This window comes from Gouania willdenowi, chromosome 7 (genome assembly GCF_900634775.1).
Source record: "Gouania willdenowi chromosome 7, fGouWil2.1, whole genome shotgun sequence".
Lineage (NCBI taxonomy): Eukaryota > Metazoa > Chordata > Actinopteri > Blenniiformes > Gobiesocidae > Gouania > Gouania willdenowi.
This window is the reverse complement of record NC_041050.1, coordinates 11,973,847-12,116,733: the sequence shown is the minus strand read 5'-3', so window position 1 is coordinate 12,116,733 and position 142,887 is coordinate 11,973,847. Positions and strand designations below refer to the sequence as shown.

At 38.0% G+C, this 142,887-nt stretch overlaps 9 protein-coding genes and 1 pseudogene across 16 annotated transcripts; 4 read left to right on the top strand and 6 right to left on the bottom strand.

Moving 5' to 3' along the window:
- Positions 1 to 8,862: 8,862 nt before the first annotated feature.
- Positions 8,863 to 15,259, bottom strand: kctd6b (potassium channel tetramerization domain containing 6b). 2 transcript variants are annotated; one of them, XM_028453306.1, is made up of 3 exons: positions 15,122 to 15,259; positions 13,058 to 13,151; positions 8,863 to 10,289 (listed from the first exon to the last, which is right to left on the bottom strand). In XM_028453306.1, exons 2-3 carry the CDS (start codon positions 13,082 to 13,084, stop codon positions 9,603 to 9,605), a joined length of 714 nt encoding a protein of 237 aa, XP_028309107.1. In that variant the 5' UTR covers positions 13,085 to 13,151; positions 15,122 to 15,259; the 3' UTR covers positions 8,863 to 9,602. The 2 variants fall into 2 exon arrangements, with proteins under 2 accessions (XP_028309107.1, XP_028309108.1); XM_028453307.1 differs by having other exon boundaries at positions 15,127 to 15,259.
- Positions 15,260 to 20,334: 5,075 nt separating this feature from the next.
- On the bottom strand, positions 20,335 to 26,097 carry abhd6b (abhydrolase domain containing 6, acylglycerol lipase b). The gene is made up of 8 exons (XM_028453549.1): positions 25,973 to 26,097; positions 24,931 to 25,087; positions 23,893 to 24,006; positions 23,653 to 23,785; positions 21,641 to 21,798; positions 21,491 to 21,545; positions 20,682 to 20,782; positions 20,335 to 20,514 (listed from the first exon to the last, which is right to left on the bottom strand). Exons 1-8 carry the CDS (start codon positions 26,095 to 26,097, stop codon positions 20,335 to 20,337), a joined length of 1,023 nt encoding a protein of 340 aa, XP_028309350.1.
- A 5,418-nt stretch (positions 26,098 to 31,515) lies between these two features.
- Positions 31,516 to 49,120, bottom strand: slmapb (sarcolemma associated protein b). Of its 3 annotated transcripts, none has more exons than XM_028452841.1 (10): positions 48,870 to 49,120; positions 44,721 to 44,780; positions 39,849 to 39,977; positions 39,591 to 39,665; positions 39,070 to 39,498; positions 38,032 to 38,302; positions 37,701 to 37,872; positions 35,919 to 36,053; positions 33,031 to 33,118; positions 31,516 to 32,668 (listed from the first exon to the last, which is right to left on the bottom strand). In XM_028452841.1, the coding sequence occupies exons 1-9, from the start codon at positions 48,886 to 48,888 to the stop codon at positions 33,035 to 33,037; spliced, it is 1,374 nt and encodes a 457-aa protein (XP_028308642.1). In that variant the 5' UTR covers positions 48,889 to 49,120; the 3' UTR covers positions 31,516 to 32,668; positions 33,031 to 33,034. The 3 variants fall into 3 exon arrangements, with proteins under 3 accessions (XP_028308642.1, XP_028308644.1, XP_028308643.1); XM_028452843.1 differs by lacking the exon at positions 48,870 to 49,120 and adding an exon at positions 45,026 to 45,128; XM_028452842.1 differs by lacking the exon at positions 33,031 to 33,118.
- Positions 49,053 to 61,485, top strand: LOC114466965 (ceramide synthase 5-like). The gene is made up of 10 exons (XM_028452844.1): positions 49,053 to 49,429; positions 50,554 to 50,656; positions 52,939 to 53,069; positions 54,440 to 54,497; positions 54,632 to 54,682; positions 56,081 to 56,173; positions 56,962 to 57,090; positions 57,900 to 58,006; positions 58,951 to 59,107; positions 60,924 to 61,485. Exons 1-10 carry the CDS (start codon positions 49,254 to 49,256, stop codon positions 61,038 to 61,040), a joined length of 1,122 nt encoding a protein of 373 aa, XP_028308645.1. The 5' UTR covers positions 49,053 to 49,253; the 3' UTR covers positions 61,041 to 61,485.
- A 790-nt stretch (positions 61,486 to 62,275) lies between these two features.
- Positions 62,276 to 71,932, bottom strand: LOC114466837 (NACHT, LRR and PYD domains-containing protein 14). 2 transcript variants are annotated; one of them, XM_028452633.1, is made up of 9 exons: positions 71,804 to 71,932; positions 67,274 to 68,881; positions 67,020 to 67,181; positions 65,889 to 66,059; positions 65,626 to 65,799; positions 65,370 to 65,543; positions 65,124 to 65,297; positions 63,267 to 63,434; positions 62,276 to 63,155 (listed from the first exon to the last, which is right to left on the bottom strand). In XM_028452633.1, the coding sequence occupies exons 2-9, from the start codon at positions 68,860 to 68,862 to the stop codon at positions 63,086 to 63,088; spliced, it is 2,682 nt and encodes an 893-aa protein (XP_028308434.1). In that variant the 5' UTR covers positions 68,863 to 68,881; positions 71,804 to 71,932; the 3' UTR covers positions 62,276 to 63,085. The 2 variants fall into 2 exon arrangements, with proteins under 2 accessions (XP_028308434.1, XP_028308433.1); XM_028452632.1 differs by lacking the exon at positions 71,804 to 71,932 and adding an exon at positions 69,992 to 70,973 and having other exon boundaries at positions 62,278 to 63,155.
- LOC114466838 (keratin, type II cytoskeletal 8-like) lies at positions 71,804 to 75,720 on the bottom strand. The gene is made up of 9 exons (XM_028452634.1): positions 75,315 to 75,720; positions 74,366 to 74,574; positions 74,226 to 74,286; positions 74,040 to 74,135; positions 73,786 to 73,950; positions 73,455 to 73,580; positions 73,006 to 73,226; positions 72,026 to 72,072; positions 71,804 to 71,932 (listed from the first exon to the last, which is right to left on the bottom strand). The coding sequence occupies exons 1-9, from the start codon at positions 75,576 to 75,578 to the stop codon at positions 71,856 to 71,858; spliced, it is 1,266 nt and encodes a 421-aa protein (XP_028308435.1). The 5' UTR covers positions 75,579 to 75,720; the 3' UTR covers positions 71,804 to 71,855.
- Positions 75,721 to 77,307: 1,587 nt separating this feature from the next.
- LOC114467715 (uncharacterized) lies at positions 77,308 to 77,426 on the bottom strand (annotated as a pseudogene).
- A 932-nt stretch (positions 77,427 to 78,358) lies between these two features.
- LOC114467572 (deoxyribonuclease-1-like) lies at positions 78,359 to 85,454 on the top strand. 2 transcript variants are annotated; one of them, XM_028453976.1, is made up of 10 exons: positions 78,359 to 78,506; positions 78,602 to 78,684; positions 78,824 to 78,912; positions 79,015 to 79,101; positions 79,190 to 79,302; positions 81,187 to 81,299; positions 82,099 to 82,256; positions 82,330 to 82,426; positions 82,507 to 82,642; positions 85,280 to 85,454. In XM_028453976.1, the coding sequence occupies exons 2-10, from the start codon at positions 78,604 to 78,606 to the stop codon at positions 85,399 to 85,401; spliced, it is 996 nt and encodes a 331-aa protein (XP_028309777.1). In that variant the 5' UTR covers positions 78,359 to 78,506; positions 78,602 to 78,603; the 3' UTR covers positions 85,402 to 85,454. The 2 variants fall into 2 exon arrangements, with proteins under 2 accessions (XP_028309777.1, XP_028309776.1); XM_028453975.1 differs by having other exon boundaries at positions 78,429 to 78,510.
- A 1,215-nt stretch (positions 85,455 to 86,669) lies between these two features.
- Positions 86,670 to 95,731, top strand: abtb1 (ankyrin repeat and BTB (POZ) domain containing 1). Its single transcript, XM_028453978.1, has 12 exons — positions 86,670 to 86,951; positions 88,139 to 88,201; positions 88,278 to 88,333; positions 88,407 to 88,551; positions 88,652 to 88,811; positions 88,886 to 88,931; positions 90,182 to 90,298; positions 90,371 to 90,483; positions 90,566 to 90,664; positions 91,717 to 91,884; positions 93,452 to 93,652; positions 94,734 to 95,731. The coding sequence occupies exons 1-12, from the start codon at positions 86,896 to 86,898 to the stop codon at positions 94,938 to 94,940; spliced, it is 1,431 nt and encodes a 476-aa protein (XP_028309779.1). The 5' UTR covers positions 86,670 to 86,895; the 3' UTR covers positions 94,941 to 95,731.
- A 13,330-nt stretch (positions 95,732 to 109,061) lies between these two features.
- On the top strand, positions 109,062 to 137,107 carry LOC114466440 (sodium- and chloride-dependent taurine transporter-like). 3 transcript variants are annotated; one of them, XM_028451852.1, is made up of 15 exons: positions 109,094 to 109,213; positions 116,622 to 116,912; positions 118,500 to 118,729; positions 118,819 to 118,953; positions 122,566 to 122,800; positions 124,338 to 124,470; positions 124,684 to 124,818; positions 126,829 to 126,932; positions 127,100 to 127,224; positions 129,285 to 129,397; positions 132,612 to 132,749; positions 133,180 to 133,282; positions 135,109 to 135,209; positions 135,332 to 135,502; positions 136,609 to 137,107. In XM_028451852.1, the coding sequence occupies exons 2-15, from the start codon at positions 116,902 to 116,904 to the stop codon at positions 136,762 to 136,764; spliced, it is 1,890 nt and encodes a 629-aa protein (XP_028307653.1). In that variant the 5' UTR covers positions 109,094 to 109,213; positions 116,622 to 116,901; the 3' UTR covers positions 136,765 to 137,107. The 3 variants fall into 3 exon arrangements, with proteins under 3 accessions (XP_028307655.1, XP_028307653.1, XP_028307654.1); XM_028451853.1 differs by having other exon boundaries at positions 109,109 to 109,213; positions 116,785 to 116,912; XM_028451854.1 differs by lacking the exon at positions 116,622 to 116,912 and having other exon boundaries at positions 109,062 to 109,213.
- The last annotated feature ends 5,780 nt before the right edge of the window (positions 137,108 to 142,887 follow it).

The window sequence follows — 142,887 nt, the reverse complement described above, 5'->3', positions numbered from 1 at the left end:
GCTTAATCACGTATCAGATCCCGCCCATTTCTGTCCAAATTACAGAGAGGCCTATTCGCATTGGATTAGTATTATCACAGGACCTCAGAGTTCAGCAAAATATAGTAGATAATTTGCGGGGGAATTTTTACTTTACAAATTACTGACATGGCCAATTCGCACCAGATTAACATCACAGACATTCTCCGCAATTATTTCAAATCACATGTGGACCCTAGGTAAACCTAATCCCACGTAAATAGGGCTTTATTTGCTAAAGTGTATATCTTTTAGCATAAACCTAACGACTAGAAACAAAGCCCTAAACCTAAAAAAAATATTAGGAACTAAAAACCAAGATTATATAGTAGAAAACCAACACTATATTCAAACACAAGCCACCATCTACACATAGCTCTAATAGGTTGCATCGTGTGAAGTCCAGTCAGACAAGGTTGTGGCGAGCCAACACAGTCCACTAACCCCAACCAGTCGTAGCAGATGGCTGCCACCTCTCAACCTGGTTCTGCTGGAGATTTCTTCCTGTTAAAAGAAAAACTGGTAAGAAGGGATTTTTTTTTTCTTCTCACTGACGCTTATGCTTGTTCAGTGGATTTGTTGTTTTTTTTTCTTTTTTATTACAAATTTTATATTTTGTTGTAATTGGGGGTATATAAATAAAGTTGAATTGAATTGAATTAAAATACAAACAAATTGTATTGAAAAATAAAAACCAAATAAAGAAATAGACATAGACAATAGTTTCTTTTAACAATTAATCAACCTTGAGTTTACAGCAACAACCTTTTTTGTTTGAAAGTATTGTATTCCTTTTAACTGTTACCTTTTTAAATTTATGTGTAATAATTTAGAAAATAAAGATACATGAGGTAGTCTTTCTCAGTTAAACGTGTTCTTTCCTCTTCGCCCTGGTGGTAACCCTCCTGTCTGATGATGAAGTTGCATAAAGACCAATGGTATTCTGCTGTATTGTATGTACAGTATGTGTTATATTGCTCTTTGTCTGCTTTATCCAGTCAGCACATGGACAGCTATAAGAAGTTCCATCCCAGCCCGGCTGCAGCGCGACGGGAACACAAAGTGACAGGTCTGGTGAGACCAGGAGGCAGAGAGGCGGAGAGCTGCAGGTCAGGGCCTGGGGTTGCTGTAGGCCATGGGGGCCGGGCCGCAGTGAGGAGACAACAGGATGGGCACGGTCACCATGGAAACACAAGCGGCCCAGGCAAATCATGGCAACTGGTAACTAAGTAACAGGAGAGGATGGAGCAGAGCAGAGAGGCCGGTGTGGCTGCTTTATCATGAGGTGGGGGATGCAGGGGTACGGATGAGGATGTAAGGGATTTGGATCTCTTCTTCCTCACAACCTCTCCACGTGCCCTGCTTAGACATGAGATTAGTGTGTGAGGTGGAGATGAGGCCTCCACCCTCAGCTGCCGTCATTTTTTCTGTTAATCTATGGGTGGGTGTGGATGAGCACAGGCTACCAGGGGAAGGAAACTGAGCCATTAAACGGGGCTTTTATGTACAAGAGAGAGAAAGAGAGAGAGAGGGTGTGTGTGTGTGTGTGTGTGTGTGTGTGCGCATTCATAGGCTTTTATTAAACAGCCACTGTCAATATTTTAGTGACAACAGACATGTCAATAACAAAATAAATGAGGCAGGTGCTTACTGTACACCTATCCAACTCTGTTTTTCACTGTCTGTAAAGTTTTATTCCATGAAGCTAATTTCAAAGAGATTTGATATTTTATAGCAGCTGCTTAGTACCAAATAGTGGTAAATACTATCACTAGAAATGGGCCATATTATTGGCCAATCATAACCATAAAATATAATAATGGTCTACATTGGTATCGTTTTTTTTTTTTTTTTAAAAAAAAAAAAACAATATTTGCGATAACATAATAAAATATGGCAAATATGGCACTTTTCCATTACTATAGTTGAATAAGTGCTTAATTTGTACCAATGATGTTTATTGGCAGATTACATCCCGTAGGGCAGAAATGGGCAACGTCTATCAGAGCGGGGCCCACAAAAATGTGATTCTCTGAACCGAGAGCCACATCATCAACAATCATGTTGGCATTTAGAATAATCACATATCTAAGCATTAATACAGGAAAGAACAAAGGTTTTGTCTTTTTAGTCCTTTTGGTTATATTTTTGGTTTCTTTGTTTTCATTTGTGCAATTTTGTTGGCATTTTGCATCTTTAGTGCATGCGAATGTTATGAATCTAGATAATTATATCCTGGTTTAATCTCCGTTAGCACGCTCCAACTAACCAAACATTTCCTGTCAGAGAGAAGCTGTTTCACAGCGTCAAACCAATCACACGGATGAACTGCAGAACTTCACAAATGAGGAATAATTATTTAAAAAATATTAAGAATTAAAACACATAATTCAGACCAAAAACAACACTGTTGCTGCAGTAAAAGCAGAAAGTAATTAATGCAGGAAGTGATGAGTGTTAATAATATTTAAATTAGTGAGATTATGAATGGAGAATCAGTTTCACTCTCTTCTCTTTTTCACTTGTCTGTGGCTGTGATGCTGCGTTCATACAGATCAGCCTCCATCATAAGGTGGAATATAGATATAGATATGTTATCAGTGTGAAAGCGCTCGATGCACGTAGGCTTTATCAGCGGACTTATTTTCTTGATTTTACTTTATCAGTCAGATATGAATCTTTATGTTTCCTAAAGAATGTCATCGGTAAATGAAAGGATTGTATCGATGTCTAAATATTCTCTCTCTCTCGTCAGCTGTCAGATCAGATCCACACAGTGACGTGTTCACACATCACCTTTTACCGGACAGCTCGCTTTCTGAGAGATCTGATTGGTCAGGAGGCAGGACTTTAGCACTCGCCAAGATCCTAGTCAGAGAAAAACCTGCTCGTGAGCAGGCTAGTCGTTCAGCATAAGTTTCCATGGTGATTTAGCTCGGTAAGACAACAGCAAGCTTCGTAGTCCAGCACACACTGATTTAATCCCGAAAGTTAGCGCGATAAGAGGTAATCTAGATTTGTAACATGCCCCCTAAAGTCCTTTTGTATATGTTGTTGTTTTTGTTGACATTTTGTGCATTATGCTGTTGTGTTTTTAAGTTTTGTCTGTTATGTTGGACTTCATTAACTACCAACGTCATGAATTACATTTTTGTCAAAATTAGACCGAGGGCCGCATTTGTAATTTGTAATTAATACAATGATTCATGTCATTTCTGTCATTTTCACTTTCTCCTGCTGCGGTCCAAATCGGATGCTTTAAATGGCCGGATTTGGCCCAAGGGCATTGAGTTTGACATATATGTTTGATGTGTAACTAAATTAGACTAGGCTGAGAACATTTTTTTTGTTCCTCTAACTATTCCTTAAATATATTTTACTTTGTTACAGAAAACCTTTTCCTGCTTCCCACAGGACAGTAAATAGAATGGCTGTCAACCAGGACACAATTAAAAACAATTTTTAAATAATAATACTCTATAGTTGAATACTTGAGAATTATTTTTATGCTAACTCGTTTTATCATATTTTAAAAGCTATTGTGATTATATCAGTTTCAATTTTAAATTTTTTTAAATGAGCATAAAATTCATGCACTTAAATAAAGGCAGAGAACCTCTACATTACAATGTTTCATTGTCCTGCATAAAAGCTTAGATAAATATTATATATGGAAATAGCATGGACATTATATGTAAGCAGTAATCAAGATTTACCAGCTAAACAATGTCTTAAAGCTCTCACAGCCTTTGCTGGTTTGATCATTGCTAATAAGTTGTATTTCCTGTGTCTTTTACGTGATGTAATTTTGATTGTAGTTTATGAATTTGTGTTATTCTCTGTCTTTCACTCTCTTTCACATGTGGGTGGCCTGTCAGCACCTTGTGGCTTCATGGCCTTGATCATGCTAATGGTGCTCGACCTCGACAGCTGTAATGGGCTCACCGTGGAGCGACACAAACACAGCCTGCTGCCCGTACACTCTACAGCTCCTTTTGGAGCCTTCTCATTGGCTGTGACATGCTTCTAGTGGCCCCCCACTGCTGCGGTGACATCCCCTCTGCTACAGCCGTGTGACACAGCTGATTGCTTCTGTCAGCCTCGGTCCTTTCAGTCTTTCCTCCTAAATGCACCTGCTGACCTTTAGCGCCGTTTTACCCACTTTTTCTTTTCCCCTGAACTTCTTTTCTAAACCTTCGCCCTGATATGGATTCACCTGAAATGTTTTCACCTCACAAACATACCCATCATGTTTAAGGGCCTTACTTTATTCATTATAGAGACATGTGTAGTTTATGCACAAGCGGACAGCACTCTATAGTCAAACCTTTTTTGTGATTGCTGATATTTATTTACTTAATTTGGTAACACTTTACTTGAAATGTTATACATAAGGCTGACATTATATGACATGACACCTGTCATTAGCATGAATAAGGTGTCATTAAGGCTGTCATTAAGTGTTGTTAGTTTACCTAACCCTATCCCTAACGCCACTAGATCCTTTCAATTAACCCAAAAAATGCCAACTTAACTCCTAAGGTGTCATAACATAGTGAACGACAGATTTTTTTTTTTACTTTAATTAGCTCAATGTTCAACAATCCTCCCCCTGGTTCTGGTATAAACTAAAGAAAGCCTTGAACAGGCAGTGTGATGTATTATGTACTGCAATTCGGGGTCCGAATTTCCCTCCCAGTCCTCCGGATGTGAAGTCAAATTACGCTGAACGCGCTTCCTTGACCGGGAGAAAACACACGAGGTGGACCAAACTACTGTTTGGTTACGCAGAGGCATGCACAGAGGTCTTGCGGTAAACAGTCACATGAATGGTGAGTAAATAAATAACCGTGTCACAGCATCAACTGCACTGCTAGATGCCTTCACGTGCTGGAGCGGCAGCCATCTTGGCTGACGACTGCAATTACCCTAGCAGCCGTTGTGTCACTATTGAGTCATATTTCTTGATCCTGCCCTATGCTCTATTAAGAGTATATCGATAAATTATTTTACAATATACCCCGCAATAGCACAGTCTGCCTATAGCCAGAAACGCCAATGCTTCTGAGTGCATTTACAGTATGTTGAAAATACAGTACATCTTTTTTTAACAGAGCAGGGTCCACCAAAACATGGATTCTATTGTTGGAGGTCAATAAAAAAGAACTTGACTGGCCTGTATAGAGCTCTGACTTAATGGGCCCATGTTAAGCTAAATCAACTTTTCTGTGCCTTAAACATCATAAAAGTGTTATTTGGGCTTCATACACATGTCGAAAGTGTTTTTATCATTGATTCCCTCAATTGTTAGAGGGTGATTAGCTGCAGGGCGAGCCCAAACACTTCGCTCCAATTTAATGACACGTTCCCACTTTGATGACGAATTTGACGCAGCACTGAGCTGGAGAAGCCACGCCTCCAGGAAGCTCTCTGTCGTGATTGATATGTAAACAGACACGCCCACGAAGGTGAGCATTTCAGCGTTCATCCCGCAGTGCTATGTATGTATTTTCTACAGTCTATGTATGTACCGGCAAACTCCCCGCCCCCACGCTCTGTCTCGTGCATGAGCATGAGCTCAGCTACGGAGTGGGTGGGAGGAGGGCGGGCCGTCCTCTGGACCTACGTCATCGTGCGGGGAGAAGGAAGTCCGTGTCCCATCTATAGACACGCCCACTCATGAATATGCATAAGTAGGCCACAAATCAGCCTTTTTGTGTAGAGTTGCTCAGAAAGTGACTTTTCAGAGGCTAAAACTCTGGAAAACAGGTGAGTTTGGGAAAATAAACCTCAAATATTATGTTTTTGGGGTTCTTAGAACAAATGGAGATGGGTGAAAAATAGCATGACATGGGACTTTTAAGTCTGGTACAGGGGTGGACTGGCCATCTGGCATACCAGGCATCATCTCGGTATGTTAAAATTAACTTCAAAAATGGACAAAAAAAAAAGAATGGGGTAAAAAAAAAGGGATATTTATTGGCGACCTTTTGACAAGGGGCAAAAATTGGAAAAGGGGTTAAAAAGTTCCCTCCTTTTAAGATTTTCCTGGGGAATAATAATTAAAATATACAAGACATAAAGAACCACATGTGAAGCATCACTGACTTAACAAGGGCTTTTATGTAGTGGGCCACCCCGGGTCTGATAGGACACTTTTGGACTATGTTACAGAGACGAGAGACATATCTGACTAATGTCAGAGTTCAAACTTTTCGATAGGAAAAATGAAAGATGTTAATGAACTCACACCCAAACATCGATGAAAAGTTTATCCGAAAAACAAAGGCTGCAAAGGGACAATCACTTATATTCAGAAAGGAACGTTGTTAAAATGCATATTTGTAAAGGCAGATGTCACATGGTCTCTGAAAAAGATAAAACAACCTTAGAACCTTACAAACCATGTGTTGGTTATTTGGACTGACAAATGTTGTGTATGTTTCAGAAATGCTGAGAATTAAAGAGATAAATGAAACAACTCTAGAGCTTTAGCTGTAGCTAAATGAAGAGCGACCGTATATACATTTTTTTTTATTGTTACTGTGGCAACCAAAAAACTGTGATTTTATTTTATTCTAAATGTATCATAGTTTTCTTAAGAAATTTGCCGTTACCTTGACAATAAAGGTCCACTGCATAGGTTTATATTTACATTATCTAAAAATAATGTTGATGACGTTCACCTGAACTGAATCCTTCTGCTTCATCGCTAAGTAAACAGAAAAGAAACAAAAAAAAACAGCGACTACGTTGGAGAAACCCCTTTATGACTTATATCATGTTGTTGACATTTTTAAAATGTCTCAAACAACAGCACTGATCAGTTTTTCAATATCTGTGGAAAAACAATAAAGATGTCAACAAATATCACATTTGATGGCAAATACTGATCAACGCTATCGGTGGGCCAATAATATTGCATATCTACTGTAATTAAAAGTGAATAATTTAATGAAGGAAAAAAAAAAAAACTCCTGCAATGGCAAATTCCTGATCTCAAATAATTAGCCAACAACACTCCAGCAACAATAGTTCATCTGTAACCATTAACCTGTTCTTTGGTAGCTTGGTTTCACAATGTTAAAAGTGGTGATCAAATCAAGTTCATCTGAAAAGTTTAAGATACACAAAGTTTTATGTCTCTAAGCTTTACTGAGTGTCTTTATTCATATACTGAAAAGTATGTCTGGTATGTGTTGATCTTTCACTCACAACTTGTGACCATAAAGTAAAAACTGGGATTCATTATATACAGTATGTAGTTTGTAAGTATAGAAAGTAAAAATCATAACAGCCATGAAAAACAGCAAACGATTGTAAAACTGTTAATCATTTCATAAAGAGCACCTCATGGATGTGCTAGACCCTAGGTTCCCAAAAAAGGGTACGGGTACCCCCAGATGTACACAAATTATCATAGAAGGTACATTTATGAAAAATAAAAAAAATTGGGAAACTAGAATATAAATCATGCATTGTCACAAATTACATAATAGCCAATGTAAGACTACCCATGGTTACACAGATTATGATTATTTATTATTATTCCTCAACAGGATAGGTAAAATTCTGATCATGTTTGTTGTTTCCAGAATAAGTGCACAAAAGAAAGCTCAGATATTTTTATACTGCATTTTATTTGAACTAAAGTCATATTTGAGAAAGTGAAAGTAGATTGTTTTGTCTGTTAATAAATAAAACATTTCAAAAACACATTTTTAATCAGTAATTTTTAAAAAATCATTATATATTAGTAGATATTTTAGGACCCCATTTGAATTCCAGGCCACCCAACATGGGGTCACGATCCCAAGGTTGAAAAAAAAGTGCATTCAAATGTTGTGTTTTTTAAGTGTGCAGCAGGAGGGGGTACATGACTTCAGGTTAAATGTCTGACGGGGTACAGGACTGTGAAAAGGAACCACTGTTCTAGACGATGTGTGAAAGGAAAACAGCGCCGCGCAGTGGACGTTCCATCAACTCCTAGTGTTTAACCCTCATGTTCTGATCTAATGGAGATCCCACATGCAGAGGTCACATCTTCAGAATACAAAAGAAAATTAACTTCATGGATGATTCCTGCGTTAACGGGTTAGTTACTTATATTTCATGAATCAGAGAAGGGATTTTAGTGGACGTGGTCCTATCAACGTGTTTAGAGATGCTCGTTCTCACCACAGTTAAAACCTCACAAATCTTACAAGCACTTAACAGCAAAGTCAAATTATTCAGCATTTCCTTGAATTTGCCTCCAAAGTGGTCTTTTGAAATGTTAGTCATTTGGAAATTGTAATGATTTAAGGAAAAGAAAGAAAAAAAAAAAAAACATTTCTACATTAGAAGGTTGGAGCAGACAGAGACATCTGGCTGCCTACAATGAGCTGAAATACGGTTATTTGTTTGGCCTTAAAAACATAATGTTGGATCTAAATTGCGTATAGATCTTGGATTGTTGAAACTGTTCAATTCAACTAATTTTAGTTCTGGGGCCGCCTACGGACCAGGTTCATCTCAAGTGGGCCCCAGCTGTGCGGGGGTTGATCCTCCTCAGAGCTTTGTTCACCTGGGCTGATGAGACGACTGGTTGGGGGAGGGGAGGGTGCTAAGTGGCCCAGGTGTCTGTGAGCCTCCTCTTTGTAATGGGGGTGGGGGTCTCAAAACAGGTGTGGAATGGAATTTAGATTAATATAACTAGACTATAACTGAAAAAGTCCTGATGAATATATTTTGACTAAATGAAATAAAAATATGTTGGTAAAATTAACACTGGGTCACATACAGTATAAAACATTTCATCTTCATTCAAAAGAGGATATATCAACCAAGTATTAAAAAAAATAATGAAAAATGAACAATTGGTTTATTTTGACTTTGACAACCAAACACATCACTGACATTAACAGCTTTAAGACCTTTACATACAATAATCACAAACAAAAGACATGCAACAGTACAGAGAACATCAGAAATAATACTTTACAAGGGAAATACCAAACCTAAGAGATCATTACATCACCTACAGCTAACAAAGATTTCTATGTTCCTACATTGGACATTTTGGATATAGAACTCTATATTGATGTGTCAGTAGTGCGGGCGCTACAATACTTTTAACCATTATCAATAAACTGCTTTTAAATCTAAATCTAAAAGTGGTTTTTAACTTTCTGCTTTCTACTAGCATTGCTCACATGCATTTTTTAATATTACATACCTGATCTAGGCTCCAAATAACCAATGATTGACTTTTGTACCATGCCAAGTCACAAATACTTCATTTTTAAACTATTGTGATTACATTTGTGCATTTTATCTGCTTTATTAAAACATTTTATGTTGTTTCTATGGACCTTGTAATTTTGAAATATTTATTTTCCAAGTCATGTCAGGAATGCATTGGTTAAAGAAATGTGTGGAAGAGTGAACAATTCAAACTTTCTGCATTAAATGTTGTACATAAGCACACTGTGGTCAGAATGACGGCAGTACTTCCTTAATAGTGTGACATTATTGGAAAATGTTGTACTTATCTAATAATAATTAAAAAAAACACCCTCTAAAACGACTGTGTTGGGTGAGACTCAGTCCTCCACTTTATGAGCGGGCCGACAGAAAGTCCAGTGATGCTCCACCGTGTTCTCGTTGGCACGCTCACTCATGTGATGTACACGTGTGTTCCGGATGGTGAAGCCCTGTTTCATGATGTAGTCCATGAGGAGAACCCTGAGGGAAACCTCTTGATGATAGTCACATGGTCCAAATGTGAAGGACACCTGGCAGTCCCTGGTGTCCATCATGTGTTTGTTCCACTTGGTGAAATTGTTGGAGATTCCTTCCAGCAGGGAGTGCACCTTTGTGGTGATGGTCAGCTGGGTGATTATCACAGCCACTGGGTTTGAGTACTTGGACAGTTTCCGGGTGCTCGAGAGTTCCACGACCTCCTCGAAGATGTCGGGAGGGTACAGCGGCTTGGGATCGCTAAGGCACTGGATCAAAGGTTCGATCTGATAGAAGTCGGCCTCTTTCCTCAGAAGGTCCGTCTCTGTGAAGTCTACAGGAAGTGTGAGCTCAGAAGTTCGCAGGAAGTTCAAAATGTAGCGGAAAAGAGTTCCGTCGCGGTCGATGAAATAGTTCCCTTGGGAGTCTCGAGTTGTGGGGAAATCTCCTCTGAACATAGCGCCCAGCATGGAGTCTGGGTAGCGCTGCAGGGTGGATAAGCTGGTGGTGTACAGGTGGCCTCCCACATTCAAGGTAACTGGTGTAGTCATCTGAGGTACAGAGGTGAAATCAGAAGGTTAAAACTACCAGGTGTATGTGTTCCATAATTTAGAAGCAAACAGAAGGAAACATCTCTACACCAACACACGAGCACAACAGTGTGTCCTCTCATTTAGGATTCAGACTAGAGGTCGACCGATATATCGAGCCAATATATGGCCTTTTTTCCAGATCGGCCTTACTTTTTTTTTTTGTTGACCATCACCAGCCCTCCCTAAGGAAGGGTAAGGAACACTTTATTATAGGAAGGATATAATTTTGACAGGGCAGTGTTACACCTAGGTGAGGGGGAAGGGAACAGGGAGGAGAGACTCAAGGTAGAAAATGGAAAGGATGGGGAAGAGTTGATCATTTTAAAGTGAAAGTGAGATGTGATGTTGTAGTTGTGCATATGGTGACAAGTGTGAAGCTTAGGTATAGCTTGGCTGTGTACAGAGGGAAGGAGTGAGTGGTTATACCTAAAACAGGTATTTAGTTTAAACCGACTACTTGCACATTGTATATTGTCATGCTTTACTGCTACTCACCCGTCCTGCACTTTTTGTTTTACTTGGTTGTGTACGGGTATATTTAAAGTTCAATAAATGTTAAGAGTTCTATTGGTGTATTGAATTCAATATCTAATATGGATGTAACAATTAATCGTAAGGCAGTTAAAAATCGATTCATAAGTGTCACGATTCACATCGATACTGTGAAAACTGAATCGCAGTACTTTTTTTAAACAGCAGAGGGCGCTATCCAGAAGTGTTGGCAGCGGGCGGAATCTGCTAATACTTTCTTTCTGGCCGCCTTCTACTTTTAAACATGTTCATAAATGATTCCTTACCCCTTTAGCACCAAAAAATATCTGTAATATTATGTGAATATCTGTAAAAGTCATGTTTTTCTATTAGCTCTGTCTGCTAGCATAGCATCTCTTCTTCACTGCAAGATATCTGCATGCCAACCGACCACTGGGTTACCAGCGCCCTCTGCTGGTCTAAACAAATATCTGACCTAAATACAGTGAATGTTTTTTTTTCTTTTTAAGTCCATTTGTTAAGGCACAGAATACATTTTCAGTTGCACTTTTAAAGAGAATTATTAGGCAGTTTTGCATTGTTTACTATAGAACCAGAATTAAAATGAATAGGCTTCTTCTTCATTTGTATTATTCCTTTATTTATTTCATTTAAGATTTATTTTTAGTTAAATTGCATTGTTTTGAATAGTTTATCAAGGGATTCTTTTGACAATGAAAAACAAAAGGAAAACAGTATAGTTTTTTCCCCCCAAAAAATAAAGAAATATTTTTCAGTCATTTTTCTACAGTCCCATTTTTTAAAATAAATCATATCGGGAGTTGAGTGAATCGTTACATCCCTAATATCTAATATATACATTTATATCATGAGTGTTTCAAATGTATTTAATAATAAATGTGATTAAAAAAAAAAAAGTATATCGGCCTCATATCGGCTGATTTTTTTTTTTTTTTTTAAATCGGTATTGGCATTTGCCTTTGAAAATCCCATATTGGTCGACCTCTAATTGAGACACTCCCCGACTTAGTAACATCCTGGTTATTAACAAACACACAAATAGTGCTGGCAAACACACTCTTTAGAGTTTCAGCTTCCTTAGAGCAGAGGTGCTCTAACTGCGGTCCATGAACTGCAGCTTGGGGGTTTGTGAAATAATCAATTTGAAAACAAAACCTACAATTTGTTAGATTAAACATATTCTTTGTTATATACAATACTAGTACATGACTTTTTAAGTTTATTTCTACTACAAAGGTCTTAAATATTTAAGTTAAAACGTTCAAAGAGTTCTCAGACAAAAATTAACATTTCTCTCTTGTTTAAACACTCTCAAAGTTCAAACCTCCGTAGATTTTAAAACATAAACCTGTTTTCAAACATACAGCACTTCAGAGTCACACTGCTAGCGATCAGACATTGATGCCGAACGCATTCAGAGTCTTTGTTGACGATGACGTCACGTCCACATGGACACCGGTGTGTTCACCCATTCAACCATGGAGTAGAAGCTGTGTGTGACCGCCTGGAGCTGTATGACACGGCCTTTATAACCGGGACCGGACTAGGAAAGATTTGGCAAGGAGGAGAATCAGGGAGGAAGTGGTAGTAGCAGGTAAAAGTTCTCTCTGTAGCATTAGCCGCTAATCATACCGGCTTTTTTCACTGGTGGTTTATGTTTAAGAGAGGAGAAAAATGAGTGCAGCTTCTCACTTCAGCAGGCTGTGAAACTCACCGAGTTGGATGTGTCGCTGGTTGGTAAACGCAGCATTAGCCAATCAGGACGCAGAACAATGCGCATTCCTACGCTGTAAAAAATGCATCTAAAATTGCACTGTAAAAAAAAAAAAAAAGCGAAACACAGAGGCCGCGAAAGGTGTAGCGCGATATAGCGAGGGACTACTGTACATTCATTTATTTTTGGCAGCCGAAAACACCTGACCGACACAGGATGTTGTGATGACGCGATGATGTCAGTGCTAAACAAATATTTTCCTCTTTTTTTTTAATTTATTCTTTGAAGCAATAATATTAATTCATGCAAATGCAATGCTTTCTTTTTGTATTTCTTTAAATTTTGTGTTTATTTCGAACTCTCTTTTGCACGTGAAACCATTTTTTTTTTATTATTTAACCATAATAAATATTGTTATTGTTTTCCAATTAATGTTGGTAATATATCAAAGAGAGCTGAAATGGCCCTCATTTCACTCATATTTCCAAGTAGTTCTTACCCTATGGCCCCAATCTCCATTATCCATTTGAAGAGGAAAATCCACTTGGTCAGAGCCAAATAGAAATGCGATGAAGGTGGGCTCACTACAGCACCTACAAAAAAAATAAAATAAAGAAAATCACTTACACAGTTTTAGTTACAGTTTAATGCACCGCACTATGAATTATATACATTCCGATTTAAGCATTTCACCGTCTTTTTCACAAAATTAAATGGAAGTCGCAACATAGCATGGTATATACAGAACCCTAATATGCAGGTTTTGTATCACATTTACGTGATAATTTTCCCCTTAAACAGGTGGGAAAACAGACGCAAATTGTCAAATCCCACATCAAATTTCATTGCGAAATCTTTCAATATGACAATATTCCATCCATCCATCCATCTTCTCTCGCTTAGCCGTTTCCGGGTCGCGGGGGCAGCATCCTCAGTAGGGAGGCCCAGACTTCCCTCTCCCCGGCCACTTCCTCCAGCTCTTCCGGGGGGACCCCGAGACGTTCCCAGGCCAGCCGAGAGACATAGTCTCTCCAGCGTGTCCTGGGTCTTCCCCGGGGCCTCCTTCCGGAGGGGCGTGCCCTAAACGCCTCACTAGGGAGGCGTTCAGGGGGCATCCTAATTAGGTGCCCGAGCCACCTCATCTGGCTCTTCTCGATGCGGAGGAGCAGCGACTCTACTTTGAGCCCCTCCCGAATGACTGAGCTTCTCACCCTATCTCTAAGGGAGAGCCCAGCCACCCTACGGAGGAAACTCATTTCGGCCGCTTGTACCAGTGATCTTGTTCTTTCGGTCATGACCCAAAGTTCATGACCATAGGTGAGGGTTGGAACGTAGACCGACCTGTAAATAGAGAGCTTCGCTTTTTGGCTCAGCTCCCTCTTTACAATGACGGACTGGTGCAGACTCCGCATCACTGCAGACGCCGCACCAATCCGCCTGTCGATCTCTCGCTCCAATGACAATATTTTTCACTGTAAAACAGGTGACCTAATCACTAGCAACTGTAGCAAAATCAGAAAGGGGGTAAAATCTGTCTGATTGAGGGCAACTTCTTACACTACATAATCTCGCTTGATTCAGTGCATGCTTTCGGTGCACTTCTGCAGAAAAAAAATTAAAAAAATTAATAAGTTCCAGAAGTTTATGTCGGGAGATTTGTACTGTAGAAGAACCAAGTGATTGCAGAGGAACTTTCAGACATCAAATCTAGTTGTTGTTGTATTTTGACCTAATTTCTTCCTGATGAGAGAAAACCAAAGATGACCAGATACATATGGTTACCTAACAGAACATGTGAGGACTAAATCAAAATGAAAATCTACCCTTTGATTCATTTAATACTATTATACTGTGATGAAAATAGTAAAAATCGCAAATCGACTCAAATTAAACTATCTTAAAATTACTATAAGCGATGAAATCAAAATGTACTGTTATTGCAGCTAGGGTAAGGAATCTCCTTGTTTCCACGTTAGTTTATGACAAATATTTGTCCGTTTTTGAAGGATTTGCTTTTGATTTTTTAACTAAATTAACTAAAATATTAATTCTGTACAGTGAATCAAATTTTATTTCTGGTAATGACAAAAAAATTGAATTGAAAAGTACACTTGTTCAGTTGAATTTGTTAAAAGTTAATTAAAGATGGCTAAAACTAGAATAGAGAAATAAAACCAAATATCAATGTTGAACAATCCATAATAGTAAAAGTAAAAGCTTGACAAGAAAAATTCAAACCAATCAACAACAAAAAAAAAAAAAGGAAGTCGGCCAGCAATCAGTGTGGAAACCAGTTAACCCACGACACCCATTAAGAGAAAAGCTACATCTGTAGCAACAATGCTGACGGTGAAACGTCGGGCTAGTCAAAATGTATTAGTTACTCAGATGTTAAACATAACCGTGATGCTGGAAAATAATGCTTTTATCACGTTTGTGATGTTTACCGTGCAGGTTTATTAGTTAAGTGAACAGCTAGCAAGCTAACGCGGCTATGGGTCTGCTAGCATTAGCGGTTCACACCAGCTTTGCCTCTGAGCCAACAGGAGTCAAAAAGTCTCACCTCACCAGTGCTGGTTTATCTATGGTTCTCTGAGGGTGGCGTTCAGCTCAACCGTGAGCAAATAGGCCGTTCGGTGCTCGGTTTCCGCTGGTCACAGCTGGAAGTGTGCACTGCTGATCCAGACTGCAGCTACACACGCAGGGGGCGGGGACAGAGGATGCAGTCACGTGCTGCTCTGAGCATAATAACCATAGATATTATAAACATAGACGCCTCATAGACTGACGCGCCGTCGCCATCTTGGATAGGTCTCTAATACATTTATTTTTAAATGTATTAAATAAATAATCTTCTAAATGAGGAAGATGTATCCCCAACAATAATCATCATAACTCCCCAAAATTTTACCCGATTTTCACACGGTTTAGTTTGTTACAAACGGCAGAGATTTAGTTATGGTACAGGACGCTGTCAACATTGAAAAATACGTGTTTTCATGCTAAAAGACTTTGTATTATGCTCTAACAAAGACATGTAGTAGGCTATGGCATATTGGTAAATGTATAAATTAATTAATTTGATATTCCATTAAAGAAACAAGTTTGACTGTTCATTTGTCTTATTATTACACACACACACACACACACACACACACACACACACACACACACACACACACACACACACACACGCACATCTATAATATATAAATATGATGTTAAATTATATAATATAAAAAAAATACATTATATAAAACAAAACAATCCACCCACTGGAGACCCAGGTAGTTGGTGTATTCATTGACCAGGGGTGGAAGCGAGGGGACTGCCTGCGTCAATACTGCTGCTCTCATCGGCTTTTAAAAGTGCTTGCAGAAGAACATTACAAATGCTGTTAGTTTGGAAATATCAACAGAGTGAACTAGCTTGTTTACGTTCATATCCCTCTTGACCTATGACCTATTTCCCCCCATAATTGTTACTAAATAAAACCTGAAAAACATTAAAAATCTGTGACTTAAGCTATCTTTGACAAGTATTTCAAACAATAAATTTGAATAGCAAACGGACTCTGATGGAATTTTACAGATTTGTTTGGAAACAGAAGCTTTGTTTACATTTAAAACTGCATTGAACACATATACTGTATCAATCGCGAGAGTCTGCCTAGAAGTTTTTAGTAGAGCTGCTTCATTCTTTCATCTCCTGTCATTCTACAGCACAGACAAACAAACTCTCCAAAACTACAGAACTGCTTGAAGCCATTATTGTTTTCCAGAAGGAATATGGACTCAGGCGCTCCTCCTCAACAGTCTCTCCAAGACAACATCGAGAAGAAAAAACATTCCCAGCCAAACTGTGGAGCATGGTGAACGATCCAGCCAACGATTCTGTTTTCTGGGACAGCAAGGGTGAGGCAGTCATCATTAATCAGTGCCTCTTTAACAAGGAGGTCCTGTCCCAAGGGTGTGGTCTCCCAAACACCTTTCATTCCTTCCACCGCCAGCTCAACCTGTATGGCTTCAAGAAGGTTCATGGCAGTGGTTTTAAGAATGGACTTAAACACTTCCACAACCCCAACTTCAAAAGGAGACACCCTGAATTTGCTCACAAGCTGACGAGGAACATGGTGAAAAACAGGAACATGGCTGTGGCCGACCAGAAGACTCATCAGCTTCCTTTTTATCAGGCATTACAATGTTTGATCCAGTCTGGATTGGAGGAATCCATCAAGGTTCAATATTATAATATTAATAAATACTATTTGGCTGAAATAAACCTTTAAAATCTTAGGTGGAATATAAGTAGTACTTCTCCGGCCCTAAAAGTGAAGCCTCCCGCTTTGTAGACAAACTAACTGGGATCAGAAATGAAAGTGGTATACTCTTTGAATAAGCCTCTTAAATTGTAAATATATTTTGAGTGAACTCATCCTTTAGTAACTCTGTAAGTTGATCATTTAAACTGTAAGTTAAAGTGGCATTGTCCATTTGAAATTGAGGATACAGCCCTATTATCTTATTATTATTGTATTTTTATTTTATTTTGTTATTATTATTATTATTATTATTATTATTATTATTATTATTATTACTATTATTATTATTATCTTGTTATTTTATTTAGTTTGTACATATTAGTCTAACTACTCTTATATTTATGTTTATACTTCTTTTTTTATTTATTTTTCTTTATTCTAGTTGATTGTTATTATTTAATGTTACACTATCTGAGAGCACAGGTCACCAAGACAAAGTTGATTCTGATTCTGATTCTGATTCTGATCAGCGCTGCAGCAGCGAGAGGGCTGCAGTGTGCTGCCTTCGGCTCTGTATTTTTGTTTAATTTTTATTTTGTGCATTCGGCAGGGACTTTGTGCATCAATAAAACATCCCTTTACATGTAGCCTACCATTGTTAGTCAAAAAGCTATTTACCTCTACCAAGCAGATAATTATAGGGTGCCAAGTGTAAAAATGTAGTATAAAAGTTGTAGCTATCACATTTTCATTATTTATCTCACTTTTCTCATATTTGGCACATTTTCCTACATTTAACACAACATTTAACCACATATATAGAGGTTAAAAAAAAGCATTAAATCTAAATATTTTAATCTAAATCTACAGTAAATGGTATCAAGTTTTGTCTTTTTTGGGACATCTGGAATACGTCTGCTGAGCAGACCAACGTTGAAATGACGTGATGGCCTGAAGTTGAGACGATATCTCTGGTGCAGAATGAACATCCCCAAAAATATTATTGATATTGATATATGAAATATTATAGTTTTCTATATCGCCAAAATGGAAAACTCGATACATCTTGAATCTCGATATATCGCCCAGATCTAATTCCTAAATTATAAAACAGCCTAGATAAAAACATAAATGGGCATATGAAGCACATGTGTTTATTTAATATACTTACAGTTTATATATGAGTCAACACATTGCATATTTATGATTCATTTCACATTGCTTGTCTTTAAGTCAGACATTAACATTTTATTTTCATTACATATTTTTTTTTAATTTCTCATGCTCACTCGTGTAATTCTCTGGTATTCACTAATGACTTATTAGACACATTTGTTGCAGACTTTACATCCTTTAACACTTTTTGAAAGCAGTGTATATTTGTGGCGCTTGTGATTGGCTGATTTTTAACGGTGACTTACATCGTTCATTCCCCCGTGGAGACGCTAAAATCTCATTTATTAATCTTATAGGTGTAACTGTGTCACATCCTGCTGCTCTTTAGGAAGGTAAACTCTCTTTACACCACTTCTTTGTTTTTTCGCCGGAACGTCTTCATTCATTCATCTCTCTTCTGACTTCCGGGTTTGTTGCCGCTGTCGGCACTAATCTCGCGAGAACTGTCACTCAGGCCATTTCAGGTGGCAGTTCTCACGAGGCTAGTGACGGCGTTCAGTTTCGTACGGCATCTTTGAATTATTATTACATTAAAATACGGGATATTTAGGGGAAAATAATAATACGGGAAGATGGCGGAAAGAGGGGTAAAATACGGGAGTTTGGGATCCTTGACAGGTATGATCATTGTCCCTTCAAATAAAGACTACAAAAAAAAAAGAAGTAAATTTTAAGCGAACTCATCCTTTAGTAACTCCATACATTGAGCAATGAACCGGTAAGTGCAAGTGGCGCTGTCTATAATAAGTGCTGTAAATGAACCTCCGGCTCTGCAGACACATACTATTGGGGATGAAGGCTCCAGTCACGTGCAGCATAATAGACCAAAATATAAAATTATTTATTTATTCATTTGAAAGGCTTTACAAGGGCTTACAGTGGCCGATCACCAGAAGATTCATGAGCTTCCACACGAAAATGAGGAGTTTCTTGAGGGTTGTAAAGGCAGTGCATCCCCAGTTCCTCTGAAGAACACTATGAGTGTGGATCACAGTGCAGTTCTGCCTCCCCACAGCTTTCAACCCAGCGAAGAGACACCAGTGTACTGGCGACCATGGTTCTAGAGGGGGTTGTCTTCTAAGCAAGAGGCAGTGTTGGGAGGGTTTCTTAAAAAAAAGTAATCCGGTACAATTACAAGTTACCTGTTACTTCAATACCAAATATGCAAATAAAGACATAAAATCACCTTTCACAGTCACACTGCATTAAAGGAAATGTTTTAGTTTAACACAGACTGGGAGAACACGCAGCAGGCCTCGAAACTGCGACCAAAGTGGTCGCATATGCGACTATATTTTCAGTGTGTGCGAGTGAAAATTTCATCCGGTCAGAGGAAACTTCCTCATCCTCTGAGTCTTCCTCCTGTGAATCAGGGTCCGACATGGACACGTGTCCCCAAACACACAGCTGCTGCGTCACCAACACTGGGGAGTGACACGTTCCATGCACGGACACTGGGACACTGGGACATGAGTTCGGGCACGCGGAGCAACAGAGCACATGGGGGGCGAGACGAGTGGACGTGGGGCGGGGAGGGGACAGAACTGATGGACTATGATGCCAGACCAGATCTTCAGCTGTGGTTCTCTCAGAGCTGGGATCTGCAACCTGCAGCCCTGGAGGTCTCTTTCAGAATCAGTATACTGATCCGGATCTCCTCCAAAATGTAATGTAATCTTCCATGGCTTCAGGTTAATCTTTAGTTAATGAACTAAGTACTTTTAATCTAATCTTGCTGACAGACAAACAGGCAAATGAAGAAACACCAGTGAAAATATGACCTCTTTGGTGAGCTAAAAATAGCCAAAAAATACATTTGAAACTAAAAAACCTGCAATACACTAGGAAAACAGGAAAAAGGCTCATTCTCATAGTTCATATATGTTCTGTTATTGGTATACAGAGAAGTTTTGTTTGGTTTTTTGAAAAATACTAACTGCAGTGATCTGTTCTCCACAAACTAGACATGTGACTTTACCTTCAACTCGAATAAATCATATTTTTAAAGTCCATGTCTTGTTAAGAACTCTACTTCTAGAACATTGATGATAGAGGCATATACATTTTTGGAGGTCCCAACAATCAGCCTGGTCAGCTAACACAACAACAACAAGAAAATGAACCCTGTAAACCTAGCTTCAAAATAAAAGCGCGTCAGTATGTAACAATATACTAGCTTTAATTCATTTTTTTTTATTTGTTATTGACCTTGAAGTCCAACTCGCTGCCATACAGAACAGTGACTTCACAAACAAAAGATCAACACACAAGTTGGCCACTTGTCTGAGGAACACATTAAGCTTCAGAGCAAAACACAAAGATTCTCAAAGACTTTCTGTTCACGAGGATTTTTTTACTCCACGCTGGTTCCTCTGCTGTGAGATAATGAAATCCAAGATGAGTTTGGCTGTGCGACAAGGCCTCTCCATCACCACAGAGTGGCCACAGTTCTCCAGCAGATCCACTCTGCACTGAGGCAACATCTCAGCGATCACTGAGGCTCCAGACACATCCACCACCTACAGGAACAGGGACACAGCGATATTTACAGAGATAGGAAACTGACATTGAGGGCTTTCAGAAAAGAGTCAGTGACAATTCAAATCATGGTTGGTCTAAAAAGGAAAAATAATTCAACTGATTGCAATTGCAATATGGATCCATGCAGGCTTTAGGGAGTTATTACCTGGTCTTTTTTGCCCCATATCACTTGCAACGGTGCTTTAATCAGCGGTAGGTGCTCTTGTAAAGCATATCTTGATTCCTCTTCAATGATTTCCATAAACACTAAAAGAAATAAAGCAGATCGATGAAATAAACCTTAAGTGCTTCACGTTTTGATGCGGATGATGTTAAAAATCTCAGCATTCACTTAAAAGAGGGGTACTCAACCCACTGGAACGGGGTCACCAGATGCCTTTAAGAAACTAAGAATATTTTTTTGACAATATGAGCCCATTTTGCTCATTTTTACCTTTTTTCTGCAACTACACCAAACCTTGCCAATTTTTACAAACTATTTTCATCACTTTTTCTTTTTCATCACCATATTTTTGCTCCTTGTAATGCATTTTTGCTACATTACGCACATTTCTGCCACTTCTCCATCAAACTAAATGGCTTTTGTCCTCTTTTCACCATATTTCATGCTTATTTTAGCCAATTTAACCACATTTATGATTAGCCATGCTCTTTATCAGCCAGTTTAAACTAATTGTTCTTACTTTTTAAGTTACATACATTATTACATTACATATATATATACTGTACATATATATATATATATATATATATATACACATTACATTATTTTGCTGAATTTATAGATGGGCCCCCCTAAAAAAAGATAATCCCCCTTATATATGTCCCTGTCTCAACATGACTGCTCTTAAATATTCACGTCTGTGTTCAACCACCACCAGGTGCACCTTTATTTTGGGGGTCACAGGATAAAAAAGGTTGAGAACCACTGACTTAAAAAACAAAATCAGTTACCCTCTTGATAAAATGTGTTGTGGGGCTGTCTGACATCCACCAATCCTTGTAGAATCTAAATTATGACAGTGACAGAAAGTGTTTAATGGTCCTTAAAGTGAACAAATCCATTTTCTTCAGCATTTTAGAACCGCTTCGTGTGTCTCTGACCTGCTGAGGGATTTTAAAGCGAACGTGGGAGCACAGCCTGAACAAGTCCTCCATCTCCTCCGTATTGGTTGGGATCAGTGGGATGTTCAGGGTGTAGTTGCTGTGCCGTAAGTCCTGCAGGTGATTGTCAAACTTCGTTTCACAGGGATGTCTGATACCTGCAGGGCACAGTCAGTACTGTGGTTACAAACTGAGGAGGCACCACACAGAGTTTAGAATGACATCATAGATAAGAGTAAAAGAAAGTGATGTGTAAATATGTATGTTAATGCCAGGATTCTTCATAATCAAACTTATGATGAACAAGAGCACTCAGAGAGTGCAAACCTCCATCAAGTGCAAGATATCCTCTTTTCCAGATATCTAAAGTTATCTGCAATTTAATAAAATTCACCAATGATGAGCGATATGGATTTTCTTTATTTTCCAAACTGTTTCAGAATCACTAAATGGTCATTCCATGTCATTTAAAGAAATTCAAGACACCTAATGCACTAATAAACTAAAAAAAAAACAAAAAATTATTATAAGACACAGAGGCAAGCTACAATGACCTGATGTAAAGGATTTTCAATATCCGCGAGTGGTGAAATGACCCAAAGTTGGGGTTCAAAATAAAAAAAACAAGAAGTTGCAGAAAGAAAAAATGTTTTATATCCCAAGAAAGAGTCATTTTTATGCTATAAATTAAAACAGAAATCAGATTTTTGTTTTCTTACATTCCCACATGCAGTTATGGGCCAATGAAAATAGTAAATTTATAGCAGATCTTTTTGTAAATTCTGAGAGAGTAGGTGGATCTATATTACCTTACAAATTTTACATTTCGATTACCTACCACATTATGTAGTTCCTAAGATATTGGAAGCTGAAAACTGAAGAAAAATAAGGACAAAAATCCACATATACCCCCCTCACTAAATTAGCCATATCTCAAAAAATTTTCCTCCAATCAAACAAAAAATGTACAGTATGCCTATTGAATAATCACGGAACAATTGGTTAACATTTCAGAATTTTTTTCAGATCAAAGTGCGTGGGCCATTTGTGAAATGACATGAAATCACCCTATATTGATCCAGATCGCCTTGAAAAATAATGGATTATTTCATGGTGTAAGGGCTGTCTTTGGTTAAAATTTTGTTCAGATCATTTAAGTATTTTTGATACTATCCGGTCAACAGACAAAATAATAAATAAATGCTGGTTAAAATATGACTTCCTTGCAAAAGGAAATAAACACATTTTACACACGAACATGAAATAGCTGACTGTGCAAACAGCCTTATTACCCCATGATATTAATGAATATATATATTAGGGATGTAACGATTAATCGGAAGGCAGTTATCGATTTTCTGAAAATTGAATCGCAGTACTTTTTTAACCAGCAGAGGGCGCTATCCACGAGTGTAGGCGGCGGGCGGAGTCTGCTAATACTTTCTTTCTGGCTGCCTTCTACTCTTAAATATGTTAATAAATGATTAATTGCCCCTTTAGCACCGAAAGAATATCTGTAATATTACTTGAATATCTGTAAGTCACGTTTTTCTATTAGCTCTGTCTGCTAGCATAGCTTCTCTTCTTCACTGCAAAATATCTGCATGCCAACCGACCACTGTGTCCAATTGTTAAGGCACAAAATACATTTTCAGTTGCACTTTTAAAAAGAAAAATAACTATTATGCAGTTTTGCATTGTTTATTATAGAACCAGAATTTAAATTAATAGGCTTCATTTTCATTTGTATTATTCCTTTATTTATTTAATTCAAGATTTATTTTTAGTTTAATTGCATTGTTTTGAATAGTTTATCAAGGAATTCTTTTGACAATGAAAAATAAAAGGAAAATAGTACCGTATTTTTTCTACAGTCCTATTTTGTAAAATAAATCGTGAGAGAATCGTATCGTGAACCCAGTATCGTGAATCGAATCGTATCAGGAGTTGAGTGAATCTTTACATCCCTAATATATATACATATAAACATAGACCACCAGTGACTGTCTGACCGTCAGGACAGATGAGAGTCAAGCTGCAAATCTCGAAGGGAAAACAAGCTGCATAAACACCAGCTACGTTTCCTCCCATCGCAGTTCCAACCATATGAAAGGATTTCCGGTTCAAACGAATAGCTTCCACGAACTGGGAAAAATAAAAGGAAAATTATTATTTTTTTTGAAAAAAAAAAAAAAAAAAAGTTAGATTTTGCACCTTAATTAATCATTTGAAACATGTCGATCCTGAGCTACCTGATGGATCCTCTTGGCCTGCCCCTGAATGGAGTAATCCTCTGTGTTGGTGCGTGTTGTCCCCTCATGACCAGGCATGTCCACGCACACGATGTGCAAATGTTTGGGAAGATACTAAACCAACAGAGAGAGCTTCTTCTTTAGGATGGATGTTACATTTTGTTTTTTAATTGCTATACTTGGGCAGTGGTGGCTCATAATCAGAGAATCACCTGTTTGAACCCGACATGGGCCATCACTTTGGGACTGCTCGTGTTGTAAATACAATTGTTGTATTTATTCTATTTTTATTTTTCAAGTATGGCAAAAACAAATTCAACAAAGCTGGATGTTTCATCATTCTGAAAATATTTTTCCACACACAGATAATCTGGTTTTATGTTGCCTGTTTGTTGCCATATTGTTTTATATCCAATGCCTGACTGCACACTACACCTACTTCATAATAAAGCTCAACTCTGTCAGTGAATTTTAAACAGATACAGCACATGTGTCAAACTCATGGCCCGGGTGCCAAATTCGGCCTTTTGCAGCATCCAATTTGGCCCCTCAGGAGAAAGTAGAAATGAATGAAACTCAACAATATTTGCAGGGCTCACAGTTTTCCCAGTGCTTATATTATATGATTGCAGTCATTTTTATTGTGTTTTTAAACTGTTGAAAAAACTCAAAATTCTTACAAAATTATGAAATTTTCCTCAAATTATTATAGAATATTTCCCATAATTAAATAGAAATCTGTCTCAAAACCTTGGAAATTTCAAATTTAGACCCTGTTGGGACTAATATCTGTCATTTATTGCTGGGATATTGTCGGTTTCTTTCATATTTTATATTTTATGTATATGTAGAAGTGCAAACTAGCTAGGACACAATGTCGAAAGTACTTGTTTTCCTTCATGAAATCTGTGGCCCACTTGAGATGAAACTGCTCCGTATTTGGCCCCCGAACTAAAATGAATTTGACACCCCTGAGATGCAGTACTTGTCCATGGCCCTTTTTAAGTCTTGTTTGCTATGTTTTGTGTCACCACCTACTTTGACAACAGTGAGCCACATGTCTTTGTGTGCAGAGAAGCCGTGCAGCATTAGGATTGAAGGCCTCATCCCAGGTTTTCCTCTGCAGGAGTAACAGAAGCGATAACCTCCACAGTCTGCATAGCGAACCTGCAGACCCAGAGTCCTCCTCCAGTACCTGGACACCGGCAGCACACATTTGGTTCATATTATAGCAATACAAGCCTTTAAGGCAGAGAAGGGTAACTTTTACCGCTGTGGGGCCACAAATCTGTGATTGTATCTTATCCATGGGCCACATTGTTAACATTCGTGTCAGCATTTGGAATAATGACAATCTGAGCCGTAACACAGGAAAGAACAAAGGCTTTGTGAGTTTTTGTTGTTGTTTTGTTTTATTTTGTTTGTTTTTGGAGTCATTTTGTGTATTTTTGTTGTCCTTTTGTATATTTTTGCTGTTTTTGTGTATTTTTGTTGTTGTTTTGTATATTAGCTAGTTTATTTTCTGTGTATTTGTCGTCATTTTGTGTAGTTTTGCAGTTTCCTGTGCTTTTTTCTGTCATATTCTCTGTGTATTTTGTTGTTTTACATGTTTTGGGGGGTCATTTTTGTAATTCCTTTCCTTTTTTGTGAATCTTTGTTGTTTTGTCTATTTTTGTTGTTTTATATACTATTAACTACTTATTTTTTGTATACTTGTCATAATTTTGTGTATTTTTGCAGTTTCTTGTGTATTTTTCTGTCATATCGTCTGTGTATTTTGTTGTTTTGCATGTTTTTGGAGTCATTTTTGTTTATTTTTGCATTTTTTTTTTGCGAAATTTTGTTGTTTTGTACATTTTCTAGATCTGACTGAATTCCATTTTGTTTGTTTTTAAGGATTACATTTAGTGTATTTTTGCAATATATTTGTATTTTTCTGTCGTTCTGTGCATTTACTTTGGGAGCCGCACAAAGTTCAACCGTTTGCCTATCCCAATCAATCTAAAGAAATGAATGTGTTTGAAATTAGTAGCATTGCACCACAAATATATGACATGAGACATAAAACACAAAACCTCACCAGTAATAAACGTTAATGAGTGCTGAAGGCCAGAAGAAGAAAGAAGCCAGGAAAGCGAGGATGGGAATAGCCAGTGTTCCCCCAGCAATGATAAACAGGTTCACCACATCTAGATCAGCAGCCATGACTCGACTACAAACACAAAAACAAACACAATGTTAAGCATTCTTTTTCACCAACCCACACTATATACTGTATACTATGATTTATTTTTTAGATCACACATCTACGTTAAAAACAACAAAAGCTTTACCTTCTGCTTTGAATAGGAAAACCTTTACATCGATGGATAAACAGAGACATAAATGATAAATATAATCAAGAACTTACTTCTCAGGTTACTTTTGCTTCCTTGTTCATCAAACGTCCGCACATGCATGACACATTCTTTTTAACACTAATTATTACTACTTATATGTTCATTTTTATCTCATTTTAATGGATAAAAGGATAGAACTGTTCTAGGGCTGTGTGCAGTTAGTTCCCTCAGATGGTTTGCTCTGGATAAACTCATTGATTATTACTCATCATCATTGTGAAAAACCAGGTCAGCAAATGATTTGGTCAATTTTTTAAAGTGAACGCACTGTTCAGACGACTAACTGAGCCTACAGACAGACGTAAAACATCTTCTGTATTGTACATAATTTGAAAGCGCTCTATAAATAAATGTATTATTATTATTAAATACCATAAAGTAGTAAAGTGTTTGTATTTTATGTTGGTAAATATTAATGTCAGACTCCTCCGTGAATGTAAATGATAGAAAATAGCCATTTAATAAGAGCAATGGCTTGCCTGTATACAGATTTAATACAAATGCCACTGTATGTAATATATGTCATTTCAAGGTTTCCTTGTTTCAAAGTGTCCTATAGATTACTTCTATTTGTTGGTTCCTGTATGACTTGTTTGTGTAATGGGCTGTTATTTCATGGGCAAAGTTAATTAATGAAAAAAATTGCAATTTTAAAATATTTATGAAGCCTTTAATCTAGTTGAGACAGTAATTAATGGTAACATGGAGATTAACAATGCTCTCCTGAGGTGGTTAGAAATATAAATACATGACAGTCTGACAGTTTTGCACATTCTTTTTAAACAGATCTCTTTCTTAATATTTTTCCTTAAAACACGTATGTGAGGTAATTATGTGCATGGTACTGGGTTTATCTGTGTCTACCTTGAAATGAAACTCAAAAGTATCTTAAAATCACTGTTTCCTTTTAGTGGCCCTCCACATCTTCTACATGAAGTTCTCGTTCATGGCAGAAACTTACCACTGGGTGTCATGATGGGTGCAGATTCTAGAGAAAACCAACCTTTAAAGGCATAATCAACCCTTAGCAAAAAGTAGTTTATTCAAGTGTACTACAAATATACTTATTTTATACTAAAACTGAGGCAGGATACTTGAAGTGTACTTTAATTTATACTATATTTGATATACTTAAGAGAAGTATACCTCGCTTATACTGAAAAGTATAAAGAATAGTCTAAGACTGAGTACATTAATACTTAGACTTACACTTGTACTACAAGTATACTTATTTTATACTAAAACAGGCAGTATTGAGAGTGTACTTTTGTAAACTTAAAATGACCCTATAAAGTATATTTTAATAAACTACAACGTGGACTAGAAGTATATACTTAGTACACTAGTAGTATATAGATGAGTGTACTTGTTGTCTACTTGAAAGTGTTCTTTTGTAAACTTAAAATGACCTTCTAAAGCATACTTAAAGTATACTTTTATAAACTTAAAATATTCCAATTTAGTCTAAAGAAGTATTAAATTAGTATACTTTCTAGTACGCTACAAGTACATGGTCCATAGTATACTTGCTATACTTTACAGTGTTGAATGTAAGAGGATTTATGACATAAAATGTATAAGAAAATACAGATGCAATAATAAGATCCAAAAATATACGAGTGTCAAAAGTCAGTCTTTGTTTTTACAAATAAATTCATTCATTGCAGTGATTTTCCACACTCAGGTGAAGAGATTGAAGAGATTTGTCTCAGGGACTTGTACCAAAAATACTGTATATTTTTTTTACCATATTAATATTTGCAAGCGTTTTTTTTCTTCTGTTTTTCTTTTATTTTCTGTTTTTTTTAACAGAAATGATCTTTGATCAAAATGAGCCAAATAAATAGCACAATTTGGCACAAAAAAAAAAAAAAAAACTGAAACAATAAAGGAAAATGCAAATCCTGTAGTCATATCTGTGGAGTTAAAATACATACAGTACTGTATAATATACCATCATCATAAAATCTTTGGGTTTATTCAAAGTCCAAAAATAAAAAAAAATATTGAACATTCTTAATAAAAAAAAAAGTTGAATTATGACTGAATGGGAAATTATACAAAACAGTTTGTAAATACATATTTAATGCGTTTAGTCGTGGAACTTCAGATATTCTCCTTAATATTTTTTTTTACATGTTTTGACAGTATATCTCACAGTTTATTCATTGATAATAACAATAATATTATTACCGTTGTCTAAATCTCTCAGTGTTAGGTTAAAAAAAAAAAATAAACTATATTACTTCATGAGGTCCAGCATTACTAAATAAAGCCACAGTGTGCAGTCTGCTGGTCCACTCAGGCTGACCTAAATACAAACTGGAGCAGAACAAATGGTCACGACAACTGTGCAAACAAGCTGGCTTTGTGAGGGAATGTTTCTCATATTTTGGCCTTATATAGAATAAGACTGGAAACATACATCATATCTCCAACACAGAGAATATTCCCTGGTTTTTGAGAAGTTTAATCAAACCTTTGGTGAATCAACCACCTCAGAAGAGAAATGAAAGGCAGGACAATAATGTGGTGTGGGTGTGTCCAGTGCCCAGTGTGGTTCATCTGTGTGATTACTTTAAAGCAGTGACTCAGTCACTGGACATTAGGAGGTCTCTGTGGAGGACAGGCTGTGGTTGCTCGGCTTAAAGGTTAACGTTCACGTCTGTTCTACTCCTGCAGATGAACTAGGTCTGAATGAATGAGTCCCCCACCATGAACTAACAGTGGATATATGTAGATCATATGTTAGATTTCTGAGTAGATACACATTTACATGCTACATAAACTATACCAAAGGAACTTATTTTGCTTCCTAATGATCATGGACTCATTTGTAAGTCAAGGCCTGGGGATCAAAGTCCAGTGACGTCAACTCCAGATGTTTCCTTGCAAAATGCTGAGTCATTTCGCTGCAGTGAACAGAGTGGTTAAAAATAAATAAAGAAGCAGTCTGCAGCAGAGGTGTAGGAGAACTGATATATTCTACTCAAAGAATACTGTTCCTTGATTGGAATTGTACTTAAGTACAAGTACAAGTACAAGCAAGTCATACATAAAATACTCAAGTACAACAAGTAAAAAGTAGCTCAATTAAATAGTACTCAACGTAAAAGTTATTAGTTACTTTCACCGCCCCATGTTTATTTTTTGGTTATAAATCTTGCCACGGTTCCCTTGCATACAGTAAACATCTCATGTATAAATTTAAAAAGGAAGAGATTAAATCTTGCACAATTGGAACTTAATTTATTTTTCACAAAGGCATCTGTATAAAATAAAAGGTTTGTTCAAATATACAATTCTTTTTCAAATAAAATAATTTTCAGGCTCTAAATATAGCTACATTTATTAAAACAACCAGCATTCATTGCTGTTTTAGCGCGGTGCGTTACGTTTAATCTGATTGGTCGGCTATGATGTGATGCATGTGATTCTTGTCTTGTCATTACATTTTTTGTACTTTTCACCATGTCTGTTGATCATTTTAAAACAAAAAAATAATTTACTCAGTAACTGTTGGGTGTAGAAATGTAATCAATTACTTTACTTCTTTTAAAACATACAAGTAAAATTACCGATTTAGAAATATACTCAAAAAAGTACAAGTACCCATAAAAGCAACTCAATTACAGTAACATTAGTACTTGTAATCCTCTAAACATCTATACTTATGGCTACTGAGGTACTTTGAAGAGGTTCCCAAGATCTCCTGCTATTGACAGAGCTATATGTGCAGCTTAGATCAGCCCTATTATTATTGTTCAATAACAAACTAAGCACTAATAATAGCTGAATAGTTGTAGTATCCCCCAGCGTGAGCTTTACAAAATTATACTTCACTGATGACTGTCAGGTCACATTATTTCCACACACTTCTACCAATCTATTTATCTTATATAAAATAAGTTGGTGTTTAATATCTCAGAGATAAAGGAACTTTCCCAATGTGTTAGAATACAACATTCAAATTAACTGGACATTGATTCAATTCAACTTTATTTGTGTAGCGTAAATTACAACAAAGTTAGCCAAAATGCGCTTATCAAAATATAAAATTCATAATAAGAAAGAAAAAAAAAAACCCAACAAGAGCCACATGAACAAGTATTTAGCGACAGTGGGAAGAAACAACTCCCTTTGAACAGGAAGAAATCTCCGTTAGAACCAGGATCAGAGGTGGCAGCCATCTGCTTCTCCTGGTTGGGGTTAGTGGACAGAAGGACCAACAGAACAGGATAAAGAAATAGAACATCAGAGTGTCCCAGACTAGTTGAGCCGTGAACCACAGATCAGGAACTGCCATCATCAGCTTCACAACACCTGAAACAGAGGAGAGAGAGAAGGGCGAGGAGAAGGCACTGACTGCAAAAAAACATGATGCATTATTATCAAGTCAGTCTGCCTTGGGCCTCACTCCCAGTGGCCTGGTCAGCACTTATTATAAAGATGACGATTCTCTTTCCGTTTATTGGTAAGCTAACAGCCAGTTTGGTAAAGAGCCAAGAATGACCAGTACCAGCCATTTTTTGATGCGGTATTAATTTTACTGTTATCAATGAAAGTGTAGATTGGGGGTGTCCCGATACAACCGTACGGTACCGATGTTGTCTTGTGTAATGGCCAAAATCAATATCGTCTCGATGAATGAATCACACATAGTATTAGTATTATGGAATTTTATAAAATGTTTGATCAAGTGATATTACTCGAACAAAAAATATTTGGCAAAAGTATGAAAAAATGTGACCCATTCATTACTAACATTTCAACCAGAAACATTAGAATACCTAATAAATAATTTCGACTTCAAAAAATAACCTATAATTAACAGCAATATTTCGGGAATTTTAAATGCAGGCCGATATAATGCAATGTTTATTTTAATATTTCTGCTGATTACAGTCTTATATCAGATATCAATATCGGATCATACTTAGTCGAAAACCAGATAAGTAACTTTAGTTAAATGCTGAACTGTCAAAACATTTACGTTACCATTGAAATGAAAATAAAAATTGTCACGTGTGAATAAATATGCATCCAGCCAGATGAAGATGGTAGTAAATCAAAATAAACAAAGCCGACAATTTCTGGCGTTTGATGGCAGCCCTATTACCTTGTATGTATATTAAAAGCCAACTTATGTGAATATGGGGTGCAATAAAGTTCTTTATTGAAGGTCATTTGGACATTTTAATGTGGTTAATCATAAAACTTCAAACCAAGAGATTTTACTTTTAATCAGAACAAAATGCATGTTTTGTTATTTACAGAGAAAAAGCAAATACAAAACAGTAATACATCATTTTGATTTTAATATCCAGGACTGGGGAAACATCTTTGTAAGCCAACAACCAGAATTATGTGAATTCAGCTTTGGTTTAATTTTCAAATTCACATTAGTACACATCTGATTCACATGACTCTGACGAGCACCTGGCTGCTGACACAAAGGATGATGGGTAAGTTGGCCTTCAGCTGTCCTTTTGTTTACAGAATATTCAAAGTTCAACCATCTGTTGAATTAAATGATTGCGCGCCCATTTTTTGAGCTGGCAAATCTAACGCTCTTGTGCTACAACAATGGCTGAAGAAGCAGGAAGCCAAAGAGAACAACACCACATTGGCTATTGCTAATTTTATACTTTATTATCGTGAAATCTCAAATTAAATTGAAATAAAAGACCAGCAAACACCACCTGGCAAAAGCTACACATTTGATCAGTTAAACTGCAGTGATGAGCATCTTTAAGTGCTGCTACTCTACAGAAAAAGAACAAGAAGAAACTTTAGATCAGTTGAACTTTGCCTAAACTTACTTAAGCAAACAGTAGATCTCTACAGCTACCAATAGTCTGTTAATATTCAGCAACCTCTCCATCGCCTGCTGATAATGTGACAGTATTATCATTCAAACACACAGGTGTGAAACATACCGAGGTTTAAACTCTAAGTGATGGACATAAGATAGATGTTTAGTTAGTAAAGTGTGTAAAGAGTAGCCTTACATTCTTAATAGATAAATCTAAAAAGTAAACAAAACGTAACCCAACTCAATCTCTTTCAAGTACCAGACATAGGAACACATTTATCGATTTGCAAACAAAACCAACATCCTCTGACCAACGTCTCTGTCTTCTAAAATAGATTCTTAGAAATTAAACAAGTTAAATTCCAGCCCCCTTCAGTAGTAGTAGTGCAGATATGAAGAGGGGGGCGGGTTCTGACATCGGAGGACTAATCTGGGTTGATTAATGAGTTTGTGCGAGTGTGTGTGTGTATTAAAGGAGATGCTCTCAGGTCCTGAAGAACACAGCCACTGTCACCGCCGTTAGAGCCACAGCAACCACAGGCCCCCAGATCATCCACGGCTTCTGGAAATGAAACAGAGAACGTAAAAGATCATCCGACACATCCGATGGCCACAACCAAAACTTTTAATAGAGAAAGATCAAGGCGGAGCATGAAGAAATGCAGGCTACGCTGAAACGCAAACAAACATAAGCAGCATCCAAGTCAGCTGAGATAAATAGTTGTTAGCCATGAGAGACAACTCAAGACAGTCAGATGTCTGAAGTGAATGATTAGAAAGGGGGAGGCCAGGAATTGCATCACTTTCCCCCTAAGGAAGGCATTCTGGATAGCAAGGAAAAGCAGATTAGGTCATGCAATGATTGGAAAGACACTGATGAGAATGAAGAATGTGAGCCGACGACTTGACACCATTGACATGTACCTTACTACCACAATGCGCCGAAGCACCAAAACAGCAAAGCCAGGAAAAGACCGATGACTATGGCTTGGAGGGGCAGCATTGGGTAGGTCTATGGAAGGGAAGGGATATTAACAAAATCATGTGCAACTGCATGTAAACTGCTTAGTACATGGCCTTCACAACAGATCCTCAGTACTAGGGCTGAGTATTGCCATGAATCTGATGATACGATTCACGTGTCACTGTACGATATATCTTGATACTAAACAATATAAGGTAACGCTTGGAAGTTTTATATATAAAAGCTGTCATTATTAGGACATGACACCCGTCATTAACATGAATATGGTGTCATGAAGGCTGTCATTAAGTGTCGTTCATTACCATAACCCCTAACCCTACCTAATCCCACTAGATCCCTCCACCTAACCCAAAAAATGCCAACATAGCTCCAATGGTGTCATAATTTAGTGAACCACACTTAATGACAGCCTTCATAACACCTTATTCATGCTAATGATGGGTGTCATGTCAGCCTTATGTATAAAATTTCAAGTAAAGTGTTACCCAATACGATATATCTCGCAATATCAATAATGACAAATTCCACCTTAACTACAACAAAAAAGAGTGAATTACAAATGATCTCATTTTTTAAATTGTTGTATTGTATTGGTTTAGTTGAAAGGGGACAGTGCAATTTCATACAACCCATGAACAAACATGGTTAAAAAACTTGTGAGAACAAATAAATGGTAACTGTAATTCAAGTAACAGTATCAAAAACAAGTGGCATGTTTATCAAACCGTCAAATAATATTTTTTTTCTTCAGTTTAACCTTTGCTTTTACAACAGATTGTAATTCTGTTAAGTTCTTAAACTCTTTAAAAACACACATTCATAAAAGCGCCCAGTATGTTTTATGAAAATAGAGTAATCAAATTCCAAGCTAAAATGCATTGCGGAGTGAGTTTAACAAGGTCTGATGTGACCGGGAATTTACGTGCTATGCTTATGTTAGCGCAATTAAATAGTTTTTTCCATTAAAAATCATGAATAAAAAAAGCGATTTGGACATATTTTGGATCAATAAGATTATCGTGCTGTGAAATATCATTATGTACCGCCGAACCAATTTTTTTTTTTTTTTACACCCTTACTCTACGTAAGGTACTCTATGATGTGTCTATTATTGTTTCCAAAGGCGTGTAAAGTCACTTTTCATTGGACAAAGCAATGCATCCATCGCTGACATTTACACCAGCAGGTTTTGGCACGTTAGCTAGCATTAGCATTGGCTCCACCCATCCTGTACCAAGGTCTAGCTACCCTGCTAAGCTCAGATTCACATGCACGTTTTGTTCCATCTGATGACAACAGAGTCAAGGCTCGAGTCTATATTCATTTAAACTGTGTGTGACTGTCCACTGGGTTTCTCCTGCACAAAACTCAGCTCTAAAATAACCTCACAACTTTACTTTTATGGGTCAATTTCCATCACCTTGTTTCTTATTAAAGATACATTTCAGACAGCCCATCATAAGTGACTTTCTGCTGACATGGATGAGGCTAAAGTTACATTTCCCCTACTCCTTATAGTGCTTCTGTTCACATGGTGGCAGCTGACCACAGTAAACTATGGTTAAATTGTGTGTGATAGCTTAAATGTCTGATGGGTGTTGCTTCAGATGAGTGTTAGTATTACTTCCCTAGATCTTTAACCATGTGGTCTTTGTTTGTCCTCATCACATGGTGTATTTTCCCACATCTTAGGCACAGTTCACTGAGCACATGTTTCTTGTCTTTCTGGTTTAGATCAAGCTTGTCAAACGACTTCCAATGTCAACTTTTCTTCACTGGACAAAAATTAACGTCAACCTCCCAAAAAACAATAAGCTAATGTTGTGGTTTTACTCCCTTTTAAGGCAAATAAACAGAGAATCGGGTAAAAAGAAAAGTATAGTTTCACCCAGCACAAAAACACAGCTTTAATGATCCTCATAATACTTTAAGTCCTTAGTGGGGAGGATTTTAATTGTTATTCCTGCAGTTTTTATTCAAACTCTTCAGTGCATCAACTACTTTTTTTTTTATTAGGTAAAGAAGGAACTGTTTGAAATCCTGACTTTGTTCAGAAAATTTGGATTTGTGTCAATGACGTATCAGGATTTTCAGAAAAAGGGCATCATTTGGCAAGGTTTACGTGAATATTATGATGCAAATAAAAAACAGGGCAGAAAATAAATTTCAATATATTAACAGTAATTTTGGTAACACTTTGGTTTAGGGAACACCTATTAACCATTAATTAGTTGCTTATTAGCATGTAAATTAGTAACATGTTGACGCTTAAAAATCTTGATTTTTGATCAAGATTTGATCAAAAATGCAGTCATAGCCAGACAGTCGCACCATATTATATTTTGATACTTTGAATAATGGAATAAATTACATATAAGTAACTTTCTTTTTTTTTGTCAAAGTGAGCCCATACTTAAGTTACTACACATTTGTTGTCTTTTTATGCATTTAAACCTTTTTTTTTTTTTTTTAAACTAAAATAAATGCAATTGGACAGAATAATTCAATGTCACATCTTTGGCCCATTTTTAATAAACCATTGAAATAAAACTCTGAATAGACAGATCTCTGCACAGTTGCTGTACCGAATACTTTAAAATGAACAAATCAATTCTTTGCTGCCTCCGGATTACCAGATGTTGAGTTCAACAAGTGACAAATGTTTGTCAAATCTCATGAAACCCCCTAAATTTCAGCGTCAAGATTTCAACCCCTGAAGCACTTGTATTTCTAACAGTTAAAGGGTTGCTATTTGGTTACTGCTGTGAGCGACGGAGGAAGAACGGGGTCATTGTGTTCTCAGTGGTCTCGTATATGATAGACTCACCTTTGTTCCTTTATCCTGCAAATTCTTCACGTTGGTTCTGTATTCTTGCAGTTCTTCAGTGATTGACTGTTTTTCCTGCTCAGTGTTCTCATATTTGGCCTTCAGGTTTGACAGCTCTGCAATCGCCTCGTCGTACTGAAGGACATTTGGAAGGGAGCAAAACAAAATGCGATGTCATAACCACTGCAGCTGTAGTCAACTTTGTCCTTGAAATGAAATATGCGTAGCATTACTTATTCAGTGCTTCCAGCACAGGTGCACTGAATTCATTGTCTGAAGGTTCAGCACAACCTTAGGAGGATCATTTTGCTGCTAAATATTAAGTTATCTCCATCCTCTGATTTTTTTAAGTGAATCCCTGACCTGGTTTCTCAGGGTCACTGGGAACACAGTGCAACCACCAGCAGCAGGCAGCATGATTCTAAATATTGCATGTAACAAAAACTCATCATTTGGGTAGACAGTGACGTTGACACATTCTTGGAGATACTATTACTTTTTCAAGATTACATTACTTTTTTACTTTGTTAAACTAGTATAACTAGGACTAAATACTTTGTTTTTTTAAAGGGCAATCTTTAATTACTACTTTTTTCTTTTTTAAAGATGCAAACAAATTCAATCGGACTCTAAAATCAACCCATATTTCAAAAAGCACCCTCAAACATTTTATGTAATTTTTAAAGCCTTGTAGTTCATCCATTACTGGAAATTATATTGTAAAATTGACTTGTGTGCCTGTCACATGGCTTGTGTTCAGTTTCTGCCAATTAATTTGGGAATTCATAGCTTAAGATTTGATTCCGACATTTTTCTGAATCACCTTGACATGAGATCGCATGCGCAGCTCAGAAGTGTAATAAACATCTAAACAAGCCTAATTTCCAACTTTGTGGAAATGAACGATTAAAAGATTCCAGGAACTGTAAAGATAAAATGTAGGGTATCAAATCTCCTTTTGTCTACACCTAAAATTGCCAAACTCCAGAAAGACATGGCTCACATACAGAATAAAAAGATGGTCAGAGAGAGCTGGGATCACTATGTACATATTAGTTTTTCTTCCATTCAAACCTTGATACTAGAATTGAATACTGAAAAACTTTCACTTGTTTTCCACCAAAACTTGAATAGCTAGTTTAAATAAAACCATTTAATTTAGGTTGTGTAAAAATTCTAATGTCTAATCAACCTTCTCATAATTATAGCCCAGTTTCATATTAACTGTACCAAATTTTCTAACCAACATCTAAATATTATTGTTTTTAAAGTCATATTATTATCTTATTTGAAAGACATTGAAAAAGGCTGTGTGAAAAATATATTGTCTTAGCTTTATTCATCCTCGAGCCCTTTTTACCTTTTTTCTTGTAATTTTATGTATTTCTGTTTATATGATATGTAACTTCTTTTATCTCGAACATTTCTGTAAATTGGTGTATATATTTTGTCTATAAAAAAATATCATAATTTCTATTGGTTTGGAAAAAAGAAGTTAATCTTGATGTTACCGAGAGTGCAGAAGAAATTAAAAGAATTTCAGTCTTTTAAAGTGTGAGATAAGCCATAGTTTTAGACACTTTGGCTTTTATTAGGGGAGAAAAACCTTGAAATAATCCAATAGGATTCTAGCTCTGAGTCCCAGCGGTGGTTCTGCACAGTATGCCTGACTTTCAGAGCAAATGGGCTGAAACAATGACGAGTGGGGGTAAAAAATAAATACAAATCTCGGCGGATGCTGAGCTTCCTGTACATTCACGTTCCTGTAATCTTTAGACGTACCTCACTCTGCAGTGCGTTGCTGCGGCTGTTTGCGTCCTCCAGCTTGGTCTGAAGCTCGCTGCTCTCCTGCTGATGCTGGAGCTTCATGGCCTCCAGCTTGTTCTCCAACTCCTGCTGGGATCTCTCCAGAGCTTTGAGGCTGTTGTTGAGCTCAGTGTTCTGAGTGCGCAAACTGAAAACAAAAACAAGAATGATCTTAATGGCTGTAGCAAATTTAGTTTGATCATTCAACATATTTCTTTTCATATTAGGACAGAACTCAAAGATTTCCAACCATCAGTCTTGGTTGAAAAATAATTATTTCTTTAATGCATGGGAGCTGTGTGCTAACCTGGCTTGATCTTTCTCCAGCACCTGATGTTTCTGCACCACAGTCTCTTTCTCAGTGCGTAGTGTTGCACATTCACTCTGCAGCTTTCCCCTCTCTGTATGGTGAGTCTTGAGGAGTTCCTCTTTCTCAGCTTTGACTGAAGCACACTCACTTTGCAGGCTGCTTTTCTCCTTCTGCTGCTTATTCACCATGTCCTGTTTCTCAGAGCGCAGGGCGGAGCACTCTTTCAGGAGACCACTGCACTCTGCCTGTATGGACTGCAGCTCACTGGCTGTGGGGGAAAGATATCATGTAATCATGTATTCACTGAGCAGATGATCTGCACTAAAAGAAAAAAAAAAAAGCACGTAAGCCCTTGCAAATAATATGTATGTGCAAATAAACAGTGACAAAAACTCGCAAAATTAAAAGACACTCGAGCAAGATTCTTTTTGAACAATATGTTAAGTTTTCATTTATTCAGACAACTGCTCCTTAGGAATCACATAATGACCCACATAACTCCCAGCTCGCACCCATACCAGTGTGCCTACAAGGTAAACAGATCAACAGAGGATGCCGTGAACACAGCGCTACACACACCACTGTCCCACAAAGTAACTACGTCCGCCTTCTCTTTGTGGATTATAGTTCGACGTTTAACACAATGCTTCCGCAAGATCTAGAGAGGAAACTGCTGAACCTCGGTCTACCTCATTCCACATGCCTCTGGATTAAGAACTTTTTTGACGAAGCATCCAAAGAGGGTCATGATTGGCACCCACACCTCCGCACCGGTTCCCCCGTAATGCTGCGTGCTGAGCCCCCTGCTTTTCACCATCTACACCCCTATCCACACCAGCAACACCTTCATTAAGTATGCAGACCACACCACAGTGGTAGACTCAAAAATGCATTAACATTTAAATATAATGAAGGTATGACTTCTCTTCAGGATAACAAAAAACACTCAAAGGCTTATGAGAAAGTTTCCATTCAAGCTTCATCAAAGCTAAAATATTAAAATTCTAATTTTTGTCTTTGCAGTAGTAGCAGTACCTTGTATTTCAGCCGTTTTCTGCCACTGCATGCTCTGCTGATGCAGGTCCTGCTCCAGTTTTTCACTCATTTTCTGGTATTCGGTGGCAGTCTGACGCCATTTGTCCAGGTCATTAGAAACAATCGCGAGGTTGGCTTGGACAGCAGCGACCTCCTGTTCCCGCTCCACAACCGCTGCCTCCAGGGCGTATCTCAGACACTCCACCTCTTTGTGGGCGCTTTGCAGCTCAGCGTGAGAAACCTTGGCGAGGCTGAGCTGATCTTTAAGGGCGTCCCTTTCCTGTTCCCGCTCAACACCCGCTGCTTCCAGGGTGTGTTTCAGAGACTCCACCTCTTCGTGGGCGCTTTGCAGCTCAGCGTGAGAAACCTTGGAGAGGTCAAGCTGGTCTCTGAGGGCGTCCCTTTCCTCTTTGAGCTGCTGCAGCTCACCTGTTGGAATCAGCGTTAGTAAAGTGAAAAGTTTCTGATTCACTCTGCAACTTTACAAATGTTTTACCAAACCCACAATTCCATAACTATACCTTTAAGTAGTTTTATCTGTTTCACAGATTCATCAGCATTTTGTCTATGTTCTTCCCTCTCTTTTTCTAAGATGCCTACAGAAGAAAACAAATGTTATTTCTGATATCCATAACTGATGCTGTAAAAGAGGGGGTTTTTCCTCACACCAAAACAAGCATCCAAATGATTTTTGCATTGGTAATAAAAATTACAGTCATAATATGATAGGAAATATATTTACATAATATTAGAAGAATGACCGAGTTGTCTGTCAATACCTTGTAGCTCCATAGATTTTTGTTTCTCTGAATTGGCAAGATCTTGGGCCTCTTGAAGCTCATCATTCAAGCGCTGGATAGTTTTTTCAGATTCACCAGATGAACTCATGTTTGACCGGCTCAGATCATCTGTTGCAAGAAGTGCAGAATACACAAAAACAAATTGAGAAGGGTTATTCCATGTCATTTCAACACATTTTAGGACATCCTATGCTCTTCTATCGCAAAGAATTCTGAAATTTTTACCAATTGTTCCGTGATTATTTAACAGGCACACTGTACATTTTTGTTTGATGGGATTAATATTTTTTGAGATACAGCCAATTTAGTGAAGGGGGGTGTGTGTCAATTTTTGTGTGTCCTTATTTTACTTCCATTTTCAGCTTCCAACACCCATTAAAGAGCAAAAACGTAGAACATGAGAAATTTGTTCATAATTAAAGAAAAATAGTTTTAAATCCCAATCAATAGTGATCTTTATACTGTAAATCAAAAAAGAGATAAGATTTTTTCTTGTATTAAAACATGCAGTTAGGGCCATTGAAATTAGTAAAAAAAAAAGTTGGATTTCAAGATACTTTCACCAAAGAACCAATGAATACAGTATATTGGACTAATTATTGGAACAGTCTATGTACATAGCTCAAAGCTGATAAACTTACAGGGAGCTGATGCATATGCAAAGTTGTTTACTGTAGGCTCAAACATGTTTGAGCCCAAAACCTCAACAAATGTTTTTCTACATTTGATGGGCTGGTATGTCTACCACATAGGCTGTATAGCAGATATTTTGTATATTCTGAGAGAGTATGTGGAGCTGTATTACTTTACCAAATTTCAGTTTCCTATGAGTTGTATTTCCTGAGATAACGGAAGCTGAAAATGGCTAATTGAATAGAATAATTGATAAACATTACAGAATGTTTTGAGACCGAAGTGCTTGGGCCATTTATTGAAATGACATGGAATGACCCAGAAATTAAGTCACCATCATCATATGAACATCCAACAGTAATAAGCACAGCCTTTCCTCTTACCACTAAGACAGCATAGTGGTTTTTAATAATAACAAAAGAGTGACACAAAGTTACAGCAATTTATATTTGGTGCAATCTCAAATATTTAACTACAAGATGATTTCCCAAGATATCAAAATGACTTATTACATAAGATAATTACTAAGTCAAAAATAGACACAGCTGTGTTTCATCTGCTTCTGCTTCTTATACAGAGTATCCACAGCAAAATAAAGGTCTCCTGCATGTTTACATAGTAAGTAAGTAAATTTTATTCATAAAGCACTTTTCACAGGTAAAAAAAACCCCACAAAGTCCTGTACAAACATTTCAGTATCATCCAGTCCAAAAAAAACATAGAAAGACAATCACATATATCATGGGAAGACAAGAACGGGAGAAACTGTGGGTTGCCATAGGCATGGGAGGTGCCCCGTATTTAGATGTAAAATGGGAAAACAACAGGAGGAGAGGTGAGGGGAAAAAGCAGGTTTTAAACTAACTTCCCTATGATTATTTAACTGTAAGTAACTACAAAATGCACAAATGGAAAACACTTTTAATATTCCTTTTATTTGATATAGACATCACAATTACATTGGTAACCCAGATGTATTGTCTTGAGTGTGTTAGCACAGGTGCTAATTTTACAACACCTGTCCACAGGAGGCTTTTTAAAAAGGTTAAAAGTAACAGAAATAATTAAGAAAGTAAGGAGGAAATATGTACTGTACAAAACATTACAAAAAGAAAAGCAATATTCAAAGTTATATACAGTCATTAGTCAAAGGGCAGACAAGTGAGAAACCAGGTAAAACTATTAATGTGAACACTTGTTTTGATTGATTGTTGGTTGGATTTTACATTTTTTGAGTCCATTGTCACTAGTCTCTAATTTTAGATGTGTGGGTAGAGATTTCCACAGTTTGCAGGATGGTTAAAGGTTGTGTCTCCAAGAGGAACAAATACTGTTTGACAAATATTATTTGTACTCTAATCTCCCACAGTCTGAAAAAAAAGATGACCTCATCCCAGAGTGAGCTTTTTTTGGCAGAGATGATTTGGCAGAGTTGCAGCAGGTCAGGTATGTGCGCCATTAAAGGACTCGTAATTTACCATGTCATCACATCTCACATAATCTAACAGCACAAATATGCATAAACGACTATCAGATGGAGCTAATACACGTTTCTAAAATTAAAAGAATGAAACAACAGTTGGCACCATGGGACTGGAGAACATGCAGAACAAGTAAAAAGTAGCTTAATTAAATAGTACTCAAAGTAAGAGATACAAGTTACTTTCTCCCCCCCGCATTTATTTTTGATGATAAATCTTGCCACAAAGGCATCTGTATAAAATAAAAGGTTTAACCGAATATACAATTCTTTTTTTAAATAAAATGACACCAATGAAATCAATTAAAAATAAAAAAAATTTTCAGACTCTAATTATAATTTAATCTGGCTGGTTGGCTATAATGTGATGCATTTGATTGTTGTCGGTTCATTTCATTTTTTGTAGTTTAACACTGTTTGTTGATCATTTTAAAACTTTAAAAAAAAAATTATTTACTCAGTAACAGTTGGGTGTAGAAATGTAACGAATGACTTTACTTCTTTTAAAACGTGCCATTTTTCACCCATCTCCATTTGTTTTAAGAACCCCAACAACATAGTATTTGAGGTTTATTTTCCAAAATTGCCTGTTTTCTGGAGTCTTAGCCCTCTAAAAAGTCACTTTAATGACGCTTCTAAAATGAGGCTGTTTGGGCCTTTATGCATATGCACGAGTGTCTGTAGACGCTGACGCCACACCACAGCTGATCATCAAAGGGATTTTCTTTTGCTATCCGCAAACTCTTGCTATTGTTTTCAGCCAAAAAACTGCCCATTACTGTCAAATACATGGCTATTTAAGCGGCTATTATGATTGTGAGTCCGACAAATGCTCAACGGTGTGCGTTATCACATCAGCAGCAGAGTCAGTCATCTGTTTCAAACACTCACCGGAGCTGCTACGTCGCTTTCTTGTGATCCTCTCCTTTACCGATTACAGGAATAGTAATCATTCAAGGTGATAATCATTTGTTTTGTCCAACCGCTTTGTCGCATTGGGTCACAAACACATCAGATCACTTCAAAGGCAATACGAGGCGGTATAACTATTACTAAAAAGGGAACCGGTTGTGAGCACTTTGGATTATCTATATACTGAATGTAAATATATTATCTGGGAATAAAGGGACTAGTGGCTAAGGGAGCAGGCTTGTAAGCTCACTGGTTCTAATCTCCCTGTTCTATCACTGTGGGATGTTGGGTGCTACAGCGTGGTTGCCCACTGCTCCTCAGGGAGGGGTTAAATGCAGAAAACTAATTTTGTGTACTGTATGCAGCTTTACATTTATGACAAAGTATATTCTATATTAAACCAGTGTTCAATTGTTTTACCAGTGAGGAGCTCACATTCTTATAGGGTAGGAGGAGCCAAGATTGTCAGGAAGAGGAATTTCCACGTTGTGACGTCACAACGCGAGACAAATCCAACTCGCCCGTTTGGAGCTGACTTTTTACAAAATGTGGAATAACAAGGGAAGAAACAGAACTTTTTCAACTATGGCCCTCTGAATGAGACTAAAGGGATGTATATCACTGTAGCAAAACCATTATAAAGTGAATTTTTCATAATACTGCCCCTTTAAGTACAAGTAAAATTTACTGATTTAGAAATATACTCAAAAAAGTACAAGTACCCATAAAAGAAACTCAATTACAGTAACTTCAGTACTTGTAATGCTTTACTTTCACCTCTGAGAACATGACAGTACTGCTGTGTGTCAGACAATAGGACAGGAGGGCAGCGCTCGGCCCTGTGACTGGTTGCCTCATGTATGCATATGGATGAGTGAGGACAAGAATGTGAGTGGGCTTCCTGTACGAGTGTGAGTGTGTGTGTGTGTGTGTGTGTGTGTGTGAGAAAGATGAATGTCCCTCTGAAGGCAGTGGGAGGGACGGAGAGCATTTCAGATTGGAGTGTGATGTGTTATCTTTAGCAACATCTGTTATTTGTAGCCACTTTGTCTGTGACACAGAGCAACACCTGACAATAAGGGAGTGGTCTTATGGCATTGATATTTGCTACGCTGGTCAGTAGGAAAGAATGTGTGGAGAAAGTCTTTTTTTAGGCTACAGCTAAAGGCTCCAGCCATCACAGCTCATTTATTCCCACTGTGAGAGTCCTGTTTATTCAAAGTGACAGTCTCCTTCCTAAGCGTCAGAGGCCCTGCATGTCTGAAACCGTTAATCGGGTTCACCACTGTGTTCTGATGATGATTGAGTGTGGGGAAATATGAAAACATGGATACTGTCTCTGTGAGGACACAGTTTGCTTTGTGCTGCCCGTGAATCGTGCAGCGCAGCATCACAAATTCATTCATCATGCAAAATTGATTCGTTAACTCATGCCTGAAGGTTTTCGTCAAAGAATGTCTGCTCAATGCTGAGCGTATGAAAGGAGGATAAACATGAACATGGTACTTTTCTTTCCAGGACATGTTGTATAACTGGTCACCCCAAATGTCAGCGCTAACATGCATTAGTCAGCTGATGCGTCTCTAGTGCACTCAGACTCCATCTTGTAATAGGCCCATTGTCATCAAGGGAGTCAGCCTTTAAAACAAGGCCAAGTGCAGCTCTAAACGCACTCAGCTGTCCTTTCCGGTCCAAACACACACTTTAGCTTTGACTCACTGAGACATGCAATGTAGCCGTCTGTTTGAGTCTGAGCCAGTTGAAGAATAAACAACACACAATCCTCAAATCCTTTCCGTTAATATTGGGATTTGTCAGTGCGTTACCTTCTATCACTGGCAGGTTATTTACAGGAACACTCAGCTCTTTCTGATCCATCTGTAGATCTGGAAAAGAAGAGCACAAGCATACAACGTGTTAATACAAATATAAAAATACTTGCCCAAGCTTTGATTAGGATTTCCTTTGATAAGTTGGGGTTACGTTCTTTCTACCATTATTTATATTTTCCCATTAAATAGAAGAAAAAATAAATACATCACATTTAAAATCAGACATTTTCAAAAAGATGCTACAGGTCACAGAAAAGATTAATAGTAAAAAACTGAAAAACTTTGCCAACAATAATTACCTTGGCTGATCCTGGAGCTACACAACCCTTGGTGCTACAGCAGCAGTCCCTGACATGAAGAACTATTCTCCAACTATCAAGCTTTTTTTTTTTTTCAGACGTGAACTGGAATAGTCCATATTACTAAAAAGGGAGGGAGAGGCTCTAATGGGATGATCTACACCATGTACCAGACCTCCTTGCAGCCTTGAACTGAAGCCACTGACCACAAAAAAAGGTGATTGGAGTAAACAGTGAAATATGTAAAGCATGGAATACGTGCTACTGCTGGGGGAGGTTGGCGGAATGTCCTCAAATAAATGTTTTCTTCCCCCTGCGTGGTGGTGGCAGTGATCAGACCCACCACACTAGGTCACGCATCTGAGTCGGGCATCGCGGAGGCTGCAGCTGCATACTGACACAGAGGGGTTTGTTCACAGGGCTGAGCTGCTCTCTACACAATTGGTACTGCTGTGAAAACGGACATGTGAACTGGGCTGAATATGTCATTAATATGTAAACTGAGCTATGTCTGTTTTTTGTGAGTATAACATTTGTTTTTGCCTATGATAATGGCCACTAAGGTTAGAGCTAGATGTTTTTCTTCCTATTTTCAATCAAATAAAACACTTCACTTCATCATCTATGCTTGCTCATGTGGAAATGTATCATTAAATAAAGTTTTTTTTTAATTTTATTAGTTACATGTGCCCTTATATTACTGTGTAGATTTTGGCACTGGAAAACTCAAATTGAACTTGATCCCCTCAACTACTCAAACAAAAATATTCTTGCCTTTGTTTATAGGGTGGAGAAAGTTGCCATAAATTTACACACAACATAAAAAAATAGTTAAAAAGATCTTTGCCAAAGGAACATGCTCAGTCAAAAAATAGAATTGTAAGGTTCCTACAAAGTTGCATCAAAATTACAGAAAAAAAAAAGTTGAATATAAAAACTGTCAACACATGCTCACTGGACTGGACTCTGCTTTGAATGTGTCACTCCAATGGAAGGGTGACGGTGTAGCATAAACAGGATACAGTGAGAAATTGGTATGAAATGGATGGTTAATAAGTAGTGCATATTAGGGCTGCACGATTATGGCCAAAATGATAATCCCAATTACTTTGATCGATATTGTAATCACAATTATTTATCATACTGTATTAGAGAAAAATCTGTGTTTTTAGTGCACTACTTTTAAACAAACAATATGTGTACAGTTTAAAGTGAAAAATTAAACTCTAAAATTAAATTATAATTTTTTAAAAATGAACTCAATTTAAAATGCACCAAAGGCTAACTGAATAAATACACCAATACAGAGTGCAGAGCCTTATTTTAAATGTAAATACTGCCAACGATCACGTTAATTTAATTGTTGTAACCAAAATCGTGATCATGATTAAAATTTGATTAATTGTGGAACCATAGTGCATATTGCATCAACACAAGAATTTTGGACACATTTCAATAATTCGTCATTTGTACATTGTTGTGTTGTTTATGCCGTTATTGTTTGGTTTCAAATTTTATGTTTTTATCTTTTTCCAATTTATGTCTGCCTCACAGTTGTATATTTGCACTATTAGCATATGTTGGTATTTATTTTTGTTCTTACTGTTTACTTTTGCTATTCTATAGCGTTGCTGCAGCGTGTAGGGATCAATAAAGGTTGATTCTAATCTATTTTAATTCTGCTAAAATCCTCCGAATCTGTTTTTAAATACACACTACTCACATTATCCATAGAATAGGCTTATGGAAAAAATAAGTTAATGCTACAGTGATTTTTAAAAATGCCTACATTGACGTTATACGGTAAGAATAGGGCATAAAATTGCAACTTCATCTCAAAGGATTTGAAAGTAACAAACAGCAGAGGGCAGTATTCAAAAAAATATGCCAGTGTCCTCTAATAACATAACTTATCAGCTGTCCCTGATACTGTTAGGTACGTGATGTTATAACTAATGTGGTCCCAGACAGATAAAGAGGACAATCCATCAAAAGGTTACTGAACCACACATTTAAAGGTCGATATATGAATGCAACAGTTGACGCAGGATACAGAATCACGTCAAACAACGATCAAAGGTCAGAGGTTACATTTGGTAGTAAACATTACAATGCATTCTGAATTTTAATTTGAAAAAACAACATTGTCACTAAAAACTAGTGTTTCATAGCCAAGAGTCTGTAACTAAATTGTGTAAAAATTATATAATACCCCAAGACGATGTTTTACTTGTTTATTTTCAAGGTTTTATTCAATATTTATTAGTCATCAATGACGTATAAGGATTTCCACCACATTATATTTCATAAAATGTGCATCATTGGACAAAATGTACATGAATATTATGATTAAAAAAACTGAAATGCTTTGAAAAATACCAGACTACAAAATAATTAGGAAACCATGCCAAATAAGGCAGAATACAAATTTGAATAATTTCTAAACATGATTGTGAAACAGCTGTTGTGTCCGAACAGCGCCACATGATATTTTGACACTTAAATAACAGGATAACCTACAGATAAGTAATGTTTTGATGTCATTTTTTATTCAAAGTGAGTCCATATATAAGAAATGTACTTTATATAACATGTATATTTGGACAGAAAATGTAGATGTCATGTAATTGTATTTCTTTTCCCCATGCTATTTGGGCAGAAACCTTTTAACAAAGCATATTTTTACACAAGTATATGTCATTTTACTTATGTCTGTTCATATTTTTGCTCTCTCCCTGCTGAGCATTCTTAAAAATTACTCTTTGAGTTGACTTTGACCAAAGAAACAGGTTACATTACCAGTTACCGCCACAACAAGTTGTTGTTTTATTAAGTCATCTTTCATTGGTAAGGTTCAAGCTGCAGTTTCTAAACAATCTGAATTTTAAAACTAAATTAAACTTGTTTGGGTTAATATGTAAGGACGCTGAACATAAATTAGTCTGTGTTTAATCTCGTCTGGCACTTGTTCATGAGGTGTGGAGGTAGATTTGTCTTATATTACATCGAAAACACCTTATCAATCTAATAAAAAAAAAAAAAAGTGTTCAAATGCCAACACATATTTGACTTTTGGCATCTGAAAACTTTTTTGGATTGAAAATTTATTTTCGATTGAAGTTGATTTTTCAAAAACATTTTTCTTTTTTTTTTATATTCTGGTAAACTTTGTGGTATTTGGGCCATATTATGGGTAGGACATTTGCATTTGTTTCTTTATTATTCATCCCCCTCCCAAAAAAAAAATGTAATTTGCATTTAAAGCCTTTTTTTATTTGACTGTAAACAAACAAGTTGTCTTCAGCTGTAAATATATATTTGAAACTCAAACACTGCATTTGAACCCTTTTTTTCTTGGATTGACAAGGATTTTTTGATTAAAGCGAGTCAGATTTTTTATATTTTTTTTATTTATTAAGATATTTTTTTTTTATTTATTTTTTGGCTATATTAGGGGTTGGACACTAACATTCAATCCAAAAAATCATTTCCATCAAAAAAAATATTTTCAATCAAATACAATTGTGATGAAATGCAATTTTTTTTTACTGTCAAATATTTATTAGCGTTTGAAGATTTTTTTTTTTTCTCCTAAAATAAAAAAATAAAAAAATAAAAAAATAAATTAAATAAAGTTTTTGGATTGAATGATAAAGACACAAATTTACCTCCATAAAAAGCAGATTAATTTTATAAGTTTTTATATTGTTTATTTTAAAACAGTGAAAATGTATGCAAACGTTACTTATTTGTGGTATATCGTGGTGCGTAGGATGCTTTCAATTAATTAGCTCAAACAATTGCATAAAAAGTGGCCCAAAACACACAAATAGTCTTATCTTACCCTCATAAGACTCCGACATGTCGAAAAAAGTTATGGTCCCTTTATCAGCTTGGGCTCATTAAAGGATATTTATGAGCAATTGGCGTCTGCTGGCGTCGGCCTTTAACCGCTCACTACGGCCTCGTCCTCCTGTTGGAGCTGCTGGAAGGTGGTGCGTTCAGGGACCAGTGGGTGTTTCCCTTTTGAGCACGGCCTGCCCAGCCCTACGTGTCAAAACTTTTAGCTCTACATTCAACAGTTTATCCACAACCAGGGACGGATGCTGACTTGTGTTAGTGTTGCACAGCGGGGAAGAGGCGGGGACGAGCACCGCCACATGTGAGGAGTGACTTCCTCCTGTTTACTTCACTTTAAGCGGCTCCAGGAGCTCCTGTTTGGCTTTAAATGACGTCCTCGGTTTTAGCCTGGATTTGGAGCGAGAGATTCTGGCTTCCAGAGAATGTTTCGTGGGCGGACCTGGAGCATCCACCGCCAGGTGTGGAATATCCCCGGCTGGGACATATGCTGTACGCCCTGCCGCTGGCTGTGGGGATCTATGTTCTCAGACAGATCTTTGAAAGGTAAATATAACCTTTATTATGTTGATAGTGCAGTTTCTACTTCCTGTGCTCATCTTCAGGAAAAATGCGGAACTGCTGCGGCTAGGAAAAAAAAAAAAAAAAAAAAAAAAAGTCAAACATGACCAGACGAAGTTTACATGGTTTGTGGACTGAAAAAACACGAAAGCCAGAAATCTGCAAACTTTTACAGGCACTTTTGAAGAGTTATTAGAAAACTTGATGAGTTACTGTTTTACAAACTTGTCACATGTTTTAGCATGTGACAGGTAATTATAGTCCTCTTCTTTTTACAACCAGAAAACACGAGGCCAACAATTACCTTGTGTCTCTGTTATGTAGTGTCAGCATTCCTAAGAGGTAGAAATTCACTTTAACAAAAAAAAAAAAAAAAAAAGGCCCTACAGCCTTAAAAATACACGTTTCCCTCCTGTGAAACCACCCTTTTTTCCCTTGAGGTGGTTTCACATGAAAAAGGCCAAATTCCTCCCTCTGATCACTCGTAGTAATATAACATTATGTCTTCTGTGACCTGTATTTCAGGCTTTTGAAACCAGTCGAACTCTGTGTGGAAAGAAATGTAGCAAAGCAGGGTCTTTAATATTTTCAGGACTTTTAAGGAGCTATGCATGACCGCTTGTTTAATGTTCAGTCCTGCTCTGGAAGTTCCCACAAATCACTGTTTTGTTTACCTGACATGCAAGTAATCCATGGTTGTGTGCAGAGGTCGGCCCCACCAGGTGATCCTAGTGTGACTATCACATTTCTACTGTTCTCTGTGTCCTACACCCTCACATGACGAGTCATCATCTCACTGTTTAGACAAGGTGCAACATTCCCCAGGATTCCTGCTTTCTTAGTTCACCTCTAGCTACCATTATACTCTCTGTCTGTCTGTCTTAGACAAACAGGCCGAGAAATGGGAAAGTAAACTTCCCCGGTCATCTAAAACCACAGTAATAATGGGTCTGTAGTGCATTGGTTCCACGTTGTCCTCTTTCTCTCTTCAAATCAGTGTATGCTTGGATGTTTCTACTAAATGGCCTAAAAACCACACCCTTTCTGTGTCCCCACCCTCTTTGTGTCCCCACCCTCTCCTTTTTGCCCCTCTGTCTGTGTGTACACAGGCTAGTGGCCAAACCCTGCGCCCACATACTTCAGATTCACGAGGGAGTGCCCCGGCAAGCTCAACCCAATGCTGTCCTGGAGAGGCTTTATCAGTCCAAAACGGTACATGCAGCTCATGTTATACATCTAGTCCAGTACACCCAGTGATCCGTGAGGTTCACACATGAAAGCATCTCCTCGGGTGTAGTGATGGATTCAGTAGCTGCATGGGTTGTGGTCAATTATATTTGTTAGTTATAATTACATTTTCAGTTACCCGTGTTCAATCACGGTTAAAATAAATGCCCTAAAAATCGTAATTCAAGAGGATCGAAAGAATTTGTAGCCCAACACAATACACATAATGGCAAATTGTACAACTGTCAACAAAAGTACACAAAGTAACGACAAAAAAAATCCCAAAATACAAAAAAGGGCTCATAAAACACAAAATTATAACAAAGTATGTACAAAGTGACTCCAAAGATGTACAAAATTACACAAAATGATGGAAAATTACACACAAAAAACAACAGAAATTCAGAAAATGACGATGATAATTCCTAAAACGACAGAAAAAAAACACAAAATGACTCCAAAAGTACAAAAGCACGCAAAACCACAACAAAACCACACAAAAAGACAATGAAAACACACCAACTTTTTAGTTCTTCCCAATCTATTTGTCCAGATTGGTCATTACGCTAAGGGCCTATGTTTCGAAGTGAGATGACCTCTTATCGTGCTAACGCCCAGGATTTAATCAGTGTCTGCTGGACTAAGACGCTTGCTAACGTTTTACTGAGCTAAATCTCTGTGGTAACTTAGGCTGAACGGCTTGCCTGGTCGGGAGTAGGTTTTGTTCTGGCTAGAATGTTAGCGAGTGTTAAAACCCCGCCTCCTGACCAATCAGATCTCTTAGAAAATGACCTGCCCATTTTTAGAAGATCCTGATTGGTGCAGATCTGACAGCTGCGTTTAGGAAAGAAGATTAATAACGATAAATGCAATCCTTTCATTTACCGATGACATCCTTTAGGAAAGATATAGATTTACATTTGATGGACTGATCTATAAAATAGATAGATTACTTTATTGTCATTCAACATAACGTCAGAGATGCACTGCAGAACAAGATTATGTTGCATTTTAGCCATCACAAAAACGGTTGGATAAGCAGTGAGAATAAAATGTATCAGTGCAAAGTGTATGTGCAAGAGATAATAAAGGGAAACGGATCAGAGCGCTGTCTGTTTATCATCCTATCTAATCAATTAATATCATAAATAATCTCATGCTTTTCACAGAGTCAGCAATTCACTGCCAGCATTCTTTCCTGATGCACGCTGCACTAACACTGTTGCTCTTCACTGTCAACATGGATTTATATTCATTATATTTGTGTAAGATTATAAGCTGTTTCTCCATTTAAAAAATAAAAAAAGGTTGCTCTGCCAGTTTTCTCCATTGATTGGTCAGACGCTGCAATCTCCACCCCTTTTATGTGAACGTACACGTACCCTGGCTTAAATTAGCGCGTTGTGATCGACTGTCGTAAGACAGTGTCTCTTTGACAGGATATGTTTAGTTTGGTGAAGCCAGGTAATGGAGATTAATCCAGGATATAATTATCTAGCTTCATAGCATAGGCCCTAAAGACTGACATGAATGTTGATTATGTGGCCCACACCAGGGTTGGGGTCAATTACCTTTTTCAGGTACAATTACAATTCAATTCTAATTATTTTTTTTATCCTCAGAACGTCATTTACTGTTGCGTTCTCAATTACTGAAGTTCAGTTACAATTAATTACAATTACTGAGCCTGAAATAAAAAATCTAATAAAAGTTAATCTTCCTCTTATGTTAGCTTTCTGTTAGCATCTCTTATGATAACAGGTCCTAAATCAGCCGTAAAATACACTAAAATAAATATGTATAATCTAATTTCTTTCCTATGTATTGATTACCTTGTTAGACTTCCTAATCAATGAAAATATAGGTTTTAATATTTTTGGTGTGGGCGTCTAAGGCTTTTATGTGTCAGTATAGCCATCCATTCATCCATCCCTTTTAAGACCGGCTTGTTCCAGTTTTCAGGTGTCAGTATACCCCTCGATTTAAATTTTCTTTCAATGGTAAAATATGAGAAAGCGTGACATTAAACATATTCTGATAATTGTTGACTACATATGTATAGAACTGTAACATCATGGTTCAGAGTTAAATTAGAACTGATAATTTCTATAGAATTTTCATGGCAATTACAATTACAAAGTCAATTATCTAAAGTCAATTACAATTACGATTAAAATTATATTTGACCTCAACCCTGGTTGCTGCAAATGCAAACACCTTCAGGAAAATGCACGTTTTGGTTAATTTTTCTGTTCTCTCCCTCCCAGTGTCCCGACATGAAGCAAACAGAGGGACTGGCTAAGCAGCTGGACTGGGATGTGCGGAAAATACAGAGATGGTTTCGGGTTCGTCGCAACCAAGACCGACCGAGTACACAGATAAAGTTCTGTGAGAGCATGTAGGTTAAGACAAAGCTCATGGTTTGTTTCACTGATGGCTGCTTTAAATATGAATGACTCAAACGTTAGATACGCTGATATGTTGCAAGTGCTTGATTCAAAATTTGTAAAAAAAAAAAAAAAAAAAAACAGAAGCATTGACTAACTCTGACTCAAACCATATAAAAGTCTAAAGTAGCATCATAAAAGCGTTGTCTTCTATTCTTGGGTAACTGTAGGTGAACACCAAGGGTGTCCTTGGCCGATATTGATATCAGATATCAGTCCGATATCAGCAAAAAGCAATATTGGATTATATTGGCCTGCATCTGCAATGTTTTTATTGAGGTTATTTTTCAAGGTTTTTTTTTTTATCTATTCTATCAATTGTAAAATATTCTTTTATTTAAGGTTAAAATGTATGTAATCCATTGATAATGGATCTGTTTTTTTTCTCATATCTTCTGTTGCTGACTGTTGTTCTCTGAATAATATGACTTGATCGAGTCTTTTCACTGAGTGCTACATATTTTCTTTGCCAGATATATAAAGTTATCTGGATATTTTCTATTTATTTCTATTCCTATTAAAAGCTATACAGTATATCTAAATGTATTTGGTACCCCACGTTTTTTCAAAAACGTTTGCGATGGAATGCACAATCCAAATCCAGTCCAGGTAAAACTCAGTGGGATAATTCACGAACAAACCCAACATAACTGAGTCAAATTCCGTAATGTTTGGTCAATGATTTCTTAAAATTTTGCCAATGATGAGAGACAGGATTTTTTTATTTATTTATTTTTATTTTTTAACTGATCCAGAATCAGTATATTGATCCGGATCCCCTCATAATATTAATGGAAAATTCCATGGCTTAAGGTCTATTTTTGGGTAAAATGTTGTCATTATCTGTTAAGTACTTCACTTGAATTTCATCAACATAAAACAAAAATGGAAATAAAAAGCTGTCTTTTCGTGTGTGTATGAGATTTGTCATTTGCGTGACTAGCAGAGGACTTATATTAGTATTCAGAAAAATAGTAATTGTTTAACGGATACTTCCCTGGCAAAATCAAAGTCCTTCCTCATGGTAAGGTCTACTTCTGTCTTGGCACAATTTCTAGTTCATGTTAATGATCTCAGGAGCTTTTTATGAGCTCCTTTTAATGGTTGACAAGACTTTAATGTCACTCAAGTTGAGGTGAAATCTGACTCAGGTTTCACCATCACTAGTGACAAATCATTTATTACCCACTGTGCATCTTGGGGCTACGCAAACCTGAAGACAGTAGACATGTAAAAAAAATCCATTCACAGTCGTTTTGCTGTTTAATGTTTCAAGAATGTGTGTCATGTTTGTATGTCTTAAGCTTCTCTTTGTTTTCAGGTGGAGATTTACATTTTACCTGACAATTTTTATGTATGGAATTTGCCATTTATGGGAGGTAAGTTTAAACATCACACCTATTTTTTTTTATTAAAAAAAAATAAAACAATTCACACAAACTGGAAAGTTATGGTAATAATGAGGAAAGTGTGAATACATTTAAATTGTGAGTATTTGTCTTCTTTTTGTCAGTCTCCTTGGATGTGGGACACGAGGCAGTGTTGGCACAACTACCCCTTTCAGGTTTGTACTTTTCAATGTGGTTTAATGTGGTTTGCATGCAATGTGAATGCAAATAGACTTTGCATCAACCCAAAGAGAGCAACTTAACTTAAGAAAAGTGGTGAAGAGTAAAGCGCATTTTGGACATTGTGGCCTCATTTTTCCCGTATTGTTATATCTGTTTCCCACACAAAGCGACGTTGTGGATAGCTGCTTTACCTGCTATTAATATATGACACAGTCACATACTGTTAAAAAAAACCCCCTTCTGAACAGCAGAGTACAAGGACAATCAAAATTAGATTTAGCTTTATCCTGGTCTGTGCTTGTTTGCTGCAATGTTATCATAATAAGATACTATTTGCAATTATCTCAATCCAATTTACTCACCACAGATTGCAGAGTGAACAGGTGCTAGTTTTTATAAAAGGGGCGGGGCCGACAGTGCTTGTTTGAGACGCACGATGATCCAATGACGTCACAGAATCTTGTTCTCAGCCACTTGCAAAATTGCATTTCGATAGCTGAGTTTCAACCCATTGAGGGTAGTCACTCTGACATTTTACAACAAAATATGACAAATTGAAATACTTTGACTAAAATGTGAAGAGTTGGACCAGGATCAATACGCAACACTACTTCATACCCAAATATATTTATATTCTGCAGAAAAATTCTGTTTGGGAATTAGTGTACTTATTTTTATAGTAAAGTTTTCTGAACCACCATATAGTTGTTCATAAAGTAACATTGTGCTCAATCTGAGGAGAATCTTTTGGTAAAACATGAGTAAACGTAACGATGAGTGCCTGGCATTCCAAGGTGCCTCATTTTAACTGCAGAATTCATTTAAGAGATACCAGTTGACCCCAAAACACCAGTAAACCTCATTGCATTTGACAACAAAATATTTTACATTCAGACCGATTATTCTTTGTTTAATGTCAAATATCATTATAAAATCATTACGTTACAACGTGCACCATCTAAAAGAGTGATATGCCTCAGTAAATATGCCATTAAGAATGTAATTTTTCTGATGTATAAGCTTTAGCTTTATTGGTTTACTCTGCAAATTGTTTCTTAATTGTACAAATCAGGATTGATGTTGAGCTTTTACAACAAACCAGACTGCCAAACAGTACCCAGCAGTGCTGTGTAATACAGTTACAGTATGTGTGCATCATGGAACATTTGCATGTGATGCATCAGTCTCCTCCCTGTGTATGTATTTTATTGAATCAATATTATACTTGTTTTGTAAATGTAGTATTATCATGGAACTGATAGATGGATACAAACAAACGCACTCATGGAAATGTGCTGATTAATGCAGGAGTTTCTGTGTCTGGCTGTGATTGATCAGTTCTGACGTGTGCTGCGTGGCTACATTTTTCTCTCTTTCTTTCCCTCCTAAAGCCTCTGAGCCCCGAGCAGTACAACTACTATGTGGCTGAGCTGGCTTTTTATTGGTCGCTGATGTTTTCCCAGTTCATTGATATTCAGAGAAAGGTGAGTCAGCAAATATTTCTTTTTGCACTAACCGAAATAAAAACCAAATACTGTTCAACTAAATAACTGTCACAACTCTGATACCCCCCCCCCCCCCCAAACCAACCATATTCCTTCATTTACATTATTTTGCCATTGTTGTTGCTTGTTTTTGTATTTTATTTTTCCTAATTATAGATTTTTATTTTTTTTATGATTTATTTATTTATGTTTCAAATGTATGTCTGTCCCACAGTATTTATATATTTGCACTATTATCCTATGTTGGTATTTATTTTACTATCTGCTATTCTATTGTGTTGGTGCAACGTGTGAATTACCCCTCTGGGGATCAATAAAGGTTTATTCTGTTCTATGAAAGACACTTTTTTATTAGGTTTTTTTTTTAATTATCTTTAGTCGTTTTTACTTTGGCTTTAGATTCTTTCACCATGTGTTTTGCAAAGGCGTGACAAATGTTTGCCATCACGCAGGGAGTTCTTTTGGATTTTAAGCTCTGGCTAAACAGGTTAAACGATAAAATGCTTTGACACTGATGAGTATGGACTGCTTTTATGAACCAGAGGAGAAGGTGTTTGCTTTTTCATTGTGCAAGAGAAGCCAGCAGATTTCCTTTTTTTTTGCCTCTAGTAGGTTAGTCATCATAAAGCTTCCCCTCTGTGCAGAGTAAGAAATATTAAAGAATAGAGAATTGTGAAGATTGTGATTTTTGAAAATTTGTTTTGCAGTTGAAGTTAACTCTTTTCTTATATCTGTCAATTTTCTTTTTTTTTTTTCACCAATGCCAGGATTTCATGATTATGTTTGTCCACCACATGGCCACCATACTCCTCATCACCTTCTCATATGCAAACAACATGCTGAGAGCCGGCACTTTGGTGCTGTGTGTGCACGATGCGTCAGACATCTTCCTCGAGGTAAAATCTTCTGTATTTGGATGTGACAAGATGTCACTGTAATGCGGCATCAGTACAATAGTGTGTTTACTAGGGTGCATCAAACCATGCACGCATTTTAAAAATTTGTTCCAATACCAAAAAAAAGAGAACCAGGCAAAATATTAGCTAATTCTATCATTGTTTCTGGGGTCCACCAAGCCAGTGGGAACAAAAAACAAACAAAAACCACACAATAACAACAGAAAATATGCATTATTTTGTTGTTTTCCTGACGAACATAACAAAACAGAAATGATAAATGACCAATTCATTATGCTAATTGTGTAAATGTGTCAATATGGCCTTATAATAAACTAAATTAACTTTATTTTTATAGCACTTTTCAAAATACATGTTACAAAGTGTTTTCCAAAGGCAGCTATACATTAGAAAATAAAAGTTATAAAGTTTAGGTCAGAGATCAAAACAGTTTAAAAATTAGAAACATAAAAACAAGTTAGAAGTTACTAAAAATCAGGGAAGGCTCTCCAATAAAAGTACGTTTTAAGAAGTTATTTAATAGGCTTCATTATCCAAAGCAAAATATGTAATTGTTTCCAGCAACAAAAAACAAATGCTATATTAACACATGAAAAATAATCAACCTTGAGGTGTACCCCATAAATATGAATTAATATACCAAATTTTTTGCAAGGCTTCCTATTTTGGTCATTGGAACATATGTAATTAGACTAAGGACAGATTGATTTTAAAACATTGCAGGGTTTGATGCGCCCCAGTGTTCACTGCTGTGGATGCTCATTTCCTTTTTTTCTTTTCTCCTCAAGGCAGCCAAGCTGGCCAACTACGCCAAGTACCAGAAGCTTTGTGACGGCATGTTCGTGGTGTTCAGCATTAGTTTTTTCATCGCTCGACTCATCATCTATCCATTCTGGTGTGAAAAACACACTGTATTGATGAGAATGCTCAGTGAAGTTTAGGCTTGGGTGGTAATACCTTATACCGCAGAGTCATAAAAATAGCCATGGTTTCAGTTTCAATACCATCATAAAAAATTAAAAAAAGTGCAGTGCACTTCCCCGTGACTGCGCTGGGTTTGCCACACACACACAGGTGTCAGAGAGAGAGTGAGAACAGATGTGTGCAAACCAAGTAAAGCTTTTTCAAGGGTGATTAATTCTATAGTCTGGAAGCGGAGTGATGGTTCACTCAGAGCGCCAGTCAACAGGGATCACAGTCGCGTCTGTGTGTGCTTGTGGCGGGGAGGAACTGATGGCAGCAGCAGCTGATCAGGACAGTATCTACAGTACTACGTGCATTCATGAAAACCAGAAAATCTCCAATAACACAAGATAAAGTCCATACATTTGTCACTTGTCTATATTGAGAAAAAAGTCGCTGAGAGCGTTCAGAAAATATACCGGTAAGGGAGGTTCAGTTTTGGTTTAAAAACAGAGCGGAGAGAGGATTCTACGAACTGCAGCTTTAACTCCTCGAACAAGCCTACATTCTGAATGAACTCATCCTTTCGTAACTCCGTAAGTTGATCATTTAAACCGTAAAAGCGGCACTGTTAATGATAAGAGCTGTAAACATACGGCTGGGGAAGAAGGAAAAGAAGCAATCAGTCCTCTCCGCTGTCACTCGGCTCTGCAGACAGACAGACAGACACACACAGTCGCGTCCGATGTGAACGCACCCTGAGCCTTACGTCATATTTTTTAATTAGTCACGGTAATAGCATATACCGCGGTAAAATAGGGAGGCGGTATAACGGTATCAAAATGTGGATACCGCCCAAGCCTAGTGAAGTTGTGTTTTTCAGTAAAAGATAAACACTACAAGTAACACTCACACTATTGCATGGCTTTGTTGCAGGATCGTTCGCAGTGTTCTGCTTGAGAGCTGGGAAATCATCGGGCCATATCAGGCCTGGTGGCTGTTAAATGGTTTGCTGCTGGTCTTGCAGACCCTTCACATTATCTGGTTCTACCTCATCGCACGCATCGCAATCAAAGCTATTTTCAAGGGAAAGGTGAGCTTTGGTTTAGGAGGTTATTATACCACATGTGTGTCAAACTCCAGGCAAAAACATGAATCACTGTAAATTACAAAATCCCCAAATCCTGTAATTTTTCTCAAATTATTCCACCAACTGGAAACCAGTAATCCAACTGGTCTGTATTTGGTCCTTGAACTAAAATGAGATTGACACTCCTGGATTATACACGTTTTACTTAGTTGTAAGGAAAGTTTCTCAAACTTTTGGGACAACTGACCTAAACTTTGAGGAGAAACCGTAAACATTAACATGGGTGCACACATAAGGACTTTGTAATTCTGTAGAATACATTTTATCAGGCCCAGATCTCACACGAGGATAAAAAATCCATCATAGAACAATTTGAATTGTACCGTGTGTGCTCAAACATTACGACTCCGTCCCACCGCTGAACTTCCTTTCAAGCCAGAAATCTTGTTCGTGTTACTGTTCAAACATGTTCTAATGCTGCGTTCAAAGACACTTGTAACACTGGAATTTCTAACCTCCTACTTTGAAAAGTGACTTGGAACACCACCTGAAGGCTATCAATTTCCTGACAATTGATAGTCAGGGAAAAAAAGACTATTAATATATCAGTCAGCCATGTTTGAGATATTTTGACATGCTGCCACTGAACTAAGTTGAGCTCCGAAATCGGATTTTGCAATTCGGAAACGCAGATGTCCGAGTCACCTGGAACGCAGCATCACGTGTTTCTCAGTCAGCTCGCTTCTTGATTGGCTACATTCCATTCCACATCATAAATCACAATGTCAGGAGTTGGGAGTCCTCGGCTTTTCCCAACACACACACACACACACGAAGAGTATTAAAAAGTTTAATATCTTAACACAGATTAGACCGCAGCATAATTTTCTTATAAGACGTAAGTTGATCAGGCGTTTCCCTGCTTTGATCGGGCAATGGGAAAATGATGTGTACCCTGCTTTAAAGTCCCTCACAAGTTGTCATTCAACCTAATTAAAATGCATTAGTCAACAAAACTCAAGGTCTTCAGATGAGGAAAAAAAACCGAGTTACTCTTGTTTTAGCTGAGTAACTTGTTAGCAGGAGTTAGGCTTTAAGATGATCCTGAGACAAACTGATTTGAAAGAAAAAACATTTAAACAACTTATTTTAATAATGTTTGCATTGGAAAGCTAAATTATACAGAGTTTTGCAAGTCATTATTTCCTGCAAACTACTTAACACTACAACTTTTATTGTTGATGATGATTTTGTTTCACACCAGTTTGAGAACCAAAGGGTTGGGGATTTATTTTTTGTTGCTCAGCTTGTTGTATTACCACTGGAGTTTATTGCTAAGCGACACTTCTTCATCCATGTTGCATGGTGAATGAAGGCTGGAGATTTAAGATCGACATTTTGCCATTTAGCGCCATCATTAGTTTTAAATGTATAGTTTGTTTGTTCAAATAGCCAAAAATATGTCCATAGACATTAAAATGGTGCAAACTAATCTTTATACTATGCTTTGTGTTTTTAAAAAGTCATCTGTTGTGCAATTTGGTAATGCACATTTCCATTTAATTACCTTTCAGCACAAATGAATTAGTTGTGATGCATGCGTTTTTATAATTGTTGTGTTAGTATTTTTTTAATGTAGGATTATGTTTGTGTTCCTGGCTGCAAGTTGCTCAATGTTCTGTTTTGGGTCTCAAACAGAACAGAAAAGAAAAAACCCTGTTTTCTACAAGTGTTTTGGTTTCCTCTCACTGTGTAAAAACTATTTGATGTGATGTGATGTGTTGAGTAAATTGTCTAACCTTTTGGTTTTGATTCCTAGGTGTCCAAAGATGAGCGCAGTGACATAGACAGCAGCTCAGATGAGCTCAATCAGTCCCTGAAGTCTAAAGACAACAACCACAACAAGAGTCTGAATGGAGAGCCACACGACCATTGAGCTCAGAGAGGACTTTTAATACCGTTGTGCCTTTTATTTTAAAGAGATGTTTGAGTGTTCTCAGTGTGACATACAGACTGTACAGTTTCTAACAGGCGTGGACAAAACATGTGTCAGGTCTGTTGGCACTTTGAGGATTGTGTTTTTGTTTTTCCAAGTTGTTTGAATGAAAAAAAAATACATTTTTGTTTTCGCTGTTAATGCATTTCTATGTAAATACTGTTTTTGTATCACAAATCGCTGCATTTTTTTGTGACCAAATCCGTTTTTTTTTTTTTCTTTTTTTTTTTTACATTTGATCATTTTGAATTGCCAAAAATGAAATAGGAAAAATCCAAATATTTCATTTTGCAAGTCTGTACATTCATTGTGTATGATGAGCTTGAAGTGGAGAATGTTTCAGATTCAGGATGAATAAAATAACCGTTGAAATGTCATTAACTAACGCGCCTATGTTGTCAAAGTTATTATTACATCAGGAAAAATGAGTAGTGAATGTTTATAACCCTTGTGTGTTGGATTACTGGTTTCTTTTTTTGTGCCCTGTGGTTGAACTTATAATGTATCCATGTGTCTCTTCATTGTTGGTTTCAAAAGGTACATTATGAAAGTAAACCAAATAGAAACTTACATTGAAAACAAAGATGATGGTGTAAACTGCCATTAAAATTAATATTTGTTTTCGAGAATTTGTTATTCAATTTGTCAAAATGTGCCTTGATTGACAAAATTCACCCTCAACACGGTCTTAATTATTTGTAAAATACATGCACAGAAAATATAGTCAAAGCTTTTGGTTAAGGTCAATGATTTCTTCACAAAATTAATGCAAATATGTGTCTGAATATATGTATTTATACTCCTGTTGTTATTAAGGGAGGAATGTGGTCAGCAGTGATAACCAAGAAGGCTGTAGTCCAGGGTTTTTCAACCTTGGGGTCGTGACTCGTCTAGAAATAATAAAATAACTGATTAAAATTATATTTTTAAAATGGCATTTATTTATTTTGCAAATTAAAAAAACAATTCATAAAATCTCAGAACTACACAGTGCAGATAGAGGCAGATTGCTCAAAGAGCTTAAATGTTTATTCTTTTTATACTTCCCCTTTCTCAAATATAAATCTGGTTCAAATAAAATGCAGCATACAAATATCTGAGCTGGCGCATATAGTCACTTTGTGCACTAATTCGTACTACTCTGTATTTGTAATACAGTACAACAAATATGATCAAAAACACGTTTTAGACAAAAAAAAAAGTCTGGGGTCACCAGATATTTGTGATATAAAAATGGGGCCACGACCCAATAAAAGGTTGGGAACCTCTGCTGTAGCCTGTCAGCTCTCCTTTGAATCCAGTCTTTGTCAGGACTGGGAAGCCCTGCAGTAACAGAGCAAAAAGTTAAACTAAAACCATAGGCCATCAAACATTGACTACTTGTTCAAAAGTGAAGATCACATGGTTTATTTTAACAGGTGACTGGCCAATGAGTGTTAGCATAAAAGACAGTCATTGGTGAAAAGGGTCACCAGTCTCTACAAAACTACGAGCAGCTCCTCATATTTCACCGCCAATTACCCACAGTGCAAGAGATAATTTCTGCTTAGAAGTTTAGTTTAGTTAATGTTTATTTGACGAGGACAATGCAGCATTTTTACAATCACACCAGAGCTAGCTAACAGCTAACTCGCATCTGCAGACCAAGAAACAATGAGCAACACAAATAAACAGTCAATAATATACATACAAGGGCTACTCGATGAGCACACAGGACAGCAATAACATAAAATAAAACATCCTGAGAACCACAAGTATATACAGAGTAAATTGTATAAAGACACTAGCACTTTTTAGATAATATTTAAATAATAATATTAAATCATGTCCTAAACATCCCCACACAACACATTAGCTTGAATCAAAATTAGAAGATAATGTCAAAGGGTTTTTTTTTACATGTAGGCGGTTTGTATTAAATTGAATATATGAAGCAGAAAATGCTGGTTGGACGTATCACAGTGAATTCCAAAAGAGTTCCCTCCTCAGTATCTTATTTTCTCACACTCGTCCATTATTTCAAAAACATCTTCACTGAAGTCGTTGTACTTCAAACTTGGAAAAGAAGAGAAAAAAAAAAAGGCTTTTGTTAGACTCTTAAGGGAAAAAAAACTATTATACTATTTACTATTTAACTATTGTATAAACAAATTGAACGAGACCTACTTCATCTCCTCCATACTGTGGCTTTCCTGTACCACCTGGACCAGGGCTGGAACTGAAGCGTCAGTGAGTGAGTTGTTTCTCAACTCAAGGCGTTTCAGAGTCTTACTGGCTTTTATAGCCGCACACACGTCTCCAATGCAGGCGTCTGTCAAACCCGTCATTTCAACACTACCGTGAAAGAAACAGATTGACATGTAGCATAAATAACCTCAGACTGAGGCCTTCTCCACACGTAGCTGGGTATCTGTTAAAACAAACGGTTTGGCCTGTCATCTGCACGAACACGCAGGATAAGGTCATTAAAAACGGGGCTTTTGGAAAACTCCGACCAAAGTGAAGATTTGGGAAAACTCCGGTTTTGCGTTTGAGTGTGGACATAGATAACCGGAGTTTTAGGTTTCCAAATGTCACTGTCTGCGACATCTAATGAGTAAACGTCATATTTGCGCTCCTGTTTATGTCAGGCAGTGGGCGACATGGATACTGGAGAAGGGACTAGCTGCAGTAACAGCCATTACAAATTCCGCTCCTTGCTAACCACACCCCCTTACAAAATAGAAAGTGTCTATTCGTACGGTTGCCGTACGAACAATCCCCGGTGGTATTGGTACATTTGCTGAAGTACACGTACGTAGCGTCTTAGGGTTAGGTTATAACCCTGAATCGCAAACATTTTTAGGGTTAGGTTTACGGTTAGGCTTAGTCTTAGTCACATGACCTAAACTGGCCAATGAGGGGTGCTGTGTACGGATAGAATGTTGATATATTGATACAGCAACCGTACAGATAGCCACTGCCTACAAAATACGCCCTATCGATCCCCCAGAGCCAATACCTTTTGACTAACCTTAACCTCTATTGCCCTTTTCTTCTTCTTCTATTGGATTTCCGACAGGCTGTACACTGTTGAGTGTAATGCTGCCCTCCATGGTCATTTTTCTTCTTCTTTGAGGTTTTAAGGCAGTTGGCAAACTACTATTTGTGCATTACTATCACCCACTGTTGGACCAACTACTCCATCCGCCTCCATGTTCTGGCACTTGGCATTTGGAACTTTGCAATACTTAACTTCCTTTTTTACTAACCCTAACCCCTAACCGCTACCGCCTCCACTTCCTGGCTATACTTACCTTTCTTGTGGGCGCAGTTTGTAAGGGGCATCGCTTGTAAGGGGCTTAAACTGTACCCGTGGCTACAGATATACTTGGGATACTGTGCAACTTGAATCATTGCTACAGGTGCTTTTTGGCTGCCTGTTGGTAGGAGTGCAACTACTGCTTCTCCTTGAAAAGCAAAGAAGTGCGCTGCAGTCGGCGATTGTACATGAAATAAACCTCCCTCCACCTCGAAGGCATGCTGCTTGTCAAAGACGCCGTCGGCGATTTTGGATCAGACCTGGACGCACTGACAGCTGTGGGACAACTTTGAGAAAGAAGTCGTCACCCCGGATGAGTGGGGTGAAAACTTCTGCATGTCCCGGTCCTCCCTCCTGTCATTGATGGCGTTACTTTGACCTCATGTAGAGGGACAGGCCACAATAATGCGATCACCCTGCACCCTGTACTATTTGGCTGAAACAGCAAATGCATTTGGTTTGTCCAGACAGGTCGTCTCAAATATTGTTAGGCAGGTGTGCATATCTATAACGGTGCACTTGGGACCCCAATATATAAAGCTGCCAACAACAGAGAGTGACGTCCATTCACTTGTGGATAGCACATTTATGAGGTTTTGTGTGGATGGAATTTATTTTTTATTTTTTTTTAATTGGAGGATGGTGGATATCCGTTTATGAAGATACCCAGCTACGTGTGGACAAGGCCTGGGTTAATCTGTTGGTCTGTGAAATGGACTCACTCTAGTTCCTCCAGCATGCAGCTTGGATGTGCCACAGCATCCCACAGGTGTTTTACTCCATGATCTCCAACGTCGTTCAGCCCAACATTCAAAGCCTTAAGAGGACAATTCTCCTTTTTCAGCACTGATCCCAGTTCTTCAAATACTGGCAGAGTTAACTCACATCGTGTCAAGCTGTCCAACAAATCAAATAAACATCATTTATTTCTAATAAGAACTTGTGTGACTTTACATTTGTGGCATTACCTGAGTTTTTCAATTGGACAGTCAGGTCGACGCAGTGCTTGGCATAACAGCAGCGAACCCTCTGGTCCTAAAGTGTTCACTGACAGATCCAGATCAGACAAAGAGCAGTGCTCAGACATTAAGGCCTCTTTTAAGAAAGGGCAGCATGCACTGGTCAGCTCATTGTCAAATAAACTGCAAAATAAGAAGTAGAAATGATTCAGGATTATTTGTGGGAGGGTTGCACAGCGACAGATTTCACCTAAATTGTACCTACTTAAGGCTCCTAAGTTTAGAAAATGGGCTTTTCAAAGCTTTGCATAAAGCCTCCACTCCACTGTCACAGACGAGGTTTTGTGTCAGGTTCACTCTTTTCAGCTGTGAGCACCCCGAGCACAAAGCTGCAGACAAATCCTCCATGGACGCTGAAGTCAAGTTACACATCTGCATCCTTGTGATGCACACGTTTGAATTATTCCTCTAAATTTAGGACAAAGTAAATCAACTTCATCGGCGTGTGGAAATGATAGAAATACGTACTCGAGCTCTTGTAGGGTGCAATGAGGACTCTGCAGTGCTTTGCACAGGGAGGTGAGGCCTTGATCCTTGATCTCATTGCACCTCACGTTTAATACACACAGCTGAGACAGGGAGGGCAGTGCAGAGGCCAGGCCTTCACAGCACATCTCAGTCAGTCCGCAACTTTGGAGGCTAAACTCAAAATAAGGTTGAAAAGGTAAATCATTACTTATCAGTACTAATATTACATAAATGTTTCAAAACATTTGTTCTAGGGCTGGGCAATATATCGAGATTCAAGATAACTTGAGTTTTCTCTTTTGGCGATATAGAAATATACCATATTGCCTATATCAATATATATATATATATATGGAGCTTATTTTGTTTAAAAATACTTTTTTTAGAAGTTGCTGCTTTTGCTACTTCTCAGAACAGCATTTCTCTTCTTTGTAATATTCTGTTTATGATGTATTGCACTGTTTTTATTCATCTGTTTTTATTGTAAAATGTCTTTGGGTGGCCTGAAAGGCACTTTTAAATAAAATAAATTATTATTATTATTACTAAAAGCACAGTTAGATGGATTTCTGAGTGCGTCGTAACCCAGACCTTCCCCTAAACAACCACACGACAGAACTCACTCACATGTGCTGTCTCTTATAGTAGTCTGGTCTGTTAGGAGAAGAATTGTGCCAATTCAAAAATGGCGGCCACACAAAAACAGGATTTTCTGTTACTAGTAGCCAACCAAAAGTCACATAATTAAAATCATTTCTTAGGTTTTGGACTTCAGGGATTCTAAATATGATGCCTATTTGACAGTAACCGTGACTGGCATCACCAGATTCAAAGCACCTGTGAATATTTAACATTGAACATTCCCGACCAAAAATGTCTTTATTTTACAACATAGAAGCCTGACATCCCAGGTCAATGTATACTTAATTGATCAACCAAAGCAACTGTTTGTTAATAAATGTGTCTGTGTGGCATTTTGCATCAACATATTTAACCCTGAAATGTTTTTCTTGTAAAACTTCATTTGAAGTAAAATTATATTTATATCGTATATCGCCATTTTGAGAAAAAATATCAAGATATGAGTTTTGGTCCATATCGCCCAGCTCTAATTTGTTCTGTTACTCATACTTGAGTTCGTGCAGTTTGCTGTCTCTCAATCCCGAGCAGAGAATTTTCAACTTTTCATCACCAAGACAACAATATGAGAGATTTAACTCTGTAGCTAATCCTGTGCTGAGCGCTGAAGCCAGAAGCTGCACAGCGCCGCTATCCAAAGAACTCTGAGACAAGCTGGAAGACACAGCAAAGAAATTTCACACACTGTACGTACACGTGTTTGTGTACGCTGGATTTGTGAGGCTTTGTTTCCAAACTGGACTCACATGATCTTACTTGACGATCTTAAAGCTGGAAGAAGAGCTTGTGACATTTCTTCAGTCACTTTTCCTGCAGAGTACAGGTTCAACGTCTCTGTCTCTCCCAGACATATGATGACATAACTCAGAGCTACACAGTCCTGGAGACTCAGGCCTCCATAGCTGATCCCTATCCTTGCAGAAGGAGTGATGATGTCTTGAACCAAACTTTGGTTTTGTGCTTGATGAAGCAGGTGGAAGCAGTGATAATGCTGTTCTTTGTGGTATCCTTTCAGAATGATCTCTGAGCTGCTCTGAAACCACAATTTAAACTTTGTGATACGATCAGAACTAAACTCCCCCAGCAGGGTCTCCAGTGGTTTTCTCTGAACTGGCTCTGACAGCCCAGACAAGAAGAAGTCCAAAAACTTTGCACCATCTTTGTGCCTCTGTAGGAATTTCTCCACTTCTTCTTCTAACTTTAACTTGGCCAAAAAGAAAGACACCGCCAGGACAAGATCCCTAATCAGCTGGCAGTGAAAGGAGAAAACACAAGAATCTGAATCTGGCTCACCATCAACTCTTAAAAAAGCATCGGCAGAACTTAAAACCTGCTGCAGACCTAAGGAAACCATTTGCATTTTGTTGCAGCTCAAACTTTTTCTTTGATAGCAGTCAGACGCCATCTTACCAAGCTCCAACACCAGTTTGATATTGGAGGTCTGACAGAGCGAGAGCTGGTTAAGCAAGTTGGCCAGGATCTGAACAAAAAGCTGAGTCAGAGTTTCTGGAAGCTCTGCACCACGATCCATCAGAGACTTGTACACGGAACAAACGGTCCAACAGAAGCGTGGAGCGCATGAGAAATCATAAAAGCCCAAAGTCGTCTCCATGTGATTCAGTGCTTTCTCTGAAATATCCGGGTCACTAAAGAATCTGTGAAAGTAATCTAGTCTCTGACGTTTATGGAATCCTAACACTTTTAACTCAGTCCCATTAAGATACTTCACCACTTTAGTGGGCCTGGTGGACACCACGATGGTGGCTCCCTTCAGCAGATACCCATGCAGCAGACTGGCCACTAAACAGGACACAGAGGCAGGCCCAGAGGGATCAGAACTGAGGGAATAATCAGACGGATCCACACTGTGTTTGTACTCATCCAGACCATCAAAAACCAACAACACATCATCTGGCTTCTGTAAAGCCAGGGACACACACTCAGGAGAGATGTGATGATGATGAAGATGGAGAAAAATCTCCAGAGACATCACATCTTCCACACGATTAATATCCCTGAACCTAAAGTAGAAAACATGAGTAAAGTTAAGAAGCTGTTCTCCTCTGGTCCAATCTAAAACCAGCTTCTCCAAAGCTGTGCTTTTACCCGACCCTTCAGGACCAGTGAGTACAACCAGTTTGAGTTCCTCAGCAGATGGTGTGGAGTGGAGAGCATGATGGAGGAGGAGATCCTCTGCTCCCTGAGCTCCAGTGGTGAGTGGGTGGATGAAGTCTTTGTGGTGTAGTATCACTCTGGCTGGGGGCTCCCCACCAAGAAGAGTTGGTTTCTCATCACCAGACTTCAGGATGTGAGCCAGAACAGCAGCTTTATCCATTATGGTTCTCACAGGATGCCTCAACACACATAGGATTCATATAATTACATTCAACACTTTATTTAATGACTTAAATATTATGATGCATCAAACCACACATACATTGTAAAATTTTTAATATATTTCTGTCCTTAATCTAAATTTTGTTCCAATACCAAAGAAAAAAGAAAAAGACAACCAGGCAAAATATTAGCTAATTCTATCATTGTTTCTGGGGTCCACCAAGCCAGTGAAAAAACCCCCACAAAATAACAACAGAAAATATGCATTATTTTGTTGTTATATTAAATAATTGTTTATGTTTCTTTAATGGTGTTTTACAATGTTGATTTAGTTTGATTAACACTTTCCAGAAGAAACATATTAAATTGTCATTGGTGGTCTCGATTTGCAATATGAATACCCAACCCTAGTGGTCACGGCATGTCACTGGGGATAATAACCCAAATGCTATAATAAACGTAAAAATCACATAATGGGGCATGTGAAAAAATGTAAACCTTGAGGTGGACCCCATAAATATAAATAATTGATTCACCAAGTATTTTGCAAGGCTTCCTAATTTGGTCATTGGAACATAATTAGACTACGGACAGATTGATTTTAAAACATTGCAGGGTTTAATGCACCCTATTAAATATACAGTATGTCAATAAAATGTCAATAAAACAACACCCTGGGACCCACATTTTGCTGTTGTCATTAAATCACGAGCCACTTTTTTTTTTTTTTTTTTTTTAAGAATTCAACCAAATATAGTTTTTCAAAAATAGCTGTTGAAAACACACACACGCACACGCGCGCACACACACACACGCGCACAATCTTTTTTTTAAAACATAAATCTATATATTTTCCTGTGCAACCTGCATTTCACAGCATGCCTGTCAAAAGAAACGTTTCTTTCAAAATAAATAAAATAAAAGACAAGTCAAATATTAAGTATTAATGTTTTTTTGACCAGCTGCCCGCGACCGACTTTATGGCGCCAACCCCTACCCGTTGAGAATCCCTGATCTAAAGTATACAGGACAGTTAGAAACATAAACTTTTTTATTTATTTATTTTTAACCAATAAGGAGATATTTAGCAGATAAAAAGGTTTAACGTTAAGTGACAGTGTGGTTACCTTTTTCTGCAGCGTGTATGCAAAAAAATAATTTGAAAAAGTGGACAAATATGCTTGTCAGCTTCCTTCTCCTCTTCTTCTGTTTCCTCTACCGCCCTATGGTAGCTCCGCCTCTTCTTTCTCTTCTTCTGTGGTATCTATTGGCGGTTGAGAACAACACTAACCGCGCATTACCGCCACTTACTGTGCGGGAGGGTCGAGCAGAAGAAAGCACAAGGGTATAAAACAAACATAACAATAAATCAATTGCTTTCAAATGGGTAAGTTTAATTTAAATTCCATTACATGTTCATGAAAATTCCAGCCTTTGTCTTCCAAGAGTGACTGAAAAGAGCATTCTTGATTTTTTGTTGTTGTTTTTTTTTTGCTGTAAATCTTTCCTTATCTTAGTGAGCACCACAACATCAGAAATCATATCAGCACATTATAAGATGCAACCTTTTTTTTTTTTTTACTTTTTTTTTTTTTTTACAGCCTGTGTTTATTCATTATTTGTGTCTTGCAATACAACGAGAACAATATGTGAGTTTTTAATCATTTTAGCAGGTCTGAGAAAGACAACCGAGTATGAAGAAGGAAAAAAAAAAGCCTAATAACGACAGAAGTGAAAATATCATCGATAACAATCATTCTAAGGAGTACTGTCTGAACAGATGACTATTGGCACCACCTTTGGACAGAGAATAGAACTGCATGATAGGTGTCAAACAAACTGCTTGGATCACAATTTTGGGAGGATTTTGTTTTAAAACTGCCAAGAATTAAAGCGATGGCCTATGTGTGCTCTAAATGAGCATTTTGTACAATAAAATAAGAACTTGGACTAAGCATAGTTTCCCCATACAATTAGTTTTTACTTGCTTATGTTTTTTTTTAAGTTTTTAATTTTTTTTTAAAGAAATTCCAATCTTTTTTGCAATAATAATAATAATAGTTATATATATATATCACATTAATCACAATTATGTCATATTTATAATTGAAATTGTAATTTTGAAAATATGTTGATGTCGTAATCGTAATGAAATTGTAATTGAGTTTAGATCATTGACTTTGTAATTGTAATTGCCATGAAAATTCTATGTAATAATAATAATAATAATAATAATAATAATAATAATAATAACAATTTAACGCAAAATGGGGGTACCATGTTTCAGTTCTATGTAAAATTCTACACATATGTAGTAAACATTTATTAAAATACATTTCATATCAAGCTTTCCCACATTTTACCATTTAAATTAAATTAAAATCTAGGGATATACTGACACAAAAGAGGCTCAGACACCCACATCAAAAATATTAAAGTCTATATTTTCATGAATTAGGAAGCCTAACAAGGTAACCAATAGATAAGAATTAAATTAGATGAGAGATAATTGTTTTTAGTGTATTTTACAGCTGATTTAGGACCTGTTATCAAAAGAGATGCTAACAGAAAGCTAACACAAGAAAATGGTGAAGTTTTATTAGGTTATTTATATCAGGCTCAGTTATTAAAATTTAGTAATTGAGAACGTAATTGTAATTGACTTTCTGAGGATACAAAATACTTGAAAAAAAGTTTGTCACTGTAATCATAATTTCATTGTAATTGAAAATGTAATTGTAACTGAAAAATGTAATTGACCCCAACCCTGCCAGAAGCAAACAACTGGGACAGATTTGATTTGTTCACACTTAAGAAACAGCTTTTGAAAATTGCATTAAAAAAAAAAAAAAAAACTAAGCAAAATGTGTATTTCATTTCTTGAACCTAAATATAAATCTAAATAACTCAGGCAAAGGAAAGTTTACAAAAAAACACACCCATAATGCTCTTTGGTTCATTCAGTGGATTGTTAGTTACACAGTGGATCGTTCATTTGAAGGCTCTGTCCTGAGTTTCCACCGTCTTAATGAGAACTGGGCTGGACCTTCGGCTCTGTCTGGCAATGCCTGTCAGAGAAAGAACATTACACATCAATCAGACAGTCTGTCAGTTAGATTGTACTCCATACACAGATCCATATACAGATGAAGAATACTCACTTCTCGTGGGAAATGTTTGGATGCTGCGAACAGAGTCTTGTCCAAGTCTGTTAAAAAAGAAATGAGAATACACACAGTAAGCTTTGATGTCATGGGAAAGCAAAGGAAATTATGTCTGCTGATCAAAAAAAAAAAAAAATGGGGAAAAAACGACTGAAAGTTGTGTTGATGGGGACGCAGTGAACTTGTTAAACATGTCATTCACATTCATGTCAGCATTTAGATAAATGACCAATCAGAGCACTTATACAGGAAAGTAAAGAGGGTTTTGGGGATTTGCCAAGGGTTATTTGTGTGTTTTTGTTGTCATTTTGTATATTTTACTCTAATTTTCTGGTTTTCTTGTCATTTTTTAAAAATGGTAATATTTTCATGTGTTTGTGTTTTGTGTTTTGTTGTCATTTTGCTCTCATTTTGTGCATTTTTTCTGTCTTTGTGTATATTTCACTCTCATTTTTTTGCATTTTTCTGTCATTTATTATTTTTTTGTAGTTTTGGGAGTTTTTTTTGTCATATTTGTACATTTTGCTTTCATATTTTGTTTTTGTTTTTTTGTAGTCATTTTGGGCATTTTTGTAGTCCTTTTGTGTATTTTCATTATCGTTTTTTATATTTTGCTCTCATTTTCTTTAATATGGCTGTCATTTCACATATATTTCTCTCATTTTGCGCTTTGTTGTTGTTTTGCATATTTTTGCATTTGGTGTGTTTTTTGAGTGAATTTGTGCATTTACTTTGGGAGCTGCACAAAATTAGCCTGAGGTGGCCCCCATGCCACCAGTTGCCTATGTCTGCATTACTGTTTTTCTTTTTTTGCAAAAAGGTGAAGTGTTTATGAGGAGCGACACTTTACGTAAAATAATGTCTGTATTTAAAGTGCACTGGTTTTGTAGAAGATGGTGTTCATCATTTCTACCTGAAACACTCTACGGTTATTTGAACAGTAACTGCCCCTGCGTTACAGGCCTGATGTAACTCACCTGCCCTCCTCTCCCTCCAGCAGCTTCCTGTAAGTGGAGATCTCTATGTCCAGGGCCAGCTTGACGTTCATCAGCTCTTGGTACTCTCTGATTTGCCGAGCCAAATCCTGCTTGGCCTTCTGCATAGCCTGCTCCAGATCCTTGATGCGGATCTTGGCATCCAGCACTGCCTGTTCCCCATGTTCCTCCACCTCAGTTATGCTGCCCTCAATGCTGGTTTGCTGGAAAACAGGAAGACTCGTAAAAGGTGACATTGACCCTCCTCCAGAAGAGGCACTTGTGCAACTATGAAAAATATTTGAAACAGCAAAACAGCACAGAAACAAATAATGCAAAAGAATTTCGACCACTGAGTTTTAACACTTACTCCAAATTTGACAATTTGTCATTTATTTTTTAAGATCTTCATTTTTTCTGCACTATTATTAATTCATGAATGTTTTGCTCACCTGTGCCCTGACAGCTTCAATTTCGTGCTGTAGGCGGTAAATAACACGTTTGAGCTCGGCTATTTCCCTCTTGCCGTTTTGCAGCTCGTCACTGTACTGGTTGGCCTCTGCTGTCATCTGGTCAACCTGGTGCAAGTAAATTGCAAACGGGAAATCACGTTTTAAAATCTAGTGATTTCAGTTCAGTAAGTACATTTTATCCCAGGAGGAAAAATCTGAGATAAAAAGTGCTTTACAAAGCAACAACAACATCGAATTCAATAGTGAAAATACAATAAGTAGAACAGCAAATGGGCTTTCAAAATGAATTGAAGTATTTGAGGTTTTTTACTTTAGTTTTATGCCAAAGTTCAGTTTCTTCACGGCTACGAAGAGCAATGTCCTCATACTGAGCCTTCACATCTTCAACTATCGGATGCATGTTCAGGCCTCGAGCGTTGTCCATCTCGACCACCACTGACGTCTCCTTCAGGCTATCCAGCATCTCCTGCAGTTCCTTTAGGAGTTGAATGACAAAAACCCGGAGATGAGTTGACATTCTGGAAAGACTGCACATGTTATATTTGAGTGAAACTAGATGCTCACCGTGTTGTGCAATGCTTTAAGAAAGGCGGCGTCATCATTGAGGGAAGATACCTTTTCGTATAAGTCATTCTTAGATAGATATCCTGCATCAACATCCTGGAGGAAAGGTGAACAAATTCTGGTCATTTGGTTGATTCAGTTTTAAATAAGTTATTAAATTATTTAAAAGCGTACAGTATTTATTACCTTCTTAACCAGGACAAATTCATTTTCTACATCATTCCTCTTCTGGATCTCATACTCATACCTGAAACACCCAGACATTAAGATATTATCAGCGAGAGTTTATCTTTCCAATCTGCTTTCACAGAACCAGTCGGTTTTACTTTGTCTTGAAGTCTTCCACCTGCTTGTACATGTGATTGTTCTCTACGTCAAATCTCTGTTTGCTGTTGTTTAGCAAGTCCAGCTGTCTTTGCAGACCAACGATGTAGGACCTGAGCATAGGTTCTATGTCCGAGCTGGGGTTGGTCTGTCCCTGCAGCAGCTTCCACTTGGTTTCCAGCATTTTGTTCTGCTGTTCCAGGAATCTTACCTGGGATGTAAAGAAGGAGTGCCAGCAAAAATAAAGCAGATTCATATCTGGATCTTAGATAAATTCTTACATTTCTGGTTTTCAAAATTATTTCAAACTTAATTGAAAGAAAAGAGAAATGCAAATGTGATCAAGACCTATTGCCCTGCACAGTGCTTTACTGTCATCAGATGACTTAGTGCAGTGGTTGTCAAACTTTGTTGGCTCAAGTACGCCCTTTATCTTATTTCTGAATCCAAGTACCCCCTTTGTCTGACTACAACTCGTAATTTTGTGTGTTTTTGTGTCATTTTGTGTATTTTGTTGTTATTTGTCTGTTCTTTTTATTATTCAGTATATTTGTCTCTTATTTTGTTTGTTTTTGTTGTTGGTTTGTGAGTTCCTGGTAATATTTAGTATGATTATCATTTTTAACTAAAAATAAACAATATAAAACCCCATCATTTTTACATTTTCATTAGTTAATTTTCATCTCTCTCAAGTACTCCCCGTAGTGCCATCGCATACCCCTATTTGAGAAACACTGACTTAGTGCACAAGGCTCGGTACATTGTGGACAAGAAACCAGTCTATCACATTGCTCATGGATGGTCAGTTAGAGTCTCACATCTACAATTTCATCTATGTCCAATTTGAGACTCCATGAACCAAAATGCAAGCCCTTGGACTGTGGATGGAAACTACATAACATAAAAACTCCTTTTACATATCTCTGCACATTACTGGTGAATTTCTCTTACCTTATTAATGAACGAAACAAAACGATCATTCAACTTCATGATCTGTTCCTTCTCCTGAGTGCGGACAGCTTGAACGGTGGGGTCAATGTCTAACTGCAGAGGGGTGAGCAGGCTCTTGTTGATGACCACAGGTGTGATGGGGGCACCATAGTTCACTCCTGTGCTGATTCTGGGGATGGAGTACGATCCCATGGACCTGGTGCTGAACCCTCCAGAGGGCATGAACAGACCTGGGCGGGCGGTGCGCTTGCTCCTCAGACTCATGGTGGTAGTGTTCACTGTTAGAGAGGGTGGATGGTTGAGTTTGGAGGTGAAGCTCGAGTCCCTTGTGCACTTCTTTCACAGCTTTTGGTTAATTTATAAGGCAGAACTGGGTGTGGTGTGATAGTGATAGGTTTGTGAATGTAGGTAAACCAGTCGGACACATACCAACTGTTCTCCCATCTACCCCTACTCTGTAGATACATTGTTTTATTATGCTGGAATTTCTTCCTGTTCTAGGGTTGTCAAGAATGGTGTTTTCTAAGGGCTTAGCTACATTATTATCTACATAACTAGCCTTTCACTGATAAAAAACAATGGAACGAGGGGAATGTCTTTCACAGCTCTTTATCACAGTCTGATCGGTGAAGAAACAAATAAGACAAATTTGTTCACATGGGGAAAAATAAATCATAATCTAATAATTAAAGATTCACACTGTGCTAGAAATTGTGCATGGAATTCATTTAAATGAAGCTTGCTTTGCAAAGTTGGTAAAATCCATCCATTACCGAAATCAAATAAACAAAGGAACAAAAACACAGGTATATGAGTCTGTATCTATTACGGCTCTGCAATCCAATCCACTCCACTTTTTTTTAATATATATATATATATATATATATATATATTGCATTTACAAACAAGAGTTAACCAAAGTGTTGCACACGTAAAACAATCATTAAACAAGAGCACGCAAACCTCTGCCAAGTTTAGATCAGCTCACCAAACTTCATTTAAATCTTTTTGAAATGTCCTTGCTCAAAAAAATTCTTCTGGATACTGTATCTACAGTACCATCTGGATCATCTACAAAATCAAACTCCTTCCTTTTGATATTGTCAGCTCACCAAATCTGACTGAGATTTATTTAGAATTTTTTGAGATATCCTACTATAAAACATCCAGATTAACAGACAGACGAACGAACGCTGATTAAAACATTACCTCTTTGGAGGAGGTAATAAAGTAAATAAAATCCCAGCAGGTCTAAAGACTATATATAACCATTATTGTAAGTTCAAATTCAAGGAGCAACAAGTTGATTTTAAGGCGCTATTTATTTATTTTGCAATGATCATCATCATCATCCACAACACGATAGAATCATGTGAACCTTATGTTCGTGTAGATGATGACTTCAAAGACTGAAGCCATAAAAAGCAGAAACAACCACATGGAGAATGTAGCAAAACGTCCTTATCTCAGTGATTTCAGAAGCAGGTTTACAGGTGTGATGGTTTCTACACCACCTCTAACCTGTGGAACAAGTTTTCTACAAAAAGCTACAATCTAGTGAAGCTGCCAAGTAAAGTACAAGGGTACACTAATGGCGTGTTTCCACTGGTGGTATCAGCTCTACTCAGCTCAGCTCTAATCTCCTTTTTCCTGTTTCCACTAGGAAAAAGTACCTTCTTTGTGGTACCTGGTGCTGCCTTTTTTAGTACCTCATTTGTTGAGGATCTCAAAAAAGCAGCCGTGGTCTGAAAAAGTGACGTAATAATACATCAATTTTATATAGCACTTTTTTGGACACTCAAAGTCGCTTTACAGAATTAAGGGATTATTCTTTCACTCCACACTTAGTGGTGGTAAGTTACTAATCTAGCCACAGCTGCCCTGGCCCCATGCGCCATCGGCCCCACCGACCTCGACCAACACTCACTCACACACTACATTCATACTAGGCAATGTGGGTGAAGTGTCTTGCCCAAGGAAAACAATGACAGATGCCACGGTAGCACCTGGAATTCTCAGTGGTCTCCCATCCAACTACAAATCAGGCCCAGACTTGCTTAGCTTCCAAGATCTAACGAGATTGGGCAATGACAGGCTGGTATGGCCACGTAGGCACAACGCAGACACTGATTGGTTCAGAGAATCATCAACTCACACACAGAGGAAGCATTTGGCCACCATTGGTTTTTGTTGGCATTCTTGTGAAGATGGCAGCAAAAAAGCGCAATCAGTGGAGTCTGGCAGTTTCGCGTGTCAGGTTGGTGCTCAATGGAAACTCTCCGGGAAAACAGTATCTGGTCCGATACCACCAACGAAAAAGCGCTTTGGGAGCAACAAGTAATTTGATCAAAAAAGACATGAAAATATTTTGTTTTGAAAGAGAAATGGACAAAAGAGTAAAACACAGATGTATTAAAAAGCCTTTACATTGACTGACCGATGAAGCGAATAGCACTGATTACATCTCTTCCTCATAACTACCCCTGCGACAAGTTATTTTGCCAGTACTGTCAGTACTTTTGTCCTCTCATCTGTAACAAATTGGCAGAATGGGTAAGCTTTATGATTGGAGAAAAAATAACTAGGGGTTCAACTGGAAATATGCAGCTTTTTGGGGTCTGCAACAATCAAAAGTGGACCATGTCATCATTGTCTATAGGATTTACTTTAATATAAATTGAAACTCAAACTCTTTTATCCCTTCAGTTATCAGGCTGTTGAATGTTAAATATGAAGAGTAGGCTTGTGATCCATCACTTTATCCATTTCTTTCTTTATTATTGTCCTATTTATTCATTCTTTTTCCCTAGATTGAATACTTTTAGGTATCACGGCTGGGAAACCATAAATATTCAACTGATTCACTAACAGTTGAGTGTTAGATTTGTATGTCTGATGAATGATTGCTGTACGGCAAGACGTTTGACCTACTTGTAACACTCAATGCTATCAATCAAAGTTTAATTTGTGACTGTTTGCTTAAACAAACACACACAAAAAAATGTGGGTCTGGTTTCCTTTTCTTTTTTCATCCAATCATCTCTTCCACTTCAGTAAACATCCTCAAAGAAAAAACATGTCACTCATTCAAGTCTGTGCTGGCTTCCTTAAAGAGCCACAGAGGCTGCGAGACAACTTTAAAGCTCGGACGTATTTTTAGAGCCAGACAAAGTTTGGATGACAGAGCTGCGAGTGGGTTTGTTTTTCTATATAGTTGCAACAAATTGACAAATATTTCAAATTTAAGATGAGATTAAACATCTTTCATTAATTTGTTTACTTCTTAGGCATGAGGATTGCTTCATTCAACGCACAGTTTTTTGGAGTGAGAAAAGTCTCGGATCCAGACATCTTATCAGCGTTGGTTAAGGTAAATGTTTTGAGATCGGGTTGGCGGATATAGGTTTTGTTGTCTGGGTTGCGACTTTGATTAGTTTCAGATTTGACGTGTGAGTGCTAATGTCTGTCCTTTAGCTTCTTTGAACTCTGCATATTTCTGTCTGGTGTAGATTGTGTCTCGGTACGATCTTATACTCATTCTGGAGGTCGTTGATGTGAGCGGATCTTCGGGTAAACAATTCTTGACAGAACTGAACAGGTGACTTTGACATGTTTTTGTAACGTTTTGTGGCTACGTCTTTATAAATATTCAGATTGTTATATTGTTGTCATATTCTTACTGCATGTGTGACTTCCACAGGTCCAACAAAACCCATCATTACTCTCTGCAGCTCAGTACTCGCCTGGGCAGAAACAGACACAAGGAACAATTCATGTTTCTCTTCAGGTCAGTACCAATCTTTAGATAACCCATGTGCCTCGATGTTGTGATTCATCTTTGCTTAAGCACAGACTAATCTTTGTCATTCTGGAAGAGATGATGTGGTGGATCTTATTGAGTCCTATCAGTACGAGGACAATCAGGAAAACAACGTGGATGCTTTTGCAAGAGAGCCTTACATTCTCCACTTCAAACCTCGTCACACAGGTCAGTTTCTGATGCACTCAGCGACAGCTCAATGTGTTTGGGTTCATATCTTGGTCCTTATCATAACATCTATGGTAATGTCTAAGTCATGTGTATTTATGACTCTTTGTTTTATGTGGAAAATCAATCTGAGATTTAAATCCTTTGTCAAAACACGACTAAGCAGTTGGTTCAGCAAGTTCAACCAGTCAACATCTATTGTGTCACACTTGTTTGTTATGTCAAACATGTGATTATCCACCTGTCCAACATCTCGACAAAATCCCATTCTGCCCGCTGAAGACAGCAATCCTATTTATCAAAAGAAAGAAAACCAAACTAAACATCAGTTTATGAGACATTTGTAAAACACAAACATGGAGCAAATTATCAGCTCACATAAGTGATCTAATTCCAATCCACATTCATTAAAGATCTGTCGCTGGAAAAAGAAAAATTATAAGTATTATCCTTAGATAAATACATTCTAGGACAGTGTACAATTCATAATAGTAGCTTGGGCATGTGCAAGAACAAGCACTATCAGCACTTACATGACTCAGTATATTCAAAGTTATTTGTTTAATTGCGATTGCTACTTTTTGTATGAGTGCATTCATGTTTTCAATATTTGAATGTCATAGTTTTATTTAGTCATAGGCTACAATTAAAAAATAAAATCAGCCATAGTCTACTATCTCACATATTTAAAAATCAAATCAAAAATAATTAACTCATCTGCTGTTCTACCAAAGGGTCATGTTATTTAATGTGTGTGACTTAGTGACAGCAGGAGTGTTTTAAGGTATGCACACCAAACAGTAAGGGTGTGTTGAGACTTGCAGAAGAGTATTTTAAAATGTAAACATTGGCAACAGGTTCTAAAAGCTTCGGTTATGATGCTGTCAGTTTAGTTTAAGATCAGGGATTAGGTGACATACAAACACCTTGTTTTCTTGATTTTGACATGAACTAATTCTTGTGAAAATATCTACAGAAAGGATCATAAATATATTAATAAACTGTAATGTCCATACTTATTAAACATTCCTTTAAAGATGCAGTCTGCAACTCTTATAAAAGTGACTTTTTGTCATATTTGCTAAAGCTGTCACTATGTAAGGACAGCTTTACATGAAACTAGTAGTTTGTGTAAAAAAAACAGACCCATTGAGCACCCCCTGCTGCTCCTGCAGCCTTTGGCAGATTGTCAGAATGCAACGCGACTGAGCAAAAAGAACCAATCAGAGCCAGGATTGTGTTTGATGGACTGTTGCTCACAGTCCCCCAGAGCATGTTATATTACTGTGATGTTGCTGTCGGACTAGCGTTAGCTTGCTAGCTCCTCTGAGGGGGAACATTGGGAAGTTTGGAGGCAGGGCAAGAGAGCAGCGGGGAGTGGGAGAGAGGGATCTGAAAGTTGCGGACTGCACCTTTAAATCAGAAGTGGCCTTGGGCAAGGCACTTCACCCACATTGTCTAGAATGAATGCGAGTGAGTATTGGTGATGGTTGAAGGGGCCGATGGTGCACTATGGCAGCCTTGCTTCCATCAGTCTGCCCCAGGGCAGCTGTGGCTACAATAGTAGCTTACCACCCCTAAGTGCGGAGTGAAAGAATAATGCTTTGATTCTGTAAAGCGTCTTTGAGTGTCCAAAAAATTGATGTTATTAGAGGTTTGTCGGCCAAAATACTTCAATCAATCTAAAAGCGTTGTTATTTCAGCTATCTGTGAACAAGATGTGGGTATTTAAATTAGAGGAAGCTTGTTTTGTCTGTAGACTATGTAAAATGTTCTACACTTTATCGCGTTTGTACCATACGCAGCTAAGCTTTCTAACCATGTTTACCTTCTCATGAATGAACTCAAACACTATAGGTGTCAATAATAGTGTTTTGGTTGCAGTGCTGAAGGACATTGTGCTGATTCCGGTTCACACCAGACCACAGGATTCTGTGGAAGAGTTGGATGAGCTGTATGAAGTTTTCCTGCAGGTCAAGGACAAATGGAAAACTGATGTGAGCCTCACCGTCACATTATCACTAAACAATTTATTCACAGAGTCCAACGTGTTGAGGTAAAGCTGCTGGAGATGATAGTGTTTTATCAGATAACGACAGTGTAGGCATCATGGATCAATACATCGTTCGGTCGAAAAAGATGTAAATGGTTGAAATTGCCTCTCAAAAATATTGTTGGAAAATCTTTGCGCATTGCATTGTGGGATGTGAAGTCCTGTAAACGGATGCATTTAAGTGTTTTTACTTCATTTTTACTGTGATTTCTTCTGTTTTTTCACCAGTCAAGGAGGCCAGTGATTGGCTTGGCACTATTTTTGTTCTAGTTTGTTCCCTCTATTCCCTGTGTTATCCCCTCACTCCACGAGATTTTGGATCTTTTCATGTAAACCCCAAAGTAAACATCCGCCATTGTTTTGCTGCAAAATTCAGTCCGTGAAAACTCCAGAAATGTGTTACGGAGTCACTATGTCAGAGGATTTGAGGTCAAACACAACAAATCACAGTAAGAAGAGAAGGAAGAATACTTCTATGCATCCGTCTACTTTACTCCACGGCCCACAATGCAATCTGTGAAACATTTACGAGAATATAAATAAACACAGTGTTTAAGGTGGAGGTTAAATCAAACTTTTTAGCGGCAATTTCAACCTTTTACTTGTTTTTCGAGCAAATGATTGTCTTTCTTAGATAAAAAAAATAAATAAAATTAAAAAAACAATGTTCTCCTGCCACTTCAATTGTTATGAACACATTGATGTAACTGAAAATCTGAAAATCCTGTTTTGGCCTCTTTTAGAATATTATGATCCTAGGTGATTTTAATGCCGACGGTGCATACGTAACAAAGAACAAGTTGAAAGATATTCGTATTCATAGTGACAAGAACTTCCACTGGCTGATTGGAGATGACATGGACACCACAGCAACAACCACCAATGATCACACCTATGACAGGTTGGCAAGGATCAATGGTATATCTGTTACCTACAAGCTTTCAGAGTAACTCAGACACATCAATGTTCAACAGGATTGTGGTTTACGGAGACCATATGCTTGGAGCCATTGTGCCCAACTCAGCCAAGCCATTCAATTTCCACAAAGAGTTAAAATTGACAGAAGAAATGGTTTGTGGTCCCTCTGCAGCAGCATCATTAATACTTGAGTTATGGGTATGTTTCTCATCAGAACAATAATTCTTCCACAGGCCCTGAGAGTGAGTGATCACTACCCTGTGGAAGTAGAACTATGTGGTGCGACTCCCTTCTGGATGACAAAGAGCGACAAACATCAAAGCTCCACTGGTGACATGGAGGAAGCCTCCGACAGCAACTCTGTCACAGGTAAACAGCACAACAGTAATTTACTTGTCACTGGTGGACATGAGTTTCAGTGTTAGACAAGCAGAATTAGTAGTCTGGTGCTCAGCTATTCTGACGTTGGTTTGTAGAGCAATCGGCTTCCTCTGTGTCTGCGTGAAGCACAGTTGTCTGGAATCTGGGAGTGTTTCTGATTGAAGGGTTTTAAAGGCTGTTCTAAAAAGTTTATAAAAACATTGATCCATCAAAGGTGTTTGTACGGTGTGAAATTGAAACTATTTTACTGCTTCACCTAATTCACATAACAGATGACGATTAATTTGAGGTTTGAATAAATAAAAATCCATACAAACATAAAATAATTGCTTAAAAAGCAGAAAATTGTGAGGTTTTGAAATTTTTTCTGAGTTTCAAACTTGTCATTACACAAAGAGCACTTTGATTAAAGTGTATACTGAAAGGGCTTTATGTGCATTTGCTCTAAAACTTTACAACAACTAGATTTAAATTGGTTTTGAACATGTGCACACCACAGCTGCTGTAACACAAGCAGCTGTGGTGGTCATCACTGTGGGATGTTGAACACATAATAACTGTATACACAAGGGGCGTGGCTATTATTTGTAACAAAACACAAGGGGTGGAGCTATTAATTATAATGTAACACAGAGGTGGAGCTAATAACTGTAAACTAACGACAGGGGCAGAGCTAATAACTGTGACATAACTAAATGGGTGGGGCTAATAACTGTGACATAACAAAAGGAGCGGAGCTAAGAAATGTACCATAACTAAAGGGGAGGAGCTGATAATTGTAAACGAATATAAGGGGCAGAGCTAATAACTGCAACGTAACTAAAGGGGTGGAGCTAATGACTGTAACATGACAAAGGGGCAAGCTATTTTTTGTAACAAAACACATGGGGCGGAGCTAATAATTGTAACATAACTAAAGGGGCGGAGCTATTATTTGTAACATAATATAAGGAGCAGAGCTAATAACTGACATAACTAAAGGGGTGAAGCTAATTACTGTAACATGACAAAGGGGCTGCACTCATTACAGTAATGTAACACAAGGGGCGGAGCTATTAATTGTAACTTAACAAAAGCGTCGAAGCCATTTTTGTAATGTAACACAAGGGGCGGAGCTAATTACTGTACCATAACAAAGGGGCGGAGCTAATTACTGTGACATGACAAAAAGGGCGGAGCTATTGCACACATTGGTGTTCCTCTGGGGTCAATTTGACCCCAAGCTGTTTTAGCTGTGTAAAACGTGTTTGTCCGTCAGCTCTTTTACAGTGAAAGTCAGGAATGTGCACCCCAAATTAGAAAAGATTTGAATGGGGGCGGCTTATGGGTTTTGCAGTAGCGGCTCTTGGAATCACATTTGTCATGGACGCACTGGCCTCGGGCTGTGGGATAACACTCATACTGGGCTCAACCATAGACACGTTGTTCCCAAATACCTGTTTTATGTAACTTCCACTCACTTCCTCCTCTGCTCACAGCCACCATCATTATTCCTAAGCCGCACACTGGTCACCAGACTGGCTTGATAACACAACAATAAGCACAATATACACAACCACAATTTCACATCACATCACTTGAAACTTATTGATTATTCCCCACCCATTCGTTTTCCTATCTTGTATCCCTCCTCCCTGTTAACTCCCCCCCCCCCACCCCCCTCACCCTGGTGTAACACTGCCCTCTCTCTTTTACATCCTCCCTTTAATAAAGTATTTACCCTTCCCTAGGGAGGGCTGGTGATGGTCACAATTATGCAATGAAATAAATTCATTTATTTAATTGCAATAATAAAATATGCATTGCTGTTAAAAGATTGCACTTCTTGTAGTGTTAACCTGCAACAGCATGTGCAAACAAGGTAAAAAAGAAAAAAAAAAAAAAAAAAAAAAAAAAAAGAAAAGATTTGAATGATAGAATTTCAAGATACATTAACTCTAAAACTGCAAGTTTGACCTGATGGTGGCGCTAGAGAACAGGTCAAGGTTTCAGGTATTATTTAAGTTATTTATGTATTCAGCAAATAAACAAAGTGCCTAACACAAAAACTTGGTCAACAATTTTCTGAAAATCTTTTTCTGGAGGCATAATGTATATCCCAGGGGTCAAATGTGCTAGTAATATTTGAATATAATAGGATGGTTAAAAACACCAAAACTATCATCAGGTTTGTGTCCCCCCCCCATTTTACCCTGAGAGTTACTAAAACACCTGCCCAAGGATGAGTTAATCAACATGTATGCCCCGACATGTGGTTTTGTCATTAGATATTACCATTTCATAGTGTGTATCTATTAAAAGATTGAATTACTTAAGTAAGACTCTTTTTGTTTAAATTATTTTAATATTTTCTGTGTGGTAAAGTAAAAATGTATACATATATTGTTCATGTTCAACAACCCTCTTCCTCCCCCAATGCTCATTAATAATTTGGATATTTCTACTAAAGTGTCTTTGGGATTGACTGTATTTACCGTAAATTGCTGTCGGTCACAAAATGGTTCAGTAATGTAAAAGTCTTGTTGGATGGAAAAACTAAAATGACATAAACACTTGACTGAACCAATAAAGACCTATAGTATCAGCTGTGACTGTCCAACACATTTTCTTTTTTCCTTCTGACAGAGAGTTTACAGATGGATATCTTGGGACTGCAGAAGGAAAATCTGCTGCTTGAAAGAGAGAAACTGCAGCTCCAGATCATCTTACTGAAACACCGCCTTGGCAAAGTTAGCATTGAGAAATGATTAAAGCGTCACTAGTTCCTGTAAATAAATACATCAATACAACTTTGAAGTTATATTCTTCCCTAGTGTTTGATTTGATTGCTTGGAAGATGTTTTGTGTGGTTAAAAAGTTTAAGATTTGATTACATTTAATTGTGTTATTATAGAGATCAGTGGTGAATCTGAGATAAAGGTTCAACCAACAGCAGTACAAGATATTGATAATATTAATACCAGTGTTGGTATTGATATTGATACCAGTGTAAAATTATTTGTACTTTAGTAAATTTTTTCTCCTGCATGTAACCGAATTAGATTATGTCCAGAACAATTCAACTAAAAAAAAAATGAAATGTCTCGAGACTGATAACATAATAAAGAATACATTTACTGAAATTGAAACAAATATACTGAATATAATATGACTCAGACCTGATGATTATTATAATGTTGTGTTAACTGCAAAAGAAATACATACAAGTTAAAAACTTACTATTACTTCGCTTAACCATTGCATTGCCCAAAGAGCAGTGGAAATAATGTTATATTTTTGTATCGTGGTTTTTTTCAACTCTATCAGAAGAAATACTGTTTCGATTTGCTCTTAAGTTATCTTCTTTTTTCTTGCACTTTGTTTATTTAAGAAGACATCTTCACAGGACAATGCTTGGGGAAAATGTGTTTTGTTAATGTTCTATTGCTTCTGAATACAAAGGTTTATCATGATGATAAACTACTTTGGATACACACGTGAACTTTGCCCAAATGTATTCCCAAGTTTGAAGAAATAATCAGAAAATCAACTAAAGTTCTGCATTTTGACAATACATCAACCCCAGACATTAAAAAAAGTATCGGTATCGGATCGATAGCTAATCTTACAGTATTGCCCACCACTTAAACTGACTAAATATTGTATCTAAAAAGTGATACACTTACAATTGCAAGTAACGGATATAAAATGTTGTAATATCGTCACTTTGGACATATTTGCAGCTATTTGCTTTACAAAACAGACGCTCGTCGAAAATAGGGCACAGTGACGTAAGCTGCATTCACGGTCCTAATGAAAAATTGGATATCTCAGAATTAGAGCAGTTAATGCAGAGTTTGGCCTATTTAGGTTACATATTGAAGAGTAAATTCGCAAACAAGCTGATAGATAAGACACGTGATTACATTAAAAAACATAGTTTATGGTTTATTTAAGATAACACTCACCCCACCTCACCCCCACTGCCACATAAAGCTATTTTATTCGATGTTTTCTTTGGATTTGAACGCTTCCTGATCACGTGACTCGTGGATCTGCGCAACCAAAACAAACTGATCTTGATCTGCTAAAACGGATCTTTTGCAAACTCGTCAACAAGCTCACGGCAGGAAAGGTGTGCCCGCCGAGCGACTCCAGTCAACCTCCAGCCCTCGACCACCAGCACCAGCACCAGCGACCCTCCTGTCCCACAGACAGTCCGTCCTAATGCCTTACAGAGCAGACAAAACACCGCGGCGATCATGGACGTGTATGACCTGTTCAGCAGCTGCAGAAAGGGCGACATTTGTAGAGTCAGGTACTCAACGACTGTGGTGCTTTAACTCCTCATTGGTGCTGTTGATATTCATGTAAACAGGTGAAGTTTCTAACATGAGCTGTTCGTTTAGTGAAGGTGCATTGGTCAGTGGGTTACTCTGCTCTCAGATACAACATAGCAACCCTGAGCAGTGCTGTCAGTGATCAACCAAACAAGGAAGGGGTCTGGTCATCACGTGACCATACAAAAAAAAAAAAAAAAAAAAAAAGGAGGGGCGGCAACTTCCGGCTAAATTGTTAGTTAAATTCGAACTACAAGACCATACCTGTCAAGTTTTGGATTTGAAAATAAGGGAAATTTTCTGGTGCCCACTACGAGCCGTCCCACCAAGTGTCTCCAGTATCCCTTATATTTTAAGAAAGGTGTACAAGGAATCTAAAATAGCCACTTTTCAACCATTAACTAAATATAATTATGTGACTAGAATCTGGTAGGTCACCCTTTATTAACATTGAAATGCTGTGAACATTCCTACTAGGGCTGGGCGATATGGACCAAAACTCATATCTCAATATATTTTTCTCAAAATGGTGATATACGATATAAATCTAGATAACTTTATCAAATGAAGTCTGACCAGAAAGACGATTCTGGGTTAAATTTACTGATGCAAAATGCTACACAGACACATTTATTAACAAACAGCTGCACAATATATATATATATATCATTGGCATTAGCATTATCTAGAATTAGCCTGCAATAGCATTATTCTAGCATTTACATTAACCTAGCATTAGCATTAACATTAACTGCTCTATTTATATTGTAGTTTCCAATGTTTTCATTGTTTATCCGTACCCCACTGTGGGAACCTAGGTTCTAGACTTTATATATTGTTTATATGTGGAAGTGCAAACTAGGACACATTAATGCTGAAATTACTTGTATTCCAAGCTAAAATCTGTGCCCCACCTAATATCAAACTTCTCCATATTTGGCTCCTGAACTAAAATGAGTTTGACACCCCTGGTGTAAGAGATTGTGTGTGAGTGGTTGATCTTATTTGACATTTAAACTGGGGAAATATCTGCAGATCCAGACTTCTAGTGTGATGCACTTGGCTTATCTGCTCACTTTTTGGTGTAGTAACTCAGTTTATGACAGGATGTGAATGTCAAAGTATTTGAGGTCATAATTGTGACCAGGCTGTGCTTTCCTCTCAGATACCTCGTTGAACAACGAGATGTGGACCTCAATGTAAGAGATAAATGGGACAGCACCCCTTTGTAAGTGCAGTCGACAGCCAATAGAATGATGGTTTAAAAAGCCCTACACTTTAACAACTCTTTCATCCTTTTGAAGGTACTATGCATGTCTCTGTGGACACGAGGAGCTGGTCCAGTACCTGTTGGCTAGTGGTGAGGCTAAACTTTATGTTTATTTCTTTGAGTTCTGGTTGCTACTTTAATATTTCCATCCCTTTCCTTTCAGGTGCAAAGTGTGAAGCCAACACATTCGATGGTGAGAGGTGTCTGTACGGCTCCCTGAGCGACTCCATTCGACGGCTGCTCAAAGAATACAAGTGTGTCAGCATTCGTGCTATGCAGAGGGACGACTTCAACTACTTCCTCCACATGTAAGGGTCAAGGGCCTCGGCCCATTGAGATGTTTGCTTTGAAAAGAAACAGGAAAATGGAGATTTAAGTAGTGAAAGTGCTTGGGTTTCTTTACTTCAGGCTTCTGGAGCAAGGTCAACACAGTGACGTCAAGTTCCTGGTTCACAAACAAACTTTTCCAGCTCACCGATGTATTCTCAGCGCACGCTCGGAGTACTTCACAGAAATGTTTGAGACCAAGTGGAAAGGGAAGAACCTCATCACACTCATGCACCCTCTGGTAAAAGATATGGCACAGGTTTAATCTACCATATCAATTATACAGTTATACTACAAAATGTGTTTTAATTTCAGATTAATCCTGCAGCGTTTGGAGCAATCCTGCAGTATTTTTACACAGGTACGCCACTGTTTGAATTTCAGATTCAATTATTAATTTACAAAAGGAAAGACACACATAAAACATCTAAATGCGCAAAATTAGCATTAGCTCATTTCTGCCCTTAGTCCTCGGTTGTCAAAGGCAGCCTCATAAAACACACACTGAATTAAAATCAAATGATAAAAGTATGAGCAGAAGGAATTATACATATGCATACAGTACAAAGGATTTCCACTTTGAAGTAAATGAAGCAATATAATCAAGATGCAATGCTAACTATGCTAAAGTGCATGAAGGGATTGTATGTTTTCCTGTTGTTAAAAGGTTTAAATTAGTTAGATGCACCATTCTTTGCTCCACTTTACATACAGTTTCATGTGTGTGCAAGGATATATATATATATATATATATATATGCATGTATTAGGGGTTGAACAGACTAGTCGATTGGTCGACCAGTGGACTTTAGTGTTGTCTCGCGACTCTGTCCACGTGACGTCGGCTAGTCGCAGTACCTGATTTTTGCCCAAGATGGCGGCGCAACACAGTAAACGAGGGTCCTAATACCCCTGTACAGCAAGGCAGCACATCATCAAGTGTTTCTCACTCCTTCCTTGTTTGTGCTCAAACTGCATCTGGTAGGAAGATACTCTGGCTAACATACATGCTAACGTTAGCCGTAGTGGTAACATGTACAGTATGTGTGTCTGGAAAACATCAGCAGTGCAGGACGGAGGTTCCGTTAGTGGGGGAAGACCGCTGTTGTGCCAAAATCTGTGACCCGAAAAAATCTGTGACCGGAGGTGGTGACAGTTCTTCTCGGCGGACATTTACTCCCCCTTAAACACGTTTGTAATTTTTAACCAGTCTGCTTTTACTTCACTCACCAGAGCGTCATGTTTAAGGGGGAATAAATAGCTACAAAGAGGTTTATGCAGTTGACGTAGCCGCAGCGGTCACATATTTTTTGGGCTACAGATTTTGGCACAACACCGGCACTTGGCTCGGCTTCGACTCTTGGTGACGTCATTGACTAGTCGACTAGTATGCACATAAAGCCGACCTTTAAAATTATCAAGTCGTTCAACCCCTAGCATATATATATATATATATATCTAAAAAAAAAAGATGAAATATTCACATTTTTAAAAAGCTAATTGCCATATTAATTTTTTTTTGGTTGCGCTTCCAAGTCTTACTTTAAAAGATTAAAAATTTAAATTTAAAACAATACATTTTTATTAACATGTTATAAACTCTCCCCTACAGGACGAATGGACATCGACATCAGTCTGGTGGAGGACAGTAGGCGACTTGCTAAGCAATGCAAAATGACGGATCTCATAGAGGAGCTGGAGAATAAATGCAAACAGGTTTATGAATTTGGTAAGATCGGCTCCTGAGTTTGACAACTCATGATACATTTTATGTATTTTAAACTTGCATCCTTCTGAATAGTATCGAACAAACCAGGAATCTGTGTGAAAGTTCTAAGCCTGGAGCCTCACACCTGCCAGCTTCAGGAGGAAATGGCCCAGTTGGCCGACTGCGCGCTGCCCACTGAACTCAGAGTGAGCTCATCCCAGTATTACCATCAGGAATCCTAAAGCTTCCTGGTTGTTTTTAGGAATGGTCTCTGTGGATTCTCCTCAGGTTGGATTTGGGGAGCTCCCCTTTAACAGAGTCGACCGCTTCCCCACTTATCCTGACATCTGCTTCAGAGTGGATGGATTCAACTTCCTGTGTCATAAGGTAGGAAGTGCAACGCGCAGCCCTCAAAGGTGCAGTCCGCAACTCTCAGATCCCTCTCTCCTCCTTGCTGCTCTTTTGCCCTGCCTCCAAACTTCCCAAAGTCCCTCCCTCAGAACGTTAGTCCAGCCCCTTCAACCATCACCAATACTCACTCTAGACAATGTGGGTGAAGTGCCTTGCCCAAGGACACAATGACAGATACCACTGGGGTGACTGTCCCACACTGTGGCACCTGTAATTCTCAGTGGTCTCCCATCCAACTACTAACCTGCTTCGCTTCCGAGATCTAACGAGATCGAGCAATGACAGGCTGGTATGGCCACTTCTGATTTAAAGGTGCAGTCTGCAACTCTCAGATCCCTCTCTCCCACTCCCTCCCTGCTGCTCTCTTGCCCTCCAAACTTCCCAAAGTCCCCCCTCAGAGGAGCTAACAAGCTGACGTTAGTCCGACAGCAACATCACAGTAATATAGCATGCTCTGTTAAAAGCATATTACTGCAGCGCTTCTCTCTCTCAATGTGCACACACCTCAGCAGCAGCAGCAACAACACAGTGTCACTTACAGCAGCTCACATGGAGGCTGCTGCACGCGCAAGAACAACACATGCACCATAGAGTTCTAGTGTAACAATTACAAATCAAACATAATGTAAATCAAGCAGCAGTAATTATGTTTCAAGCAGAAAAGTCACCAATTCCATGTTCTACTCCTCCAGACCATATACTGTAAACAAAGACAGCGCTCTGGAAAAAGGGCGGGGCCTGTGAGCAACAACTGTCAGACAGCCCATCAAACACAATCCTGGCTCTGATTGGGTTCTTTTTGTTCGGTCGCGGTGCATTTTGGCAATCTGCCAAAGGCTGCAGGAGCAGCAGGAGGGACTCAATGAGTCTGTTTTTTTTTTTACACAAACTACTAGTTTGATGTAAAGCTGTCCTTACATAGTGACAGCTTTAGCAAATATGACAAGAAGTCACTTTTTTAACAGTTGCAGACTGCACCTTTAAAGGAGCGCTGGATGCTGATTGGGCTTCTGGGTTTGTGTTTGCAGGCGTTTTTCTGCGGACGCAGTGATTATTTTAAAGCCTTACTAGAGGACCACTTCAGTGAAGGAGAGCAGCTGCAGTCACAGCCGAGCACTCCAGTGATCACCCTGCATAACATCTCACATGAAATCTTCATCCACATTATGTATTACATCTACACTGACGACACGGAGGTTTGTGCTGTTTTATTTTCAATCAAAACTTTCATTTAGTATGAAGAAGGTTAAAGGGTGAGATGTGAAGGATCTTAACAATAAATAAGAAATAAATAATAGTCTATTAACTCTATAGGAAACCACATGAGAGAACCAGTGTTATTTTCATCATAGCTTTTGTTGACAACATTTTTTTAAATGCCAATAACCAGACTATGACTAATAAAAAAATACATGTAAATGAAAACAATATAAAATATATTGATATTTTTGTCAACTATTAGATATGAGGGTCCCATTTCAAAACTTTTGTTGTGTGGTAGGAGGGACAAGCTGGTGAGTGATCCAATAGGACAGTGGTTCCCAACCTTTTTTGTCCCGTGTACCTCTTTTGCAATTTTGTCAAATACTTTGTTTTCATATGACAATTCCCCGCTACAAAATTTAACATGTTGTTTCATTATTGTATCAGCGAGCTCTCCTGAACTCCTTCCTGTGTCTAGAACATGGTTTCCTAATGCTTAATCACAAGCAAAATCCACAAAAAAATATACCACCTTTAAAACAAATTACTTCATTAGTAAGAAAATATTGTCTTCTTTGTAAATTCTTCCTTACTAATTATTGTCTTCTAATTACAGCATGAATTAATTCTGTTTTTGGAAAAAAAACTACAAAAAACAACAGTATTTTATTGAGCAATATTATTGGTAGTTTTTGTTAGATTTGGATGAGAGATCATCCATGCTCAGCAGAGCTCAGAGGGAGAGAGGAAAGGAGTTTACGAGACAGAAAATGGCGCTACGTACAAGAGTTGACGTTCCCAGCAGCGCACACTCGACCAGAGCATGTGTGAAACTCATGGATAATGTGGCGATGGTGAGGTAAAACAATTAAAAAAAAACGGGGCAAGCAGTGACACTCTGCATGTCCGGAGGAAGAGGAAGTTGCGTGTGTGCAGACTGACGGGAGAGAAAGTTGGAGGAACGCCAAAATACAGTAAGAAATCAATTCAACTCTGACCCAGATAGCTAAATAATAATAATTTTGCCATCAAAAGCCTGGTCTCAATGTGTTTTTTTTTTTGTTTTATATAAGGAAACAATGTTCAGATGTTAGAGTTGTCACTAAAGCAACAACAAAAAAAAAAAATAGCTTTAAAGTCACTGACAAAGTTTTTTTTTTTACAAAAAGGCTGTTTTCTCAGCTTTTTGCTCTGAAACTGAAGATTTGTGTAAAACTTGTTCTATTCAACGGGTGATTACAAAAGAACAAAACGATGTTTTTTTGATGAAAGTAGAGGCTTCAATCTTTCAGAATCTGTTGTCAGATTTCAGATTGTCATCATAGAAAATATTCTGTGGGTCTTTAAAATCAGTCAAAATGCTCAAAAACGGCTGGCACTGAGGGGGGTAGAAAATCTGAAAATGGCTGGCACTGAATGAGTTAAAAAAAAAAAAGTATAAAAACTTGTGGTTTATATTTTAGTCAACTATACCTGTAACAGATTCAGTGACTAAACTAAATCACAGATTTGCTCCTTGTTGTTCGCTGCCTAAAGCTAAGCGTGTCCTCTGTATTGCAGTTGATGGCTGACGGCGTGTTTGACGTGCTCTGCGTGGCTGACATGTATCTTTTGCCGGGGCTCAAGCGTCTGTGTGGAAAGACTCTGGCTAAGACCATCTGCGAGGAAAACGTGCTGTGCATGTGGAAGATGGCTAAACTTTTCCGTCTCTCCCGGCTGGAGGATCAATGCACGGAGTTCATGGCAAAGATCATCGAGAGGGTGGGTTGACGCTTCTGCTGGTTTAAAAGACCCAAAGCTTTTTAAATGTAGTCCAATATAACTGGAATAAAATATGGTAAAACTCGACTGAAACCAAACATTTTTCGTTGTATCAAAACTAAATGTAAAACCTATTGTCATAATAAACACTGTTGGAAACTTTTTATCTGTTCGGTAAAATTCCGTGAATTTTCAAAGTTGGAAACTTTATATGGGAATTAACAGGGTCTAATGGGAAATTGGGAATGAATGAGGAATTTAGTAAATTCAGGGTTTTGATTTTAGCATCATCTTGACTCAAACAACAAGATTTCATGCAATTATACGCAAGCCACGCCCCCTGCAGTAAGCCCTGTGCTATGTGCTTGTATGATCTATTTTCAAATAAGGACACATGCAGAGAAATCATATTTTATTCAACATTGTTGTGAAATAATTAAATAGATAAATATTAAATAAATTACATCAAATTAAATGTAATGGTTTAAAATAAACACTGCACTGTTTGAGATTGAAGGGCAGTTGTTGGCATCAGTGCCGCTGTTTTTTTGTTGTTTTACTGAGATTTTTGGTTACAAAGGTATTGAGTCGACATCACATTTTCGATGTTTAAGATCATATTACTTTCTGCAAGACCTGAAAAAGAATATGCTTACACAACTTTAATAGTGTCAAAGTTATACTGTTGAAATGTTGTTAGCATGGATGTTAATATTTCTGATTGAATAAGATAGAGTTGTTTAAAATGACTCTCCCAAATTCTGGTTAATTTCTATATATATAAAAGTTTCTATGTTGGAATAGTCCCATAAATCCCAAGATGAGGTTCCCATTTTGCATTTACAGGATTTGTTTTTCATTGCTTTGCATCTATTATTGTAAGTAGAAAAGAAAGCAATTTAAAAAATCTTAAAGATGGCAGTACGAGTAGAAACTGCAGAATCAGAATTAATACAATGCTGGAAGTGTTGTTGGATGTCATGTTTTAGGGTAAAAACTATATTTAATTCCAAAATGTATTATATTTCTTTTGCCATTGATGTTGACTGTCCCTGTATGTGGCCCCACTCCTCTGTTCCAGCTGGTGGAGCAGGATGAGTTCACAGAGATCATTAAAGAAGACGCGGCGTCGGTGGAGGAACGTCATGAGACCGATTCTGTTCCGCTGGTGGACGAGATCCGTTATCACATCGCCAGTAACGTGCAGACGTACAGCGCCATCGAGGAGGCCAATCAGAAGCTGGAGGCTTTAGAGGAGCTCCTGTTGAGCATTAATCTGGACTGCTGAGGTGCTCTGCATTTAATGCGTGAGGAGAAGAAAAAAATCAAAATATATGCATTCATATGTTTTTTTTTCATTTTATTTACCTTATGTTACACAGAATGAATATAGTGGCTGTATGTTACAGGAGCTTATGGAGAGACTGCTTTTTATGTTAGACATTTAAAGTTTCTTTGAAAGGGACACGCTGCCTGCGCTGATGGTGATAGTTATAAGGCATTAGTGGAATCTGTTGGAATGAATGCATGCATTTTTGGTCGATTATTTAACCACCGAAAAGTAAAAAAGTTTGTCCCATCAAAGATAAATCTTAACCAAGTTTCCATAAATGTTTTAATTAAACACAAATCTAAAAGTTTTACGTCCATGCGATGTTGCAAAAACAATTGTAAAAAAAATAAAAATGATTGGAAAGGTTTTATGTTTTCCTTTTTAAAAGTAAGTATTGTGGTGTTTCTAGTGGACATTTATCTGTTTTTGTTTATCAGATTATTGTTTCATGATTCTTTTCTGTTTTTAAGGTTTTTGTTGTTTTGTTTGGCTGAAGTTGTTCACCCCACTGTGTGGAGCGTTGCTCATCCAGTGGAAAAATTAGCCTGAAACCATTTTTTACACCAACGTTTTGGTTTCTCCAACTGATGGCTCTTGTTTTCCAGCTAACCTTTGTTGCCTGACAATGTACGTATTTACAGTATGTATGAGTGGGTACGTAAGTGGGGAGTCCTCAGTGTTTCACTCTGCTGCTTAATAATGGTTTAATGCTGTTACTCAATACTCAATAAAAGAAGTCTTGTTAACTGGAAGTGTTTTGTTTTTGTTTCATTGCTTTTAACGTGCAATTATTCCCATGAAAACCAGTTTAATTTTGCTGGAGTTAAGCCACTCTTTCTTTTTATAAAACAAAAACATTTGTACTGGTTTTTTTTTTTTTTAAGGAATTTATTTACTATTGACGCTAATTATATACAGATAAACACAATTAATAATAGGGCTTGAGTTGTAAGGACAACACATGCTTCAATTTATCTATATTTATTTTTCCAATATTATATTCTGTGACTTTTTTTAAAACAGTTTTTTTATGTTAATTTAGCCAATAAAATAATTCTTAATAATTTTTAATTTACTGAACTCGGAGGGATTTCAGATGAACTGGAGTCTTATTTAGAAAGGGAGGAGTAAATACATGTATGAACGCAGCATCAGAGCCAAAGACAACAGGTCTGTGCCTTATTAAAAGGAATTAATGAATGAATAATCTCACAAATGTACGCATAAACAACAGTCACGAATGATCTGTCTGCGTTCCTTCCTTCCTGCTTTTGCTGCAACAGCAGTGTTGTTTTTGGTCTGAATTATGGATTTAAAATCTTCATATTATTGATGAATTATGTTGCATTGTAATGCAAGTTGATTTGCACTGTTTCTCTGTGTTTTTGATTGGTCAGGCACTGCAGTATCCACTCGTTTTGTATGATATGAGCGTGCACTGATTCAGGTTGGAAATAGGGAAGCGTAGAGCTGCCACATGGAAAAATTATATTTTTGATCACTATATTGTACAAACAATATAATATCACGTTTGTACAATATACTATATTGTGTATAAGTATTTTGTACGTACAATATAGTAATATAATAAATATTCCCCCTGTGGCAGCTCTACGCTTTGGTAGAAAACCCCAGGGTTAAGTTAACTTGTTTATATCCTGTTTCGTAGTACAGCTGCTCTCTGACAGTCCTCGCTAATGGAGAGATATCCCAGATATACTTATCCAGCTTCGTAGTACAGGCCCCTTAAGTGTTTTTTGAGTCATTTTGTGGTCATTTTTGTTTTCAGTCAATTTGTGTGTACGTGTTGTTTTTAAGTCATTTTATGTGAGCTGCACAAACTGAGACTGAGGGCCCCTAGTTGCCCATGTCTGCCTTGTATTGTAAGGTTAGCTAATCCGTGTATCATTCGTTTTTCATTATGTAACAAAAACATGGAAAAAACCCCCCAAAAAAACACATTATTTGATATTTGTTTCTAAAACCAAAATAAAAAAACGGAAAACGCCTTGTTTTTTCAAATTCAAGCTCTTTTGCTTCAATACAGAAAATTAAAAACGAACACCTTTATTCGTTTTCTCCTTTACCGATTTGCCAAAGTACGTGACTCGGAAGTGAAGCGTTATACATTCCGAGATATCTTTAGCTTTGCAACACTTGGGAGTCTCTAAATCCTCCGAAATGTCCGTGAGGAGGTTCTGTGCCCAACACCAGTTAAGGCGAAAAGGACACGTTTCGGATGCACAGTTGGAAACAGCGATCTTGTCATGCCGAGCTGCCGTTAGCATAGCTGTTAGCGTCGGATGAGAGTACACTTCCGGCTCACGTACTTTGGCAAATCGGTAATGGAGAAAACAAATAAAGGTGTTTGTTTTCCGTTTTTCGTTTTCTGTACCGAAGCAAAAGAGCTTGAATTTGAAAAACAAGGCGTTTTCTGTTTTTTCATTTTGGTTTTGGAAACAAAAATCAAATAATTAGTGTTTTTTTTTTTTTTTTCGTTTTTCATGTTTTTTTTTTTTTTTTTTTTACATAATAAAAAAAACGAATGATACACGGATTTAATCACGGATTTTAGCTGCTTTTGCCATTGGATCCCTGTTTGAATCACAGCTTCAATTCACACAAAACACCTGAAGATGGCGCCATTTCTTACTTTATTTCCTCAACTCAACTTTATTTATATAGCCTTTTAAGGCAGACACATCTGGCACAAAGTGCTGTACACAATAGAAAAAAAACAACAGCAAAACAATAAAATAAACATTCAAGCAAGAATAAAAACTGATGTAATAATTAAGCTCAACAGTGAATAATGACAAACCACGACAGGACAATAAAACAAGCGCAGTCTCAATATGTAGTCAGGGTCGTTTGGGTTTCTCTGGACCACATGGGTTGTTTTTCAGCCCTTTTCATAAAGCCAGACAACAAATACATCGGATTTAATCCAAGTCTGTCAACTTATAGCAATATTTTCACAATGCATTTAACTTTTTGTAGATTTATTATTTTACCAGCACCTTTAACAAAAGTTGCTAACAGCAGAAGGACACAATAGAAGTGAGACTCATGTGGACAGAAGGAGTGTCATGTTTCTACGTTCATCAGACATTTTTGTTCATTCGTTGCTTATATTTTCTTCTGCTGGCTCGTGCACTGATTTTTCAAAGAGTCTTAGAGCTGTGGGTCACCTTAACATAGGCCTGGGGTCGTGTCCATTAGAAGAACTGGACTCACAGCAGGAACAGAGCCGTTGTTTGGACACCTTAAAGCAGTTCAGACCAAAACACTGAGGCCAACCTTTAGGGAACTGAACACTTGGCTTCATGCCCAGCATCTCAAAGGCTTACATGCTGAAAAAGACAAGAGTAAACAATATAGTTAGTTATTACCCCAGCGAGCATTTACAAACGTTTTGTGGTGGTTGCTTAGCAGCTCAGTGGGGTTTCAGTCGTGGGTGGGAAAGTCTAGTTTATTGGGTCTTGCCTCATACCAATGGATATTATATATTTTCAAGAATTCCATTGGGAATTTAAAAAATAATGTTTTAATGAAACTTGCTGAAACTTTCTTGGAATACAACTCTTATTTTCTTGACTTGGTGACAAATGTGTTGGCTCGTAGTCAGAGTATGGTTGTTATTCTCCAGCTTTTACATTAAACTGATTGCATGATTATTTTTTACTTCTTTGTAAAATGAATGATCACTGTTTCCAATAGGGGAAGTAATATTTCAAAATTACAATGAACAGATTCAGATTTTGAGTCATTATTTGACGGTATGTGTATGTAAAGGAGAAAAAAAAAAAGCTCATCCGATATCTACCAAAACTAATTGATATACTGATATATTCTACTCAAGTAAAAGCACTGTTACTTGATTTAATTTGTATTTAAGTAGAAGTACAAGTAAGTCATACATAAAATACTCAAGTACAAGTAAAAAGCAGCTCAATTAAATAGTACTCAAAGTAAAAGTTACAGTTACTTTCACCCCCCATATTTATTTTTGGTAATAAATATTGCTACGGTTCCCTTACATACAGTAAACATCTCATGTAGAGACTTAAAAAAAGAGACCAAATAATGCTCAATTGTAACTTAATTTATTCTCCACAAAGGCATCTGTATAAAGTAAAAGGTTTGTCAAAATGTAAAATTATTTAAAAAATAAAATAACACCAATGAATTCAATTCAAAATGAAAACTATTCTCAGGCCCTAAGTATAGCTAAATTTATTAACTCTAAAGCTGAGAAAATAACAGGCATTCAATGCTGTTTTGGAGCTGTGCATTACGTTTAATCTGATTGGTCGACTATGATGTGATGCCTTTGATTGTTTTCTGGTCATTTAATTTTTTGTAGTTTCACAATGTCCGTTTATTATTTTAAAACAAAAAAGATAATAATTTACTCAGTAAAGGTTGGGTGTATAAATGTAAAAAAATTACTCTTAAATTTTACAAGAACACGCAAAATTATTGTACAAATTGTACACTAATTTAGAAATATGCCCAAAAAAGCAACTCAATTACAGTAACGCCAGTACTTTTAATTAGTTACTTTCACCTCTGGGAAATACAAGCACTGATAATAATAAACACTCAAATACTCGAATAGCAACTTTCCTCTCAGACTGTGCGTTTTTAGCTAATGCTCGCCAGTGACGTGCCGTGACCACTAGGCACGTTGCAAATCGAGACCACCAATGACTGTGCAGCATCTCTGCTGTACCAGGAAATAGGGCTGTTTAGTCATTTGGGCTATGAAACGCACAAAATGCTGACACTTTCAAACTTATAGGTACTGTAGGCTATCGGAAATGGAAAAATAAATCATTTATGGCTATATTATAAATAAAACGAATAATCAAAATATCCATTCACCCTTGGTTAGGCACTGCCTACATGGCCTACCCTGACTGCATGTCACCGATGCTAGCATGCTAGTGTACTTAGCTTACAGTGAGCTAATTAAGTAAGGTTGATTATCAGAGCTATGCAGATGACACACAACTATATCTATCAAAACTTCCTTCAACTAAACCATGACAAGATGGAGGTGATTGTCTTTGGTAACAAGGAACGAGGACTGCTGTCAGCCATTATCTTGAGTTTCAATCTATAAAAGCTAAAGACCAAGTCAAAAACCTTGGTGTTCTGATTGACTCAGGGCTTACATTCAGCAGTCAGATCAAATCTATCACAAAAACAGCTTCTACCACCTAAAGAACATCTCCAGAGTGAAAGGTTTAATGACTCAGAAAGACCAGGAGAAACTGGTCCATGCTTTTATCTCCAGCAGACTGGACTATTGTAATGGTCTTCAGACAGGAATCCCCCAAAAGAGCATCAAACAGCTACAGCTGGTTCAGAACGCTGCAGCTCGGGTCTTAACCAGAACAAAGAGGTCAGAACACATTACTCCAGTTTTAAAGTCTTTACACTGGCTCCCAGTCAGCCTCAGAATAGACTTTAAAGTTCTGCTGCTGGTGTATAAATCTGTGAATGGGTTTGGTCCAGAATACATCAGTGAGATGTTAGTCAGGTATGAACCCAGCAGGTCTCTCAGATCTATAGAGGCAGGTCAGATAGTGGAGCCCAGAGCTCACAGTAAACATGGTGATGCTGCTTTTAGTTGTTATGCTGCAAAGAAGTGGAACAAACTGCCAGCAGAGCTGAAGTCAGCATCCAATGTGAACATTTTTAAATCAAAGTTAAAGGCACTTTTTTCTCTACTGCATATGATTGAGAGAGAGATTTTTGGTCATGTTGCTGATGTGATGTGTTTGTTGATGATTTTAATTGATTTTACTGATGATTTTAAATGTTCTTATTGATTTTAAGCTGTTGAACGTTTCATCATGTAAAGCACATTGAGTTGCCTTGTGTATGAACTGCCTTATACAAATAAATTTGCCTTGCCTTGCCTAATTACACAACCCTGCTTATGCACAGCAGCCAGCGAGGGGCAAAACTTTGAGTCACACCAGCATGACTCAGCAATGCTTCTGCAGCACAAGAACTGTAAAAGGAAACGTATTGCTAGTATTATTTTCTTACACTGGCGTTTACATTAAAAGCTTTACCTTATTGAAGCAGATTTACTGTGCAATAACATGGAAAAAGTTCACAGTTTTATCTTTCTTTCTTTTCCATCTGTTTTGGATTAATCCACAGTGCAGACCTTAGGTCATCCATACCATCTGTCCCTGGATTTCCAGCGTGCCCATTTTAACGTTGTTCATACGTTCACATGCAGGATTAATGACTAGCTGGGACAGATTGAGTCGACTGCAGGAGGCTGAATACAAAGATGGTCACTTAAACACGACTGTAAAAAATTATACATTGTGTCACGACTTTGAGCGAAAATTATGATGGAAAACTACCTGTAATGTTGCTTAATGCAGTGGTTCTCAACCTTTTCAGCCCGAGACCACCAAAATAAAGGTGCCAGAGACCGGGGACCCCCACTGTACCTGAAGGTGGTGGTTGAACACAGACATGAACAGTCAACAAAATGATGGTCCATTGTTCTATGAATCTGTGATAACCACACTTATTTATTTACCTGAATAATATATACTGTTATCCAGGAAGTTTACAAATATTTGTGCCATAGTATATAGTCATATTAAAGATGTAAATCCGTGTTTTCATTAGAATTGAAATGGGTTAAAAGTGACTAAAAATGGTGGAAAAGGTGGTGAAATGAAATTTTAAACACCACAGAAAGTGGTTAAGTTGCAAATTAGAGAAAAAGTGGTCAAAAGGATTCCAGGTGTCAATATTGGTTTAAAAGTGGCAGAAAAAAGTTGGAACTGTTTAAACCGGTAAATAATGGGCATGAGTTTATAAGTGTCAAAAGTGTTGAAAAAATGTGCAGAAAAGACATTGAAATTTGAGGGGGAAGTGGCAGAAATGGGGGTAATGTAGTAAAAATGCATTAAAAGGAGCAAACATATGGCAAGATCAAATGATGAAAATAGGTTAAAAGGGGCAAGTTTGGTGTCGTCGCAAAAATAAGCAAAAATTGGCTCAAATTGTTCAAAAAATAACTTTCTTCGTTTCTTGAATGCATCTGGCGACCACCTTCCCAGTGTCTCACGACCCCAAATGGGGTGCTGACCACAAAGTTGAGAACCCCTGGCTTAACGCAGTGTAGTGCCATAATTACTCACTAGTGAACAACAAAATGACCAAATTACTATCTTTGTTTCTGTGATGTATCAATGTTTGATAATATTTGAAAATATCAATGATCAATGATACACAAATCAGCCAAACATTAGGGATTATTGCAGCTAAAAATGCAAAACTCTGAAGGTGTGCCATGGTATCTGTATTTGAGAAGAAAGATAGAATAATACTGGTACAATGTCTGACTTACTTGCCCAGCTAATATACAGTATATCACTATTTATTTCCTAACTTGTATCCTTGTGTCCCAGTTACCATAAAAGGTCCATGTAAAATTGTCATTGTTATTTACTAAGATTAGCTAAAGAGTGAAAATTACTTCAGAGTGAAAGATATTTCATGGTTCAATTCAATTGTGTATGTACTCACATGAGAAGATTGTATTGCTCTGTCTTTGATCCTTTGTTATCTATCTTTACGGGGGTCTTTGATCTGTTGCTTCACACAATAGATACTGTTTTTAATTACCTTTAAAGCCATATGGCAGGGCAGGCCTGTCTTGTGACTAAAAGTTAGTGTCCACAGTCTGTGTTTTGGGGATCTTCAACTCCCAAATGTCTGGACACTAGTCTTCCTCCTCCTACCCACCCCCTGTGTGTGAGTTAACAGGAACAGGGAGTTGCATGCTACAAATGTACTCGTCACTATAACTTAGAATAAATTATACTGAGAAATAGTATTACTCTTGTCATCAATCCTCGGAGCTGTTCAATTAAAAGAACTGGGAAGAAGGTAGAGCTAAAAACCTTACAAGAGGTTGTGTGAAAAGCTAAATCTGGTGGTTTTCCGGTGGTATGATACACGCTACAGTGTGCCTCTGCATCCTAATCCCTGTGATGTCATCGACATTAGTAAGCACTAAGCACACGAGCTGCTGCACCGCCTTTATTTCTAAGTACCGTATGTCCTGCAATTAGCAGACGTGCATGTTTTGGTCCATGTCTCAGGGAATGGACACATGCATCTGAGGTGGCAATAGACATAACTCACTCCTGCCTGTCACTGCCAATATCCTAGTTTGCTATCAGTTAGAGATTACCACCTCAGAGACGGAAAGAGAGAAAGAGAGAGGTAAGCCTGTACTTAGCCAGAGGATGACCTGAAGCCTTTATGTCACGTCTTCACTCAACAGCCTGAAAAACCTTGTATCAGTGACACTCAGGACTTCAAGATGTGTCAGTTCTGTAGCATTTTACTTGAAGTTTTATACAAAAAGGCTGATAATGTGCTGCCATTATTGTAGCATGACACGTCATTAGCATAAATAAGGTGTCGTGAAGGCTGTCATTAAGTGTTGTTTGTTACCCTAACACCTAACCCAAAAAATGCCAACATAGCTCCAAAGGTGTTATAATTTAGCAAACGACAGTCTTCATGACACCTTATTCATGCTAATGACAGATAATGACAGTGTAATATCGGTCTTATGTATAAAAGATTAAGTTGAGATTTCATTTATTCAGACAAGTTTCTTCAGGAAATGTTTTATCTCCTGACATGTTTCGACCTTCAACTGCCAGTCTTCGTCAGAGGAGTTCTACTGATCGCCTTTGAAGGTTCCTTTGACGTTTCACTTGCATTCAAAGGAATCATGAAGTTGAGGTTTGAATAAACAAAACCTCATCTTCTTAACACACTATTCAAAAATAAGACAAAATGAATCTCGCTGGAACTATTGCACGGACGTCGAGTGAAACTTCAAAAGAACCATCAAAGGAAATCAGCAGAACTCCTTTGACGAAGACTGGCATTTGACAGTCTAAACATGTCAAAAGACAAAAAAAAAAAAAAATCTGAAACACCTTGTCTGAATAAAATACACCTATTCAAAAAGAAGACAGAATTAATCTTGCTGGAACTATTATACGGACTTCAAAGGAACCATCAAAGGCAATCAGCAGAACTCTTAAGAAGACTGGCAGTTGACAGTCTAAACATGTCTGGAGATAAAAAAATTCCTGAAAAACCTTGTCTGAATAAAAGAAACCTATTCAAAAATAGGACAAAATGAATATCATTGGAACTACTTATGCATAAAACTTCAAGTGAAGTGTTACCGTCCTTTCTAATGTGTGCTGCAGCAGTTTGAGGCCTGAAAGCAGACATGCTGGATTTACTTTTCATATAACAGTTTTGGGACCTGGGCCAGTGAACTGTAGCCATGTATGAGCCAGCTATTACGTAAGAAATGGCAGAGAAAAGACAACACACTAAATTCAACGACGGCTCCCACCAAGACGATCTCCTTATGGGATTATCATTAGTTGAGGCGGGAGTGGCAGCTCGTCACTTCCCACCAATGAGACCCTGGCCAGATTAAACTTCCACCAAACTGTGGAGGATGTGTAAATAGTTTCATACATACTTCCAAAGCTTATCTTAACCAGGTATTCAGTTTATCTCTCCCTTCGCTCTGCATGAAGGCTGTGTTTGGATATTTGACAGTCAGGAGCTTGCACTTAACTCAGCCACGGTCATATAGGATTAAGCTTTACAAGCTCCCTTGAAGCATTAGCAGCCAGAGCACAGACAGGCGAGTGAGCAGGGGCTGATTTAGTCCGTTTTGACAAAGACAGCAGGATGCCCAAAAGAGCCGAGTAAATTTAGCTGCTCGTCGGATGAAGCGCTGAGCAGCAGTGATGGTCAATGCAGTGGATTCACTGCTTTCAAATGATTGTGTACTATGTTTATAATCACACTCACACACACACGTACATCCACACACAATATTATGCTCCACTGGAGCTGAGTCACAAGGTTGCCAGGAGAAACACTGGCCAGCTCTGCAGAGATACAAACAGCGTCTGCGTGTGAGACAGGATTACACTGTCACCATGTGACTGTTCTGCCCTTAGACAGACCTCTAACAAAAGAAGAGCTAAATCTATCCCGAACAACAACCTCTGGCCCTGAAGTCCTCACTTGTACAGTCAGACAAACCGTTTTCATGGTGGTTTGATATCCAGTTTGAACTTTTCATGCTCCCCATGAAACAGGACGTGGTATTTAACTCTGAAATGTTTTGCGTGGGCCAAAATGTGGTGCGATTGTAGCAAAGACGTCACACATTGGATGTTAGCAAAAATATTATCTTTAAGAGAAAAACTACATTTCAAGATAAAATATGCGAGAACAACATTAAAAAGCTATAGAGTATAACAATAACAATGGAACTGCCTAAAGGATGAAATAAAACAAAGCAGCAACATAAAAACCAGTTTAAAAAGTTTTTTGTGACATATATCATTAGTATAAGGAAGAAGAGCAACTATTTTATCAAGGACAGCATCAAATTATTATATGCACAAAATATAATATTTACTCAATAAACATAATAAAAGGTATGTATTGTGATAGAGTATATTATGAATTGAAATATTGCCGCTCTATATTTTGTATCATTTAAAATATAATTGATGAAATGTGTATATATGTACAGTATATAGATATTAAGCGTGTGTGTATATGTATTGTATATATGTTTGATGTGCATGTATAAACTGTATTTATAAAACTTTGTGTAGAATATTTAATAGATGTGTATTGTAATAGTTTGTTAATTTTTTTTGTGCGATATTATCTAAAGAGCCTTGTTTGGTTTTTTGTGATAGTGTAGGTATGTAATGTATAAGCTTTTGCTTTAACTTACACTTTTTTGGCTGATTAGTTTGACAATTGAGTGTTGTTTGTTCTGGGTTTTTTTTTCTTCTGAAGACTGAAAATTCAAATTCAAACAAACATTTGAAAAGCTTTTCTATTGTTTGCTAAAGTGACAGTAAAAGTCTCCGTTTTCTGATTTTGTGTTCATTAAAATGTTTCATGTCGTTTGTGAAGGTGAAGGCAAAACTTCATTTTCCCTGATTTGAGTTTACCTACTTTAGATTCAAGATTGGTTTTCATCACAGTTACAAGCAGTGAGCTCCCAAACTTGCACCCCGCCCCTGGTTGTTTTCCTGTTTCCTTGTGTTTTTGCCCATATAGCCATCAGCAGTTGTCCTGCTGACAGAGCTTTTGTTCTCTGCAGAGTGAAGCCATCAGTGCAGCTCATGGGAGGGCGACACTTTGATTTTTCATTACAGGCGTGAGATTTACCCTCCAAGTCTATCGAGAAATCATGGAAATGTATCCAGAAATGTAGAAAAAAGAAAGAACAAAAACTCACAATCCAAGACTATGTCTGCTCAGGCAGCTGATGAAAACAATGCACCACCACAGTCAGACAATGACGTTAAATTATTTCCTACAAACAAATGCGTTTACATTCATTTGTTTGTAGTTTGTCTGTGTTAAATATCTAGTTTTGAAAAACAATATGCCAGTGAAATCAAAACAAGTGGCTTTTAAGGATGTTTTCCTGTTTTATCATTTTTGATCAGGAACTTTGAGATGGATTGGGGACATTTCATGTCATTTTCAATATTCGCAAGAGGTGAAATAACCCAAAGTTCCGGTTCAAAAATAAAAAAGAAGTCGCATAAAGAAAATGTGTTTTATAATCCAAGAAAGAGTAATCTTTCTACTATAAATGAAAACAGATCACATTTTTTTTTCTTACATTCCCACATGCAGTTAGAGGTCAATGGAAACAGTAAAAAAAAAAGTGCATATATGTGACTAATCACTTGTGATTTGAACAGTCTATGTACATAGCTCAAAGCTGGTCCACAGGGAGCTGAGGCATATGCAATGTTGTATGCTGAAGGCCCAAACATGTTTAAGCCTGAAACCCAGAGAGACTGGTTTTCCAAATTTGAGGCGCTGGCATGTCCACCAGATACGATGTATAGCAGATCTTTTTGTATATTCTGAGAGAATGAGTAGAGCTGTAATTTAAGTTTAGGTTAAATTTAAGTTTCCTATGTGGTGTAGTTCCTGAGATATTGGAAGCTGGAAATGGAAGGAAAAAAAAGGACACATGAAATCGACACATCCCCCCCCCCCCCCCCCCCCACCCACTAGATTGGTCATATCTCAAAAGTAATCATGAGATCAAACTAAAAATTTACAGTGTGCCTATCGGATAATCATGGAACAATTGGTAAAAACATCAGAATTTTTTTGGACCAATGTGCATTTGATGTCCTGAAAATTTGTTGAAATGATATGGAATAACCCATTGACCTTTTATTAAATACAGTGGGTCCGGAAAGTGTTCAGACCCCTTTAGGGTCATAAGGGTTTGCATACTTATGACCATGTGATATTTCAGTTTTTCTTTTTTAATACATTTGCAAAAATGGCTGCAATGAAACAGAGTGAAAATTTTAAATGGTCTGAATACTTTCCGTACCCACTGTATATCAAGTATGATGATGTCCTGCGAAAGAAAAACAAGAATTAAAATATTTTTTGGCTTTGTAATGAACATTTAAACAAGTGCAGTAAAACTGTGATTGTTGTGATGATGGACAAAAAAAAAATAAAATAAATGGCTGACATTCAGGCTTCAACATGGCAAGAAAAGTCTAATTCTCAGGTGGCACATGTAACTTGGAAAACACTGTTGCTCAGTTTCAGCTTTAGGCAAAAGCACCGGTGCAGGAAATATGGAAATGTCAGAAAATAATGGCTTCAGTCAAATAGGCAGCAGGTGTTGGATTACAGTTCCAAGGCTTACTGAGGGGGGGGATTCACACCAACAGAGTGCTATAAATGAGGGAAGTTGTAAACCATGGTTCTGTGACCAGATATCAAACACAGTTGTGCTCATAGTATAACATACCCTCACAGACTTTATATACAAAATGTGTATTTTTAATGAAAACATAAATATTAATATTAATTTTGTTAGTAACAGCTGTTACAATGCGATCCACCAATTTTCCACCATTATGTTTACTTCTCCTTCGCAGAGAACTGGGGTGTACAACTCATTTTAGTTCAGGGGTGAAACACGGACCAGTTTGATCTCAAGAAGGTCGCAGATTTTAGGGGGGAAGAAAAGCTATTTCAACATTAATGTGCCCTAGTTTGCTCTTTCACATATAAATGAAATGTCCATAAAATACCCAGGCAATTAATGTGGCCAAATTTTGTGCAATTTATGACTGCTGTAATGTGATAAAAGCACAGGAAAATTGGAAACCCGTGCAATTATTGTGGATTCTCATTGAATTTGTGTAATTGGAGGGAGTGAAATACCTGCAACTGAATAATTTGGTAATTTACACAATGAGTCATATTTATACTTCCGGATCGAATTAGATGCTGTAAAGGGCCGGATTCGGCCGTCGGACCTTTATTTTGACACACTGGTCTTACAAATTTTTATATAAATCCTTTTTATTATTTGGGCCTCAACACCCACACCCACGTATAACAATAATAATAAGTCAAATTCTATGTTTTTGTTGATGTTTTCTGGTTTTTGGAGTAAATTTGTGTTTTTAGAGTCGTGCAATTTGTTGTCTTGCTCGTTTTTAGTCATGTACATTTTTGTTGTTATTTTGCTATAGCCATATAGCAATATAATAACAACAACAACAATATATATAGTATGTTGTTGTTATAACACTATAGCCATATAAATATATTGTTGTTGCTATATATATATATATATATATATATATTATTTTTTTTTTTAATCAGTTTTATTTAAGTCAATTTGTGTAATTTAATGTTAATGATAAAACTGTAGTAGTAGTAGTAGTAGTGGTAGTTGTAGTATTTATTTCTATGTTTTCAACGATTAAAAAATATTAAATTATATTTTGTAATTCATTATTTCTCTGCTATATAAAATAATTAATGAAAAATATGGTTACTTAATAATAAACAGGTCTACACTTAGAGTGAGTCCATAGTTAAACGTAAAGCAGCCTTGAGGAACAGGTGGGGGCGGACTAAGGGTCGGTGGGGGTCTGTCGCTTTAAGAAAATAGTTGCATGGTGAAGCTGGTGATTTTCCACTCAAACTGATATGAAACGCAACAACAGCATCACAGAAACAATGGTCTGAGCCCAAAGACCCTGAACTGAGAGAGAGCGCGCGCTGTAAACAGACACTGAGGAAAAGTGAGAGAACAGGTAAACTTACTTTTCTTCTCCACATACATCAAATCAATCAGTGCGTGCATTACTGGTTTTAAATGGTATTGAACATTTTTAGTGTGTCTTCTGAGCCGTCCTGGGGGAGCGGTGGTCTCCTCCTCCTCGTGGTGGACTCTCTCTCGTCCACCACGAGGAGTTTAACACGTGCCGTGTCCTCCTCGTGATGCTCTTCTGTTTTCTTCTTCTGCTGTTTCCTGACTGTTGCCTGGCTACGTGTTTACTGCTTTAATACATCGATGCAAAGCTCGGCCTTTGGACTGGGCTGCCTGTGTTTGTGTCTGATAAAGTGTCCGTTTGGTTCTTTTGAGTTGGAGGGAGGGGGAGGGGAGGGGAGGGGGGTGGGGAAGGGGCTGAGCTGCGTGATGCGTTCAGGCACGCACGGGCTCATCGGTGCTGTAAGATGTTGAAGGATGTGTTTGTGGTGATCAGGTTGCAGGTGCGCCTTCATCTTCTCCAGTAAATACGTGTTTGTTCTGCAGCAGGCTGCCGGAGTGCATCTGATAGACACTAAGGCGTTGACAAGCTTACATCTTATGCTTTGGTGGCACATACTTAACCTACTTCCCCACCCCCTCCTCCCACTCCTGCTTTATTGTATGATTGACTGGCATGTGTCCTTTAATAACCCCAATCCAGGCTGCCCTCTGAGCAGATAAAACTGTTGTCCCCCTCACATGGGCAGCGGCCATAAGCCTCCAAAAGTGCAGCACTGAAGATTTGAAGAGTTCACCTCTAAAATTGTCCCTCACTGCATCTGACTGCCTTCCAAAAGCCCTTCCAGGTACTTTAGTTGACTGATGTGTTATTGTTGAACAATAAAACCAAGCTGGCAGATTTTACTGGGCAAACACATACAGGCTGTATTCATAATGTCATACTAACATTCATATTAAGTCTGATGTCAAAATGAATATTTAGTTAGTATGAAAAGATATAGTACGCACTGAGAAATACCCGGATGCATAATATAGCTGGACATTTTTTAAGTATGCACGGTGCGCACACTAGTCATACTTAACCGCCCCATGATACATTGTGAAGAGAACATAAATTCATCCTGGGACTGGTTTCAAGGTAACAAAAAAAACTAACATCCCAGTTTCAAAACAAAAGCATGTCTTCTTGTCTTCCATTATTTTTTTTAACGCTTTTGTAAATAGAGCTCTTGTGTTGGAAGTTACCCGGAAGTTCAGTCACTTGCACAATGGCTGGTTTCATGAAATTTGTTTCCGTGAGTTTTATGGATCAAATGACCAGATGTTGATATTCAATGCTGGGCTGCGGGCGGGGCACGTGACCGGGCCCTTTAAATCAAATAAAGCTCATGATAACATCTTTTTACAGCATACAGTGGGCGTTACAAGTATTACTATATGTTTTACACACAATTATGCCTTTTTGAAGTCAACCAAACAGACCTGAAGACTGTGTTTGAAATTGCATACTTACATACTACTCATACTAAGTCTAAATGAGTATGTAGTGCGTAGCAATTAGATAGTATGTAAGAAATACCCAGATGTATACTTTATCGGGAATTTTTTAAGTATGCACGGTGGTGGGCATACCACTAGTCATACTTAACGGCCCCATGATGCATTGCGAGCGGAACGTAAAATCGTCCTGGGACCAGCTTGAAGCTAGCAATCAAACATCCCTGTTTCAAAACAAAAGCATTTCTTCTTGTCTTCAATTAGTTTTTAACACTTTTTTTAAATAGGGCTCTTGTTTTGAAGTTAACCAGATGTTTTGTCAGTAGCACAATGGCGGGTCTCCGAAAATCTCCGAAATGTTGGTATGAATTGTGTTCCCGCGAGGTTTATGGCTCAAATGAGCACATGTTGACATTCTAGTTGGTCACTTTCTTGCTTAAAATGCTTTCAGAACTTTCAAAGGTGGCGAATCAACTGAGATATTTAGCCTCAGCGTGCTTTGTTTTTTGTTGTTATAGGTTCGAAATGCATCATGGGAAACTTGGAAGTACAGTATACTTCAGTGGGAACGGTCATCATCCTAATCATACTTATAGTATATAGTAGACATACTTAATGAGTGTGTAGTGTATAATACGGAGTGTGCCATTTCGAACACAGCCATGCAGTCTGGGGATGGGAGAAATTATCGATGCGTCGTCATTCAGACATCATAAACGATAATCGATTCAAACATTTCCAATAATCATTTATTTTAATCCCTAGTTACAGGAAATTCTGTTGAAGGATATTTCGATGGATTTACTGATGTTTTAAAAGCTGTTTAGTACTTGAGCTGCTTATTTAGTTTGTATACAAACTGTATATAATCTGTCATTTAGAACAGCTCTTTTTGTTTATTGTGTATGTCATAAGCAAGGATGCAACTACTTTGTCACATCGACATGCAGTTCTAACTGAGCAGAAGAATTGTGAGGAATCGAATTGTGAGGTGCCAAAAGGTTTCCACCCCTAATGCAGTCTAGTTTGATCTACAGCTGTACATCTTCACTGGTTTCACGATTCGATTACGGTTAACATTGCAACGATTTGATTGGTTGACGGTTCCACGATGCAGAGTCATTTGTTTCTTCTTCTATTTCCTACGTTATTGCCCCTGGTTACTTTTTCATCAATGAATACAAGCAGTCGAAAAGTATGATCACCGTTGTTTATTATTTAGAAAGTGCTTAATAAAATCATTAACATAAATGTCTTTTACATTATATTGTAATTCAAAATAAACAAAGCACAGCGGTGTATTACAGCCTTGTTGAAATACCAAATCTACTATTAAGTTTCCGAAGAGCAGCTTTAAGATAAAGGCCTTCCTAAACCTCTGCTCTGGTTCTCCTTCACAGGAAGTGAGGTTAACTCCGTCAGTCTTTGCTAATGTAACATAACGTAACGTAGCATCACTGTTCAAAACGCGTCAGATAGAAGTCTGTGATTAACAGCTTGGCTAGCTTGGCTCAATGGGCTTTGGCTTCATTACAGAGGGAAGGGATTACTTTTTCTGTGAAGTTGCTACATGATGAAGCTCACACCGAGGCTGCAGCGTCTGTAACAGGAAGTGAAGCTTAGGATTCTCCCGTTCCATTCATAACATTCAAAATGTGTCCGGATATCCGCTTTCAAGACACAAGGAACCTTTTTTTTTTTTTTTTTTTTCACTTTCCTTCCATCACACTGTGCTGGCTGGACTCATTTTCCCACAATTCAATGGGACATTGTGTTGTTTTGCTTTAACTTCTCAACTTAATTGTCCTGCGCCGCAAACGCAAAAATAAGAACACACATGTATATCGTATTAAAAACGATTAATTTTCAACAGCCCTAGTTTGATCTCAGATGGGCTAGACCAGAGAAGTCCTGTAACGTTTGTCTCAGTTTTAACACTTTAACAGTTAAACCAGTCAGTGTAATGCGTTCACTTTCGTTCATAGGTTACTTGAGCAAACTATAGAGTGATTAAACTATTGATTATTGTATTTCTTGTACATAAGGGCCAGGCAGCCTATTTTTAAATTTCACAACAGATGAATCAACCAAATGTGTTACAGATTTGCAACTTTCACAAAAATGTAGCGCCAATACTGAAGACACGTTTGTACATTTAAACTAAGGATGACGGCTGATATGGGTTGTTACAAGGGCAGAGAGACGGCTGTATAAAAGCCAAAGGAACGCGTTTTAAAGTGAACTTGTTTTATCGGCTATCGGTGGAAAAAACGGCAAGGTACCGGTAGGGATGTAACGATTAATCGTAAGGCAGTTAAAAATCGATTCATAGGTATCACGGTTGATATCGATTTTCTGACAATTGAATCGCAGTACTTTTTTTAACCAGCAGGGGGCGCTATCCGGAAGTGTTGGCGGCAGGCGGAGTCTGCTAATACTTTCTTTCTGGCCGCCTTCTACTCTTAAATATGTTAATAAATGATTCATTGCCCCTTTATCACCGAAAGAATATCTGTAATATTACTTGAATATCTGTAAAAGTCACGTTTTTCTATTAGCTCTGTCTGCTAGCATAGCTTCTCTTCTTCACTGCAAGATATCTGCATGCCAACCGACCACTGTGTTACCAGCGCCCTCTGCTGGTCCAAACAAATATGACGTAAATCAGTGCAATGACGGTTTTTTTTTTTTAAAGTCCAATTGTTAAGGCACAAAATACATTTTCAGTTGCACTTTTAAAAGAAAAAGAACTATTATGCAGTTTTGCATTGTTTATTATAGAACCAGAATTTAAATTAATAGGCTTCATTTTCATTTGTATTATTCCTTTATTTATTTAATTCAAGATTTATTTTTAGTTAAATTGCATTGTTTTGAATAGTTTATCAAGGAATTCTTTTGACAATGAAAAATTAAAGGAAAATAATACAGTATTTTCTAGTTTTTTCCCAAAAAAAAAAAATTTGTCTAAAGTCCCATTTTGTAAATGAAAAAATCGTGAGAGAATCGTATCGTGAACCCAGTATCGTGAATCGAATCGTATTGGAAGTTGAGTGAATCGTTACATCCCTAGATACCGGTTATTATAAAAACTAGTGCAGTGCCCGTAGGAAGTATGTCTTGCGATAGAAAAATGGTCCAGTGATGATGTCATCAGTTAGAACATTGGTGCTACCTGGCTAATCACTGCACACTGTAGCCACATGTGCACCAGAGCCAATCACTGGAGAGCCCACCCCCACGCCCCACTCATTTTGGAACATACAGTGATGATGTCATCAGTCCTTACCTCCGTAGTGATGATGTCATCCCTATATTCTAATGTTCTAATCCAATCACTGGAGAGCCCACCCCCACACCCCACCCATTTTGGAACATTGGAATATTGGTCCTACTTCTACAGTGATGATGTCGTCAGTCAGAAATAATTTATTAATGGTATCATTGCAGTTCAAGCAAATCTGACGTTAAACACCCTTGAACCAAGCAGCAGGCATGTTGAAAGTCTCAGCTCTGTCCATCCCTGAACCGCAGAGATATTTGAGCCACAGACAGAGATTTCTTGAGTTATAGATAGATACCAAATTTTGGCCGATATTAATTGCCATGGCAATTATCGGTCGGTCCTTAATTTAAACCTATTTCAAATTATTAAAATCTGAGTAAAGCAGAAATAAATTTGTGTTATGAGTTTTGTCACACCACAGCAACATGTGTCATTGACCACTGAGCCAAATTTGAAAGGTGAAAAAAATTGCCAAGTATATAAAATTAAGTCTCAAAATCATGGAAAAACAAGCATTTCTCTCTGCTCTGAACGCTGGGGGTGTGTCAGTTAGAGGCGCTGGAACCACACCCATGTGCTGGAAGGGCGCCGTCTCCGTGTACTGTGTCTATGGGAGAGAGCAGTATGAAAGCGGCTCCAGCGTCCGACCTATTTAATGTGTTCAGAAGAAATTAACTGAATTTGCTTTACATGGTCTTTGAGTTGACTACTTTGGGTTTTTTTCCCCAAAAACTGTAAAATGTATTAAATCTATCTCCTCCCACGTTTTACACAATTGACACCAAACTTGCTACAGCATATCTTCAGACATCTTGAATTTTGTTTTAATGTGAACAGTTGGAGTCGATGCAAAAATTGCATTTTTAAACATCAGTTTTTCTACTTATAGAGCCAATAAAGCATTGCTAAAAACAAATTACAGACATCTCCATGCCATCTATGCAATATGTGTATTTTCTGATTTATTTTTTTCCTTAATAACTGCTAACGGCTGCTGTTTTGTTTTGCCTAAAATTGCCTGGCCCTGACCGTTTCTTTGTAGAAGCTATGATTTTCCTCTTGAATTTGCTGCTCTGGTGGGCCAGATTTATGATAAATATACAATATGATAAATGTATTTTAATATTTTTATTAATAAAGTTGTCATCCTTTGAAAATTAGCCATCATTTAAAATTGATAAACTAAAAAATGTATACTTTTGCACGAAAAATAAAGTTGTTCAAAGTCAATGTTTAAAGGTACTGATTTAGCAGTGGTTGTACTTTTCCACTCACGCACCTATAAGCACGTAGAAAAACAGAACAGAAACTGAGGAAACTGCCCATTCAAAGACTGTTTGGACAAAAAAGAGGAAACTCAAGAACACAAAAATAAAATGTCAAAAAAAAAGAAGATATGTGGAAAAAAAAGCTACATTTTTATTTTTTAAACCCATTTAAAATCTGTTATTCAGAAATAGTTTCCAAGATTAGAAATTGATTAACCTTGTCAGAAATGCACAAAAAAAAAACAAGGAATCAACAACAGCTTCTTTACACGTACAATAAAAACAACATATTGAAAATATAAATTGGAAATACATTTACAATGATAACCTATTACTAATTAATATTTTAATAAATAAAAAACATGGTACTAGAAACCAAAGTTTATTAAAGATTTAGGGGAAATGGGTTAAAAATAAAGATTTACTAATATAATATGCTTTTCTTGAAGGTGGAAAGTTCAATTTGAGCATAGTTTACATTCTATAGACCAGTATATAAGTTCAAACAAGGTTTCATTTGTGTGCTGAGGAGGACGCGCTCTGAATTGTACATTTATTAGAGCATGAAACGGCCTCTTCTGCTGTAGGAAGTTTCTCTCTCTCTCTCTCTCTCTCATGCAAAAGATAAGAGTATGGTGTTTGTCAAAGATTACATAATCAAATAATGCCATACAGAGCATGCCTCTAACCAAAATATGATGGGCTATGACTGCGCAACACTAAAGGATGTCAAAGGTGAGCAAGTGCATTAGTATGTGTATGTGTGCAGGGTTTGAACGTCAACTTGTCATCGGCTGATTGACGATCCCACATTTAACTGTGAAAATCCTGCAGAGGAATCTATGGGTTTGTGATTGTCGTCTGCTTGCCAGGCTTTTATGAAGCCTCTGCGAGCTCTCAGAGAAGTGAGATAGCTCCAGCGAGAACGTGCACAAACACAGGAGACCCAATGCCTTATTAGGGATTGTTATGAGCTAATGCTGCACTCGTTTACTTTCCCCAGATAAGAAGCTGCATTGGCAAAAAAGGATGGAGGATGGTGATTAAAAATGTTCCGAATGCCACATCAGCACAGTATATTCTTCTGCTGTAAAAATAGTTTTCCAAGATACTTGGAAGTATCACGGTGATGTGATGAAAGGAGACTTATAAATAAAACTGTGCCCAGCATTTCAGATTTGTTCCGTTGAGAAACCGAAATCCCCTAAAGTTTTTTTTTTTCCTTCTCTTTACTTGATAACAATTTAAAGACTCTCTCTGTGTGTGTGTGTGTGTGTGTGTGTGTGTGTGTGTGTGTGTGTGTGTGTGTGTGTGTGTGTGTGTGTGTGTGTGTGTGTGTGTGTGTGTGTGTGTGTGTGTGTGTGTGTGTGTGTGTGTGTGTGTGTGTGTGTACTCAGCGCCGGTGTGACACACGCTCATCCCCCACCACTTGGCTGTGTGTATGTTAGTGGGCAGGGAGTAGAGGGAAGTGGAAATTTACAGTCTCCTACGTTAGTACCTGAGTTGTCTGTCACGGCTGAGGCTGCGTCCAATCTCCACTTAGGATCTAATTGTCTTTAGCCAAGGGGCGGGCCCTGCTGTCAGCTCCACTTCTGGTGACCCCTGTCGCCATAAAGGCATTCAGTACAGAGGAATGGTGACAGCTGAGAGAGAGGGACACTATACAGAGTCACAGCCATGAAGGAAATGTAAGTTTTTTTTCTGTATTTCTTCACTTGAATGAAGGTTCCTTAGGTTTTTAATTCTCTGCGGTTACATGTATTAGATTTTCACTTTTGTGATTGGTTTTTATAGCAGTCTAAGTTACTAAGAGTTCCAAAAAAATCCTTTTTTTAGTAAATGATAAAATATCTACACTCCGAAATGTGTCTATTGTACACACATCACCGTTAAGTTATTTCTTTTCTCAAAGAGAAGTTTGAAGAATGTGTTGTGGACTATGTCTGGGTTTAATCTCAAGGACAGTTTGCCTTGAGTCTTATCTGGTGCCTGGACAGCTTCACTGACAGCAGGCAGGTGAAAGCAGACGCTGAGCAGAACAGGAGTAGCGGGAGGAAGAGGCGAGGATAAAAGAGAGAGGTAACAGGATGAGAGCAAGAGTGAGAGGCTACAACAGATCCAGTTATATAAGGAGGTCTGAGAACAGAAAAGGCAGTTCATGTTGACTTGTCATCCATAACAGGAAGGTAGAAATGCCAAAAAGCGATGGGACATGGGGTGCACATGCCGCTGATTGAATAAGGAAATGGCTTTCAGCAGGAGTTTGGAAACGTTTGTGGTTTCAGGGGGGAAAGTAACTACTTCTGAGAAAGTTATTAACGCCATAAGGGTTGTTGTACTCTGGTAAAGCACTTTTCCAACTGTTGGGGTTCTCAGTAGGTTGGAGAGTTACTCATTGATCTTTCTAACATCAGAATACCTTAAAAGTAGAGGAAACTTTCTCAGTTGTGACGGCTAATCTTGTGTCCCACACCTATTCCTGACCGCCCTTCTTTGTCTTGAACACTCCCCACTGGAAGCTTTAATAATACTGAGCTGTATGTAGTTATTCCTGTCCTATTCGGGTTAACTTATTTTCTTCTTGTTTGGCCCATTACAGGGAATAGGATACCCTGGACAGTAATGACAAATCCTGTCCCTTCTTGGAAAAGCGCTTTACAGTGTAAACACTAGTGTGAAATTAAGCTTGTCGTCGTAGCTTCTTGAGGGCTTCTTGGGAATGCTGAGGGATATTTTCCTTTCTAAATTTGGAAGGACTTGTAGCTGGTTTAGTCGTGTGACAGGAAAAACAGTTTCTTTTGGTTCAGGTGAGGGTCTCGTAGTTACACATTGTTCCCTATAGATCCCCTTTCTTTTTCTTTCTCCATGTGCCCTCACTTGATGAAAACATGCTCCTCTTTACTTAAGTTGTAGTTAAGTTGCACAGGTTGTTGCTAAAAAGTCATAGTAGTTGATTTTTGGTTACTGCTAATGAGTATTTTTCTCTTCTAAGGCCTCAGATATACTGTAAGTTTTGCTTCTCTAAACCACTTCTGTTCTGTCTCTGACACGTCAGAGCACAAAGTGTTTTCTTAGTCTAATTGACCTCCATGCACTAGTTGGTCAGATTAGCAAGATTAACGAGCGTTGTACTGTATATTCACGCGAAGTGAGCTGTAACAAAATCAGAAGACGGTATAATCTCCCTAATGCTCCTCAATGTACTGTCCAGCTCACCTCTGTCTGTTTCACCTCTGTCTGTGTCGTCCTAATGTCTACCTTTGTGACTTCTGCAGCATGGCACAAAAAGAGAAACTTCAATGCTTGAAGGACTTTCATAAGGACACCCTGAAACCATCACCAGGAAAAAGCCCGGGCACGCGGCCTGAGGACGAGGCTGAGGGGAAGGCTCCGCAGAGGGAGAAGTGGGCCAGCAAGCTCGACTTTGTCCTGTCGGTGGCCGGAGGCTTCGTCGGATTAGGAAATGTCTGGAGATTCCCTTACCTTTGTTATAAAAATGGTGGAGGTAAGATAACAATCCCAAGAGGTTACATCATAACAAGATGATCTCCCCCGCTGAAATCGTAGTCCTGTTTTTTTTTCCTTTTGTCTCAGGTGCGTTTCTGATCCCTTATTTCATCTTCCTGTTTGGGGGTGGCCTGCCTGTGTTCTTCCTGGAGGTGGCACTTGGCCAGTACACATCGGAGGGTGGGATCACCTGCTGGGCTAAGATTTGCCCCATCTTTACTGGTTAGTACGCAAAGAGCCAAGACATTATGGGTCGAGGACAAGGTTCACATTTATTTTAATTGTTTTAAAAATATGTTTTCATTGAAACCCAACCCTTGCCTCCTAATGCAACAGTTTTTTCCATTGTTGTAAAGTACAAAGAAAAAGCACACCAGTACATTTTCTTTAAATTACCTCACAAGACCATGTTTTTATTCTTATTAAAATGCTGCAGATCCATAACTCTCTTTGGGTCCTGGCCCACAAGTTATGAAGCTCTTTTAAGTTGAGGTTTTGTTTATTAAGACAAGGTTGTTCAGGAAATGGGAGATGAGTGAAACTTTAATGCGGCAATCAGCAGATTTCTGGAAAAACGTCTGAATAAACAAAACCTCAACTTAACAAACTATCCAAAAAGAAGACAAAATGAATCTCGCTGGAACTATTAAATGGAAGTCAAGTAAAACTTCAAAGGAGACATCAAAGGCGATCAGCAGAACTCCTCTGATGAAGACTTGCAGTTGACAGTGGAAACATGTCAGGAGATTAAAAAACATCATGAAAAACCTTGTCTGAATAAACAAAACCTTAACTTAACAAACTATTCAAAAATAAGACAAAATGAATGAATGAACATCTGATTTCAAAACACCCGTTCATGTGTCAGACCACAGGAGGCGTCCCTAGAGAAGACCCTACAAGACCCCTGAGCTGTGCCCCGCCTAGCGTAGCATACCAACCTCATGTTCTTAATGTCAAATAACAAAAACCTGCTGAGTTTGTGCATGGTCCTGGACTGTCGCCATGTCCAGATTGTCCTCCTGACACAGAGCCGCCATGTGGATCCACGTGTTTTTGTTTAAGTTTATGGCAGATTATAATACTTCCCATCTCTACTGACAGTGTTGCCCTAGCCACATTCCCTCAGCGGTGTCTTGTCCCCACAAGCACCTCAGACACTTAAGACGCTGTCTGTCCTCTCGCGGCTCATCCACCAGAAACTTTAAGTTTGATTGACAGCTGTAGACAAGTACTGAGACCCTGCACCCTGAGCAGCTGCTGTGATGCCCTTACTCATGTTCACACGCAGGACGTCATATGAAAAGAGAGAAAACTTCAAGGCACCATATCTGTGCTGATGGAAGCCTCCATTCAGAATGGGCAGAGGCTGCTCTCCTAGAAATTCCCTGATTGGACAAGTATATGATGATGAAATGATATATCTTTAAACTATTATTTCAGTATAGCAGGGGGTTTGGGGGTTTTTTGTGCACAGACACATATAGCAGGAGGTGTCGATGGATGACAAGTTTAAAAATATCTCAGAGCAGAGGAAGAGAACAGGGATTTCTGTGTCTAACTCTGAGGCAAAGTCATCTAAAAATAGCATAAAAACACAAAGGACATCGTAAAATCAGAACCATGTGTCAGGCTACAGACTACTTTCTTGCAATGTTTGGCAGTCAAACATTGGAGGCTCGATGATATTAACTGAACTTTGAGCCTGAAGGTTGTTCACCCAGTATTAAACACTGGAAGTTATTCTTCATATGACTGTCTAAAACCATCAGAGCTGTTAGTGTAACACAATGTACAAAGTTACCCCTTAGGGTTTACTTCTTTTATTTTTTTTCATTGGATGCGTGCTTCTGTTGGGAACAAACTATTAACAAATTATTATTATCCTATCAGTAACTCGACTCATGCAGGGTCAATGCTTGCACTAATATCCATGACTGTCCTTGCTTTGCATTCCAGGCCTGCAGGGATCGCAGGACCTTTCATCTCATTGTTTGAACTTCCTGTTTTTGTCTTTGGCTCTGGAGCTTTTTTTTTCCGGCATGTTTTTGGCCACCACAGACGAAATGAAACAGCTGAGAGATGCAGCAGCTGGCTGGCTAAAACAGTTGCCCATTCTGCTACTAGAAGAAAAAAAAAAAGAAAAAAGCCATGCACATTTTCTTGTCATGTGCTCTCTGAGTGTGAAAAAGTGGCAAACTGCGAAAAACTTTGATGACATATGAGGAATTTAAGGTGTTACTAAGTAGTTTAATCACCAGCAAAATAGGAAATAACCAGATATTAATTCCTATTCCTAGTCTTTCCTCTTCTTTTTCACTTTTTAAGGTCCAGTTTAGCACCATTTTGTCAAGACTTGAATGAGAACAGTCGTGTAAAAGCAGGGTTCTCGCCAGTGCTGTTGAGCGTAGGGGGCCCCGACGTTGTAATTTTGCTCCCCTATTTAGCAATGGTGCCCCCTACGTTCAGTTTTTTAATCGGTACCGTCGTAATAATTGTTGCACACATTGACACTAAAGGATCTCCCAGGTGTGCACGGTTTAACTCTCTTTTTAATCTGAATAACCCAGAAACACATACAGTACATCAGCCGCACCTATTTAATACAGGCGATTGGCTCGGACGCTACCGTCTTTACCTGAGGACCCCTGCAGCTCTTTAGCTGCCCCCGCTGCTGCCTGTGTGCAATGCATCCTCTGCTTACGTAACCGTCCATGTATTCAAGCTCCGAGGAGTGCGGACAGTCCAGACTCCGCTGTGCACAAAGGCTCAAACATACCGTGGCCTGGAAGGACCCTGCGGCGAAGGCGCCGCCCTGCTCCTAACTCGCTGCTTACTGGGGCAGTAGACATGGTTACCTCGCTGAGCCCTCTCCGCTCTCCGGCGGGGACGGAGACCCCTCACCCTCGACACGCACTATCCTCAGTGCCCTGACACGGGTACCGGATCACGACAGTGGCGATGTCGGCCACCCACCCACCCGACCCGTCTAGAAACACGGACCGCTGTTTAACTGTACAGCAGAGCACAGTGAATGGAAGCATGTTGACCACCTCCTTTTCTTACACAATAATTTGAAAGTGAAGACAGCAGTGATGATGAGTAACTGCACATTTGTCTCAGCACTTACAGTCCCTGGCATTAATTATTCATTGTGTTCTTTTATCTATCCACCTTTCATTTAAAAACCCAATTTCCACAATCTACTTTGATGTTTAGTTTATTGTGGGATTTATGCTGCTCATTGAAGTTTTATTTGGAAGTCTTTATTTTTACTGAATAAGCTTTTGTGGCAAGTATTTTAGTTATTTATATATATATATATATATTGTAATATGAGTACTGTTGGATTTGGTGATTCTATATATTAATAAATAAAACAGTGATACATTTGTTTGGTTACTTTAATGAATGGATATGCATATACCTTGTTTAAAAGAATGAAATAACCACAAAGCGAGGAAAAGAAAAAAGATGCATTAAAAAATTATCGTTAATATCATAATAATCGTTGATTAATTGAATGTAGCACCCTGAATTGAAATCGAATCGAATTGTGAGGTCCCTTAGATGGCACACCCTTAAAAGTAAGGCAGTAACAAAGATTTAAAAAAAAAAACAGCTTTACTTCACTAATTTTCACCCTTAGAGTTATACATATAAAAATTTTCCTCACCGGCTGCGGCGGCGGCGCTTGCTCATGCGCCACACCCCCTATGCTGTGAAAAATTCCTGGTGAGAACCCTGAAAAGTGTTATAAAATGACTAAAGGCATCAATAAGATTATTTTCAGATCTCAACTCTTCATCACGTCCTTTCTTCTTGTGTGTCTAGGTATCGGCTATGCGTCTATTGTGATCGTATCACTGTTGAACATATACTACATCGTGATCCTGGCCTGGGGACTCTACTACCTGTTTCAGTGCTTTCAGCCTGAGCTCCCTTGGGCCAAATGCAAGCAGCCCTGGAACACCGAGCACTGTGTGGAGGACACAGTCCGAAAGAACAAGACTCTTTGGATGATGACCAACATGACAAACTTCACGTCTCCTGTCACAGAGTTCTGGGAGTGAGTACGCACTGTCTGACTCCCTCAAAAACACACACTGATATGAATGCGCCAAAGTAACACTATGTCTTTATTTTAAAGTAATCATTTATTTGTTTAATCAGGTGCAAAACAGCATACAATTGACTTCTATAAACTCTACTTTTGTGCTTTAAACTTGATCCAGGCTTATGCAAACCAATCTTTAGAGTTTCTATTGAATATGATACTATCTGGAAATCCTATTGTTCCTGTACTTACTGTTGTGTTTATATAGTGATTTACTGCTAATACTAGGGATCATACAGTAAGAGGTATTTGCTTTGATACTTGGATATGTACTCATACGTGTAGATTCTCATTACGTAATAGTCTTTTTGACTATATTAGCAGTAAAGCAGTTCAAGGAGGAGGAGTTTCAGCTACAGTATGTGGAGGTATTTTAAGGCAAAGTTATTTGTTAATTATTTGAGTTAATTCAATGTGCTTTACATGATTTAAAAAGTGCAACAGAAAGAGAAAAACGTTAAAATCACCAGTAAAAACATTAAAACAACATTAAAAATATTAAAAATATCCCTCTCAGTCATAGGCAGTAGAGATAGGGATGAGAATCGAAAACCGGTTCTTTCTGAGAACTGGTTCCCAGTAATCGGATTCCTAGGAATCATTTGTTTGTTTGCCTGTCAGTTCCGCTTATCGGTTCCTCTTACGTCGCAAATACGTGATGACATCACACGCAAGCTGCGTGTTAATAAAACCATAGACTGGTCGGAATCGCTAAATTCTTATCAGTTCCCATCCCTAAATAGAGACAAAGTGTGAACCAGCTGTAGCAGTTTGATGAAGACTGTTACAATAGTCCAGTTTGCTGAAGATAAAAGCATGAAGCAACTTCTCATGATCTTTCTGAGTCAGGAAACCGTTCACTCTGTAGATGTTCTTTAGGCGGTATAAAGGCTGTTTTTGTAATGGATTTAATCTGACTGCTGAATATCAGATCTGAGTCAATCAGAACACCTCCTGTACTTTAAGTGTATCTTACTGTATATCTTTACTTTTCTTTCAGTCCCATTTTTTGGACTTTTCAGCAATGCTTCGCCCCCTGTAAAAAAGTGTAGCTCTGCCCCATAACAAGGTGTAGCTCTGGGCCCCTAACAAGGTGTAGCTCCGCCTCCTGTAACAAACTCTAGCTCCGCCCTGTAACAAGGTGTAGTTCCGCCCCCTGTAACAAGGTGTAGCTCCGCCCCTAACAAGGTGTAGCTCCGCCCCCTGTAACAAATTGTTGCTTAACAAATTGTAACAAATTTGCTCACTGTATAAATTCCATTACTAATAGTCTCAGAGTTGCACACAGCAGCTAATCTATATCAGTGGCTTCAGACTTGAAGTGTGACCTAATGTCCCATCTATGTGCTTATCTTTCTCTTTTATTGTCCTTTTAATCATTATTTATCTTGGGGTCAATGTTTCTGCCTGACTCATTCCATTGTCTGTTTGGAAATAACCAGATAACTACTGCTTCCTGTCCTGATAACCGCTGTCTTTTTGTCTGCAGGCGAAACGTCCTGAGCATCTCCAATGGGATTGAAGACATTGGGCCACTAAAGTGGGACCTGGCCCTGTGTCTGCTGGCAGTGTGGGTCATCTGCTTCTTCTGTATCTGGAAGGGAGTCAAGTCCACCGGGAAAGTGAGTGCTGATGTGTTGATGCATCCTGCTCTCGTTAGTTTGACGTGCGTTCATACATGCGTGCGTGCGTGCATGCTACAAGTGTATCCAGTTTAAATGAGCAACGTGGTCTCTGCATTTGATTAGACACTCCTAAACACTGCCTAGTGTGTGACTCTTTACTGTTTATCAGTCGGTTCATGCTTCGATCACAATAATTTCTGTCTCCATCAGGTGGTGTACATAACTGCTACCTTCCCTTTTGTGATGCTGATTATACTGCTGGTGCGTGGTGTGACTCTACCAGGAGCAGCTGAAGGGATTAAATTTTACCTTTATCCCAACTTAACCCGTCTTCAAGATCCAGAGGTAGGATGTGAAACTGATTTTACGTTTGAACCACAATCATGCAAATCTCCTGGTTTAACCCACCTGATGCTAAGTCGAGGTGGTGGGGGGAAAAAACGTAATAATCGATTAATTGTGATTTTATCATTGACGATTATGAATCTTTTCTTAAATTTCCAAAAATTGATTGACATTTTTTTCAAATTGTATTAAAAACCAGATGACTTACTTTAATAAACCACTTAAGATGTTTAAAGAGCTTAAAAAAAACCCACATATTTGTGTGATTGGCTTTGTGATGAACTTGAAGAGATGGAAAGCACGTGGTGCAATCTCATGACCATGGAGGAAGCGGTACCAGCCATCATCTCCCCAAACAGCTTTAGGGATTTTTTTTTTTTTTTAAACTTTCTCAATGAAGCCACATGCACGGCCTGCACAAACAAAGACTCAAGTGTTGTTGAATCACAGTCGAGCCATCAGCAGAAAACAGTTTGTTCATTTTTACAACTGTCAGAGAAAACACACAGGTCACTAATTCTGATAGGTTTGCATGTGCTCACATATGTGTATCAGCAGGTCCTCCTGTTATTCCATTCAGTCCAAAAACCAGTATATTAAGAATAATAACTAATGCGGACATGTACAGTCGGGCAAACAAGTATTTAGTCAGCCACCAGTTGTGCAAATACTCCCACTTAAAAATATGAGAGAGGCCTGGAATTTTCATCATAGGTTTACCTCAACTATGAGAGACAAAATGAGAAAAAAAATCCAGAAAATCCCATTTTTAATGAATTCATTGGTAAATCCCTCGGTAAAGTAAGCATTTGGTCACCTACAAACAAGCAAGATTTCTGGCTCTCACAGACCTGTAACTTCTTCTTTAAGGGGTTCCTCTGTCCCCCACTTGTTACCTGTATTAACGGCACCTGTTTGAACTTGTTATCAGTATAAAAGACACCTGTCCACAACCTCAGTCACACTCCAAACTCTACTATGGCCAAGACCAAAGAGCTGTCAAAGGACATTAGAAACAAAATTGTAGACCTGCAATAGGTGAGCAATTATTAGAAAATGGAAGACATACAAGACCACTGATAATCTCCCTCGATCTGGGGTTCCACGCAGGATTTCACCCCGTGGGGTCAAAATGATCACAAGAACGGTGAGCAAAAATCCCAGAACCACACGGGGGTCCTAGTGAATGACCTGCAGAGAGCTGAAACCAAAGTAACAAAGGCTACCATCAGTAACACACTACGCCACCAGGGACTCAAATCCTGCAGTGCCAGACGTGTCCCCCTGCTTAAGCCAGTACATGTCCGGGCCTGTCTGAAGTTTGCTAGAGAGCATTTGGATGATCCAGAAGAGAATTGGGTGAATGTCATATGGTCAGATGAAACCAAAATAGAACCTTTTGGTAAAGAACACCATACCTACTGTAAAGCATGGGGGTGGTAACATCATGCTTTGGGGCTGTTTCTCTGCAAAGGGACCAGGACGACTGATCTGTGTAAAGGAGAGAATGAATGGGGCCATGTATGATGAAATTTTGAGTGAAAACCTCCTTCCATCAGCAAGGGCATTGAAGATGAAACATGGCTGGGTCTTTCAGCACGTCAATGATCCCAAACACACAGCCCGGGCAACGAAGGAGTGGCTTAGTAAGAAGCGTTTCAAGGTCCTGGAGTGGCTTAGCCAGTCTCCAGATCTCAACCCCATAGAAAATTTTTGGAGGGAGTTGAAAGTCTGTGTTGCCCAGCGACAGCCACAAAACATTGCTGCTCTAGAGGAGATCTGCATGGAGGAATGGGCCAAAATACTAGCAACAGTGTGTGAAAGCCTTGTGAAGACTTACAGAAAACGTTTGACCTCTGTCGTTGCCAACAAAGAGTACATTACAAAGTATTGAGATTAACTTTTGTTATTGACCAAATACATATTTTCCACCTAATTTGCAAATAAATTCATTAAATTCATTCTTTTCTGTCAAAGACTGACCACCAGTGTCAATATCTGCCCTCGCAGGTTTGGATTGATGCTGGAACCCAGATTTTCTTCTCCTACGCCATCTGCCTGGGTGCCATGACGTCCCTAGGGAGCTACAACAAATACAAATACAACTGCTACAGGTGGGTGTGGTCCCTGGAGGGGGAGGAGGAAGGAGGGTGGAGGATGTGGGACTTTAGTAGTGACAGCAACTCGTGTCAGAGACGGTTGTGTGAAAAGAAAAAGAAAAAATGGGAACTTCGGTTCCACCTGTGTTCATTAACAAACCTCCATGACATGTGTGACTCAGGGACTGTTTGCTGCTGGGAGGCCTCAACAGCGGTACCAGTTTTGTCTCTGGCTTCGCAATATTTTCCGTCCTGGGCTTCATGGCACAAGAACAAGGGGTGGACATTGCCGATGTGGCAGAGTCAGGTACGAGGGTCTCAGGTGAAGGCAGCAGTGATGGTGGGCACTGCTGCTGCAGAGTTAAACAAACCAATTGGAGACTAAAAAAAGCAAAAAACCAAATTTAAATCTAGAAAATAACAAAGAGATGCTAAAATGAAGGGATCGGCAATTGCACACTCCTTGAAAAAAAAGAAAAGCAAAGCCTCACAGAGACAGTTCAGTGCTAAATGCTTTCTGAGGACCAGGGTGATTGCATTGGTGCGTTTCTTCCACAGCACAATAGGAGCTCCTCTTTTGGCGTAATCGTCAACGCATCCCACAATCAACCAGCTCATGTTATTCGGTAGCTTTTTACCTCTCTGACTGAGCACATTGGCTCTATACTGTATGTGCATTACTGTTTGTTGACCCTGAGGGGAGATTCCTGACCAGCAGCACTGCACTGCAAAGCCCAGTTCTGTGGATCTGCAGATAAGGACGCCAACAGTTCTGTTTCTGTCCGTGTTCATTTGTCTTTGTGGACTTTGAAGGAGACGTGTCTTCTGAGCATGCTCTTTCATGTTCTTCAACTTAAAACTGTTGTGTATATTAAATGTCATCCTTTAAAAGTCAGTATGTGATACGTCTGTTCTAAATAATTAACACAGGGTCAGGGTTGGGGTCAGTTATAATTGTAATCACGTAACTGATAATAATAATTTATCATGATAATTGTAATTGGAAATAATATGTTTCTGTTGTAATTGTAATTGAGTTAAGGAAATTGACTTTGTCATTGTAACTGGCATGGAAATTCTATAAACTTTCATTTACAATTTAATGAAACGCAAACCAGGGGAACCATGTTACAGTTCTATGGCTTACAAATACTACCTATCATTTTACCATTTAAAAATTGAAATCGAGGGGTAGACTGACACAAAAAAAAGCTTAGACGCCCACACCAAAATATTAATACCAATACTTTCATTGATAAGGAAAGCCTGACAAGGTAACCAAGAGATGAGAAACAAATTGGTTGATGGATAATATTTTTTAGTGTATTTTACAGCTGATTTAAGACATGGATCAAAACTAAATCGTTATCATAAGAGATGTGAACAAAAAGCAAACAGGAGAGGAAGGTTACATTTTATTATAAGCTCAGTAATTGTCATTAATTTTAATTCAACTTTAGTAACTGAGAACGTATTTCTAATTGGCTTTCAGAAGGAAAATAATATTTAATTTAATTGGAAAAATGCCAGTTGTCGTAATTAAATTGTAATTGAACATGGATAATTGAATACATGATTGTAACTGAAAAGTGTAATTGACCCCAACCCTGCACAGGGTACTTTGTTAATTATTTGGAAAATTACAGCCCATATTATGACAATTATTTAGAATGAGACATATATACATATATATTATTCAAATCAATTAATATTCATCAGAATGTTGTTCTTGAATCAATTTGAATCAAAAGTTGAAAAAATTACATTGGAAAAAAAGATTGGATGTTTTTGGAGCACCAGTAACATTTGATTGTTTGATTGCAGGCTCTGTGCGTGTTGCTGTGATGATATTTATTTTTTTAAACTGAATGTTGACTCTGCAAATGTTTCTGTTTGCTTTTATTTGAGTCAGTCAGACTTGAGTTAGCATCGTTGTTGTAGCACATAAAGCAGCAGGCAGTGTAGCTGCAGCAGTGATATTATATCATCTTCATCAGTTTAGCTTCATTTCTCTAGCTTGATGTTAAACATGCTGTGCTGTAACTGTAATGTTAAAGTATAGTTAATACAGATGTTTTAAACTGTTTGATAATGTCATCCTGTTGTAACATAGACTGTTAATCTGTAGGCAAATTTACTCATCATTGTTTATTTAATGTTATTTAATTACTAAATGTTAGATTTATGTGATTTCTGCTTTCTGGAGCACATTGGAGGAGAATAAATCTCTGCTCAGTGTTTTTAGATCAGCTTCCGCAGTTATTTCCGATCCTCTTTGAGTGTGTCGTCCAAGCTGAAATCCCACAGAAATGTTAATTCTGTTCTCTCCTGCCCTCTCCCTCGTCCCCTCCCTCTTTTCCCCCCCAGGTCCCGGTTTGGCCTTCATCGCCTACCCTAAAGCCGTGTCCATGATGCCGCTGCCAACGCTGTGGGCTGTTTTGTTCTTCATCATGTTGCTGCTCCTGGGCTTGGACAGTCAGGTCAGAGGGGGTTTCACTAATCTTTCAGCGTCTATATTATAAATATTGACTCAGTGCGGCATCCATTAGTATCAGATCCACACTTTAGCGCAGTGGTTCTTTCTTCTTTGGCTCAAGTACTTCCTTTCTCTTTATGATTCATTATTTAAAAACAACTATAGAGCACAATGATGTTTTAAATTTTTTTTAAAAGAAAAAAATTCAAAAACCTATTTTAATTTTTCAGAAATTTCAGGCGATCCTATTTAAACTTCAGACGACTCCACATGGGGTCCTTACCCCAAAGTTGAAAAACACTGATTTAGCGCTTCCTGAATAGATTTATTTTATAGTTTTTAATCTTTTTCCATCATCTCACGCCTGGTGTGGAACCAAGACTGACAATTTATTTGTTAATTTTCCACTCTCTCGCTCAAATACCCCATGCACTGTCATCGCGTACCCCTGGGGGTACATGTACCCCCATTTGAGAAACACTGCTTTAGCGGTCCCATGATTTATTTTTATTTTTTTTGGCTCCTCTCTGCCGCAACATGTAAAACGCATTTAGTTCCTCTCTGATCCAGATCCATCATCAGCAGGATATCAGGTGACTAACAGACAAGAGAGATGACCATGCCCACAAAGGCATTTTACTACTGCCCTGTGTGAGGATTACACCCCCCACCCCACCCCACCTAGTGCTACAAATCCAGTTTTGAGAAGTCAGTGGTTGTAAGTCAAAGTAGTTACAAGAGGCTGCATGCAAATCATACATCTGTGATACAAAGCACAGCTTTGATTAGGAAGAGACAAAACATAAGCGTCCACTCAAGGAATTCTTCCTCTGTATCAAATTTCCAGCCTCCAAGTGTAATTCTACTCCGGTGCTAACTCAGTCCTGCACATGGCTGCCGCTCGTCCAAGCAGGCAGTGAGATCAGGCCCAGCTTTTAAATTTGAGTAGGAGCTAATTCTCCTGAGTATATAAGAGAAAGGGTGTAGCTGTGCGAGTGTGTGCTTTCTGTGGGGCTTTGAATGAAAGAGCAAGAGTTGTGATTACTGATTTATGGAAATAAGAAATGAATGCAAGTTAGTAAAATGTGCTCTGAAACAGAACCTGGGCGTGTCCGCGTGCGTCGGCGTGTTTTATTGACCATAAATGTTCTGCTGATTTGTGGCCCTGAATGCGATATATTGTTGACGTCGCTCACACACACATGCCGCTGGGATGTGAGGGGTTTTTTGTTCCATGCTGTGCAACAAAGGAGCATGTCACAGCGCTTTGACGAATAGTCACAATTTAATAATCGCATCATGTCATTTTGTGACTCGTCGTCACACAAAACCAGGGTGTCGCACAGACAAAGTGCAGGCGGAGAATCGCTGCGTGTTTCAGAGAGGAACCTTGTTTCGGGTTTCACTGCAGCCCAACAAAGACGTCCCTCATTCCGTGATCACTGCTTTGTTGAAGCAAAGCATGAAATGCCTGCACACAGACTGAGTGTAGTGTTGGTTTAATATATGTGTCAAACTCGAGGCCCGGGGGCCAAATCTGGCCTTTAGAGCATCCGATTTGGCCCACAGGAGAAAGTGAAACAGACGGAGAGAACATGAATCATTGTGTAAATTACCAAATACTTCATTTGTAAATTGTTGTTGAAGGAACAATAATTTTTTCCAAAATCCTGCAATTTTTCTCAAATGATTCTACAAAATCTCCCCAAATCAAATAAAAATTGGTCAAAAAATCAATCAATCAAAGGACATTTAAGTATCTGTCACTTATTGCTTAGTGTTGATGCCTTCCATACTTTGTCTGATTTATAACTGGAAATGCAAACTTGTGCACATTAATGTTGAAATTCTTCATTTTCCGACCTAAAACCTGTGGCCCACTTGTGATTGAACTGGTCCGTATTTGGCCCTTGAGCTAAAATGAGTTTGACACCACTGGCTTAATGTCTCGGAGACTTTAATTTAAGGGTTTTAAATCTTGCGGTCATGACCCATGTGGGGTCGCCTGAAATGTTTAGTAATTGACTAACATAAAATATCAATGTATATTTTTAATTATTCTTCTTTTCGAAGTGGAAACCTAACACACAATCTAAAACGACTGTACTTCATTCTATACCTTCACTTTCGCCAATATAAATCTAGTTGGAATAAAATGGAGCAACTTGTCACTAATCCTGGCTACTCTGTGTTTTTAACACCATAAAATTAGTATAACAAAGGTTATCAAAAATTAATTTGAGAAAAAAATGGTCGGTAGCACTTGACGTTTTATACAGGCTGACATTACACTATTATCTGTCATTAGAATGAATAAGGTGTCATGAAGGCTGTCGTTAAATGTTGTTTGCTAAATTATGACACCTTTGGAGCTATGTTGGCATTTTTTGGGTTATGTGGTAAATGGACTTGATTTACTGTATATAGCGCTTTTATGCCTATACTGAAGTAGTACCAAAGCACTTTACGATATCCACTCATTCACACACCAATGGGACTGAGCTACCATGCAAGGCGCTGGTCAACCACTGGGAGCAACTTAGGGTTCAGTGTCTTGTTAAGGAACACTTTGACGCATAGACAGGTATCGAACCCCCAACCTCTCGATCAGACCCCTCTACCACCTGAGTCACGGTCACCCTAGGTGGAGGGTTCTAGTGGGGTTAGGCAGGGTTAGGATAGGGGACTAAAGGTAAAGCATGGGTAACAGGGCATCTTTACTGTTTTCTGTTTAAAAAATTCTCATTTTAAAACCAAATTAAAGCTTAAAAGAATTTTAAATAAAAAAATAAATAAAAGGTTAGACACCCTAAACTAGTTTTGAATTAAAAGGGCTTAGATAAGGGACTCAGGGAAGATGATACGCATTGACTGTCGGGAACCCTGTAAAATGTGATTAAAAGGTAACTTTAAGAATTCCTAAAGAAAACGTAAAACCAACTCATAAAATAATTACAATTTCTAAAATTGGGTGAGGAGTTAGGCTTAGGGGTTCGGGTAATGAATGACACTGACAGCCTTCATAACACCTTTTTCATGCTAATGACAGGTGTCATGTCATGATAATGACAGTGTATGGTCAGCCTTATGTATAAAACGTCAAGTAAAGTGTTACCAAAATGTCTTTAGGGTCGTCATAAATTTGTGATATCAAAATGGGGTGACGGTCCATAAAAGGTTGGAAACCACTGCTTTAATGCATGTTTTTGTCTTTGCAGTTTGTTGAGGTGGAAGGGCAGATCACCTCCATCGTGGATCTGTATCCAGAGGTCCTGAGGAGAGGTTACCGGAGGGAGATCTTCATAGCCGTCATGTGCTTCATAAGCTATCTCTTCGGGCTCGCCATGGTAACAAAAGTAAGTCAAAGCAAAGTGTCCCTCAGCCTCCTCTTATCTTCTTTAGAGAAGGAAAGATGAGCTGTGTGTTTGGATCAACAACATGGATAATGACACGGCTTTTCCTCATGCCTTTCTGCTCCTACATTGTTAGAACCAAATATGGCCCCCGGGCCACATTCACCGCTCCACTCTCATCTTGCATGTCCGAATGGAACAATGTGGAATGGCGTTTTCCGTTTAGCAGTTAACTGTGCTGCAATGACGTCTGAGCACCTGTTGAACTGGGCCTCCATTGGTTCCGTGCCAGCATTCTTCTGAGCCACTCTAAAAATCGCCCCCCCCACCCCGCTTTATAGCCCCTTTTTGACTCTGTCACTATCGTTCTTGCCATGCACAATAAAAAGGGGATTAATGAAGCTCGCCTTCTTTCTGTCTTTTCTTCTTTCAGGGTGGCATGTATGTGTTTCAACTCTTTGACTACTATGCAGCCAGTGGTGTGTGCCTTTTGTGGGTGGCGTTCTTTGAATGCATCGCTGTAGCCTGGGTTTATGGTAAGTGGAAACGCTGCTCTCATGTGTGTTGGGGTTTCTAAAGTGTCTGTTAGGGTTTAAAGTAATGATCTGAAAGAGTTGGCTGAAAAAGGCCCTAGTGATCTCTGTACTTCAGCACAAAGGTGCCCTTGTGCCTGTTTTCAACGTGTGGGTAGTAAATAAGTTTAACTGCAGGGGTGTGTTGAGGTTGTAGAGTAGTGGGGTTGGAGTTAATCTTCTACTGGGAAGCGATTGGTTGGCTACGGGTGCCTCCGACCAAAAAACCCCAAACCCCAAAAATGAAGTAGCCATTATTCCAGCACACATTCTCTCATAGATTCCTTTTCTCAATAACAAACAGCTTTTTGTAATCTCAGAATTTATTAAATGTACATGAGAACAACGGATGGAGGGGAATTGATTCAATTATTACAAAAATCAATCACAGTGAAAATGATAAATTATCCATGGCCAAGGTTTATTTCAGCACCGTAGTCAGATGTATCCCTTATCCACTGAAAAATAGGAACAATGCTGTTTATTTTTGTTTGTTTATTTACTTTATTTTTATATAAAACTATGTATGCATATGTTGTTTTGTTGATACTGTACATATATATTTAAAAACTTGGGACTGAAAGATGTAATTATATTATATTACCGAGTCAAATTCCTCGTGTGTACAACATACACTTGGCGAATAAAGATGATTCTGATTCTGATATATATTATATTTGTACTATTTTTTCCCAATGTAAATGTAAATTACAAAAAATAAAATAAAATGATAAATTATCACTGCCAAGCAGGTCATACATTCACTGGCATTTATTAATGTATTTGTCTGTTAGCAGGTTGTCACAAAAGTATTTAACAGATTTTGACAAAATATTACCCAAAGATAGACCAGGGTTCCTACAGCTTCAGTCAAGTTAAATTCAAGACTTTTTAAGACGTTTTAATGCCATTTCAGATTAAATTTAAGAACGACAACACAAGATGATCACCAAAATAGCCAAAAAACTATGAAACAACAAAACACATTTCCTGTTTGGGGCACATTTCCCCACGTTGTTTAAAGTTGCTAGAAGCATGACGTGCATCTAAAGTAGTTTTGTAGTTGGTTCTGTTGTCATGATTGTGCCTTATTTTTAGATTCATGAATTTAATGCCGTTTAAGCGATCGTGTAGACCTTACGCCTTGGATTATTCCGCTCAAATTTGGAGAGGATCCGAATCAGTTTACGGATTCTGGGTCAGTTTTTTAAAACAAAAATAAATCTGTATCCATTATCATTTGCGAAATTTCAAAAATGAATATCTTGGTTCGGAATGAACACAATTTTTATGAAATTTGACTTTGTAAAGTGTTGCTTCCGCAATTATCCCACGGAGTTCACAATTAAAAGCGTAATCCAGATCTAGATGGTGCACTTCATCATGATTTTTGAAAAAATGTGGGCGTCCATACATTTGGACCTACTGTATCGTTATTAATGGAGATAGACATTTCTTCCATTTTTTTTTTTTTTTAATTTTGTGATCACAATGATCAAAACTCATTCCAAAGATCTGTCAAATGTTGAAAACAAGCAACAGCAACAATCAGCAACAACAACAATGAAAAAGTGTGCCACACCATAAGTTAAAGGTCAGGAATGAACAGTCATAACAAACCACACCTTGTATATCTATGTAGTGCAGGACACAGTAGCACTAATTGCTGCAGTATATGGTTTTCAAGCTTCATAAACGTCTAAATGTGGGCCTTTATGAAGGTCATTAAACTATTACTACACGTGGACAGCAGTTAGTTGAAGTGTTGAGTGTCCTTTGATGTTTGGCAGGAGTGGATAATTTCTATGATGGAGTGGAAGATATGATTGGCTACAGACCAAACTCGTGGATGAAATGGAGCTGGACCATAATTACTCCTGTCCTCTGTATGGTGAGGCGTCGTCCTTTTATTGTGCTGAAAATACGGCGACAGATACCATGAACAATGGGGTGACATAGGAGGAGCTTTGATTAAATGTGTCACACGTTTGTTTTGTTTTGTTTTTTTGACAGGGCTGCTTCATTTTCTCTCTGGCAAAGTACAAGCCTTTGACCTACAACAAAGTTTATGAGTATCCGGACTGGGCCATCGGTCTGGGCTGGTTTTTGGCCATGACCTCCATGATTTGCATCCCAATGGTGATGGTCATCAAGATCTTACAGTCCGAGGGGTCTTTGATTGAGGTGAGCTGTTGATTCATTGGTTATTTGCTTATGGTTTAATCAAACCATTATTTAAAAGGCCAAAAAGAAGTTGGCAAAACACATGAAAAGAACAAACGATCAGTTCTTGAATAACCTAGAACCAATTAATTCATATCTTTATGAAATTCCACTCAGTTATGTTGGGTTTGTTCCTCAATTACACCACAGAGTTTCATCAGGATCTAATTTTTTTAATAAATGGGTGTTCCTATACATTTGCACCTAATGTATTGTTATTGATGGGCCTTTAAAGTATCACTAATCCAGGAACAACCAATATCTGGTAAAGAGGATATTTGGCGCTTGGTGCAGGTTTGCACTCCTTGATTTTAACATGATTTAGTTATTTTTACATTGTTTGACATAAAAATATAGTTTTTTACTGGTTGAACCTGGATGTGCATAATGGAGGCCTGTCCATTACAGGAATACACACCTTTACTACAACATGATAATGACAGCTAATGTGTTCAGAGAATCATGGTAAAGTTTAAGACAGCTAATCACGTGTGTAGTAAGGTGGCTCACAAATTAATTTTCACCAAATTTTGCCAGATTGCATTTTGCCTTGTTCACATTGACATTGTAAACATTTGTACCAAAAATTGAGTAAATTGCTGCACATTTAGGGGTGGCACACTTTTTCCACAACGTTGCCATTTTTATTTTATTTTCAGGAGTAGTGTTTGAACTGTTCTCATGTTCTTACTCATTTAGTTTAAATACAGGGAGAAGCTATTGATGACCACACTTCCCTTTATATTGTTCAAGTTTTTGATATCTGCGAAAGTTATGCATTCTTTGGTTGAGCAATAAAAATTGTGGAAAAAGTGTGTCACCCTTTACAGATCTTATATAGCCCAAATATTTGGTAAAGATGTTCAGAATATGAGTAGGAACAAGGCAAAATGCAATCTGGCAAAATTTGAAAAGCTTTTTTTATACCATTATATTGTGAACCACTCTAGTGTGCTGTGTATCGCACTTGTTTTCATATTTGATGCAAAGGCAAGGGTTTGTAAAGAATGTGCCTAGTATTGTCACTGTGAAATAAACACTGACATCTGGTGTTTTCTGTCCCTCAGAGGATCAAAGCGGTGGCGGCCCCGGCGAAGTCAGGCGTGAGCTCCAGGCCCAAGGAGTACAACTTGAAAGGCAGCGAGCTGTCGGCGCCGCTGGATCCCAACGGGAACAATGGCTTGATGAAGCCCACCCACTCCATTGTGGAAACAACGATGTGAGCGCTCTCTGTGAGAGGAATACGATTGATGTGCTTTCGCTGTTCTCATCATATTTGCTAACTTTGATATTAGTAGGTTTACAACGCCCAGTATATTCACATTAGCGATACGTTGGTTTGATTTCTATGATGAAAGTTGTACATTGTTGTAATTTTTTTTGTTTCTTCCTGTTATTTTTATTTTTTACTATATTGATATTGTCGATGTTACAATTGTAGATGCAGTAGTTGGCACTGATCTTGGCAGTACTTAGCGTTAGCATACGTTCAATGTTTACTACCTTTCTTTTGATTCCGGGGAGATGACAAATTTGCCTTTTTTTTTTTTTTGAGTGAGAAAAGGGAAAAAAAAAGTCATATGTCACTTCTCAGTCAGTCAGTCAGTCAGTCAACTAAACGAGTAAATAGCCATAAAAGGGTAGAGAATGTCTAAACGCCGTCATGTGACCATGGCAGTGACGTTTCTACTGCTGATTTCTGGTCTGTTTGTGGCTTTTTTTGTCAGCAGCAGAAGCGACACATCCACATCACAGAGAGTACGTGATGCGTTAGTGACACTGTGTAGTCGATTCTTGCTTTATGTCCAAGTTACAAGTTAAACAAGGCTTTGGTCAAATACTGTGAGAAATGCATTGACGTGGAGAAGCGCTGAGGGACAACAGGGAGGAGAAAAGAGAAAGTGGCATTTTGAAAGCATTTGTTCACTGCCTGTGTGACTACTATCTATCGGCAGTCCCAGTGCATTTATCAAAACCTCTCTTTGCACTTTATATGTTTCACCTTTATTGTAGTGTTTGTTTTAACTTTTGTAAAGAAATTTCAACTTGCAACACATTCAGAAAGAGATATTTTTTAGCTTCCTAACTTTTTGGATAAGGATGCTCTTTGACCCAGTCGTCTCCTAGAGAGGACGCAGAAAACGGACTAGAAATCTGACCTCAAAATACCCTGATTTACAGTCATCATTGGGATCTGTGAGCACTTCAGTCAGAAAGCAAAAAAAAAAGCTTCTTTGTGAACATCCAAAAGGTTTTTTTTCTTCTGCAAAGCATTCACTGGACTGTAGTTTCCAATGCGCAGTTACATTTGTAATGTAGAATTTGAAATGTTTGTAAATCACATTTGCCTTTTTGTAACAATTTTTTACTGTACATCATCTAAATATCTGACCACTGATTCATTGTTATTCTAAAGTCTCAACATGTTTTCTAATTAATAACTATTGTGAGCCTGGATTAATCTTTCTTAGCGTGCAATATTCAGCCACGCAGCGTCATTCTCTGCTGCTTCAAAAGGAGTAAAAAAAAATAATCAAGTCACGGAGTTAAAAATATCAGCTGAGGAAAACATTTCCCTGAGCTGTGTCCACACACACACACACACACACACACACACAGAAATGTTGAACCATGTGGATTTTTTCAATTGTACCAAAGTATTATTGGCTTACAGTTTCCCCTTTTGAGATGCATATTGCATCATTTCATTTTAGAATAATTAAACATATTCCTCTTTGTATCTGTGTGCCTGCCTTTTGTCATTTTTATTCAACATGTGATATTCAATGTTATTTCTATTTAGTTGAACACAATGAGACTGATAAGAAAAGATTCAATGGGAAGATATTTGCAGTCAATTAAAATGCATGAATGTAATTAATCAAGAGCCCCGCAAAGGAAAGATCTGACACAGCTTTGTTTGTCCCAACTGCAAAATGTATCGTTTGCTATTTATTTAATAAGGGCAGTATAAAAGCATACAGCCCGAGGTCGTTTTAAATGCACATTTTAAAACTAAAAACACTATCCATAACCACGGCAAGGCAAATTTATTTGTATAACGCATTTCATACACAAGGCAATTCAATGTGCTTTACATGATTAAAAAGTGGAACAGATAACATTTACCGTTTAAAATCAATCATTAAGAAGGTTGAAATCAGCAGTAAAAACTTTAAATCAACAATAATAGGAAAAATATCTCTCTCAACCAAACACTGCCAGCTCCATTAAACCCAATAATAACCTTAGAAAACATGAATTCTCTCCAGGTGTTAATTCAATATACACTTAAAATGGTTTGAATATATTCTAAAATCAATGGACTGAGAGTTGTGTTTTTTTCATAATTGAACAACTCCCATTGCAAGTATTGTTTTACAGGCATTTTAAAAACAGGTTAAAGATCACCAAATTAAATAAAGCAAACTAAAATCATATTTAAATTCTTTAGAATATTATAACAATTAACTTAAATAAGAGGGTTTTTTTTATTATTTTTTAGATTGCGTACTTAAAATTTGAGAACATAAATCAATTTTATCATGCAGAAAAATCAATAAACACATTTGTATGTAATAGACAATATATATTTTTCATTTTAAAGATACATTTAAATCATCACAAGCAGCCTAAGTGAAGAAGGTTTCGGGACCCTATCGAATCCATGACACACCCACAAAAATGTAATCAATCCTGAAGAAAAACTAAAGTTTGTCCAACTATACGAACAACGGAATAAAGCGGTTAGTGAGTTTAGTGACGGTTGGTTGAAACAAAAAATGATCTCCCTGTGTGGGTACCTCAGGGATCCAACAGTGTTTTATTTTTTTAATTAAAGGACATGCAGAGTGTGAACCCATCTGACTTTTAACCTACTTATCTGTTCATCGACTCAATGGATTAGAGAAAAACCTGCTGCATGTTTTGTTTGGCGCCATAAATTTAATCACCTCTGCTTCTCACTTTCACCTCCATTAATACTATTTTTGATAGTGATACTTGTCCATATCACAATACATTACACGTCTCAAATAGCAATCTATATTTATTTAAGCATCCCACATTGAAGCCCATCCCCCCCCCCAAAAAAAAATATAAATAAATACTCCCACACCTCATTGACAGCAGTCTGAAACTTTAAAGGTTTTCACACCACCATCAATCCACTGCTCACCACCCAGCTGACGGAAAGTGCTCTCACATCGACATCCCATTCAAAGAACCAGGATTGGTTTACTGTGGCACGTGTACCACTGCCTGTCCAAAACACTCAAATCATCAAATCTCTCAGTGCACGTCACCTGTGTGAATGTGTGAGAATCTAAGGCCGCGCATGACTTCATGGAAATTGGACAGACCTTCAACTGACGCTTGCAGACGTGTCTCTGCACAAAGAGCTTATACCATGATGATCAAAGTTGTATAGTACGGAATGTAATGTGTTTGTGTTTGAATCACAAAAGGCAAATATTTAAAAATTATGTTTTGATTTCTTCCAAAAATTAAGAATGTTAAAGCTCCACTTTTAAGAAAGGTATTTGAAAAAATATTTTATTCACCTCACTACTTGAAGCTTTTTCATGGTCCTTATTTCATCCATCGATGGTTTAAAACAGTATACAGTGATGAGTCATCAGAGCGAACACGTCGCTCCATCAACTGATCATGGTCCATTTCCTCTCTTGATGTGCAAGCTGCTTTCTCTGAATGGGTAAGTCTTCGATACCAAATTACCTATGTTTCTCAAATGGGAGTATGCAATGGCACAACAGGGGGTACTTGAGAGAGAGAAAGTGTAAAATTAACATATAAAGCCTTAAAAACATGGGGTTGATGGAAATTATCTTGATTAGAGCATGAACTGTAAATACAAGGGACAGTTTTGGACCCACACTAGGTAGGAGATGACCGGAATTGATTAAAACTATAGAAATAAATCTATTTTTGAGACATTATATACTGTTTCATTCCACTTATTTACAAAGTTAAATTCTTTAAAATGTGTGTTATCACTCATTCATTCCATTATTATGCTCTATAGTTGGTCTTTCATATATTATCAGCAAAATGTTGTAGCTGAAAAAAGGGGGTACTTGGAGTCAGAAATAAGAGAAAAGGGGTACTTGAGCCAAAAAAGTTCAAGAACCACTGGCCTATACTATAAAACAAGCCCCTGCATATAGATAGTTACAACTAGAATATTTCCATTTCCTGAAGAAAATGCAATTGAGGATGTAGGTCCTGGCCCGTTTCGCACTGTATTAACTGAGCATTAGCAGGCATTAACATTAACTAGCATTAGCATTAACTAGCATGATCATTAACAAACTAGCGTTAGAGAATATTAGCATTACCCTTAACGTTAACAAGGCTCAAACATACTCAGGCAGACCCTGCGCACATCGGACTCTGCGTGGACTCTTCTCAGAACTTACAAACCCGGGCGCTCCACCGCGTAGTAGTTTCCATTAAAATCCTACGTGTCCCATAATTCTTAGCGCTTCTCTGTGGAAGGTGTCGCTACTTTCGTGGCTCGTCTACTAGTCTTTCCACTAAGCTAGTGTTCATAGGTCGGTGTTACATTTAATACGGGTCGACAGCATTAGCATTACTATAGCATTAGAATTAACCTAGCATTACCATTCACCCAGCAATAGCACTAACCTAGAATTTGCAGTAGCCTAGCAGTAGCAATAACCTAGCATTCACACTAACCTAGCATTAACATTAACCTAGCACTAACATTAACTTAGCAAAAGCATCAACTTAGCATTTAACTTAAAAATAGCATAAGCCTAGTACGAGCACTAACCTAGCATTAACATTAACTTAGCAATAGCAAAACACTTAAAAATAGCATTAGCACTAACCTAGAATTAACCTAGCATTGACACTAACCTAGCATTAACCTAACAATAACACTCACCTGGCAATAGTATTAGCCTAGCATTAGCATTACTCTCGCATTACAATTAACCTAGCATGCCTCCTGCATCCTCACTAAAAAACTTCCTGCAGTCTTGCAACACTTTAAAATTTGGTGTCATTTACTTTAGTACTACCATTAGGCTATATAGTACCATACATCCAGTACTTTACAAAATATTAAGAACAAAGTAACTATAGGTTATTTTTGTAAACCTGGTTCTAAGTAATATGAGTGAGATGTCACTACGGGATCTCGCCTCTACTACATTCCTCAGAATACCTGTTACACTTTGCCAATCCTGATTGGCCGGTGAAGCGCATCAGTTCAATGGGAGAACCTCCCACCTCCTATAAAAGGAGGGGACGAACAGGTGTGCTCTTGTAAGCAAACTTAGTAAGAAAACTTCTTTTTGTTCAAGAAAGAAGGGCAGTCTGGTGAGAAATCTCACTCATATTACTCATAAAACCGGAATTACAAAAGTAACTTTATAGTTCTATGTCATAATATTTCATGAGATGTCTCACTATGGGATATGGAAACTCCCGTAGTGCAGACATGCTGACCGAGCGTCACCAGCCTAGGGGGCAGGAATCTGCTCAGGACATTAAGACCACCCGTGCCATGCACGGGGTGGATACGTCCAGCATGTAGAAAGCGGACATCTGTTCTGCTCGCCGCCGAACATATTTCCTGGACAGACACTCCCCTGAACAAGGGCCAGGATGTGGCAAGTCCCGGAGTGTGCATGCAGGGCCCGTAGACGGCTGCAGACCCTGACATGAGTAAGCCATAACAATCGCCTCCACCACCCAGTGTGACAGGTGTTGCTTAGAGACAGGCTTCCCCTTACGGGGGTTAGCCCAGTAGAAAAGCAGCTGATCGTTCTTCCTGAGGACATTTGTCCTGTCCATGTAAGTGCGGATCGCACAAACAGGACACAACAAATTAGGCCACTGCTCACTCTGTGAGGCAGAAAAGGCCAGCAGGTCAGTGGGAGAACATGAACCCACAACCTTCGGCACAAAGGCCGGGTTGGGTCTCAGAATGATTCTCGCATCACCTGGGAAAAGCTGAGCACATGACGGGTGAACCGAGAGTGCATGAATGTCACTGATTGTTTTGGCCGAAGCCAGAGCCAGCAACAAAATAGCTTTAAGGGTGGCGAACTTCAGCTCCGTCTCACTCATCAGTTCAAACGGGGGTCACTTAAAACCATCCAGTACCACCGCCAGATCCCACAATGAAACCTGGACACGGGGAGGAGCCTGCGCGCACCCTTCATAAACATGCATATCAGCAGATGCTGACTCACTGGTTTTGTCTGCAAAGCCCACGTGACAGGCAGCGATCACCGCCAAATACACTTTCACAGTGGAAAAGGCCTTGCGCCTGTCAATCAGGCCCTGTAGGAATG

What these genes read in the sequence shown, in the direction of transcription:
- kctd6b (XM_028453306.1), bottom strand. Translation starts at nt 13,084, where the DNA reads ATGGATAATGGAGATTGGGGCCATAGG. An exon ending in ATGGAGATTGGGGCCATAGG is followed by an intron (nt 10,290 to 13,057) that starts GTAAGAACTACT and finishes TCTGTACCTCAG; the next exon opens with ATGACTACACCAGTTACCTT.
- abhd6b (XM_028453549.1), bottom strand. Translation starts at nt 26,097, where the DNA reads ATGGCTGCTGATCTAGATGTGGTGAACCTGTTTATCATTGCTGGGGGA. An exon ending in TGTGGCTCACTGTTGTCAAA is followed by an intron (nt 24,007 to 24,930) that starts GTAGGTGGTGAC and finishes CTGTTGGTTTAG; the next exon opens with TATCTTCCCAAACATTTGCA. An exon ending in GACTCTCATCTGTCCTGACG is followed by an intron (nt 21,799 to 23,652) that starts GTCAGACAGTCA and finishes TGTGCCCTGCAG; the next exon opens with GTATCAGACATCCCTGTGAA.
- slmapb (XM_028452841.1), bottom strand. An exon ending in ACAGATAAAACTACTTAAAG is followed by an intron (nt 39,499 to 39,590) that starts GTATAGTTATGG and finishes TGATTCCAACAG; the next exon opens with GTGAGCTGCAGCAGCTCAAA. An exon ending in GCAACGCACTGCAGAGTGAG is followed by an intron (nt 36,054 to 37,700) that starts GTACGTCTAAAG and finishes AATGTCCTTCAG; the next exon opens with TACGACGAGGCGATTGCAGA.
- LOC114466965 (XM_028452844.1), top strand. Translation starts at nt 49,254, where the DNA reads ATGACGTCCTCGGTTTTAGCCTGGATTTGGAGCGAGAGATTCTGGCTT. An exon ending in CTCATCATCTATCCATTCTG is followed by an intron (nt 58,007 to 58,950) that starts GTGTGAAAAACA and finishes GCTTTGTTGCAG; the next exon opens with GATCGTTCGCAGTGTTCTGC. An exon ending in AAGCTATTTTCAAGGGAAAG is followed by an intron (nt 59,108 to 60,923) that starts GTGAGCTTTGGT and finishes TTTGATTCCTAG; the next exon opens with GTGTCCAAAGATGAGCGCAG.
- LOC114466837 (XM_028452633.1), bottom strand. Translation starts at nt 68,862, where the DNA reads ATGGATAAAGCTGCTGTTCTGGCTCACATCCTGAAGTCTGGTGATGAG. An exon ending in AGATCGTCAAGTAAGATCAT is followed by an intron (nt 67,182 to 67,273) that starts GTGAGTCCAGTT and finishes TGTGTCTTCCAG; the next exon opens with CTTGTCTCAGAGTTCTTTGG. An exon ending in TGCATGCTGGAGGAACTAGA is followed by an intron (nt 63,435 to 65,123) that starts GTGAGTCCATTT and finishes CTTTCACGGTAG; the next exon opens with TGTTGAAATGACGGGTTTGA.
- LOC114466838 (XM_028452634.1), bottom strand. Translation starts at nt 75,578, where the DNA reads ATGAGTCTGAGGAGCAAGCGCACCGCCCGCCCAGGTCTGTTCATGCCC. An exon ending in TTAAAGCATTGCACAACACG is followed by an intron (nt 73,951 to 74,039) that starts GTGAGCATCTAG and finishes CAACTCCTAAAG; the next exon opens with GAACTGCAGGAGATGCTGGA. An exon ending in CCAAACATTTCCCACGAGAA is followed by an intron (nt 71,933 to 72,025) that starts GTGAGTATTCTT and finishes TTTCTCTGACAG; the next exon opens with GCATTGCCAGACAGAGCCGA.
- LOC114467572 (XM_028453975.1), top strand. An exon ending in TTCTTGACAGAACTGAACAG is followed by an intron (nt 78,913 to 79,014) that starts GTGACTTTGACA and finishes TGACTTCCACAG; the next exon opens with GTCCAACAAAACCCATCATT. An exon ending in AGGACAAATGGAAAACTGAT is followed by an intron (nt 81,300 to 82,098) that starts GTGAGCCTCACC and finishes GGCCTCTTTTAG; the next exon opens with AATATTATGATCCTAGGTGA.
- abtb1 (XM_028453978.1), top strand. Translation starts at nt 86,896, where the DNA reads ATGGACGTGTATGACCTGTTCAGCAGCTGCAGAAAGGGCGACATTTGT. An exon ending in CAAACAGGTTTATGAATTTG is followed by an intron (nt 90,299 to 90,370) that starts GTAAGATCGGCT and finishes CCTTCTGAATAG; the next exon opens with TATCGAACAAACCAGGAATC. An exon ending in TGGCAAAGATCATCGAGAGG is followed by an intron (nt 93,653 to 94,733) that starts GTGGGTTGACGC and finishes CCTCTGTTCCAG; the next exon opens with CTGGTGGAGCAGGATGAGTT.
- LOC114466440 (XM_028451852.1), top strand. An exon ending in TTACTCCTGTCCTCTGTATG is followed by an intron (nt 135,210 to 135,331) that starts GTGAGGCGTCGT and finishes TTTTTTTGACAG; the next exon opens with GGCTGCTTCATTTTCTCTCT. An exon ending in CCGAGGGGTCTTTGATTGAG is followed by an intron (nt 135,503 to 136,608) that starts GTGAGCTGTTGA and finishes TCTGTCCCTCAG; the next exon opens with AGGATCAAAGCGGTGGCGGC.